Source organism: Chelonia mydas, chromosome 14 (genome assembly GCF_015237465.2).
Source record: "Chelonia mydas isolate rCheMyd1 chromosome 14, rCheMyd1.pri.v2, whole genome shotgun sequence".
Lineage (NCBI taxonomy): Eukaryota > Metazoa > Chordata > Testudines > Cheloniidae > Chelonia > Chelonia mydas.
The window spans coordinates 3,321,361-3,459,146 of record NC_051254.2 but is presented as its reverse complement, the minus strand read 5'-3'; the positions used below and the strand labels follow the sequence as shown (position 1 = coordinate 3,459,146).

The 137,786-nt window shown below is 56.9% G+C and overlaps 5 protein-coding genes across 6 annotated transcripts; 4 read left to right on the top strand and 1 right to left on the bottom strand.

Annotated features, from left to right (window-relative positions):
* The first annotated feature begins 4,807 nt into the window (after positions 1–4,807).
* RPL38 (ribosomal protein L38) lies at positions 4,808–14,447 on the top strand. Its single transcript, XM_037914273.2, has 5 exons — positions 4,808–4,918; positions 5,133–5,159; positions 5,512–5,572; positions 8,255–8,377; positions 14,369–14,447. Exons 2-5 carry the CDS (start codon positions 5,157–5,159, stop codon positions 14,392–14,394), a joined length of 213 nt encoding a protein of 70 aa, XP_037770201.1. The 5' UTR covers positions 4,808–4,918; positions 5,133–5,156; the 3' UTR covers positions 14,395–14,447.
* A 9,833-nt stretch (positions 14,448–24,280) lies between these two features.
* On the top strand, positions 24,281–67,770 carry TTYH2 (tweety family member 2). The gene is given in 15 exon segments (XM_037914254.2): positions 24,281–24,462; positions 43,916–44,088; positions 49,212–49,323; positions 53,824–54,044; positions 55,450–55,545; positions 56,036–56,108; positions 56,907–56,976; positions 57,480–57,535; positions 58,046–58,138; positions 58,686–58,778; positions 58,929–59,071; positions 59,745–59,814; positions 59,816–59,931; positions 60,975–61,053; positions 65,230–67,770. Coding segments are annotated over 15 exon segments (1,611 nt in total). The 5' UTR covers positions 24,281–24,327; the 3' UTR covers positions 65,311–67,770.
* A 2,457-nt stretch (positions 67,771–70,227) lies between these two features.
* On the top strand, positions 70,228–89,391 carry DNAI2 (dynein axonemal intermediate chain 2). 2 transcript variants are annotated; one of them, XM_037914658.2, is made up of 14 exons: positions 70,228–70,370; positions 71,829–72,019; positions 73,547–73,708; positions 73,880–74,001; positions 75,014–75,156; positions 77,082–77,195; positions 79,798–79,937; positions 80,238–80,360; positions 84,466–84,689; positions 85,192–85,327; positions 85,940–86,086; positions 87,277–87,501; positions 88,341–88,385; positions 89,269–89,391. In XM_037914658.2, the coding sequence occupies exons 2-14, from the start codon at positions 71,837–71,839 to the stop codon at positions 89,275–89,277; spliced, it is 1,773 nt and encodes a 590-aa protein (XP_037770586.1). In that variant the 5' UTR covers positions 70,228–70,370; positions 71,829–71,836; the 3' UTR covers positions 89,278–89,391. The 2 variants fall into 2 exon arrangements, with proteins under 2 accessions (XP_037770586.1, XP_037770587.1); XM_037914659.2 differs by having other exon boundaries at positions 70,290–70,370; positions 71,832–72,019.
* Positions 89,392–93,983: 4,592 nt separating this feature from the next.
* On the top strand, positions 93,984–124,700 carry KIF19 (kinesin family member 19). The gene is made up of 20 exons (XM_037914170.2): positions 93,984–94,479; positions 97,903–97,983; positions 107,032–107,142; positions 108,094–108,181; positions 108,571–108,707; positions 110,719–110,844; positions 111,394–111,588; positions 113,597–113,743; positions 114,119–114,241; positions 114,665–114,821; positions 115,214–115,388; positions 115,677–115,860; positions 117,178–117,448; positions 117,818–117,939; positions 118,397–118,554; positions 119,371–119,476; positions 120,038–120,134; positions 120,876–121,282; positions 121,680–121,824; positions 122,574–124,700. Exons 1-20 carry the CDS (start codon positions 94,441–94,443, stop codon positions 122,723–122,725), a joined length of 3,021 nt encoding a protein of 1,006 aa, XP_037770098.2. The 5' UTR covers positions 93,984–94,440; the 3' UTR covers positions 122,726–124,700.
* A 473-nt stretch (positions 124,701–125,173) lies between these two features.
* Positions 125,174–131,171, bottom strand: BTBD17 (BTB domain containing 17). The gene is made up of 3 exons (XM_037914183.2): positions 131,033–131,171; positions 127,920–128,196; positions 125,174–127,236 (listed from the first exon to the last, which is right to left on the bottom strand). Exons 1-3 carry the CDS (start codon positions 131,124–131,126, stop codon positions 126,156–126,158), a joined length of 1,452 nt encoding a protein of 483 aa, XP_037770111.1. The 5' UTR covers positions 131,127–131,171; the 3' UTR covers positions 125,174–126,155.
* Positions 131,172–137,786: the final 6,615 nt, after the last annotated feature.

The window sequence follows — 137,786 nt, the reverse complement described above, 5'->3', positions numbered from 1 at the left end:
GGGGGATAGGATAGAGATCTATAAAATCATGACTGATGTGGAGAAAGTGAGTACAGAAGTGTTATTTACCGCCTTTACATAACACACGAACCAGGGGCCACCCAATGAAATTAATAGGCAGCAGGTTTAAAACAAACATAAGGAAGTGCTTCACACAACCCTCAGTCAACCTGTGGAACTCATTGCCAGGGGATGGTGTGAAAGCCAGAAGCATACCTGGGTTAAAAAACTAGTTAGACATGTTCATGGAGGACAGGTCCATCAGCGGCTATTATCCAGGATGGTCAGGGACGTAAACCCATGCTTTGGGTGTCCCTACACCTCTGACTGCCAGAAGCTGGGACTGGGCAACAGGGGATGGATCACCCGAAATTGCCCTGTTCTGTTCATTCCCTCTGGGGCATCTGGCATTGGCCACTGTCAGAGACAAGATACTGGACTAGATGGACCATTGGTCTGACCCCAGTATGGCCGTTCTTATGTTCACATTTAACCTGACTTTCAAAATATCCTCCCTGGGTTTTATGATCCCCCTCAAGACCCTGAAATGATGCATCCATTTCTGGGCGCATGGGGAGTGTGGACAGTGGGTCTATTTGGAGGCAGTGTGCTCTAGTGTGCAGAACAATGGAGTGAGACTTAAGACCTGGGTTCTGTTTCCATTGACATAAGGTAAGTCATATGTCCCCTCTCTCCACACCTCAGTTTCCCCTTTGTCTGTCTTGTCTATTTAGACTGTAAGCCGTTTGGGGCAAGGGCACTCTCTTGCTAGGAGTCCATGCAGCACCCAGAACAAGGGGGCCTCTGTCTTGGTAGAATGAGAGTTGCCCACTAGTGTCTGGTTTGCAAAGAGGCTAAAAGCCCTGCTATTGGTATATCCCACAGCAACGTCCTGGTGTCTCAAGTTCTCGGAGCCTGTGGTTTGGGGCAGCAGGCTCTAACACTCCCCAGGCTGCTAGAACCCCTTAGGAGTGTTTATAAAGCTCCCCCAAGCTCTGGTTTTTCCCTGCCATGCTACAGCTACGAGCAGGTGCTGTGAAACAGGGCTTTACGCTTACAGGGACAGACCACGCTCAAGCCCGAGCTGCAACAGCCAGTGACCCTGTGGTGCTAATGCAATTTTTTTTTAATTTAAAGGGACTGTCCTATAAATAATACGTCCTGGACTTTGGGCAGGTTCTAATGATTTATGGCCTTTAATTTCCCCCAATACTTACTCCTGTTCCCACTTCCCCTTTGGCATGGCAGGTGTTTATCTTCCTTTTTTTTTTTTTTTTTTTAATTTGAAACATCCATCTGGTGATTCCGGTGATTGCAGAGTTTGCAATACTGAATGCATTAAAGCCCTGACAGCTCTATTGATTTCCTTTCTCCTGCTGCATAACATAAGATATATACAAGCAGATAGGCTGGCCCCCTGCCCCTTAGTCGAAAGGGTCTGTCCCTTTCTGTAGATCTAATGTTCCTTCTCCCACGCACATTTTGATAGATAGGAAAAAATTTTGTCCCTTAAGGTGAAGATGAATTCTCCTTCACTCCAGTATAATTTTGCTAGATCTGTAGAAATGTCCATTTAATTTATCTTCTGTCCCAGCAGTAGATATTTTACTGGGATTTGTAGGGAAGAGCCCAGATGGGGAAAGCCCAGATGCTCTGGTGATGGGTATGGTAGAAAAACCGATGTGGAGATAAAAGTTCTGATCGAGATCCAAACTTCTGTAAAGCTGATAGGTTGGACTGATTGATTGCGGCAGGAGTTGGCTCCAGAGCTTCACCCAGACTGTAGAGAAGGCCTGGAGCAAAGCTCAAGCCTAGATGCTGATCAGGGTCCAAAGTTCCTCAAAGCGGTTCCTGGCTGGTGTCTTGGTTCCGATCTGTCTCTGTCGTACCATGGTCCAGTTTCCTGGCCCAAGGGGCTGTTCCTGCTCCTGTGCAGCTCACAGGGAGTCTTGGCACTGTCTTGAGGGGGAGCTTGTGCTCTAGGGCTGGGGAAAACTATGCCGCCAGTGTCCTAAGTCACCTGACCCTTCTGCCCAGACTTCCAGCATGACCCCACACACACACACAGAGCTGTGTGTGTTTCATGATAAATACAAGCCTGTCTCTCTCCTTCCTAGGGCTGGCTGGGAGCGGAGAGGAGAAATCATATCAGCAAAGCCTGAGCTTTCAGCCTTCTCCCCTCACTTGTTCCAGGCTGGTTCAGTTGTCTGACAGACGAGCTGCGGTTTCACAGCCCCAGGTGTTTCTATTCCCGGCACTGACCTGCTCTGTGGGCCTCAGTTTCCTCACCTGAAATCTGCGGGGAGATGAGACTTGCCTTTTTTTGTAAAGTGCTTTAAGATCAAAGGATGGAAACTGATGCAAAATTGAAGTATAAGCAAAGTCACCCTCCCCTTCCCATAGTGATCAGGGGGAGGGGAGATTGGGGGTTTGGAGGGAGCAGGTTACTGAGTCTCTCCAGATGCATTAGAAGAAATACAGGTACAGCCGGAAGGGAAAGGAACAGTGGGTGAAGCCTCTGGACATATATTTTGGATACATACCCCTCCAAACCCCCTGAAGTTCCTACTTATTCATGACTCATTTGCTGGTGGCGGCTGAATCTGCCCATCCTGGGAGGGCTGGTCTCAGTAATGCATCCCATCGAGGAGTGCAGAACAGCTTTTCAACAACGCAGCACCACAGACATCGGACACTGTCAGTGAAGTGTCTGTTCCTTCCCCTTGTCCCTCACCATTCCCCTCACAGCCAACTGGACACGCGTCCGCCCAGGACCTGGGCTCCTAGCATTTCTAAATCCCAGCGAGCGGAATCAGGGCAAGGGTGCTTAGAGAGAAACTCACACCCAGGAGAAATTCCTGATGCAATCCCCTTGTTGGAGGATGTCACTTGCACAGCCAGGCACCTGCTGTGTGTGTCAAGCAGCCTCCTGGCCCTGTCGGCTTGTTACCGCCCCATTCCCCTAAACTCCCAGCAAAGCACTAAACCCAACAAATAAATCAACACTGAATGGCTGCCCTTAGCAAATGATCCAGTTTCCCTACAAGGCCTGGTATGCCCCAGTCCACAGCTGCTCTTTGGATGGCAGCAGCATGACCGATGGATTGAGGATGCCGTGTAGAAGGAACCCAATTACTGTTCGGGACAAAGAAAGCCACACTGAGCTGTGGCTGTTGGGGAGGGCTAACCTTTCCCAGGGTCATCACCTAATGCAATACCTGGGACCAGGCTGCTTTGCTCTTTACATTGACTTTGTGCAAGGGTGCTAAAGCGTTGCTAAAGCTCCCTCCCGTGGATGAACTGTTTTATTACATCCCTCGCTCTGACATGCAGCTCTTTGAAGGGGGCCCTGAACAGGACAGCTTGGGGGACGCAGTGGGGGAAGGGAACTAGGCTTGTGCCCATCTTAATGGATAAAGGAGGCCTGAAATATTTTTCTCTTTTTGAAAACTCTGGTGGTTCTCTGCCTTAGAAGCCAAAAGAAGACAATGGCACCACCAACGTAAAAATTGCAGACCTAATTTGCCACCAGCTCGGTCCTATAATCTGTATTGCAGCAGCAGCCAGGAGTGGCAGTCATGGACCAGGCCCCCATTGTGCTAGGCACTGTACAAACCCAGATGGGCTCCACTTCTGTGTTCTAAACCTTTACCCGCCCCTTTGCTCTATTCAGATTGTAAGCCCTTTGGGGCAGGGACTGTCTCTGATTCTGTCTGTCCAGTGCCTAGCACAATGGCACCCCATTCTCAGGTGGCCCCCAGGCACTGCCATAATTAACTTGATAAATAATGATAGCCCTAACCACACCCTGCTTTCTTCTTCTCTAGCAGCTTCCCTCTGATGCCTTCAAATTAGTGAATTGAGCTTCACAGCCACCATATAAAGTAGGTGTCATTACCCCCATTTTACAGATGGGGAAACTGAGGCACAACACAGGGGGATTTGACGTGTCCAAAATCACACAGCAAAATTGGAGTTAAACTGAGAACAGAACCCAGTCTCCTTTTGTGGTTGGCTTAACCACAAAAAAAGCATACTCTCTCCTCTTGTATCATAGAAACATAGGGCTGGAAGGGACTTCGAGAAGTCATCAAGTCCAGTCCTCGGAGCTGCGGCAGGACCAAGAACATCTAGATCATCCCTGGCAGGTGTTTGTCCAACTTGTTTTTAAATGCTTCCAATGATGGGGACTCCAAGAGCTCCCTTGGGAAGCCTATTCCAGAGCCTAACTACCCTTAGAGTTAGAAAGTTTTTCCTAACATCTAACATAAATCTGCCTTGTTGCAGATTAAGTCCATTGCTTCTTCTCCTACCGTCAGTGGACATGGAAAACAATTGATCCCCATGCTCTTTATAACAGCCAGTAACATGCTGGAAGACCTGGATCATAGCACTAAGCAAAGAGAGGTTGTAACAATCAGCAAAGAAACTGCAATGGATGGCATTCAACTCTACATTAACAAAAACGTGGTCGTGTCTACAATGACCCCCAGCTGGGAGTAATGCAATATTAGTAGATCCGGACTAACCGGCAAAGGAAAATATTATAAGGAACGAACACACTCCAACCGTGAGTTGTGAATTAATTGTTTATCATTAATTAAAATCTTAATACAATTAGTATAATTGTAATAAAAATCGATAGCACTATCCCTAGCTATTCATATCAATGAAGACAATAGCAAACACGACACCAATACCCCCCTCACAACCACACACTGTAACCCCTGTCTAAACCTAGGGTCCCAAATAAACCAGCACGTCTCCGGCTAGCGAGCCCTCCTCACTTGTGTTGCTGTGAGCGCCCCCACCGGCGCCTTTTGTCTGCTCTCGGCACCAGTAGCCGCCTGGGTCTGGTTTAAGTGCCCGGATGCGGAAGTACTTGTTCCTTTTCATCACCGCGTCTGTGGCTGTCTGAGTGAGTGTCCGGGGGGTGCGGGGCTGGATCCGCCGGCATCCTCGGCGGGGCCGGGCGGGGGGGTCCCGAGGAGGGGATGAGGGACACGGGGGAGCGGGTGTGGGGCCAGGCGGGCGGGCCCGTTGGCGGGGTGGGGGTGAGGAGGGGCGAGCTTGGGGGTTCTCAGCCCCCCCCCCCCCCGCGCTGACGCCATCTTGGATTTTCTCTCCCGCAGGTCCCCGGAGCCCGGCCGGTCGCCATGGTGAGCCAGCACGTGGGGGTGATGGGCGCCTGGGCCTCGGGTGGGACGGGACGGCGGGCCGGGCCCTGGGGGGACCCTGCGGCGTGCCGAGGGCGGGCCGGCCCTGCGGGGAGTCTCTGCTCTGGGGACCTGGGCTCACGCCCCGCTCCCCCTGTGCCCCGGAGGGTGGGCACGGGTGCGAGGGGCTGGCGGAGCATTTCCCTGGTGCGAGCCCACTGTTGGGCAGCTGACCGGCCTAGGGCTGGCTGGCTCGGGGACACATGCTGCCTCCCGCTGCTCTCCAAGCTGAGCGGTGCTCCAGATAGGGAGTCTTCATAATAATAATTTTAAAAAAAAATTTATGTATTTTCAGCCCCGCAAAATCGAAGAGATCAAAGACTTCCTGCTTACAGCCAGGAGAAAAGATGCCAAATGTGAGTCGTACTGGTTGCCCAGGTGGTGGGTTGAAGCCCTGCATGGGGTCTGCTTGGCTTCCGTCTGTCTTCTAAAAAATTACCTCCTGTTGAAGCGCTAAAGAGGGCTTTTCTCTGTAGAAGCTGAAGGGAGGGAATCTTTTTACCCTAGTGCAGACAGAGTGCGTGGGCCCCACAGCATGTCTGCTGACTTATATGTTTAGCTATGGCCACATGGTGGTTAGGGAGCAATGTTGGGACTTAAATTCCTGGAGCTTTTGAGTACACGTTAGACGATTGGTCAGGGGCTTGCCCACATGGTACAACTTCCTGTCCAAGGGCAACTGTATAGAGTCTGTTGACACAGGACTGACCATGAATGACTGCTCAGTGTAGATCCTGTTCACCATCATTAAGGCTACTATTCTGTCCTGGATTCCGTGACTTTCCAGTGCCTCTGGGACTAGTTCTGGGGCACAGCTGGAGCAGATGTCAGCCCCCTGGGATGCTGGAGCAGCTGGCAGGTGTCCAGTCCCCTTGGGCTTCAGCAAGGGTCAGCCCCTACCTCAGGAACAGCGGTGGGCATGCTCTCTCTCATCCCCACCCCCAGGTATTTTTAGTAAAAGTCAGGGGCAGGTCGCAGGCTTCTGTGAATTTTTGTTTATTACCCACCTGTCTGTGACTTTTACTAAAAATAACTGACAAAATCTTGTCATGTCTGCTACTAATGGGTAAATCCTGTCCCTAGCAGGGGATGTAAACCTGACTCTGGTCTAGACCCACACACTTCCGTTTGTAACAAGAGTGGGGGCTGTTCTTCCCAACACAAATGAATGTGTTAGTGACTTATTCAATTGTTTAAGATTAATGTATAGTAGTATTAGTATGTGTATTAAGTAGAGGTGCACTTCCTGCCCTGAGGAGCTCTGTCTTAAAGTAGTGGTTTCTCATTGGATTGGTACTTAACATGGTGACCTTGATTAAATGATGTAAGATGGGGAGCGGAGCAAATTCTGGGATTACAATAGTTTTCTCATACCTTGTGTTGAATGCTACAAAAATAATCATCCAGGAAGTGGCAATCACTAAATAAATATAGCAGCATCTGAGCTTAAATAAAGCAAGTAGAGGCTAATTGCAGTGCCTGTTAAATAGAGAGCCTGACTGTGGTTATACCAATGTTAGTTTGTTTTTTCTTATAAACTGTGTTTGTGTTGCTTTTGTCATGACCCAAGTTCAGGACTACATTTCTCCTGCAAGAATTGATGCTATTGGGGCACCTCAAGTAGTGTAAGGAGTGTGGCTCCTTCCCTTCATGGGAATGTGGTGAACAGGGACACACAACCTTGCACTTGGGTTTTGGCAAATAAGTGATGTTGGAAACTATTTGCAACTATGGTATGATCATGTGTCTTGTCAGTTTCAGTCTAGCCTTTCAGCCACATATTTAATATCAAAAGCTTTTCATATTCTTTTGAAAGAGGCACCATTAAATCACTCTTTTGCCTGTAATTGTCGTACCTGCTATTGTTTAGGTGGCACCTAAGATGACTATAATTGCAAAATGAGAAATGTCTCTTCGGTTTGCTTTTAGCATTTGCCAGTACTTCGTGTGTGGTTTCCCAGTGGTTCTCAAACCTTTGTATTGGTGACCCCTTTCACACTGCAAGCCTCTGAGTGCAACCCCCCTTATAAATTAAAAACACTTTCACACAATTATAAATGCTGGATGCAAAGCAGGTTTTGGGGTTGGGCTGACTGCTCGCAAGCCCCACATAATGTCACGACCTAGTTTAAGAGCCCCATTTACACTGTTCCATTCTTTGTGTGGGTCTTGCACTGCAACAAAGAGGAAAAATACTTGAAAATGGGCTTTGTAAAACCCATTATGTGAGCAAGGGGTGAGGGCATGGTGTAGTACTTGAAACATTATTATGGCTGATAGTGTCATTTTTAAAAAGCATTTCAACCAGTTCTGGGTTCTGTAAACCTCCGATAGCTTCTGTAATGCAGAACTCTTGGGGCTTTTTCATACTCTGCTTCAAGAAGGGAGGCTAAGAAGCACAGTTTCATATGTTTGAAGGAACTGTCTAGTTAAATTGGTCCTAAAAGACAAAGATGAAAAACTGGATTTAAAGCATCTTCTGCAGCCTTGGATAACTTGAATTTTATGTAAAACATGGTGGTGGAACTTGAAATGTTGTTTATGTGCAAAAAGACCATAATGGTAAATACAACCTCATAACACTTAAACTGTCTCACTCTGTTGGAATTTGTGGCACTATAAATTTCAGTTCATTAAGTTTTGTGTGTGTGTGTGTTGGAGGACAATAGCCTGAAATATACAGCTGTTTGCTTTGTGAAATCCTCATGTGGTCTATCCTCTTTACTGGCTGGAGTGAGTTAAATCCAGTGAAAACACTTCAGCTGCAGCTGACACTAACAAACTGATGAGGTTTTTGAGCTGGATTTTCACTGTGCCCCTTTGTGATGGCAGTAGGGTGGCCAGGGTTAGATAGTCTTGAATTCTGCTCTGCACTTAAACATTTGAGGCAGAATAACTGGTGTGCAAGGCCTTGTAGTGGGAGGGCTACTTTTTTCACTGGGTTCCTGAGACTTTCCTTGGCTGGCTGGAGTGGCTTGCAAAAGTTAGTGTGCGCAAGGCACTAATGATGTGCTAACTCCAGCTTCTTTCTACTGCAGCTGTCAAGATCAAGAAGAACAAAGACAATGTGAAATTTAAGGTGCGTTGCAGCCGGTATCTCTACACTCTGGTTATCACAGACAAGGAGAAGGCTGAGAAATTGAAGCAGTCCCTGCCACCAGGTAACTGACTGTGGGGTAGGGTGTCCTGTATTTTATATAGCACTTTTTCAGATCTCAAAGGACTTATAACCAGCCTCTTGTGTTATCTAGAGTTACCAGTGAACTGGCACCCCTCTTTCATTGTGCCATGAGGTGGAACAGGAAAGTGGAGGCTTTGGGACCCCCTTTGTTTGCTCTACTTTTGAGAGCCTCACACTGCTAGGCTGAGCAGGGGGTGTGTGAAATGGCTCTTTCTGCGCATACAAGAGCTGCCAAAGAATACACACATGTTTGATGAAGGGTAGCGCTACATTATGGAGCACAGACCCTCGTTCTGGCTCACAGTTCATTCCCTCAGCTTGATCGGATCTGTAAGCTGTGGGTATTCACAGTATTCTACAGTACATGAAATAGGGGAGCAGGAGACACACTGATTTGGTCAACTTACTGTACCCTCTACCCAAGAGGTGGGCAAACTGTGGCCCACGGGACTCTCCTGCCCGGCCCCTGAGCTCCTGGCCTGGGAGGCTAGTCCCCGGTCCCTCCCCTGCTGTTCTCCCTCCCCCGTAGCCTCGCTGTGCCACCGGAGCAATGCTCTGGGCAGCCGGGCAGCGCAGTTGCAGAGCCACAGCCTGACCAAGCGCTCTGGGCGGCACGGCTGTAGCGCCGCCAGCCACTGGCCCTCCAGGCAGGGGGCAAGAGGGGTTGGATAGAGAGCAGGGGAGTTCAGGGGGTATGGATAGGGGTCGAGGTGGTCAGAGGGCGGGGAACAGGGGGGTTGGATGGGGCAAGGGTCTGGGGGGCGGGGGCAGTCAGGAATGAGCCGGGGGGGGGGGGGGGGTTGGATGGGGTGACGGGGCAGTCAGGGGTGGGGGGTCTGGGGGTGGTCAGGAAGCAGGGGGGTCGTGATGGGACAGGAATCCCAGGGGGGTGGTCAGGGACAGGGAACGGGGGGTTGGATGGGGCCAGCAGGGGGTCAGAAAGGAGGCGGGGGCTGGGCCACACCTGGCTGTTTTGGGAGACACAGCCTCCCCTAACCGGCCCTCCATACAATTTTGGAAGCCCAATGTGGCCCTCAGGCGAAAAAGTCTGCCTGCCTCTTTTCTACACCTACGCGCATCCCATGCATCATTTGAGAGCTTATTATGTCTCCTTCAAGATGAGAGCATGTGGAGCTGTCAAGTGCTGCCGTTACCGTAGAAACGGATAAATGATGACACCATCAATATGTTTAAATTACAACTTTGGGGTCACAAAGAAACTCAAATTTATGTATTGAAATGATAGTCATTAAACTAACAGAAACCAATGCAAATACTTCAAAGTGTTACAACAACAATTTAAAGGGTAAAATTTGATACAGGTAATATTGAAATGTAATAGCAGTGGTGACATTTCTAGTCAACATCTCATTCATCATCGTGATCTCTGTCAAGAGTGTGTAGGTTACAACAGTGTGTGCAGGGAAAATTGTGGCACATACACAGTTGTGTGCAGGGAAAATTGTCCTGACTGCAACAGAGTTGATTGTCTGGCAACTGTTATTGGTTTAGGCACAAATAAGGTCTTGCTGAAGATCAGATGTCATTGGGGCCTTGAAGCACACAGGAAATAGTTCATCCACACTTTTTCCATCCATGTTGCAGTGGTGATCCAATATCTATGCAGAGGCATCCAAATCTTTGTTTGCCAAGAGCGTGTCCTGACGTGCTCTTCAAAATGACTGACATGGTGGGAGTTTGGCCAGTGACACTTGCCTTTTTGATGGCTAGTTTGAGGCACAAGCAACTGAGGTCTTTGTGGGTCTCTCTTTCTTGCTCTGGTCATGCACTGCTACCAACTTCTTTGCTGCAGAAATTGCACCTTGTCCATCTCTCTCCCAGTTTGGCAAGGTCTCTGAAGCAGTAAGCTCCGTTTGCTTTGACAATGTTAAACAGATTTTTTTTTTTTTCCCCCCTAATACAAAATATGGATGACTCAGGGTCACATTCTGTTAATGTGTGTACTGCAGAAGTCAGGAGTGAGTGTGTGGAAAAGTTCCATGCACAGGTATGAGGTAATGCTAGTCAGTTGTGCTGGTAACAGTGATTGTTTCACTCCACATGTTATCTGTGTGTTCCATTTTTGGAAATTAGCGAACAGCAAGGACCAAAATATCTGAATCAGGGGACCTAATTACTACGGCTCCTTTGACACCGAGACACACACGTCATATTGGCATGTACATAATGCAGAAGCTTCCTTGTGAATACTGTACAAGCCTTAGGCTTCTTTAGCCCTCTGCGGGTGATGGACTTCACTGCTTCACTATTGGAAAAGCTTCCAGCAAGAGGGAGCGGGTGTGCTCCTGCGCTCTCAGCTGCATATTCACAGAGGAATTTTACCAAGTGCCTGCTTGTTGCCCGCCACGTTTCTAAACTTTTTCCATGGAGGCGCAGGGTGTCCACCCATCCTCTGGTAACTCTTGCGTCCAACCTTATGTCCTGTCTGGCACTGTTTTTCTGCAGTTTTCACAGAGTTACTGTTGAAATATCTGTCAAAAACTTTGATTATAGAATTAATTTTGTCAAATCCTTTTAGCGCCTGCCTCAAGTACTTAACAGCCAATTCATTGAATGTCTGTAATTTTCTGTAGCCATGACTTGTGTGACAGCCACAGCATCTCTGATGTACACTGTGGTTTCTTTGTTGCATGCTCTTAACTCATGGATTCTTTCAGCTTGATGCCCTAATTCAGCTTTGTCAGTTCTCATTGTTCCATCAGTGTGGAAGAGGGACATAGGCACAGGTCCTCTTGGGCAACTAAGAACAGTTGCCATTGAAACATCATCCCTGCATTTTCTAAGGACAGGGCTCTGTGGAAAGCAATTTGTGGACTGACAGCTGTAATGGCTGTCCTTCCCTTTCTAGACTAAATGTCTGATTTCTTGGCTGGACTAAAGAAGGTACGGATCCCATCAGAAATCAAGTGCACCTCTCTCAAATCTCTCCTTTTGTTCTTCACCTACGTCTTTTGTTTTCAGTAGACTCTTGACTGATGCAACATCCGATGTACCGGTAGATATGTTGTTAAGCACTTCTGGATGTGATTCAGGGTCAAATGAGTTTGTCATTGTTACTGACAGTGGTTAGTAAGAGCTGTAACATGATCTTTATCCTTCTTCAGTGCAGGGGCAAGGACTTGTTTGTGGACTTCATTACTAGTCCTTAGGCCATTTCTTTCTCTCATAGCTTTTGCGTATTCATAATTTGAATGTTAGCTCTAACACTAATGCTGACCTGTGCATAAGTGTCACTGAATTAAAAAGCTAGTTCCTAGACCAGTGATTCTCAACCTATTTATCATTGTGGGCTGCATATGCAGCTGACAGCGTGTTACCTGGGCCTCAGGTTGAGAACCACAGTGTTGCTTTTTTCTCTCTCTCTCTCTCCCTCCCTCCCTCTCTCTCTCCTCCCCCCCCCACCACATCCCCAGCACTTCCTGCCCAGGGACCCCCTCCACAGAGTGGGGCCAGGAGCAGAGCCCTGGGTGGAGAGCCGGGCAGCAGGGGCCCCAGACCCTACCAGGTGGCAGGGCAGCTGTGCATCAGCCCAGACCCAGACCCCAGCCTTTAGCACGCATCTGGGTTGCAACTGTATGCTAAGTGGGTTGAGAACCACTGTTCTCGACTATTTCAAAGGCTAGGACTACATGCATAGGCATTCCAGACTAGACGCTACGTTGTATGTGCAAAAGCTTACAAATGGAGCAGCGTGACATTAGGAATTCATGTACATTGTATCTATCCACTCTGCCGGACAGACTATGGACATATGCAGTCAGCTGCTACTGCTGCACAACCTTCAGTGTAGGGCTGATCTGGTCAGCAAATTCTAAGTGAAAATATCCGACTATTACAGTCACTTGTGGGATACTTGGACAATTGAGAGTCTGCGATATGAAACCAATTCATGGTAATACATGGCAAAATGTTGATAGTTGCCATTTTTTGTCACGTGCCAAACAGCATTATTTGTAGGGGGGAAATTGCCCTTGCAAAACCAATGACCATCTTTATCCGGGAAACACCACATTATGGTGTGTAACTTAAACAGTAAAACCTATAGTCAGTCACTGCAGTGTTTCTGGAACAGCAAAGGAGGATCAACAAAAATGATTAGGGGACTAGAACACGAGTTATGAGCAGAGGCTGAGGGAACTGGGGATGTTTAGTCTACGGAAGAGAAGAATGAGGGGGGATTTGATAGCTGCTTTCAACTACCTGAAAGGGGGTTCCAAAGAGGATGGCTCTAGACTGTTCTCAGTGGTAGCAGATGACAGAACGAGGAGTAATGGTCTCAAGTTGCAGTGTGGGAGATTTAGGTTGGATATTAGGAAAAACTTTTTCACTAGGAGGGTGGTGAAATACTGGAATGCGTTACCTAGGGAGGTGGTGGAATCTCCTTCCTTAGAAGTTTTTAAGGTCAGGCTTGACAAAGCCCTGGCTGGGATGATTTAATTGGGGATTGGCCCTGCTTTGAGCAGGGGGTTGGACTAGATGACCTCCTGAGGTCCCTTCCAACCCTGATATTCTATGATAGTCCTCATTTTGGGTACCACTGTTTCACTGTGCCTAAAGGGTTATGGCCCCACTTGATAGCCTCACATCACACCTCATCTACACATACATTAAAGAAGCTTCAAATGATGTACTGCATGGGTGAGTGTAGGGTTGGGGCATTCAACTCCAAATATATGGCCTTTTTTTTTTTTTTTTTTTGGAGAGGTGCCTTATGCCTTAAACATCACCTCATAGGGAGAACTACTGTGGGCGGGGTTGCCCTGTCTGTCTAATTTTGGTTCACTTAATATCACTTGAATGCTGTGCATGTCCCATTGTCTTAGGAGCTTGTTGCTTCTGGCTGTGTATCCCCTATTCCTGGTAGTTCACTTTGTGCTTTGCCGGAGTCCAGTGTCGGAGAAGTGTCCAGCCCTGCAGTCACTGGTTTCATGTGTTAACGTAACGAAAGTGACGCTTTTTAAAGAGAGCAGGAAGAGAGCTGCTAAAATATGGGAGACACTTATGAGGCTGACCACAGGGGTCACTGCAGAAAGTAATGGTCTTCAATTAAAAGGGTGAATGAGACTATACATATGGGGTAACGTGGACCAACAAGCCAGGAGGTGGTTGAGGCACCAGCAGTAGAGATCCGATAACACCCAAAGGACTCTGATACTCTGGCAGTGCTCCTCCGGGAGCCCCTGGTGTCACATGCACTCGTGGGCAGAGTGTTGAACTGCAAGTCCTGCCCTGAAGGGAATGATGGAGGGACTGTAAGTGGGGAAGGAGATAATTCCCTCTTGCCACAGCCGTCTGCTACTAGGAGAGGTTCTGGTGTTGCCATAAGAATGGCCATTCTGGGTCAGACCAAAGGTCCATCTAGCCCAGTATCCTGTCTTCCAACAGTGGCCAATACCAGGTGCCCCAGAGGGAATGAGCAGAATAGGGGATAGGGAATCATCAAGTGATCCATTGCCCATTCCCAGCTTCTGGCAAAGAGAGGCTAAGGACACCATCCCTGCCCATCCCATGGAGTTTCAGAGATCAGCAAAACCATTCTTGATGTGTCAGCCCAATTCAAGTGGCTTTTTGGTGCTGAATTCCAGGTGTGAGGGCTAAGTGCCCTCCGTTGGGGCAGCAGTGGGGTTTGCTGCCCCGCCTACTGTATGAAAATCATGGACTCTCTCCCAGTATTAATTCTGAAGCAGAATATCTGGCCCTAGCCTTGCAGCATCTGAGCAACTGCTCTTGCTTTGAAAGCTATGGGAGTGAGGTCTCAAGTCTGGAGGCTCTAGGCAGGCGGAGAAATCCACTCCTGACCTGTCATTGGGGACCGCAGTCCTTTCAGCAGCTTGTCTCCAGGATGCAGTGCACCTGTTACAGGGTTTCACAGCCAGGCAAGCAGAAATGATGAGTGTGATCGATCTCTCTTTAGCTACTCAACCTTTCTTTTTCCCTCCCTTCTCTTCAGGTTTGGCTGTGAAGGAGCTGAAATGAACCAGTCGTGCTCAGAGCTTTTCAGGTGTGAGATAATAAAAGAGGGAACTGCTCTTGTGTGTCTGGCTTCTCTTTTCTGAAGGATGACTTGACCAACCTACTGCTGCGTATGTAACTGTTCCGGAAGGAATGTCATCGAACGGGCAGGCTCTGTACCAGCTGCGCGTGGCCAGGGTCCTCGTGCTACCCCAGCCGGCAGTTTGGAGTAGCTGCAGGAGCCAGGCCTGTACCACCTGTACTCCACTGAACGAGGCGGTAGCCCAGGGCTTGCTGGCCAAAGATACATGGGTCACGTGCTGGGTCGGCCCCTCAGTCTATTCAAATGAAGTTACCATCAGCTGCCATAGGGTCTGCTTTTCATTTATCAACAGCATCCAAATGTGCTGGGTCTCTTTAGCCCAGCGCAGCCGGCACTTCTAGAAGTGAACAGAAATGGAGGCACTAACACCAGCATGGGAAATTGCTGCTTGACATCCCTCTCAAACCTTGCCTCTAGTACGAAGTTGGCAGCAGGTATACTGTCACGCCCCTCTAGTAGAGACCCGCCTATACCAGCTACAGAACTGGAGCCAGTATAACTGCGCCTGCACCGGGGCTTGTCCTGGCAGAGCTGTCAGTTGGTGGGGGTTTCCCCCCATGCTCCTAACTGACATGTATGCGCTGGCAAAACTGAGGGTAGGCCAGGCCTAGCTCTTTAGACTGCAGCGTGTCCACGCTCGTGCTAACGTGCAGGGAAAGCACTCGTGGCTCGCATCCCACACGTTCACTGGCTGTAATGCCGAGATTTCCTTCCCGTGGGCTGGGGCTGCAGTTGGCCCTGTTAGTTCCGGTTCTCCTGTCTAGCGTTCAGTTAAGCAAAAAATGCTGCGTTCTCAGCGTGACCTGCAAAGGGCTTGGATGCCTTCGAACTCGCTGGGAGACGGGCATTAAGGCCACTCCCGCCTCCCACAGGGTCTGGCTGGTGCTGCTGTACCAATCGTTACCTCAAACTGAGGAAAGAAGATGGCAAACTTGATTTTAGAGGGATAGAACCCCTTGAGCTGCCAAGCTTTCCATCCCCACGCTGAGAAGGCAGAGGTGCCGGTCGCTGGCACTAAGCCTTGAGTTCTTAAGAGACATTAAGCGCGGGGGTGTTGCACCTTTGTTCTAAGAAGTTTATCCACCCAGGGCTCTGTGCACTGAACTTTCTGACAGTTCAGCGCTGGGGTTTGTGGTTTTCTGTAGTACAGACTGAACTCAGATTAGCAAGTGTCTGGGTTCATATGGAGGTTTGCAATCACATAGCATCCCTGCACATGGACTGATTGCATGGCAAACTGAGAGGTTTGTTGTATTTTTAGCCTTGTAGCATAGCTTAGCAGAGAGGTGGACAAACTACGGCCCATGGGAGCAGGGGGCAGTTGGATAGCGGGTAGGGTCCCAAGAGGGGGCGGTCAGGGAGCGGTTGGATAGGGCAGAGGTTCGAGGGGGGGCACTTGGGATGGGGAGCAGGGGGAGGTAGATAGAGGGTGGAGTCCCAGGGGGCGGTTAGGAGTGGGGGTCCGGGGACGGGGTGGTTGGGACAAGGAGTGGGGGGGGGTGTCCTGAGCTGGGTGGGGCCAGGCTGTTTGGGGAGGCACAGCCTTCCCTACCTGGCCCTCCATACAGTTTTGCACCCCAATGTGGCCCTCAGGCCAAAAAGTTTGCCCACTCCTGGCTTAGCAGCTAGAGAACTTGGAGTTGCCAGCACCATATGACTAGCAGTCTCTTCACAACCAGTTTGGAAGCCCCTGTTTTGCGACCTTTTAGTGCTAATGCTTTTCAGAGTGGTTTGATTTTACTAAGCTTAGTCGAGCAGAACGAAGGGGTAGATGAGTGGTGGTTAAAGTGCTAGCAGAGCCTTTAGCTGGCAGTAGATTCTGGCAGCGCTGATACCAGCTCTGGGCTAAGTGTCCCATGTCTCACAGAGAAGGGCACACACATGGGTGCCTCATAGCTTCTCCCCAGTTCTGAAGCCTCGCTAGCCAAATGTGGGTTGGCGAGAGGGGTTGAGCTGAATAACTTAACTGCCCAGGATAAAGAGTTCTCTGCAGCAGGCAGAGTGGATCTGCCTGTTGTCAGTGTGCTGGATTTGTGGAAATTTCCGGGTGGATTAAGCTGAGATGGCTCAACCTCACACCATGTGAGATTCAGGTCAGTGCTTTAGGTTAAGTTCCTCTTCTCTTCCCCACATATGCTGCGTTTCATCAAGAAGGCCTCCAAAGCACTCTTCCTCGTGCCAGCTGTTCTGTGCTGCTGCCAGGATTCAGGGATCTTCAAAGAATTGATCATTTCTGAGTAATATTGTTGGGCAACTCCTATGTAGTACGAGCTGCCACTAGGTGGCACCATACAATAATAAGTGCAAATTAAGACATTTGCAGTGTTATAGCCTTGTTGGTCCCAAGAGATATGAGAGAGAAGGTGGGTGAGGTAAAATCTTTTATTGGACCAGCTGCCACTGGTGCAAAAGACAAGCTATCAAGTGCCCCAGAAAGGCATGAAAGCTTGTCTCTCTTTCACCAACAGAAGGTTGTCCAATACAAGAAAATACCTCACCAACCTTGTCTCTTGCAAATTTTACATGCATCTTGAGCAGGGAGCTGAGAGAGCTCAGAAAGACCACGTGCCAGACGAGTGAATATATAATTTTGTCCCTGGGAGAAATTGACCGTTCTGCTGCTGTGAAATGGAGAATCGGCATGGGCTAGTAGAAGATTACAGGAGGAAAAAGAACCAGTGACAATCTTCATATTTTTTTTTTTTAATAGATTGATTTTAATGTCTATGCATCCAGCGATGCATTTTTGTCCTTCCCATCCTATGGTCCCCAGCTGCCTGGCATGTTCTCATTAAAACAGCATAAAAGCTCCAAAGAGCGGCGGGTTAGTCTGTGCTCCCTGGTAGATCACTTAAATTGTCTCAGGAGAAGTAGCACAGTTGACGTCTCATTTCTTGACAGCATTTTTCTGCTGTATTTGAACTCTGAATGGGCTTGCGTGAGTGTTTCTGTTCAAGTGTCTCATTAAAATTGCCTTCCTTTTACTGTGGACAGAGCTTGGATTGTCCTTAATCACGCATGATCTGTGCTTCCTGGGGGCTGGCCTTATGTTGTGAACATTGCTTTTGCAACAGAACAGGCTGGGATCTTAATGTTACAATTTTTGGTGAAAAATCATAACCCTAAAATCACAGAATTGTGATTTTTTTCATGTGAGTTAGTAATAGCCATACTTCTAACCGCAGACATGGTAAACTGGCTCTAAATCAGGAACTAGAACAGGGGAAAAAAAAAAAAGCTCTAAAGAATAAACCCTGACAAAGGACAGTATTTTATCAAGGATGTGTGGTGACAACATAAACCACATGAGAAACTAGATGCATTCATCAGAACCACAGATATGATATATAGAGTATCTTCTATGCGGCTGTAATTTACTGTTTATAATATCCCAGCATGAGCGAGATGTTGTGTTGCTTATTAAAACAATTGATTAGAAGGTGTGTAGGAGCAAGTGGGGGTAAGCCGGGGTAAGGGCCATCTGGCTAGTCAAGCAACTGCCATTCTTCAGAAAGCAGCCCAGCATCTGAAGAATGGTCTTATTACAGCGAATTCATTACATCAGCCTGGAGATTATGACATCCTGCTGCAGAGTCTTGAAATTGACACTGTTAGGCATGGGTGTAGGAAGCAATAAAAGTGGAGTGAAGCAACTGTGTCCCATGCGTCTCTCAGAGGCCGGGGGTGAGGAAGACTTATGGGGTCGGCGGGTTAATTTCCTGGCACCCGTGACAGGATGGTTTCTGGCAGTGGAGTCTCAAGATCTCTGCGGTCTGGTTTTAGAAGCAAAACCACTTTGAGCCAAGGTAGCTACGCTGCAGACCCGCCCCCTTCCAGTGCAAGCCATAACGAGAATGCAAGTCCTCTAGCACCCCACCTACTCCACTCATCGATCCTTTCCGATATCTACTATCTCCCTGAACAACCAGTGGACACCCTTGAACTCCAGCCTCTGTGGATTGGTATTAATGTGTTTCAGTGTGGAGTGGGGGGGGGCAGTAAGTGAGGGATGGTGTAAGATTGCAAATAGCAGCTGCTAGATGTGTGTTCTGTAATCTTTAGGAAAAGGTGATCAAATGAGTGTAGGTAAGATGCTGAATGACTTAACTGCTTACTTCCTAGCCTCTCACGGCTTGCAGAGGTGCGATCTGTGGTCCAGCAACCTTTTTAAATCCAGTGTTAGCAAAGTTTCTTGTTTGGGCCTTTCCCTGGCTTAATATATATGACCGTTGTTGTTCACGTGGGATGCAAGCTGGGTGGAGACGTGTTTTTAACCATATTCAGCAAAGCCAGGCCTCCTGCATTCACCTACCAGAGCCCCCCTGCATGTGCCTTCACGTTCCGGGCTGCGCTTTGGGATGCGTACTACGGCCTCCAATTGTCCAACCTTTTTTTCAGCTTTTGTCCCAGAGCCGGTGTCGTCTCTGCACGCCGGATGCCCGGGCTGGGGGAGCCTGTCTTTGGTTCTGACAGTTTCCTTTTCAAAGGCACACGGAGCTGGAAGTGTAACGAGTGGAGGCTGTAGGCGGGTCCAGGAGCTTTGCTGAGGCCTGGAGCCATGGCACTGTATGTGCAGCTAAATTGTTGTTTCCCAGCCCAGCTGAATCGCTCCTACCCCTGCAGGAAGCCTCAGACAATTTGTAGCTGTCCTTGGTGTTCTTTTCAACTGCGACTTCAGGATGTGGCAAGTGCCAGTTCAAAGGTGATCATGGGGTGGTGAAAACAGGACTTAGACTAGGCCCTTTGGGTTCTCTGCTCTTCCCAGCTCCAGGGCTCAGTGAGGGCGGATGCTTTTGGCTTGGAACAGCCTGTGACCTACCCCGACCTACCCCAAACTCCCCCTGCAAAGCAATTCCCAAAGGCGGTTCCCTTCCGTCTGTGTCTGAGATTTAGTTTGTTGCTGTGCTTTGAGATCTACAGATGAGTAAAATGTGATCAAGATTGGTACGCTGTAAGGCATTCTTCACCTCCCCTTCCTGCGGGGGAACCCCCACACCATCTGACCAGTCAGACTTTGATCCTGCAACTCCACTTCTGTTATGGATCCTTTACAAAACTGAGTTATTGGTTCTGAGAGCATCTCCCCTCTCCAAGCCTTCATAGGGGAGGGTCTGACTGCATGGCTGGGCTAATAACGCATTTGCTCCCTGCCAGCGTGTGGGCTTTCATTTCACTCATTTTCTCATTGTCCTGGAAAAGGACGAGTCCTTTGTTTAATCAGCTACCTAAAATGTGACATTCAGATTCTGCAATCTCAGGCTTCTCCCAGGGGAAGGCACTGCCAAGCTGAACTCATTAGGTAAGCAAGTGCGAGCAAAGGACGGCAAGATGGCAGGTAAAGCTCATTTGTATCCACTGTAGTGTTTACTTCCACGCGGCCTAGAAACGGCTTTCACCCCCACATCAGAGAGCCGCCTCATCTAGCTGTCAGCGCTCAGGGAGGAAGTTAACCCCTTCTTCCCCCCACCCCCGCGTGCGCGCGCACACACACACACACACACTCACACTTCTCTGTCTTCCTTAGTTTGCTAGTGAGTGCATATGACTGCTCGGGCACTACCGGCCCTTGCAGTGTTGCCCAGAGGATTCAGGGGGCCTGGGGCAAAGCAATTTCGGGGGCCCTTCCATAAAAACAATTTGCTATACTATAGTATTCTGTGGGGGCCTGGGGCAAATTGCCCCACTTGCCCCTCCCCTCCGGGCGGCCCTGGGCCCTTGCCCTTATGGAACGGGGGCAAGGGGGTGACTCAGACAGGCAACTCTGCACACGTTTCCCCCTCCCCATCTGCAAAGCACCATCAGTCTGATTCTCCGATTTCAAAAGCTAAACCCCGGTCCTCTGGCGCTGGGCCTGTCAGTCCTACAAGGCCTAGAACCACGATTCTCATGCAACTCTGCCCGGCCTTCCACCTTCTAAACAGCAGGGTCACGAGGAACCACTAGCAAGAGGAAGCTTCTTTTTGTTTCAGGCCGGTTCCTGTGTTTTAGTACGTAAGTCATTCGTGTAGTTAGCAGGCCAAATTCTACTGGGGTGCGACTCCAGCCAGGCCAGAGGCCGCATGGGATCTGCGGCGTGCTTTGGCCTTTTGGGTCTCTGTGTGTGGCTCTTATGCTAACACCGTGTGTGTGGAAAACTATAGCTTCTCCTCTTTTCAAGGTGACCTCCCCTGGCTTTTGCTAAGCAGTTGGGTCTCTGCCTGCCCTTGCTGCTGTATGGTGGCAAAAGATGGGTCCAGGGTAGCGTTCGCACAGGAAAAAGCCCTTTTCTCTGCTTCATGTGTACGGTAGTGTCTGGTCTAAGTTTAGGAGCAGGATGTCGAGGACTCAGGCCATTTCTATGATAGCTCTCAAAGCCCACCACCGTGGGGGAGGCCAGGGTGTGTATCGTTAACAAAGCTGTCCTTTCTCCACATCTTTGTTAGTTATGGGTGTTAAAAACGAGCTCTAAAGACTCAGACTAAAAATCTTTTCCCCGATGTCTGGGCTCTCGCCCCAGGGGCTGCCAGGACATGACTAGATCTCTATCTGAGGCAGGCCAGATAAGTTCCCCCCCCATTACCATAATAGATGAAAATCTCACAACCTTTACTGTCTTTATCCTTCCAACCTCCCCCCCCCCCGGCCAGGTGGCAGGGCTATTATCACTTTCACAGATGGGGAAACCGAGGCACAGAGTGGCTAAACGGCTCACACAAGGAGCCTATAGCAGAGCAGTGTCTCATGTCCACTGGACCATCCTTCCTCCCAAGTTTCCACTGGCTCTGGACTCTTCCATCCCAGCCACAGCCTGAGTTTCAAGGGAAAGAACAAAAGATTATTTATTTAGATAAAACCTTCCCAGCCTCCTTTGTCCATTAGAAAGAAGCAAACTCTAGCCTGAGCCTATTCCGTGTTCCTTGCGTGCCCTTCCTGCCCTTTGTTTCCTGCAGAATCTAAAACACTTTTCCCTTTTGGTTTTTTTTTTTTTTTTTAATGCAGTTTCTCACTCTCTCCTTTTGGAGGTGTCCCCAGCATCCTGGCAGGCCCGGCTAGGCCGTTAACGGGCTTCTGTCTGCCCCAGTCACTGCAAAGGTGCCTGTTGCAATCCTCCATCCTGCTCACCTCCACAAGATGCTAACGCCAGGGCCTCATTCCGTTGACTTCACTGTGGGGTGACCAGACGTCCGATATTAGGGGCTTTGTCTTCTATAGGCAACCTTTTACCCTTCCCCCCAATCCCAGTTTTTCACCCTTGCTGCCTGGTCACCCTACTTCACTGCCCCGGAAGGGCACAAACGCTCAGCGGGAGTCTGAGCTCTTTGGGGAAACACCTCGTCGCACCTCTCTTTCCTGCAAAAATAGGCTCTTGGCTTAGTCCCCCTGCTGCCTCCCTACCCAGGATTTCTTTGCCCATGGCCCCTTAGCACCTCTCCTTCCTTGCTAGTCTCTCATCTCCTGGGTCGTTCCCTTTGGAAGAGGGGCCTGGCCCGCTTTGTTTAAAAAATAAGTCGTTCAATGACTCTATTAGCCGGAAGAAAGAGACACCCATTCCGTTCTCTGCTGCCGCGGTTGTGTATCACAGCAGGGAGCTCTCCGGTGGAGTCAGTCGGCGCTTAATTGGAGCTGCACCTTTAGAGCTGAACGCTTCCTATTGAAAAACAACACGGCTCCTACCCCTTACTCCGCTTGGCCTTCCTAGATTTAAGGCTTGAAGAGCCCATTATGATCTCTAGTCTGATCTCTGTCCACAGGCCAGAGAATGTCACCCAATGGTTCCTGTATCAAGCCCATGACTTCTAGCTGAGCCCCTTCTGCTGGTATCTCTGGGCAATCTGATGCCAGATAATTAATTGCTATTGGTTAATTTCCAGCATACCACTCAGCACTGCATCAAATACAAACATCAGCAACAGCACTGAGACCATTTCAGGTGCAATTACCTTAGCTACTCCCACCTCGTTGTCGCACAGGGGCAAGGGCGGCGGGTATCGTAGGCTAGGGGAGGCTAAACCTCCCCAACCCAGGCCGTGGTCCTGCCCATACTCCGCCCCAAGGATCTGCCCTTGCTCCCCCTCTCCCCTAAAGCCGGCTGGAGTTTGGCTTGGGGCAGTTGGGGAGGGCTGGCTGGTGGCTTGGGGCAGGGGGCTCCTCTAGCCACAGGGGGTGTGTGGGGCTCAGGCCTCCAGCTTTGGGGGGGGAGCACTCCAGCCGTGGGGGCGGGGCCTTGGGCAGAAGGGGCAGGGCCGGGGGGCTAGCCTCCCCTACGGGGTTCACCTGCTGCCCATGCACAGGGGTTGATATTCCGAATGAGAAAGAGGGAAGAAAAGCCAGAGAAAGGACAAGAAAAAATTTAAATGTGTGCTCCTTGAAACACTGCTCCTGCTGGTAGAAGCAGAGCCAAGGGCTGCGCACTGCAGATGGGGGGCAGAGGGCTAGGAAGGGTGTGATGTTCCCCTCTGGTGGTGTCTGGACCAGTGATCTGCTAGGCCGCTCCAATCCTTGACTCTGGGAGCCAGCCTTACCCTGCTCTGCTGTGAGAGCCCCCACGCCTGGGCTGTTCTCACACAGCCTCTGGCATGTCAGCTGCTCCCAGCTACTTACAACCGAATGACACCAGCCAATATCTCCGGTCCCAGCACCAACCCTGGGAATCTCTGTCTTGCAGTGTCCAGTTATGCCCGCTGGATGCTGCAAGCTTATAGGAGTTCATCAATTTTACAAAGAAATTGATATGCACCAGGCTTGTTCTCCCAAGGGGAGCCTCTGACACGCTTCAAACCAAACGCTCTGCTTCAGGTAGAATAAACAAACAGATGTATTAACTATAAAATAGATTTTAAGTGATTATAAATCAAAGCATAAGAAGACAAATCTGGTCAAATTAAATAAAAGCAAAACGCATTCTGAGCTGATCTTAACACTTCCATAGAATCAGAGAAGATTAGGGTTGGAGGAGACCTCAGGAGGTCATCTAGTCCAGTCCCCTGCTTTCTATGTCTTTAAAAACTTAGATGCTTCTCACCACAGGCTAGCTGGTTACTTTTCAGGCAGGCTCTCCCCTTTGATCAGCGTTTCAGTCACTTGGCGGTGGTGGTGTCTGTAGATGTAGGCAGAAGAGAGCGAGCAGGGCAACATGTCTCTCCCTTTTATCATGTCCTTTCCTTCCTCCTGGCTTTGCCCCCCACCCCCCTTCAGGGCCAAGTGAGCATTACCTCATCGCACTCCCAGGCTGCCCAAAGGAAGGGGGTGACTCCCTCCAGGGTCTAACAGATTCTTTTGTTGCTGCCTAAGCCCGTGTCCATTGTTCCTGTGAGGCTGGGCTGGGTTTGTCCCCTCCATGCCCCGACCAGGTGTGAACTGCCCCTCTGTTCCTGGAGACTGTTTGCAGGGGCTTGCTTTAAGCCATGAGGATACGTTTTCAGCCTCCTAACTACACACAGGAAATTATAACCTGTAACCTGGCTAGACCAGCACTAGACCAGCCCTGCCCAGTGCATCGTGAGCCTTCCGCAGACACCCACCCACGGCAGACTTCGCGCTGGCTGCCCCACGATCCTTCTATAACGACGAACGTGGGGGTGTAGGGTGCTCCCCGCCGGTACAGCGCCCCACAAAGGGCTCTTAGAGGGGAAGGGGCAGGCTCTGAGCTCCGTTTTCTTGCTTCACAAACCATTTGGAAGCAGCCAGCACCAGGAAAAGAAGAGTTCAGTCCCCTCGGGGTTCTGGGCGGGGGGTCCCAGCCGCTGTGCCCGGTGCGGGTGGCGCAGGGGACCGGGCTGCGGGGGGCGGGGCCTGGCGCTGGAGGCGGGGCCTGGCGGGGGCGGGGCCGGGCGCTGGAGCCGAGCGCGGCGGGCGGAGGAGCCGGTCCCGGAGCCATGGCCCTGCCGGCCGCGCGCGCCGACTACCTGGCGCCCTGGTGGGCCGCCTGGCTGCACCGCTTCCCGCACGTGAGCCTGCGGCTGCAGCCCGTGCCCAGCGCCTTCCGCCCGCAGCAGCCCGACTACCAGCAGGTGGGTCCGGCCCCGGCCCCCCGGACCCGCCTCCCCGCCTCCCCCCGTGCACCCAGCCCCCTTCCCCGGTGCCCCCAGACCCCCCTCCCGTCCTCCCTCCGTGCCCCCAGCCCCCTCCCCCCGGTGCCCCCAGCCCCCTCCCGTCCTCCCTCCGTGCCCCCGGGACCCGCCTCCCCGCCTCCCTCCGTGCACCAGCCCCCTCCCCCGCTGCCCCCGGACCCCCCTCCCGTCCTCCCTCCGTGCCCCCCGGACCCCCCTCCCGTCCTCCCTCCGTGCCCCCGGGACCCGCCTCCCCCCGGTGCCCCCGGCCCCCCCCCCGCCTCCCTCCGTGCCCCCCTCTCCCCGGACCCCCCTCCCGTTCTCCCTCCGTGTCCCCCTCCTCCCGGACCCTCCTCCCCGCCTTCCTCCGTGCCCCAGCCCCCTCCCCCGGTGCCCCCGGACCCCGCTCCCGTCCTCCCTCCGTGCCCCAGCCCCCTCCCCCGGTGCCCCCGGACCCCCCTCCCGTCCTCCCTCCGTGCCCCTCCCCCCGTGCCCCCAGCCCCCTCCCCCGGTGCCCCCGGACCCCCCTCCCGTCCTCCCTCCGTGCCCCCGGGACCCGCCTCCCCGCCTCCCTCCGTGCACCAGCCCCCTCCCCCGCTGCCCCCGGACCCCCCTCCCGTCCTCCCTCCGTGCCCCCGGGACCCGCCTCCCCGCCTCCCTCCGTGCCCCCCGGCCCCTCCCCCCCGGTGCCCCCGGCCCCCCCCCCGCCTCCCTCCGTGCCCCCCTCTCCCCGGACCCCCCTCCCGTTCTCCCTCCGTGTCCCCCTCCTCCCGGACCCTCCTCCCCGCCTTCCTCCGTGCCCCCAGCCCCCTCCCCCCGGTGCCCCCGGACCCCGCTCCCGTCCTCCCTCCGTGCCCCAGCCCCCTCCCCCGGTGCCCCCGGACCCCCCTCCCGTCCTCCCTCCGTGCCCCTCCCCCCGTGCCCCCAGCCCCCTCCCCCGGTGCCCCCGGACCCCCCTCCCGTCCTCCCTCCGTGCCCCCGGGACCCGCCTCCCCGCCTCCCTCCGTGCCCCCGGGACCCGCCTCCCCGCCTCCCTCCGTGCCCCCCGGACCCCCCTCCCGTCCTCCCTCCGTGCCCCCCGGACCCCCCTCCCGTCCTCCCTCCGTGCCCCCCGGACCCCCCTCCCGTCCTCCCTCCGTGCCCCCGGGACCCGCCGCCCCTCCCCCCGGTGCCCCCGGCCCCCCCCCCCGCCTCCCTCCGTGCCCCCCTCTCCCCGGACCCCCCTCCCGTTCTCCCTCCGTGTCCCCCTCCTCCCGGACCCTCCTCCCCGCCTTCCTCCGTGCCCCCAGCCCCCTCCCCCGGTGCCCCCGGACCCCCCTCCCGTCCTCCCTCCGTGCCCCCTCCTCCCGGATCCTCCTCCCCGCCTCCCTCCGTGCCCCCAGCCCCCTCCCCCCGGTGCCCCTGGACCCCCCTCCCCGCCTCCCTCCGTGCCCCAGCCCCCTCCCCCCGGTGCCCCCCGCCCCGCCTCCCTCCGTGCCCCAGCCCCCTCCCCCCGGTGCCCCCCGCCCCGCCTCCCTCCGTGCCCCCCTCCCCTCCCCCGGTGCCCCCGGACCCCCCTCCCCGCCTCCCTCCGTGCCCCTCCCCCCGGTGCCCCCGGACCCCCCTCCCGTCCTCCCTCCGTGCCCCCCGCCCCCCCCCCGGTGCCCCCGGACCCCCCTCCCCGCCTCCCTCCGTGCCCCCCCGCCCCCCCCCCGGTGCCCCCGGACCCCCCTCCCCGCCTCCCTCCGTGCCCCCCGCCCCCTCCCCCTGGTGCCCCCGGACCCCCCTCCCCGCCTCCCTCCGTGCCCCCAGCCCCCTCCCCCTGGTGCACCCGGACCCGCCTCCCTCCGTGCCCCTCCCTCCGTGCCCCCCGGACCCCCCCGTCCTCCCTCCGTGCCCCCCGGACTCCCCTCCCCGCCTCCCTCCGTGCCCCCCGCCCCTCCCCCCTGTGCCCCCAGACCCCCCTCCCCGCCTCCCTCCGTGCCCCTCCCCCTGGTGCCCCCGGACCCCCCTCCCGTCCTCCCTCCGGACCCCCCTCCCCGCCTCCCTCCGTGCCCCCAGCCCCCTCCCCCCGGTACACCCGGACCCCCCTCCCCGCCTTCCTCCGTGCCCTCCGCCCTTCCCCCCGGTGCACCCGGACCCCCCCCGTTCTCCCTTTGTGCACCTGTCCCCCCGGACTCTCCTCCCTCTTCCCCCCCTCCTCCCGACAACCCCAGTGCACCCAGTCCCCCTCCTCCCTGCTGGCAGCCCCTGTACACTGGGTCTCCCTCCGTCAACCCGTCCCCTCCCCGCCTGGCATCCCCGGTGCACCCAGCTCCCCTCCTCCCTAACTACACTCGGGCTTGGGGCATCCCCCAGGCACGTGAGCCCCAGCTCCGTTCACCACCCCCTCAGCCCTTGTCCCAGTGCACCCCGTCAATCCTCCCACCCTTAGCGCCTCCCCCAGACACCCCTTCCCACCCTGTGCATTGCAAGCCCCAGTGCAGTCAAGTCCCACCTGCCATCTCAGGACCATTCTTCCTGTGTAACCCCCCCAGCCACAGTGCAACCCTCTGCACACTGCGAACCTGGGGGGCAGCTCCAGGGTCACCCCAGTGCACTCTTGTGTGCTGCCAACTCCCTGGGGCAGCCCCCCCTCTGCCCCCATGTGCCAATTCTCTGGCGCGCTAACCCCATGCCCAGGGCATTCTGCGTGCGCCCTACCCTCCGCCTCGCCAGCGTCCCCGCGAGCTCGCCAGCTCCTCAGGTGACCAGACAGCAAGTATGAAAAATCGGGAAGCCTCGGTACCACCCATAAGACCCTGAATAGAATGAATGTATCCCAGGCCTTCCCCCAAATCTGTCCTCTGCACCCAGCCTGGCCCTGGCTCTGAACCCTTCCCAACCTAGCTGGGCTTTGTCTGTGGGGCTGTGTGGAGGGGGGGATGGGGAATCGCCTTTGAAAAGTTTCAGTCTGGTTGCAAAATGGATTTGCTGAGAATCGGAGGGAGCTCTGGTTATGGGAGGTGGGACCCACCTCTGCTTCCCATGGGACAATTTCCAATTCCCATGTAGCTTTTCCCTTCACGCTCCTGCTGCATGTGGATCTTTTGTTTGCTCTTAAAAAAAAAATTAAAAAAAGAGCGAGAAGTTGGAGCCGATATTTATCTCTGGGGGGTCCTTCTTCGGGGGGAACCTGTAGGGTAAGCAGAGAATACTTATTTCTAGGCCACGGATGGCATGGCACCCTGTGTGTCCCCCCCCCACCTCACTCCCCGAGTCCTGCAGATTACGCTGTAGCCTGAAATGGTATTTACAAAGGTAACGGCTCTTTCCTCCTAACCACACTTGCTTGTGTGCAAGTATCGGCGATTGACTCAGTGGTGTTGAAGTTGGTACCCGTTCTGTTTGTTGTTGCTGGGTGTCTGAGCGTGGCCGGCTGCAGGGAGTTGCTAGCCGGGGCCGGCGTTTTAGGGGTTGTGTGCGCATTAAAGGTTTGGCCGAACTTAGTTATTGAGAGAAGAAAATCTGCAAACTGTTTCTTAAAATGCCAAGTTCTTCTCTTTCCAGTGAAACATCCCCTTGCAGGGTTTGCAACCCAAGCCTTGCACCAGTCTGGGAAGAAAAGCAGAAATGGCAACTCTCTAGTCAGTCTCTCTTCCGTGAATGAAGGGGGGGAAGCAAACAAAGGGGCGTTAAATCACTGCTTCTCTTCTGCTCTCCTTGGGCCTCTAAAGCGTTGGATTCCAGTCGTGCCACCCAGAAACCAGCGGGGCTTTTGTCGCACTCCTCTGAACGCAGCCCACGATAGGGAAGTGGCCAGTCTTTGTAATGTTAGGTTTTGCCTGGAACAAGTGTTGTGGCCAGTGGGAAGCTGGCCAGGTGTTCTCCTGCCCTTTGGTGTTTTCAGACCGTTTGTAGGTGCAAGGAGTGATCGGGTGGAGTAGCCGTTTACACGCCATCTGCCCTCCGGACATGCTCCTAGCCAGGGTTATGAGATGTGCTGTATGAGGGGTACTTGAGTTCGTCATCTTCTGGAGCCCCCTTCACGCAGCTCTCAGGGCAGGTACTGTGCTGTACACCCGCTCCCCCGCCCCCCCCACTCTTCCAGTGCGGCAAGATGCGTGGAGGGGGGCTTCTTTCCTGTCAAAGCAAAGCAGAGGATGCAGCTGGTGACAGAGGGATACTGGAAAGCGGGGGATGTGGGCAGTGGCGCACCTCTTCTTCCAGCCATCTGTCCTGCTGCTAACTCTGCTCCTCCGACTCTGACCCCTTCACATCCTCCCACTGCCAATCTTACCTGTCCCTCCTCTCTGCATCGGTAGCCCTCCTGGGCCCTGCGCGGCCGAGCGGTGTTACAGCCCTGTCCTTGTGGGTCTGCTACAGAGAGAGTCTTGGGTTTTGTGGTTTGTTGGCAGGGGACAGCTTAGTCGCCGCCAGTAGAAAACCCCAGGTCGAAACCCAGCGGAGCTGACTCCAGTTCTCCCCAGGCCTTCAGACAGTGCCATGCTGTTTATTGGAGGGTTGGCCCTTGGATGAGACATTAAAAGTTACTGCATTGTCATTATCCCCCCTCCTGTGACGCTGTTGTACTCTTTGCTGAGTGACTGCCACCCTCCACCCCAGAGGTGGCTGCATTTCAGGGGTGCCGCCTCGGTATAATTCCCAAAGTACTTTGGGTTGCAAAAAAAAGTGTTTTTAATTTATAAGGGGGTGGGGGGTGTCACACTCAGAGGCTTCCTGTGTGAAAGGGGTCACCAGGACAAAAGTTTGAGAACTACTGGCCTAGCTCTTGAGTGGCATGGCTGGTGCGGCGAGGGGATGGAGGAACTAATTGAGAACATTGTTTTTTAATTGTGCCTGAAACTTCCCCTGCAACCCAAGTATCTCCGCTTTGAGCTCGAGCAGTGACTCTCACGCTGGGACCCCTCTGTCCGTTCGGCAGTAGGGGAAGGTCAGGGGGGTCAGTATGTCAGAATGGGTGAGTCAGAGCACGAGAACCAGGATGTGAGCGGTCCACTCCACCAGCCAGGCTGGGCAAACTGCAGAGAGCAAATCCCTCTGCGAGGAAGAGCCACTTGGAGTTCTTCCCCCCTCCTTTGTTGAATTCGTCTGCTGGGTTGCTCACAATCGCCTGCAAAGGTGGCTCTTTTTGAGCAACCTGAGTCACCTGACATGCCCCTTTAAGCACCGTTGGGGTGTTTGGAGGGCAAACGCCTGGCCGTTGGTGCTGGGAAGTTCCCCATGCTCTCCTCGTGCCCACCCTGGCTTGGTTTGTGGCTCTGAGGGCCTGTTTAACAAAAGGTACATGGTACTTTGGAGCCTGACTGGTGCATTGGGGTGGCGGTCCTGCCTCCCTGGAGCGTCTCCACCAGGGGAAAGTAGCGCGGCGTGCGGAAGCTAATGGGGGCTTGCAAGCGGCGAGAGGTCGCTGGCAGCACGGTGGGCGGTGAGGTGCCTGTGACTGGAATCACTTGCTCTGATCGGTGCTGGACAGGCCCCAGGGGGCTGGGTGTGGGGTGCCGCCGATGGAGGGAGGTGTTGGCAGTGCTAGGCTTGCAGAGCTATCACCAGAAGGCGACTGATGCGGATGAGGTGCTGGTCAGCTAGACTGTGGACCCGGGCGATGGCTAGCTCCCCGTCCCGGTGCGTGGGGCTCCGTCCCTGCACGCGGCGTGTCGGCCGGGTCTCCGTCGTGTGGGCCCCGGTTCTCCTTCCTGGGATGCAGGCCTGCTCAGGATGTGCCACCTGGACACGGGACTTGGCAGGTGGCTTCGGGACCTGGCTCTGCAGATGTGGATGATCAGAGCACAGGGGCTCTGAGATCCGTTGGGAGCCCAGGGCCGCCCTTAGGAGAGTGTTACAGGGTCTGTGGACACTGAATGCAGCACTGTGCGCGGGGCGCACCTCAAGGAAGCCAAGGTAAGCTCAGGAGAGCCCGGTCCACCAAGCTGGGTAGAGCCAGCCTCGGCATTACCAGCTCCTCTGCCGGAGCAGCCGTGCTGTTCTCCCCCTCACGCTGTGCGCCAGCCCCCTCCCTGCAGCTTAGTTCCTGTCTGAAGGGCCCCGCCTGCTCCCACTCCGGCCTTCAGCAGAGCTTAAAGCAGGGCCTGGTCCACTCAAGAGTAATTGTAGCACCACCAAAATGGAGCTCTGCCCCGCCCCCCCTCCAAGCGCCTGTCTGTTGCCTGTGGATGCCAGTCCTCATGAGTTAGGGGCCTGTCCCACTGTCCTCTGCTAAAAACACCCCACTCACACCCCTATTCAGTGCACTCCTCCCCAGGGGCAGCTGCATTTCCCTGGCACTGCCTGTATATAGTCTGCAAAGCACTCATGGCTGAAAGACACCCTACAGACATGTACGGCTGTTATTTTTCCTGTTTAATCCTCCCCACCATGAACCCACAGCTCCCCAGGAGAAGCGCTCCTCTTCACCAGCAGACACGCCCCTCATGGCTCCATTTGGCACTCCAGAGCCTTTTCGGAGGGGCTGCTCAGTGGGGTTGAGTTGGCTGCAATGTGATCGGAACTGCAAAGCGCCTCAGCCCTTACTTAGCTCTCAGTCCCGTGTGGCTCTCTCCAGGGAGTGCTGTGGACGCTGCCTGTTATCTGCTGTCGATAATTGGGAGGGGGGGCAGTTCTGCTTGGTCTCGTGCCATCGGGAGCCGGAGGTGCGCTCGATTCCTGCTGCCTCGATAAGATCGTATCTGCTCACTAATGAGCACAGCTGTGCCAAACCAGGCTGGGCAGGAAGGAAACCTTCAAACAATACAGCCTAGCACAGGAAGCCCTTTGCAGCCCGATCACCTTCCGTGCAAAGGTGTCGGGCGGGTTTTCTGCAGCTCGGAGCCCAGCGGCTGCTGCTGAGTGGGTGCACGGTGCTGCTCGCTTTGGGATGGGGATTGACACTTGGGTGCTGGGGATGTAGGTCATGGCTGACATTTTCATAGTACCTCCAGTCCCATAGCTTACAGGCAGTGTGCGGAAATGCGGCCACCTCTGGGGCAGCGGGCAGCGGGACTGGAAAGCCATCCACTTGTCTCAGGCTGACTACGCTGGCGGTGGCAGCGCTGTCCACTCACACCAGGCAGAAGCTGCTGGGGGGACACGACGCCTGCGCTCTTGCGGGGGCTTTCTCAGACGCCCTGAGGATCTGGTTTCTCTTCTACACAACCTGTGCGAACACAGGCATAAAGATGGGAGTTTGCTGTCTCTGAGCCAGCTCGGGTCTGAGCCTGGCTCTCTGGGAGCCGAGCCTGAGCCATGCAGACTGTCAGGAAAGTAACTGCCCTGAATGGAGACCTGGCTCCGGGGCAGAGACATGGCAGTACCCGGGGCAGTGCCTGTGGCAGGAGGTAGGCAGGGCACTGCCTGAGAGCCCTCCTGTCCTGCACGGCCAGCACCTTTCCACCCACACCGTACTCCTTCGCTGCCGTGTTCCTGGGCAGCCCCCCATGGCCAGCGTGCCCCCACAAACCCAGCGCTAGCTCCCCCTTCGTCCCCTCCGAGGGGGGCGGGATGGCCTCGGGTTGCTGTAGAGTGAGAAGTGGGAGTGTAAGATGGCAGAGACCCTGCCGGGTGTCCCGCGGGGACCAGAAAGCACCCAGGGCGTATCTGGGCACCCACCTCTCTGGCAGCCACTGGGTTGGTCCACGGGAACTGGGAGATGTGTACAGGGGCCGGGGGCAGACCGGTCCTGTGGTGCCCAGGCTCGGCAGCCTGGCCTGGGAGAATGTGCACTGGAAGGGGAAGTGTCAGGTCGGGCTCCTGTCTCCTAAACCCAGCGCTGGGGCACTGAAAGCTCTGCCAAGTTCCCCGCTGCACAGCGAGACTTGCCTTTCTCCTGGAGGGGTGTGAGGATTGTCCCGGGCCTGTGGCAGGCTTTGGTGCTGACGCAGCGCTGTGTGGTCTGACAGGCGCGCCTATCCCATGGGGACAGGCGTGATTTAGCCAACAATCGTAGCTGGAGGGTCTAGGCCCTGGCCCCTGATGTGCCAGGTTTCTGTCTCCCTCCCTTCGGGGGTTGTGTGTCATGGGGGGGCGCAGTCTGTACGGAGCACGTGGGGAAAATCCAGGGCTCCAGAGAAGAGCGACCCGTCTCTGCTCTGTGGCGGAACCACAGTTTCTTTGCAGGGTGACCCCGCTGCCCTGTTTAGTCGCCCTACCTCCCCCCAGAGGAGTGGGTGAAGCGGGAGGGGGAAGACGTGGCCGGGAGAGTTTTCTTGTGCAACCCCGGCGTCCCGCAGCTCTGCTCTGAGCTCACAGCTGGGACCAGGCCCAGTGAGCACTGGCTGCCCCTTGCACCACGAGGGAGGGGATCTGTGGAGGCCAGTCTCCCGGCAAGCGCTCCCACGACTGCCCCCCGGGATGTCCACTGCTGCTTGTCACTTCCTGTGCAAACCAGGCCGCTCGGTCTGCACTCCTTGAAGCTGCAGGGAAAGTGTTTGAAAACTCTTCCCCCGGGTGGGCGGGGGGCACTAGCTTAGTCTGGGGGGGCCCTGCAGAGACCAGGACAGCGAGGTCAGTGGCTCAGGTGATTGTACCAATCACTGCTCTGTTCAGAGTGGCTCTCTTGAGCCAAGTCCTCGCAGAAAAAGTTTCTGCCCAACACACAATCCCAGGGCTGCAGTGGATTGATTGGAATGTGGCCCCCACACACCGGCTTTTCCAGCCCCGGGCTGCCCCCGCAGCTCTGCGGATGTCCTTCAAATCCTGACCTCCAACCCCCTGTTCTTCCAGCCCGGGGCTCTGTTTTTGCTGATTGAGGTCTCCAGAGGTGAAGGCACCGGGTGCAAGGCGGGGCCCTCGCTTTATCCTCTCTCTGATAGGATTTCAGCACAGTTCAAGGGTGTAGCCTCGCAGAGAGATCCCAGCGCCAGCCTCTGGACTCTGCCCTGGTGCTCGCTGAAAGCTCTGTTTTAACGGCGGGACGGACCTAACGCCTCATTCTCCCGCTGGTCAGTGACTGTGTTGCAAGTTCCAGCCTGGGTGCTAGTCCAGCGGGGGCTTAGATTCCCTCTGTAAAGAACTGACCACGGACGCCCCCAGAACAAGCCGGGTCCCTCTGCTCTGTCACCTTGGGTTAATCATTGTCCTTGCCTCCAAGTGACACCCTTTCACGCCCCTCCTGCGTCTCTTCCCGCTGGCTCCTTCCAGTCAGTGGCTTGGGCTGCTCCAAGCTCCTTTCCCACCTGTGACTTTGTCGGCTTTCTGGCCCGCTGTGCGATGCATGGCGCGGCTTTGCTTTCACGCTTTGTAGGGTTGGGTTGGTCCTAACCAGCAGTAACATCGCTGTTCCCCCACCTCTAATGCACCTCCTGCCGCGGCACCGGCTCCACCCAGCCCAGGGCCGGCGCTGATCTAACCACTCTCACCAAGTACCCCTCTGTCTCCGGCTGCACAGAACCGCTCACCAGCCACCCACAAAGCAAGTCCAAAATGACATGCTCCCTCGGCCGGTCTGGGGTCCTGGCCTGCGTGCTGAGCATTCTGGGGCTTGGGAGCTGGGTCCGTATATGGGGCTTTCGATGAGCTGAGAACCCCAGGTCCTTGCCATTTCTGGCTAGTAACAGCTCCTCCGCTGATGCAAAACAGCAGTGCAATAGCAGGTGGGGAGAATGGTGCATGAAAGCCGACAGGACAAATGGGGGTTTATTGAAACCGGGGATGGGGGCATCTCCCCTTCGGAGAGCTGCTATCGGGAAGCGAGATGGAAGAGCGGAAATTCGGGCTGATGGAAGCTGCATGTTCGGTGTCAAACTTGCTATCTCTGTGTGTGAGCCAGGTGATCAGAGCTGCTTTCCCCTTCTCTTTGTCTCTGGGATTACTCTGTTCTTCTCTAGTTGCCCCTGGAGCATTGCAGAGCTGTTGCGGCCCTCGCTGCTGCTCTCTGCCCCTAGGAGCAGGTGAATGGCTGACAAAGGTTGGAATTAAAATATGCAGTGACGAGTACACCAAAAAAAAAAAAGGCAGGTCAAGCAGGGCATGGGCCTGCATCTGGCTGAGGAAGGGAATGGGAGAAGTTCCCTGCAGGAGGGGGTCAGCCTGAGGAGTTCGTCTGAGTCACTGTCATAAGCCAGTCATGCTCTGAGGTTTCCCGATCCAGGAAGGGAGCCGTTAAATATAAGGGAACTGGAAGCTAAAGGAAGGTGACGTCTGCCTGAGCTGTTGTGTGTCAGGATTTGTCTTGCACCAGTGTAATGCCTTAGAGGGGCCGGCTGAGATCGGGGGCCCGCTGTGTGCGTGGTGAGAGTCCCTGCCCCAGTGAGCTTGCAGACCTGACAGAGCAGGGCAGTGAGTTGCCCATGGTCATGCCAAGCCAGGGGTAGAACCCAGGGTTCCTGAGTCCCCGTCCAGTGCCGTAGCCATGGGACCATCCTGCGATGAGCTCCTTGGCTGGTGCTCCCATCAGCACATCCCTGGGAGAGGGTCACGCCCTGCGGGGTGATTGCTGTCTGCCTCTGTGGCAGGGGCCATGCACTGCTGCCGAGGAAAGCCTTGTCCAGTCCCGGCTGAGGACACGAGACTTCCAGGGATGCCCGCTGTGTGTCACAAGAATGGCCCACCTAGCCCAGTGTCCTGTCTTCTGGCAGTGGCTGGTGCCAGGTCCTTCAGAGGGAACGAACAGAACAGGGCAATTATCGAGCGATCCATCCTGCATCATCCAGCCCCAGCTTCTGTCAGTCAGAGGCTTCCGGACACCCTGAGCATGGCCTGGTGTCCCTGACGCTCTTGGCTAATAGCCATTGATGGACCTATCCTCCAGGAACGGATCTAATTCTTTGTTGAACCCAGTTATACCTTTGGCCTTCGCGGCATCCCCTGGCAATGAGTTCCGCAGGTTGACTGAGTGTTGTGTGAAGTAGTACATTCCACGGTGTGGATTGCATGCCTTGCGCTCCTCTCGCTTTTCTTCAATAGGTTCTTGTCACCGGGCAATGCCAAGTCCTTGCCTGGTGGACGGCGGGGAGCCTGTGTTGGTAACATGCCAGGAGCCCGGGGCCTGGCCCGATTGGCCCTGCATGGGATTGAATCGCAGCTGCCCACATCTGGAACATGGAGGTATGGCCCTGGCAGACATAGCATGCAACCCTCAATCCGCTGCTCCGCTCAAGCTGGAGCGTTGCATGCTGGGACCTGTCGTCTCTCTGTGACCCACACCTGGTAAAGATGGCCCCGATCAATCAGGGGGCTGTGCTTGAATCACCATGTTGAGGCCCTCACGTAAGCTGGAATGTCTGTGATGGCTGTTGTGGGCCAGCCCATCTATAGGGGAATTACAGCTCTGGAAATGGAGAGCCCTGGGCGGGGAGGCGCTGGCACTGTTCCTTAGGACTGCAGGAGTAATTGCCCGTTACGGAGAGAAATGATTCCTGCTGGTGCATTCCCCCATGCCCCTCAGGCGGAGAACTCCTTAACAAAGAGCCCTGCAGCGTGGCTTTCCCCAGCAGCCGCCTCCCGCTCTCTGGCCTGCATTAGCTGGAGTAATCGAAGCCAGGCTCTTAGATTCGATCGGGCTTGGCAGGCGAGCGGGGCCGCTAACGACCCTGGAGCCCTTGGTGCTGGGAAATGGCTTGGAAGGCGGAGGGGGTGCAGTAGCAGGGTCTGCAACTTGTTAGCGTGTGTGTTTAGTTCCCAGAGAACCGCAGGGAGGGGGTGTCCGTGCGGCTGACTCCACGAGGTTCAGCTCTGTGGTACCCCGGACCATCTGGGCTTAGAAGCTCAGTCCACGATTCTCCCCTTCGGATGCTTTTCAGTCAACTGATGGTTTAAAGAGAGAGGAGGCAGCTGTGGTAACATCTCTGATATCCTGGGACCCACAAGACTGCCCCAAGGCTGCACACCGCACTGGATGATGTTTTGGGGCCCTTTTTCCTTTCAGCCACGTAACGACTGTTTGATGAAAGGCTCCATGGCTGCGAAGCCAGAGCCCCCTGGAACTGGCGCCGTGTTCAGGTCCTGGAAACACGGCGGTGGAATACGAGCGATGAGCTAACAGTGCTCTGGCTCCTTATCTCCTTCCTGCCCGGCCCCATGCTGGGTGGGCGGGGTGAGCGCCACAGGACCCAATTAGGAAGCTGGCTCAGCACCTAAAATCTGGGGTGGGAAGTCCCTGGTAGAAAGGGACAGCAAGAAGCACATCCGCCTCGCTTTTGCAGCCCTGCTTCACCAACCCAACGCACCCCCTGCAGGGCGGGGAATGGACTGTCCCTGCTTCATCGGTGGGGAAACTGAGGCAGAGCTGCACAGCATCGCTGTTGGGTCTGAGGCTGTCTCCCCCTTCCTTTCGATCCAGGATGGGGTTCACTGTGTGAACAGCCATTTACACTGGAACAATTGCAAATGTGAACCATCATTAGTGTAAAGATTGTTCTGTGGATCTCACTCTCTCTCTCACTCACACACACACACAGAGCGTGTGTGTTTCTCTCTCTCATGGGGAAAGATGGATGCGTGGGTCTACGTTCCTTTCACTAGAAACCCATTCTTGCCCTGTCCAGCCCTGTAATGAATGAGGCCTCTATTGTTAATGTGTCATGTGCTCCCTGAATTATGGGACCGCTTTGCCCTTCTTCAAATTCGGTGCCTGCTCCCTGCTTTATGGCCTCAGCAACCTGCACAGAGGGCCTGAGATGCCACTTAATCAAAATGTGGAATACTGAAAAGGTCACGGCAGGCCACTGCGCTTCGGGGGAATATACAGGCCATTAAGATGTCAATCAATCTCTTTAATGACAGCCAGGAAGCAGCCCCACGCTATAACTGACTTGCAGCACAAACGAGAGGCAATTCAAACAGATAGGCGTCCCTCGGGAAATCTGGCGCCCCATTCTTGGAGCACTCTAGCTAGCGGCTTGCAGGGACTGTGCCACTGTCTGTCTTGCAAGGTGATTAGCGTGCTGGAGGCGCTTAATACATGCTTGCCGTTTTGGAGAGCGGTGGGAACGGTCCTGCCTTGGGTCACGCAGGGGGAGTGGGGTGTGGCGGGAAGGTGGGGAGCGGGAGCCCGTGGATGTGCTGTTGCCTCCCAGTGACTGTTTTTCCCTGCTGTCTGGTCTGTCCCATACAGGCTGCTACCCACCCCCTGCCCCGGCAAATGTTGCTCTAGAACCAGCCCCAACCATCTGAGAGCAGAACCTCGATTTTGTGAGCCCCACTCTTACGGGTGCCCGTCTCTCCCAATCGTTTTTCCTAACGGGGACTGGGGTGGGGAATCACGTAACCGTGACGTTGATGGAGAACAGGGCGTCGTCCCTTCGCGGTCCGTGCGCTGGCCGTGGTCGGAGGGCAGCGACGCAGTGCGCCGGCTGGAGCTCGGGGATATTCCGTTTTCTGACTCAGTCGATTTTTATGAACTTCTCAGTCCCCCATTAGGTTGTAAAATTGGAGTTCTGCCGTACGTGCAAATCTGGATGGGAGTGTGACCCAGCAAGGACACCTCCTGCCGGATGGTCCAGTAATGTGTCCTGCTGGCCTCCATGTAGATCATGTGGTCAGCAGGATAGGTCTTGGTTAGGTCCCGTGATGGTGACCTGCCCTCAGGATTTGGTAAATGGACACGGCTTGACGGGAAGCCAGCGGATGCCCTGGCTGGGGGCAGTTATGCTCATGGTATTGTCTGGTCACATCTCAGCTTTCACTTGCGGGAACTCCGGCTCTCATCGGATTCACTCGTTCCCTGCTGTTGCTTGTGGCATTAATGCAGCCGCTAATGGGGATGGAGCAGGGAGAGGCCGGGGGGGAGGGGCGAGGAACAAGCAACGGGAACAGCGGAGCCGGAGAGCGTGGGACGGGAGATGCAGGCGGTGTTGCTCTGGGATCGGGGAGACCTCCTGCATCTGGCGCTGCCTTCCCCAATGTCGACTGGTGGGGTCATCGGCTCGTGCATCTCACTCAATACCTAATGGAGAGAGACGAGGGCAGAGACTGGTCTGAGGCGCTCGTGCCTTCAACGTGGCAGGCCTTAGATCAGAACCAGGCACCCTGAACTCCCCGCTCGCAAAGCAGGGGAGTCAGAGGCTCCACGTGCGAAACGGACGCGCCTTGCCAGGCACATCCTGTGCTGGCTGAAGATGGAGCGATGCGCCGAGCCCGTCGCAGCAGCCCAGGCTGCAGGGTGTGTGTAGGGAGCGGGGGCTGTGGCTGCAGGGGGGGCTCGTTCCTACTCAGCGGGGGTAGGAGAGGTGAGATACGTTGCATGCAGGAACTGAGCACGGTGCTGTGCTCGGTACGGTCTTCCTCGCTCTCAGGCGGAGATGCATGTGGGGAGGGCCCTTCCCCATCTTCTCTGCTGCATCTAATGCTGGCTGCGGCGCCCCCGTGTAACGGGGGGACGGGTGAATCGACCGCCAGGTGTGGGTATGCACGTTGGGGCGCATTCCTGGCTTTGTGCCTGGCCTTGTCAGTGTCTGCCTCTGGCTGAACCTTTCCAGCTCCCCGGCCCGGCTTGGGAGCCGTTATTCTTGGCTCCGTGGGGAGCACCGGGAAGCAGAGCAGGGGACTGGAGGGAAAGGCGGCTGTTTGCGTGCCGTGCTCGGGACGGCTGGTAACCATTCCTGCCGGGAAGGCAGTTCGGCTGCAGTGCTCAGCTGGGCCACGGGGAGCAAGACTTCGGCACGTCCACTGAGCAAGGGAAAGAGCTGCTTCGTGGACAGCCAGACAGCTCCATTGTGGGGGTGGCGCTGCCCGGTGAGAGCCAGCGCCCGCGTAGCCTGGAGCTTCAGCGCAAGGCGTAGCCGTTTAGGGTATGTCTGTGCTGCAGACGGGGGGGTTCTGAACTTGGGTTCAAACAGCAGCGAAGACACCACAAGGGCTCCACCTCCAGCTGCCTTACAGGTTTGAACTTGAGCCGCTAACTTGAGTCAAGAGCACACCTTTTTTCACAGTTATTCCTGGGGGAATTCTGCACCGCTGCGCATGCGCAGAATTTATGTCCCCCACAGATTTCTTTGCTTCTCTGCAGAAAAATGACTTTCTGACATGGAAGTAAAGGGAAGCCCCAAGAGTGGTGATGCGACCCTCCCCAGCGCTATGTTTCAGGTGCCCAGGGCAGTCAGCAGAGAGGTAAATGTGGAAAAATTGGAAAGAGTCCAGCGGAGGGCAGCAAAAATGATTAGGGGCCTGGAACACAAGACTTATGAGGCGAGGCTGAGGGAACTGGGATTGTTTAGTCTGCGGAAGAGAAGAATGAGGGGGGATTTGATAGCTGCTTTCAACTACCTGAAAGGGGGTTCCAGAGAGGATGGATCTAGACTGTTCTCAGGGGTAGCAGATGACAGAACAAGGAGTAATGGTCTCAAGTTGCAGTGGGGGAGGTTTAGGTTGGATATTAGGAAAAACTTTTTCACTAGGAGGGTGGTGAAACACTGGAATGGGTTACCTAGGGAGGTGGTGGAATCTCCTTCCTTAGATATTTTTAAGGTCAGGCTTGACAAAGCCCTGGCTGGGATGATTTAGTTGGGGATTGGTCCTGCTCTGAGCAGGGGATTGGACTAGATGACCTCCTGAGGTCCCTTCCAACCCTGAGATTCTATGATCACTGTGGGGCAGGAAATGAGACTGGAGAAGATCTGGCTGGTGGCTCCTACCCTGTGCTGGGCTCAGCTGCTAGTCCTAGCTAGGCTGAGGAGGACTGGACTTCCTCTTCCCCTGCACGGCATCCGGGGCTGGATCAGACCCACCCCAAGATTTCTCCCCCAGCTGCAGGAATCTCTGCAAACTCCCCACCCTGCTTCCTGCACCCATTGCTCCCCAGCTGCAGGGGGAGGGATCCCTGTACAGGGCGTTGTTCCCCCATCCACCCAACCCCCGTGCATCCAGATCCTCATACCGGTCCCTCCCACCAAGCCTTACCCCCCTGCAATGAGTCCCGAGCCACCTGCACCTGGATCCCCAGCATCTAGACCCCCCACTGAGCCCCCCCCACACCCAGACCCACCGTCGAGCTCTATCCTCCCACACCCAGACCCCCCGTCCGCTGAGCCCCAGCTACCTTCACCTGGAACCCCTGCAGAGCCCCATTACCGTTGCACCCAGAACCCCCCAACAGGCCCCTGTGCATCCAGATCCTCCCCCACTGAGCCACCCGCACACAGATTGTCCCACACAACCCTCTCAACCCAAACCTGGATTCCCCCACACTTAGATGCTGCCTGGCTGAGCCTGCCTGCCCACATCTGGTGCACTTGGCACGGAGGGGCAGGGCCCTGGGGTGTTTCTCGGGCAGACCCGGTCCTTATGCTGTGTCAAGGTTGGGTGCAGCCTCACCACTGAGTCCGTGTCCTGGGAGGGGGATGGGGAAGCTGCGCAGTGATCTTCCACTTCTGCACAGCCGGTGGCCTGTGCTCCCCAATGCCATGCTGGAGCCTCCACATTTATTTGACAAATAAAATGTGCAGAATTTTAAAATATTGTGCGCAGAATTTTTCATTTTTTGGCACAGAATGCCCTCAGGAATATGTAGTGTAACTGTACCCCTACGCTGTGAGAGGAAACCAGGAGAAGCGGATGGGAAAGGACAAGTTAAAAATTACTTAGACAAGTTAGAGATCTTCAAGTCGGCAAGGCCTGATGAAATCCATCCTAGAATACTTAAGGAGCTGACTAAAGAGATATCTGAGCCATTAGCAATTATCTTCTCAAACTCATGGAAGACGGGAGAGATTCCAGAGGACTGGAAGAAGACAAATAGTGCCAATCTATAAGAAGGGGAATAAAGAAAACCCGGGGAATTAGATAGGTCAGCTTAACTTCAGTACCTGGAAAGATAATGGAGTAAATAATCAAGCAATCAGTTTGCAAACACTGAGAAGATAATAAGGTGATAAGTAACAGCATGGATTTATCAAGAACAAATCCATGTCAAATCAACCTGATGGCTTTCTTTGACAGAGTAACAGGTTTCAGAGTAACAGCCATGTTAGTCTGTATTCGCAAAAAGAAAAGGAGTACTTGTGGCACCTTAGAGACTAACCAATTTATTTGAGCATAAGCTTATGCTCAGATAAATTGGTTAGTCTCCAAGGTGCCACAAGTACTCCTTTTCTTTTTGACAGAATAACAAGCTTTGTGAATAGGGGAGTAGTGTAGAGGTGGTATATCTTGACTTTAGTATGGCTTTGGATACTGGCTTGCATGATCTTCTCATAAACTAGAGAAATACAGCCTAGATGGAGCTACTGTAAGGTGGGTTCATAACTGGTTGGAAAACCATTCCCCGAGAGTAATCATCAGTGGTTCACAGTCAGGCTGGAAGGGCATAATGAGTGGGATCCCGCAGGGATCAGTTCTGGGTCTGGTTCTGTTCAGTATCTTCATCAGTGATTTAGATAATGGCATAGAGAGTACACTTATAAAGTTTGCGGGCGATACCAAACTGGGAGGGGTTGCAAGTGCTCTGGAGGAGAGGATTAAAATTCAAAATGATCTGGACAAACTGGAGAAATGGTCTGAAGTAAATAGGATGAAATTCAATACGGACAAAAAGCGCTCCACTTAGGAAGGAACAATCAGTTGCACACATACAAACTGGGCAATGACTGCCTGGGAAGGAGTACTGTGGAAAGGGATCTGGGGATCAGAGTGGATCACAAGCTAAATATAAGTCAACAGTGTAACACTGTCGCAAAAAAAGCGAACATCATTCCGGGCTGTATTAGCAGGACTGTTGTAAGACCGAGAAGTTATTTTTCCATTCTACTCCGCACTGATTAGGCCTCAACTGGAGTGTTGGGTCCTGTTCTGGGTTCCACATTTCAGGAATGTTGTGGACAAATTGGAGAAGGTCCAGAGAAGAGCAACAAAAATGATGAAAGGTCTAGAAAACATGAGCTGTGAGGAAAGATTGAAAAAAATGGGTTTGTTTAGCCTGGCAAAGAGAAGACTGGGAGGGACATAATAGTTCTCAAGTACACAAAAGGTGGTTACAAGGAGGAGGGAGAAGAATTGTTCTTCTTAACCTCTGAGGATAGGACAAGAAGCAGTGGGCTTAAATTGCAGCAAGGGAGGTTTAGGTTGGACATTAGGACAAACTTCCTGACTGTCGGGGTGGTTAAGTACTGGAATAAATTGCCTAGGGAGGTTGTGGAATCTCCATCATTGGGGATTTTTAAGAGCAGGTTCGACAAACACCTGTCAGGGATGGTCTAGATAATCCTTAGTCCTGCCCTGAGTACAGGGGACTGGACGAGACGACGTCTCGAGGTCCCTTCCAGTCCTATGATGCTGTTACCGTCTGAATGCTGGTGGAGGGTAAATGTGAAGAGCGGGGTAGGGGGTGATGGGTGCCAGTCGGCAGGGCTGTGTGAGACAGGTGTCTGCGTGTTGGTGTCTGGGGGAGGAGTGCACCCACAGAAATCTCCCTGAGGATCCACAGCTGTAACCCTGGTTGGGGTGAGAGGGCAGCAGCAGGATGCTGGTGAACTGTGCACCAAGTGAATTCCCCAAGGCAAACAGCCCGACGCCCAGCACACCCCGTCCAGCACCAGCTAAGGGACAGGCATATTTGCTGACCGGTAACAAATGCTTTAAATACAGCTGAGGCGGAGGCCCCGGCTGGCTCAGTGCAGTGGGATTAGGGGCCTTTCACATCTAGGCTACTCGGCTGGGTCTGGCCCAGTTGGCAGGGACTGAGCTGCTCCCATCTGTCTGCCGCGCTCGGCGCAGCTCCCCTCGCGGGTTCCCTGTCACATTGGCTCTGATGGGCCATGGATTGAACCTGATGTCGCTCCCTGGACCCGAGGCTGTTCCTCCCGGGCAGGGAGAGGCGCGCTAGCAGGGTGAATGGTCTGCCGGCAGCTTGCATGGTGGCTGCCTGAGCTGGCCTTGCTCCATGGGTGGAGAGGGCTTTGGTCTCCAGCGCTTGCGTCACGCACACACCTGCTCCCAGGGCTCTCAGCCGGAGTACCCCCTTGGGGAGGGCAAGCTCCCATCATCGGCCAGGATCGCTCAGTCTAGAGATGCCCACCGGCTGGGGGAGGTCTCACTAAAGGGGCTGGATCAAGAGCTTTCTACAGCCTCTTAGGCTGGGGCAGCTCTGGCCAGAGACGTCCCTGCTCCGACCGCCTTGCTGCCGTGTTAGGATCTGACGGGGCGCTTGTCTGGGCTGTGTGTAAACAGGCACCTTCTCTGGGCTGGGCACGCCTGGACCAGAAGTGGCTCGCTGTGGGCTGGGAGATGCTTTGTGCTTTGGAGCTCTGGGGCCAGGGGAGTGTTTCATCAAATGCTGCTTTTTGCAGCAGTGGGAGGGGGCTGCGGATTTTCCCAGTGCTGCATTTGAGCTGGTCGGCGCTGGAGCCTAGCAGATGGTGGTGAGCAGCCCCCTGCCGCATTGACCCTTTCTAGGGATCCTGCAAACCAAGGGCCTTGGGCGCCTTAGCTTTGCTCTCGCACCCCGAGCCATGGTGCTGTGCAGCCTGCATGGAGCATGCACTGACTCTGGTGTCTCTCCCTTGCCTAGTCCCTGCTGTTCCTGGGCCTGGTGGCTGCCGTCTGCCTCGGCCTCAACCTGCTCTTCCTCACCATCTACCTGATCTGCCTGTGCGGCTGCAAACGAGGCGAGGAGTCGGAGACCAAACGGCCCAACTCCTGCTGCGTCACCTGGACGGCTGTCGTGGCTGGCCTCGTCTGCTGGTGAGTGTCCCGCGGGGTGGGCCTAGGGCCCGTGTGGCTGCTGCCTTTGCAGCCCAGCTGGCAGGGCTGGGGGAGACCTCGCAGCCGCTGGCCACAGGAAGCATGGCCCAGTGGTCAGGCTAGAACTCCTGGGTTCTATTCCGGACTCTGCTACTGACTTGCTGTGTGCCCTTGGGTAGTCCCCCATTTCTGGGTCCCCACCTGTTGAGTGGGGGCAAACACCACTTCCCGGGGGATTACAGCTGAAGGGCAGGGGACGAGACGAAGCGGACAGCTGCCAGGCAGAGGTTCCTGGCCATTCTCAGAATCACTTGGTGGGAAGGAGCTTCCAGTGGGTCACCTGGTAAAAAAGACGCTCGTCCCTGAGCGCTTCGCAAGCAGTTGATATTCGCAAGCCCCTGCGCGCCCGGATGCCAGGGTGACGGGTGGAACACGGGCGGTCTTGCAGCTGGGGAGGCGACTGCCCAGAGAGGGGAAGGAGCATGCCTGTGAGAGCCAGGGGCGGGGGCTCTGCTTCCATCTCCCCAGCCCAGCTGCCTTCAGAGAGGTTCTCAGGGCCGCTAGTCCCAAGCCTGAGTCGCTGCGGGTGGAGGAAGAGGTAGACGGCTTTTGTTTCCCTGTTGTCCCTGATGCGTGCTCAGGATCCTCCTCTTCTCCCCGCTGAGCTGCCTCCTGACCCAGGCTTCATCTCGCGCCCATCGCTGGATTTGAGGGCCAGCTGTGCACGTGAATCGCTTTGATTAGATCCAGCTCTCAGAGGCTTAAATACTGATTGCTCCTCTCTGGGCATAGGCTCATCTGTCCGGGGCTGGAGCCCGAGGCTGCATCTTTGCCCTGGCAGCCTCTCCCCTCCCTGCTGTAACTGGTGGCTCTGGGCCCCATGTGCATTTAGCATCCTGGAAGTGCTGGCTAATCCCGGGGGAGGGGAGGGGTAGCAGTGGGGGTAGCGGGGAGTTGGGGTCACTAATCCCAGTCCTGGAGCAGATGGCAGCCTGCAGCCGGACACAGCTGGCAGCCTTTGGTCACATGAGGCTTGCGGTTAATTACAGATGGAGGCTGGGTCAATTGGCAGGGAGTGGGCCCCGGAGGGGTCCCAGGTGGCTTGGAGAGGCTCTGCTGTCCTGCTGGCCGAGAGCATCCCTCTGACTGGCATGGCCTGGCGCTCTCGGCCTCTCCTTGGCGCTGCAGGCCTGAGGGGCCAGGAGTGGCCTGACTAATGGAAACCGTACTCTGAGGCCAGGGCAGCAGTGGGTGACTGGGGGACTCTAGGGGAGTTAGTGGCTCATCTGGTTCTGGTCCCATGTCTGTGTCTAAACCTCTCTGGGGCAGGGTGAGGCCCAGGAGCTGCCCCAGCCGCTGCCCGGCCTGTGTGGCGCAGGCTCGGCTCTGCAGTGATAAGCCCGCCGGGCATTTCTGCTTGACTCTGGTGCTTGGCCCCGTTGCGGTGGGCGGGCAGCTGATGTCCGTCTCCTGCTGCCTGGTAGTTGCATGTCCTCATCAGAGGCGTTTTTAAGCTCTCTCCCGGTTTCAGAAGCATGTAACAAAATTTGCCAGCAGCCCAGGCTGGCCGATACAAAATCCTGAGCGTTCATCGGCCCGTCCTTGCCCTGCCACGCAGGTTGTGTCCTGGGGTTATGGGCTGCTCTGTTGTTCTCTACTTTGCATTGCCAGGAATCCCCTTCTCAGCCCATCCAGGCAGGGCTCCTGCCCCAGGCGGTGGGGGCTCTTGATTGCTTCGGCGTGATCCGCTCCCCATGGGAAGGGAATAAAGAGATTGTTCTTCCCTCGCTTTAGGCCAGACAGAGATTTCAGTGTATGGCAATAGACACGCTCTAAAGAGGAAGCAAATGCCGCTGATTAGTTCAGCGTGCCCTTCCCGTGACTGCCGGCTCCCCCCACTCCCCGGGCCCATTCCACCACCGCTCCATGTGACTTCCAGGGACGGGGCTCTGATCGCCAGCTGCTTGGAGAGGAATCCGTGTTTCCTCTTCTCCAGTGACAAGCAAATGCTGCCCAACATCCTCGCTCCCCTGGGGCTTTCCAAGAGGCTCGCAAGTGCCACGCGTAGCAGCTGTGCACGGCTGAGCCCGCGTCTGGGCTCTGGCGTTGTCGTTTGGCTCCACCGCAGCTGCTGAGCCCGTGTGCCCAGTCCCCTGCCGTTCTGGTGTCGGGCTCCCCCGCAGCTGTGCCACTGGGCCCCAGTCCCCTGCCATGGCAGCGCTGGGCCTCTGCTGAGCACAGAATACCAGCTGCGCCAAAGCCGTGATGCACGCTAAGGACAAGGGCAGGACTCGGACTCATTTCACTGGTGAGCGAAGGCAGGATTTGAACCCAGCTCCCAGGGGCGCGTTAACCCTCTGTCGCCCCGGGGGAACGAAAGGCTGGGAACACGGGGAGAAGAAGGGTGGTGCTGTCGGAGCACTCCCTTTCTAGGGTGCCTGGCACCCTGCGGTGCCCGGAGAGGTCTCGTAGGTGGCGGTTGTGAGCTCCTCCCTCCTTGTGCGTTAGAAGTGCCGGGGCGGCTGGCGCTGCTCTGGGCTGTGGGGTCCCGTGAAGTGCTGTGGCTTGGGGAGGAGACCGAGCTGGGGCTTTATAGCCCTTCAGAGGCGCCCAAACCCACATCGATGTCTAAGTGGAACCTCTTTGGAGCAGAGTGCAGCCATTAACTGGCTAATGGGGAGAGCTGGCTGCTGTCCATCATGTTCATTGACAGCTGCACCCGGAAGTGGGGGAGCAGCGAGCGCCTGCTCTTCGGGAGCCGTGCCAAGCATGCACTGCTCCTCCCTTCCAGGGACCCCCGGGCTCTCGGTCCCAGCAGCCGAGCTGGAGCCAACCCTACGCACAGAGGGCACAGGAGCTGCCAGGCGTGGTGTTATCGGGGGCCCCGTCCTTGGTGCGCGTGCTCCCTGGCTGGGAGCTGCATCAGGACTTCACCTGGCTGCAGGGTTCACCCCATGTGGCAGGCCGTGCCCCTGCAAGACAGGTCCGTATGCCACAATACCGCCCTGCACTCCCTCTGGGAGGCCCTCAGAACCCTGCAACGTCCCAGCAGAAACTCCCTTCACCTCTCTGGGGCGGGCAAGGCGGCGGACCTGAGGCTAGAACCCAGCTCTCTGGCTACCCAGTGCTACGAGACATCCCTGCCTGCCCTCGCAGGACCCTGGGGGAGGCACGATGGATCTGTTAGGGGCAGGGAGAAGTGTGCCAATGATCCAGTTGAGCACCTGGGGCACGAGCAAAGCCCGTAGAACCCTTCGTCATCCCGGCTCGGCTCAGCAGTTGACACTTAGCCCCCCAGATGTCCCAGCTGGAGCAAACACCAAATGCCCCTGCTCTCCGTCAGGAGGCAGGGACCTGGCTGGATGTGGAGGCGACGCTGCTGGGGGTACCTGTGGGGCATGCAGCAGCGCTGACGAGCTGGGGCATGTGGCATGGCTCCTGGGCTCTGCACTGGGTCCCTGAGGCCAGCTGGCTCGCAGGGCCAAGGAGGGGCGAGCAGGAGACCCAGCTTTCGCTCCTTGTCCCCTCCTGGGGACTAACCAAGGAGCAGGTTTAATCGGAGGCAGTGTTTCTTTTCTGACAGATTCTCTTAATCTGCTTTGCCAGGCTTTGCGGCCTAAATCTCGCGGCATTCGCTGGGGCTGGCTTCAGATCCAGCCTGTGTGTCTGGCTGCGCGCTTCGCTAAGCCCCAGCATGAGCAGAGAATCTCCTCTCACCCACAGCCAGCCTCGTGCCCCAGCGGGGCACCTCTGCCTTCCCTGGGACCCAAATCGGGGCTGTTGGCGCTTCTGCCTTTAAGCACCTGGATGCTCGTGCCGAGCCCAGTCTCGGGTATTTCTGTGGCTGCTGTCGCTGCAGTGTCTGAGCGCCTCCAATGAATTTATCCTCACAACACCCTGGTGCAGCGGGGCTGGGCTGGTACAGACAGGAAACTGAGGCACGGAGACCAAGTGAGTCACGCAAAGTCACACAGCAGGGAAGTGAACCCAGGTCTCCCAGGTTCTAGGCTAGTGCCCGAACTAGGGGCCGGGGTGTGCAGGGCAGCGCTGGCAGTTCTGCAGGTGCCCAGTGTCTCATACCCTGCTTCTGCCCGGCCTGTGGCCTGAATGGGGCCCTCTCACTTTGTACAGCTGAGCAAGAGATGTCCTAGTGGCTGTGGAAGGGCGTGAGAGAGGCAGGGGAAGGGGACGAGATCCCTGGCCGGGCTGCAGGCGCCAGGCGGCTCCAGGCTGCACTAAAAGCTATTGATGGCTTTGTATCAAGGATTGAGTTTGTTTCAAGCCTGGACCCCCTCCAGCTGTCCCTCCCTTTTCCATTCTTGTAAATGACACCCCCCCCCCCCCCAGGAGTCCCAGCTGTGGGGCAAAGGGGAGCTCGGGGGGAGGGGATCTCAACCAGGGCCTGCCCAGGTCTGCAGTGGGGGGTGCTCCAGCAGTGTGTACGGGCAGCACCCTCCCTTTGCAGAGCAGGTACGGCCTGAGCAGAGACAGGGCAAACCTTCCCTCCCCCATCTCAGCGGCTTCTAGGGCCGAGGGCGATTCAGTCCTGATGCCTCTGAACCACCATCCTCCCGCCACGCTGCCAGGGTGGGCAGGGAGAAGTGATGGTAGAGCTGCTTGGGAGGAGCATCCCTGTACCTAGCCTCGCCCCGAGCCCTTAACGAGCCCTGAGCCACCTTTCTCCTGGTGACTCCCTGTGCTGGAGGAGGGCGTTGGCCGGATACAGCCCCATGGCACCCTCAGAGACCCTGCTGCCCTGGCGAGCAGTTAGGGGATTACCACGTCCAGGACTGAGCAAGGCCCTGGGGTGAGAGGAGTTCGGGAGCTTTGCTCCAGTTCCTAGGGGGCTGGTGTCGCTGTCACAGCTGGCATTAGCTGCCCGTGTCGGAGGCCCAGGACTGGCTGCTCCCCCCAGGAGGCCTGTCCAGCTGGGGTGAGTCACATCTCGTGCACACACTAAACTCGGTGCTCAGAGGGCTGCCTTTCATTTGCCTTCCTCTGGCCAGAGCCAGTGGCCCGGGGCTACAGCAGTGCCAGGCCAGCAGTGGGTAATGTGCCCCTGGCACCTGGAGCCAGCTGTGCCGTTTCCCTCTCCTCTAATCTGTGTTTTCTCTTGTCCATAGTGCTGCAGTCGGCATCGGCTTCTATGGGAACAGCGAGACCAACGATGGGGTGTACCAGCTGATCTATGCCATCGACAACGCCAACCACACCCTCTCCGGGATTGACACACTGGTAAGGGCCTGCTGGAGGTCAGCTGCACAGGTGCATTGTGGGGTATTCCGCCCGCATCCGAAGCATCTGCCGTTGGCCATTCTCCCTGGCAAGCGCTGGAGCTGGTGGGTGAGTCGTTGTGGCCTCGGGAGAGCCCAGGACTGCCCCTTGTGGGGCGAGATGCTTCTTCCGAGTTCCTTAGCTTGGGTGGCTGGAGGCAGATACGTGGGGCTTCGGCAGGACGCCAGGCATGAGTCTCTAATGTAGAAGAAACCATCGCCGGCTCTCGGTCTGTCACAGAGCTGGTGGGTATCCTTAACCAAGGCACAGCAGGAAAGTGATTTGAGCTGGGCCATGCAACTGAGCCAAAAACAGAACCCAGGAGTCCTGGCTTCCAGCTCCCCCTTCCCTCCAACTCAAACTAGTGAACTGTGCCCGCTCCTTGTTCTTGCCCCAGCATTACTTTACAAGCTGACGCGCTGGCTTTCTCCTGCCTGTGCTTGGCCTGGCCATGTTTTCCCACCAGCCGTGGCCTTGCTGCATTCACCGTGCCTGCTGGAGTGCTGGCCTCCCGGGATACAATAGGCCGAGGAAATTGGGCCAGAAGCTATTGGCCTTCCTGGGAAACTGGCTGTTTTTCCATCCTCGCTCCTCTTGTAAGCTGCTCGGGTGATATAACCGGTGGGTCTCTTGGACGGGCCTTGTCTTAAAGAGACAGCTGTGTTCCTCCAGAGATTACGGAGATCAGCTGGCATCTCCGCTGCGGGGGCTGCACTGGCAGCTCCCTCCTGCATCTGCTAAGCTGGCTGGGAATTAAACCTCTGAAAAACCAGGGGTTTATCCCAGCGAGACGGACTAGGCCAAGGCTGCGCTGCCCGGCGTTGGACACGTCCAGCCTCGGTGCTGCCTTCTGGAGAGCCACCAGCGCCAGGCGTGGCAGAGGGGGTAACTCAGAGAATCCTCGTCATCCCCTGTCCGGCGCCCTGGGGGGTTCCTTGGGGCCTGTCCTGCATCCCCGTCTCTCCTCCCTCTGCACCTGGGTGATCTCATCTGCAAACCCCGGTTCAGCTGCCATCTCTGTGCTGATGACGCACGGATCTGCCTCTGCTCCAGCCTGTCTCCTGGCCAAACGAAATCTAGCCCTGTCTCTCTGACCGCTCCCCAGGGGTGTTTGGCCACCCACTCGAGCTCAGCATGGCTCTTCATCATCTTCTCCCCACTACCTCCTATGTCGATTGATCCTGCCTGTCACTCAGGCCCGCACCTGGGTGTCCTCTTCACCTTAGATCCCTCGCCAGCGGCTCCCATCCAGCCTGTGTCTAAATCTCGCCAGTTCTCCCTGCCTGATGTCCCTGAGCTGCGGCCTTGCCTTTCCTGTCCATCCACACAGCGAAACCTCTCACTCAGGCGCTCGCCAGCTTGCATCTCGATCACTGCATCGACCTCTCTGCCCTTGGCAAATGGTGTCTCGGCTCGGTTCCGAATGCTGCTGCCACGATCCTTTTCCTAGCCTGGCGCTTGGTCCGTGGCACCCCTCTCTGTGCATCCCTCCGCCGGCCGCCTCTTCTCCTGCACATCACACGGAACTACTTGTCTCCACGTTCAAAGCCCTTCCCTGCCTATCTCCGCCCTCCCTCTCAGTCGCTGTCGGCCCCTGAGCCCAACCTCCAGTGCCCCTTTGTGCTTTCTCCCACGCTGCCCCTGGTGCTTCGGAGGAGCTCCCTGTGACCATCCACAAAGCTCCCTCTTCATCCTCCTTCCCCGCCCTCCACGGAAGGCCCCCCTGCTCTGAGGCCAGCGGGAAAACTGGGCAACGGCTGCACAGCTGGTGAGCTGAGCGCACTGTGCATCATGCCGGCCAGTGCTGGCGCGCTGTGCTCCCCGCTGATGTGTCTGGATCCACCTGTTGTCTCTTGTCTCGTACTCAATCCCCGCCCCAGACAGCTTTCGCGCCGTCTCTTGGGATCTGTTTGTGCAGCTCCTGGCGCTACGGCCGTACCTGTAATAGTCTGTCCTGATGCCCAGAGAGGCCGGGAAGGGTCTGCACATCTGCCCGGCAGAGTCACCACTCATGAGGAGCACAGCGGTGGGGATCGCGGGGCATCAGTAGAGCTGGGGGGTGAGGAAGGCAGGAGAGACCAGCAGGAGGCAGGGTGAAGGAGCAGGGCCAGGACCGGAGTAGGAGCTGCTGGCTAGGGCTGCGAGGCGTTGGCCAAACAGTTTGGCTCAGCTGCAACGCCGCTGACGGCCAAGTCAGCGCGTTGGCACAGTCTCGTTCCCACGGTAATGTACCTGGGGGCCACGGGGCTCTCGGGAACGTGGCTGGGAATCCCCTAGGGTCTCTTGTGCCTGCTCCCCCCGTGCATATTCTGCCATCCTTATCCCCAGCAGTGGGGCAAAGGGCACAGTGCCCTTCTGTGCCAGCCCCTGTTGGATTGCACCTGTGGAGATTCTTGTTGGCAGGCTCTGGACCATTGGCCACGGAACTGGGAGAGGGGAGGGCAGCCTTCCTGCCAGGTGGCATGCCCTGCCCTGGCTGCTGCAGAGCAGTATGGTACTTGCCTTCCCTGCAGGCTGTCGGGACTGGCCTTGGGCCCAGGAGGGCCGAGCTCGGTGCCCGAGGTGGTGGTTGCTGTTTCTGTGCTTAGCAGGCCTGGGCCCCCTTAGCTGGGGCACCTGGACTGCCTTGGACAGCAGCAGCGCGGGGCTGATTGCAGGGCACCAGCCAGATAAAGCAAGAAATAACCGGGCATTAGTGCCCCCTCTGGTGTCTGTCTCCACTTTGTGGGGTGAGCCGAGACGGGGATGCAGGACTCCTGGGTTCTGTGCCTCGCATCTTCCCCGACACACCATGTGACCTGCACGAGTGGCCTAAGCCAAAGCTCCCAAGTGTTCTCAGCCCCTGAGCGGGTTGGGTTTGCCGAGGGTCCAACTCGGAGAGCCGGGGCTGGAATCAGCAGGAGCTCTGGAAACCAGGCCCAGGGCATTGCAGGTTGGGCAGAGGCACCCAAAATCAGGGGCTGCTTCTGTTAACTGGGCACAACAGCCCTGGAGATGCCGTGGGTGCATGAACACAAGCACTCGGCAGTGCCCTGGGCAGTGATGCCATCCCGTCTTGTCTCCCTCTGTTTGGGGGAGCACCGGGTCCCGGAGCGCCTGGCGCAGCTGCAAAGTGTCACAGCCTTTGGTCCTGCCTCCTCGTGCTGGGCCTGGCGTCCGGGGAGCACAGAACGGCGCCTTTGTGCAGGCCGCGTGGAGATGGGAGCCAGCCCCGCTGGGGCGGCCTGCTTCTCTCAGAGCCGGAAGCAGCGTTGCAGTCAGCTGAGTGACGTATCTAGGTCAGACCCCAGCTGCAGAACCGCTCCCCCGTGGCACCGTGTTGCTAGATCTCCAGCTGGGAGGTTTCCCTGCAGAGGGGGCTGCTCCCTACAGGGTGAATTCCCCCAAGGCACAGCTGCTCCGCCCCCAGGAGCTGGTGTGGCATCTGCCCTGGCTTGGGGGAGCCCCATGACGCGACCAGCCAGGCCTTTCTTCTCCTGCCCACGCCAAGCTGTCTGTAAAATCTGCCTCCGTCATGGTGACCTGGGCACAGCAGTTTTGCCACTGGGGCGACTCGACCTGCCCTGGGTTGGGTTGGTCAGCGTGGGGGAAATGTTTGTATGAGGAGCCCCTTTGTTCCCAGGGTGCACGGAGCTGCATGAGCACTCACCTAGCACTGGGGAGCGCAGAGCTCCAGCCCTGCTGCCCCCCTCCCCCCCCCCCGCACCCCCAGGCCGCACTGATCCATCCGCTGCTGCTCGGGGAGGCCTTTACAGAGCTAATGCAGGGGCTGGATTTAAACCTGCAAATGCTCCCGCTTTGCGGGGTGAAGGGGGCCTTACAAATAGCCCCAGCAGGGGCCCCTGAAGTGCCATTGGCTGGAAACAAGGGTCCCCCTGCCCTTTATAGAGACCTGGCTGAGTCGCTCGCTAGCATGGGGCAGCCCCTAGTGCTGCCAGGCTGGTCTGTTGGCAGCCCTGCCCCCCGTCCCTGCGCCCCTGCGCGGCACTCTCCCCGTTCCTGCCGGATTACTGTACGCCGGGGCGGGAGCTGCCTCCATGAGGAGCTGCAGTTTGCTGGCTGCGGCGCTGGCCTGGCCGGGGCAGGCGGGGCGGCCCGGTCGTGTGCAGGGCGGGCTGGGCGCCGGGGAGGCAGAGAAGCAGATGCTCTGGCACGAGCACTGAGTCATGCCGGGAGCCCGTTCCCAAGGACTCACCGGGCGGGTCCCTGGGGCTCTGTGACCTGCCCTGTAGATCAGGGAGAACCTGCCCCATGGGGAAGAGCTCTGCTCTGGTTGCTCCTCAGCTCCCTGTTGATTCTCCATCGCTGCAGAGCTATCTGTGCACAGCCCGCCGAGGTGGGCACTGCGCCCGCGGGGTCTGTCTTGCAGGGGTTACCTTGGGCCAGCGCTGGATGGGATGGGGCAGCATGCGGGCTGTTTCCGTGGCAGGCTCACTGTTCCTGCTCCTCTCCCCGGGGCAGGTCTCGGGCACCACGGTGCAGATGAAGGTGGGGCTGGAGCAGCACCTGGCTCGGCTGAACGAGATCTTCGCCATGCGGGGCGACTACGTGCAGACCCTGAAGTTCCTGCAGCAAATGGCTGGCAACATCGTCCGGCAGCTCTCAGGGCTGCCGGTCTGGCAGGACGTGAGCGGTGACCTGACTGCTGTGGCCGGCCAGGTGGGCTACGTGGAGTATTACAGGTGAGCGGGGGGGGGGATCGGGGTCTGCACTGCACTGCCTGGGCCAGGCCAGCATGGCACTGTGGGGCTGGGTAGGAGAGGAGCCCAGGGCCGTGCCAGGGTAAATTCCTGTCCAGTGCCCTGGCTGGTTGCTGCAGTGATGACGATCTGAACTGGGGGCTCTGCCGATTGTATTTCACCGTCCTGTTGCGAACACATTAGGGAAGGAGACTGGGGGGGGGGAATATTGGGGGGGGAGGGGCAGGAGCTCCCGAGCCATCCCAGCTGTGAAATCGAGCAGATCCCAGAGCCGTGAGTGCAGCTCTCTGCAGCGTGTGCCCCGCGGCGCTGGAGTTGAGGAATTTAATTGGCTCCTTTGGCTGTGGCAGTGATTCTAATGAGCGGAAACGAGCTGATTTTTCCCTCCCCTGCAGGGTTAACGAGCCAGAATGAAACCAGAGCACCCGTTGGGCTCCGGCGCCTCGGGGGAGAGCAAGCCAGAGACACAGCGTGCTCCCCACGCGCCAGCGCTCCCGCTAACTCCCCACAGACCCAGCCTGCAGCACCGCGTCTGCCCCACGAGGGCTGCTGCAACCGTATCTGCCAGCCCCACTTTGGGGGGGCTCAGAGGAGGCCTTGCCTTGTGTCGGGAACTGGCTACGCCCAGGGGCTGTAATTGGCGTGTATGCACCACGCCCCATGGAGCTCAGCCCCGTCCCTGCCCAGTGCACTTGGGTCATATTCAGCGATGTAGCGTCTGACCCAGGGAACAGAGAGTTTAGGCTGAACCTCGAGGGGGAGGTGCCTCCGCTCTGAGCTAGTCTGCCCCCCCCCCCAAGGGAGAGCAGAGGAAACCCCATCCCCTGGGGGTCGAACGTAGGGCTGACCTGGCCTGCTTCTGGGGTGCTGGACTTGATGGGACCAAATGCGTCTCTATCCCCACCCACGTGGGCAGCCCGTACACCTGTCCTGCCCGAGCCAGCGCCGTCCCATCCGCCTCTGCGCAGGGCGGGGGTTGTGCATTGGAGGGCCCTGGGGAAGCCCTCGCTCGGAAACCAGCCACGATGGCAGAGGCGTGAAGGGTGCGACAGGCACAACAGAAGAGCAGCCGGGTCAGGGCTGCGGGTGCACGTCTGCTGCCATCGAGGGGAGAGGCTGAGATCCAGCTGGGCAGCCAGAGACCACAGGGCTCCCACCGTCCCCAACCTGAGTGTATGAAGGGCCAGACTGGGTCAGGCCAGGGTCCATCTCACCCCGTCTCCTGGCTTCCCTGCGGAGACGCGATGCTGCAGGCTCCCATCTGTGGCTGCAGCTCGTGTGCCGGCCTCTCCAGGGGAGTGCGGCTGGCTCTGGGGTAGATGGCCCTCCAGGGGCGTGGCTGGCTGCAGGACTCTGACAGCCTTTCCCCTTCCTCCCCTGGGCCCAGGTGGCTCTCCTACCTCCTGCTCTTCATCCTGGACTTGATCATCTGCCTCATCGCCTGCTTGGGGCTGGCCAAGCGTTCCAGGTGCCTCCTCACCATGTGAGTACCCACCTCTGCCCCACTGTCTGGCGCGGGGTGGGCACTGCCCGTGCAGCCCTACCCTCCTGCGCTGTGCCGAGGCTGCTGCCATCTTTGGGAGGGGAGATGGGGACCTTCCCTTCCCCAGGCCTGGAACTGGCCCTGCACCTGCCTCCCTTGGGTTGGCCCAGGGGCCCTGACACACCTGCGGGATGGACGGTGCTACAGCACCAAGAGCCCCACTCTGCCCAGGGGTCAGCGCTCCCTCCCTCCCCCCCACCCCGCCACCGCTCCTTAGTTGCTCACGTAAGCATGCAAGGCCCCTGTGCAGCTTGGTGCAGTGGGGAATCGGAGCAGTGACTCTCCCAAGGTCATTGGTGAGTCAGTGGCAGAGTCCCAGACCATGTTCTATCCAATCGACACCACAGCCCCTGCCCTCGCAGGGTCCCCTGGCCTGGGCAGTGGGAGATCTCGGGTCCCCGTAACTTAGTTGTCTCCCTTTCTCATGTAGGATGTTGTGCTGCGGGCTGGTGACGCTCATCCTCAGCTGGGCCTCCCTGGCTGTGGACACCTCTGCGGCTGTGGTGAGTGAGAAGGAACAGAGCGGCGGGCTGGCTGGCTGCTGAAGTCCGGCTGTCTGTCTGTCCACACAGTGTGTGCTGCAAAGTGGGTGTGAGCGGGAGGAGTTCAGGGCCTGGATCCCATTAGGACACCAAGCAGCTGCTCGGTGCTTGTAGCCCACTCCCAGGGGAGGCAAGCAGCTCCTGCTAATAGCTGGGCCCTGTGCGCCAGGCGCTGACGGGCATGCAGCCGCCAAATCCCCGTCTCTCTCCTGTGCTTCAAGCAGGTGCGGCAATGAGCCGTGGAGGCGCAGGGATGTGGCGTCTGTTGCGTCGGTTTCTCTCCTCCCCTCCCTACCCGGGAACCTGCCCCCTGCTCGGGGCCGGGGGGTCTTGTCCTGCAGTGCTTGGGACGAAATGCAAGATCCCGAGGGTGGTCGTGGCAGAAAGGGGCACTCCCCCCCCACGCAGGGCACGGGGCCCTGTGTGCACAAGCTGGCTGCGCCGTGCGGGAGGGGCCGCCCAAGTGCCGGAGCGCGTGTGCAAAGAGCACCCAGCTCTGGGTGGTTCGGAGAGGCCTTAGGAATGGGCTGGTGTCCGCTGTGCGGGGCATGGGGAGCCCTGCTTAGGGACAGAAGCTGTAAAATGGGACCTCCACCACCTATTAAAATGGGCCCAGTTTTGTGTGTGGTGGAGCTGATGGGGCGGGGGCAGCTCCTAGCTACGTGCTCCCCCCCCCCCCGCTGTTGTTTTGCCCCCTGGCCTGGGTTCTTTCCGAGAGACCGGGCCATGCTGTCAACGTGTCTTCTCTGCTTCTTGCAGGGCACCAGTGACTTCTGCGTCGCCCCGGACAAGTTCATCATGAACCTAACTCGGGGCGATCTCCGTGCAGGTGACGGAATTGCCTTTCTTGTGCGTAGCGCTTCGGCACGGGCCCAGTGTGCCTGGCGTGGTGTGGCTTTGGTGCCTGCGGGGACGCCAGTGGGTGGACGAGTGGGGTAAGAGGCGGGGCCGTGTAACTTGCAGGGCTCGCCTCAGCCCTGATGCAAGCAGAGGCAGCTCTGTCCAGGTAGGCCCCCACCTGGAGCGGAACTGAAACCCGCGGGCACATTGCAGCATGACCTGGCCCAGTGCCGTCCATGGCAGACAGCCACCAGCAGAGCAGCCCGTCCCCGTCTCGGAGAGGCGACTGGTTCTCTTGGCAAAGGCTCCTGTGCAGAGACGCTGCTTTCCCTGTTCCGGGGCCGCGGGGCCTGGGACCCTGTTGGTGCTGGGGAGGGTTGTTGCATCTGGGAGGGCTGGAGGGATCTCTCTGGCTTGGGTGAGAGGCACCCACAAGGGGCAAGCTGCTTGTCACCCTGGTTTCCGACATCTCCCCTTGTGCTTGCGTTGCAGAAGTGGTTCACTACTACCTGTACTGCAGCCAGAACCTGAGCAACCCCTTCCAGCAGGTACGGAGACCCCCCTCCCCTCCTGCAGCGCGGCCTAGTGCCTTCTCACCAGAGGCCGGCGCTGGAAAGCCCATGCCTGGGTGTTCCCCCTTGCAGTGCTTGCGGGGGGGTGGGAGGAGAGGGGCTGACTCTGCCTACGATGGGGGACCAGAGTGGAGAAGGTGCGGAGCCCAGTATCTCCTTTGGGTGTTGAGGCAGGAATGCGGCTCCCGATACCCTGTATCCCAGTGCTCCATGCATTGCCAGCACCAACCACAGCCACAAGACATGTCCACGTAGGCACCTTGGGGTGGAAAAATCAAGGCATCAAGCTCTCTTCCCAGGCTTGTGCTGGGCCTGGGATCTGCATTACAGGTGTAGCTGGCACTAGCTGGATTTGACTCCCCAGGGTTACAATGCCCAGCTTGCACTTTGGGTCTTGACAAGGCTTGGGTGGGGCATTGCTCTTCCTGCCCTCCTGCGGGTGGCATGGACAACTCCCTAAGCTAGGTCTTGTTTTCTGCCATGCAGGCCCTGACCATCTACCAGCGCTCGCTCACCACCATGCAGATTCAGATCCAGGGCCTGCTGCAGTTTGCGGTGCCCCTCTTCCCCACGGCCGAGGTAAGGCGGGGCCAGCGCTGGGCACTCAGATCCGGGGCAGTAGTGCCTCGCTGGGGAGGAGAGGCTGCTCCTGCTTTCTCATACCTGGAACTGAAACCCATGCCATGCCACCCGCCTTCTGTGCCCAGTGTTGAGCCCGCAGCGTGCCTGGCTGCCCTCTCCCCAGCCGCTCTGCAGGACGGGCACGGCTCCTCCTGGGCTGAGAGCTGGGGGGAGGGACGGACGGACGAGGGAGGCGTTCTAGCCCCACCCGAAATCCCGCAGCCGAGGCCAGAACAGTTCAGAGGTTTCTGGAACACACAAGACGTTGGGGGTGAAAGTTCAGCTGTGGCTGGGGCAGGGTGGTTATCTCCCAAAGCTCCATACAGACCACGTCCCCAACCGCCACGTTTAGGGGAGACGCAGGGCTCCCCCGGGCCGAGGTGCGGCGTGCACCTGCCCCTGCCTCCCCCGCCACCCACCACGCCCCCCAACCTGTGCTGCCAGCTCCTCCAGCTGCCCAGCTGGCCTCAGTGCCTCTGCCTTGCCCCTCCTCTCTTGGCCGCAGAAAGACCTGCTCGGAATCCAGCAGCTGCTGAACTCCTCCGAGACCAGCCTGCACCAGCTGACGGCCATGCTGGACTGCCGGGGCCTGCACAAGGTGGGTGGGGCATCTCTGCCAGGGCGTCAGGGGAGGGGGTGCTTTCCCTCCCGTGACGTGGCTCACCCTGGGGCTGGCACTGTGCTGCCTGCCAGCCCAGCGGGAGCACGGGGGGAAGGAGCAAGGCTGCGTGGTCTGTCCCCACTGCAGGATTACCTGGACGGGCTGATGGGCATCTGCTACGATGGGGTGGAGGGCTTGCTCTATCTGGCGTTGTTCTCCCTGCTGGCCGCCACGTCCTTCTCCACGCTCATCTGTGCCATGCCGCGGGCCTGGAAGCACTTTGCCGACAGGTGAGTCCAATCCTGGGATCGCGCCGCTGGTGCTCGCTCGAGGCGGACGGTGGGAGTCATTGAGCTCCCCACCAGTCTGGGGAGCCGGGCTGTAACGCTGCATGCGGCTGGCCAGGCACCACCCGGGAGTACGTAACCCACAGAGGGTGGGTGATCTGGCTCAGTGCCATGGATGGCCGCCTGCCTCCTTGCCCTAGGAGCTGGCTCTCTGAGCCGCCCTTCCCTGGCACCCTGGCTGCCTCTGGCTCCTCATGAATCCCGGGAGCGTCGCTGCCATGCCCAGGGCCTGGGTCCTGAACGCTTCAGGCAGCGGCAGTACCGGGTCATGTCTCTTGGCTTGTTCCTTCCTCCAAAGTGATGGCGTCCAGTTGCCGTGGGTTTGCCCTGTGCCAGCTCTCCCAGCCCTGGGGCCCTGCCTTCCCCCGATGAAGTGTGGGGCTGGCGGGAGGAGGGCGGATTTGAGGGTCCTGTTCTCCACAGATCGGGGACAAGGCTGGGCGAACTCGCCCCGGGTTCAGACTCCACGGCTGTGCTCTCGTCGCGGTGCCTGTGCTGAGACTGCCCAGAGAGAGGCCCCTTTCCCGTCCCCGGGGGCTGCCCCTCTGGGCTGGGCCATGGTCCCGGCGTTGTCAGAGGGTGGCTAAAGGGCCGCATTGCCCCTCCTTCCTTCCAGGGATCGGGATTACGACGACATTGATGAGGAAGATCCTTTCAACCCGCAGGCCCGTCGCATCGCCACCCACAACCCCCCCCCGCGCACAGCTCCGCAGCTTCTGCAGTTACAGCAGCAGTCTGGGCAGCCAGACCAGCCTGCACCCGCCGGCACAGACCATCTCCAATGCCCCAGTGTCTGAGTACATGTAAGGCTGCTCCGTCCTCAACTCCCCATCCCCATCTCACCCACTGGGGAACCCCGGGGCTGGGAACCCCTCCAGGGTGCTGGGGCAGCTCGTGCCATTGCGGGCTTGGTGCTCATGGACTGGCCTGCAGCTCCCTGAGCAATGGGAACTGGGCGTGGAGACGGCACACTCGGGGTCTCCAGTCCTTCCCCCGGCAGGACAGCTAGCGGCACTGGGGCTGCTGCTTGGAGGGGCTTCAGGGGGCTATGGGGAGGCTTAGAGCAGATCCTTAAGGCATCGACAGAAGCACCCCTTTCCCCGGGGCGGGGACTATACAGCTTTCCAGCTCAGAAGGGTGAGAGTCTTGTGCTCGGATCTGGTGTGAAGAGGCAGAAGGCTTATGGGAAAGTTTGGTGTAGCCCCCTTGCCTCTCCGCCCCTCCTTCACTGTGTCTTGCTTCATTGCTTACTTCTCCCTGGGGGAAGGCTCAGCGCTTGGGGGGTTGTCCTGGGGCAGGGAACTGCTGCTTGGGAGGGGTGGGTTCTGTGCCCCACTTGGCTGTTGAGTCCCCATCCTCGGGAAAGTCACTTTTCCTTGTTGGCCCAGTTGTCCCCTCAGTAGAAGAGAGAGAGGACTGATAGGAAGTGGGGTGTCAGTGTGTAAAGTGCTCTCCGACCATGGGGTGCACAGTGCTAGAAAACCACAGACTATTAATACTCCCCACAACCATCCATGAGTGCTGAAGGTGTTCTCGACCCCACTGTTTGTCTGATTTACAGCCCCCTGCCTCCCTCCTCCAACGAGTCCCAGAACCTCTGGGCCAGTCCAGTGTTTGTAGAGGGCTCTGGAGTGTCCCAGATCCCCTTTGCATGGAGGTGTGCTATCCTACTCCATGACTGACCTCTGACCCACCAGAGGGGGAATTGGCATCTCCTCCCCCTGGTGCTGCTCATGACGCGAGTCCTGGGAGATCTGGTCCATTCAGTGGACTTATCCTTCTGGGGTGGTGCTCGGTCAACTTGTGGTCTCCATCGCTGAAGGGCTTTTACTCCATCTCCCCACAGGAACCAAGCTGCACTCTTTGGTGGAAACCCGCGCTATGAAAATGTCCCGTTGATTGGAAGAGGCTCTCCTCCCCCTACGGTACGATGGGCATCTGAAGCCAAGTCATTTTTATAATAGGGCCTCTTGGCTTTCTCAGTTTTTATTATTTTAATCGTGTTGCTAAGTGATGGGGAATCCTTCCACTTCTTCCGAAACCAGAGAGGTTCGTTTGCTGAGCTAGTGACAATGGCTCGTGAACGCTTCCTCTTCCAATCCCTCTTGCTCTTGGGCATTAATGGACATACCCTGTCCTTTGAACACGGCACCTCTGGCAATGATGATCCCAAGCCAGGAATCAGCACTGTCGGAAATGTAAGGCTGTGACAGGAAGTCCCACCTTTTAGACTCGGAGGCGGAACTTCTTGATACGCCACTTGAGCAAGAGGGAGAAAATGGCTCATGAAAAAGCAGATGACTCGTTACCCACAGCACTCCAGCTACATCACCGATACGTCATATGGCTTCATTTTATTGTATCTTGTCATGGCTTTGTGCTTGGTGCCATATTTAAAAACAAATGCATCCATATCTAACTTGTTAACAGATTTCTTCTCTAATCTGCGCTGGCTTTTGTGGGAAAAGAGTCATGCATTCTATACATCTCAGAAGACAAACTAAAGTTTTCTTCATTTGCTTTGGTTCTGATCTTTTTATTTTTTTTTTTTGTTGGTTTCTCCCAAGACGTTTTTAAAATGTATTCACTGTAACCAAAACGTGTCTGCGTTTCCCTGGAGTGTTTGGCTTAATGTTCTTTAAAAACATCTTGCCTGCTAATGTTTGCTTTGTTTTTGCATCAACTATTTTGGAGCTATGTTGCCCATCAAGAGTAAGTTTTTGGGTTTTTTTTATTTTTCTGTTTTGAGATGGTCATTTTGTTCCCCTCATAACGTCCATCATTTTAGCTGTCCTGTCTTCCATTTTGTATACATATTTTCTTTGTGTGTGTTTTTGCTTTCATTGGAACGGAAATGGGAAACCATTGACTGTAGGCGCTCTGGAGCCAGACCCAGGGGTTCTGTGTATTTCAACTCTAGTCCAAAGCCTGAATCCGCCTGAATTGTGTGGAGGGCTCCCAGATTCTCTCAACCCACTGGAGTTCTTCAATACACCCTCCTTGTGCTCCTAGGTCAGGGAGGGAAACTAACTAGAGCCAGAGACTGAAACAGATCAGGGGGCTGTTTGGAAAATCTCCATCAAAATGCCCTTTCCACAAAAAAGTGGGATGCTTTTTCCCCCACTGCTACTTCCACCTCTCTCTGCCTTAATAGTCTACTCCCTGCCTGGTCTGAGTGAAATACGACCAGAAGCCAGGATGAGCGTTGACCCCAGCTGGAGGAAATCTAGCTGGAAGAGGTGGTAGTAGCGGCAGTAGTTGGCATTTCTATTTTTAGAAAATAACCAAGTATCTGATCCTCTTTGCCCGGCCAATATTCCTCAGAGCTGCTCCCCACCAGCGTCTTCTGGGAGTGAACTGCTATGCCAGGGTGATGCCCCTTGGAGTGAGCTACAGCCTCCATCATTGGAACAGCTCAGACATGGTTGCTATTTACCTAGTGCCCTAGATGACTAGGGAGATCTGGCGCCTGCCCAGGGCGGCTTGCGATTAGCCTGCGAGAGCACTTCGTACTAAGCAGTGTCAGTTAGGTGTAAGGGCTACCTGTTAATGGCTGAAATGCAGGCCTGTCATTCAACTCTGCCCAAAGAGGTCCCAGCCAGACCTCCAGAGCACATGTGCCTTTCAGTGGTTGCTAGAAATCGTTAAGCTCCAGCCTGATAGCATCATCATTAACTCTTCTGTGCATTGGTTGCTTTCTCCCTCTCCCCGCCCCCCTTTGAAGACCATGGGCATTGTCCATGAAATCCCATTAGACACCTCCATCTCTGGCTGTAATGCCCCCGGGCGGGTTATCTAGTAGCCTATGGCTAGGCGCTAGGCCGTTGTGGCCAGCTCATGCCTCTCCTGGCTCTTTGCCATCCTCGCACCGAACAGTCTAATTAAAATCCCTGAGGAAGGGCTTTTGAGTTCCAAAATAACAAACTCTGAATAATCTTCCCTAACGCCTTGGCTTGGTGGGGACCTTTTTCCTTCCTCTCCCCCCCTTTTAAACTAAATGGCTAGAGAGAATTTCCTTTTGCATTGTTGTTGGGATGGGAATTTCTTGAGGCTCTGTCTGCTCTAGCCTCTCCCTTCAAATCTCCCACCTGCCCCAGAGCAGCCAGCTCCAGTCCCCCTGGTTCTGTGAGCACTGCTCATGTCCCATTGCAGAGTTAGCTCGGGCGAGTGACACCCAGGTTGGCCTAGCCTGGGTGTGAGCAGCCACACAGCGAAGCCCTGCCCGAGTTACCGTGTGCATCTTTAGGACCTCTGGGGTATCGCATGGTTCTGTGTGCTGCAGTGAGCTAAGACGTTCTGATTCATTCACAGTGAATTGTGGGAGAACTTGTCTGTCCTGGGCAAACGGGGGGAATTGTGGGAAGGCACTGGAGGACTGTAAGCACTTGAATGACTTGGCCTGTGTCCATACTGCAAAGTGGGCAGGTGACCAGTACAAATTTTAGTTTGTAGCCCCAGACGAGCCAGCTAGCCTGGGTTGGAAGCCCCACTGAACTTGGGGTCAGTGAATTTTGTGTGTGGATGGGAGAGGGGCAACACCTGAGTAAGAGCCTGTTAATTCTGCAATGAAGACAGACCTAGGCTATGTCTAGGATTATTCAGAGCAGGGTTAGCTGTCCAGTGCTCCCACTGATGGAACTGTCGGTGCTAGTCTGGTGGTGAGTGTGACGCAGGCTAGTGCTGATGCAGCTTTCTGTTACCTTTTCCCACTGCCTGTCTCATTCTATGGGAACTAGAATTGGGACCGTTAATCTCCATGTACTAATAATTCAACAGAAGGTCAGCCGGCAAACTTGTGTCCTATAGAGGGAGTCTTGTGAGCTGTGGCACCCGCACACCGTCTCTGGTGTGTCTGTCTGTGCAGTCCTCTTCCTCCATCCTCTCCCACAGTGCCTTACTCAGTGAATGGTGCGCACACTCTGTGCCGCTGGGCACCTCTGTGCGTCGCATTTGTGCCTTTTCCCTCTTGTGTGGACATACTGTCCAACTGCACGTGCAGTGTGTTCTGCTCTGGGGGGCAGCCCGGCAGGGCGAAGTTCTTTGCAAGGAGGAGTCATCCCAGCTGCTGTACACCTTTGTCCTCCAGCTTGCCACTGTCCAAATCGTATTTGGTAGACATGGAAACCAAGCACTGATACGTGTTGCCATAGTCAGGGCAAAATTACTGTAATGAGTGACGGTTCCTCAATTTTTCAATCACAAAGGCTTTTGTACTCCTCATTAAAATCCCATCACCTCAGCACAGTTAGTATGTGAATCTAAAAGGAACGTTTGGATACACTGGGGCTGCTTGGTGCTACCATAATAAAATAACAGTAGAACAAAATACTTTAAAATCAATTCCTCCTCCATTTACCATGATCTGTGAGCCACCTAAATCAGCTTCTCCTTGTCTCTCCTAGGTGGTCGAAATACCAAATGATGCAGGGGAATAGACCCATTGATTATTAAGGGACTGCTGGGTGGCTTAGACCTCCACACCCAGCGGCTGTTGGGTCTGTTAGGGTTTCTTATGGCTTAAAGAACTGAAGGGAAAGCGTTGGAGTTTTTTAATTAGGGTTTAGAATTTCCCCTGCTATATTTACAGTTCAGTTTCTGAGCTAGGGCCTGAAAATCAGAAAACAAATGTGACTAATCTCATTTCGCTGTCCCAGCAGAGTGAAAAAGAAATTCTAGAATTGGTGTAAAATCAGATATTAAGACATAAAATCTCTTGTTTTACAGATAACACTTTAGATTTCACTTCATCCAGAGGAGGAAACTTGCCCATAAATAGGATCAAATTTCTCTTAATCACAGGAACTTGACCGATAAATAAAGGACTAACTCAAAAATTAAAACGTAGAGACTCCCCCAAATCCACTTGGGACTTCACTGTTGCTATTGATTTTATGTGGAAGTTGCCCAGATATTATGGTGATGGGTGGCAGAATAAAACCCTCAGATAGATGGGTTTGCAACTGAAACCTGCTCTTTTACTGACTTGGGGTCTTAAACAGACCTTTCCAAGTTCAGCAGCACAGCTTCTACTGCTGAGCAGCTCACCTGATTACGGATTGTAGGCAGAACATATTGCTTAATTTCCCTCTTCTCCTCCACAGTACTCTCCCAGCATGCGAGCCACGTATCTTTCTGTCAACGATGAGCATATAAGACCTTACCGCAACGAATTCCCAGCCTAATGCGTGCTCTCCCTGAGCAACTTACAAGAGATGAAAACATGAACAGCGTTTCTGCAATGGAAACCAAAGGCAACTGGAAAGTGCATGAAACAAAAAGGCCTCTTGCTGGAGAAGAGAACGGACAGGAGCCAACAGGAGAGATCTGGAGCTGGTTCTGGCTGAAGGACAAATTGCAGGTCAAAAGCTGATGGTTGCTGGAAGCCCAGAGCATGTTCCATGTGCTCTGCAGATCCCTCCTGTATCATCTGGCAGCTTTTGCTCACATTTAGTCTTCCTCTCTGAAGTGCACGTGAGATGGTGCCCACAGCCTCTATTCTCCAAACTAACTTCCCTCATGCCCTTTGCTTGAAACATGGTTTCCCTCTCTCCATCCATCCCCAGCGTGGAGAAGGGATTCCAGCTGGCTTGTGATACAACAGGCTAGGTGCTGCCACCTCTCTGCCTCCCCCGCCTGGGGGGCTGGATGCGGCTCTCTGCCATTTCCAGCATGACAGCCGATGCCAATTTGAAGATGGAAGCAGCTTTGTGCATAGGGGTGGGTTCTTCTTTGATTCCTATTTGTACCAACTTGGGGTTATTTTAAGTCATTGGAGGGCCTTTGGAGGGCTTCCTTTTATAACTAGTGAGGTGTGAATAACAAGACCAGTACACTGTCCAGATACACAGAACACAGGCACATCCACTGTTCAGTATCGCGCACAACCACCTTGCAAAGTGGGGAGATGCTCCTCACTCCTGCAGCAATGCAATACCAACCACTAGTGATTCCAGCTTTCTTTTGAGAGTCCCAGCGGGTGGGCTTTTCACCCTGGCGCCCTGTGACGGCATCCTCCCCACACTGTCTGTAGCACCTGTTTGGTATGTACGGTACCAGACCAACACACGCTTCCCCTCACCTGTCTTGCAGTCCCTTTGCTACTGGAATAAGCCAGGATGGTCTCAGGTATTAGAGAGTTCACAATAAGTAGAATAATTTGTCCTTGTATTATTTTTTGCTGGTATCTTCTTTCCACCAGTGGTTTTATCGACTATCCAAAGAACAGACATACACAGCACACTTTTTGCCTTTTTTAGAAGGGTTTTTTGGTTTTGCATGGGTTTTTATATAAAAATCTTTTGCAGGTCTTGTAACTTTTTTTGGCACTGATTTTTGTTCCTAGGGGCTGGCTAAGAAAAAAACAATTATTTTTTAGAAAATATTTTAATCCAAACCCGAGATAATTTTAAGACTCGTGTGAGAGGCTGCATCTCCTTTTCTCCTGCCACTCAGCGTGGAGGATGGCAGCCACTTTTGTCCCATCGTGTGGTGGGAACTGGCAGCTCCTCGATTCTGTCCCCACAGCCATTGAAATGGTGTTAGCAGCAAGCGGTAGGTGGCACTTCTTTTAATTCTGAGCAGTGTGGACGTTGCTGAGCTACATAGTACTATAGACTAAACCCAACAGAGGGTTCTCAAGGAAACTCCCCTGTTCACACTGATTAGGAAACCCTATTAGCTACAATAGTCTTCTAACACATCTGTTGCCAACACTATTTCCTCTTATACTGTAGACAGGACCTCAGTTACCTCCTCTCCCTTCCATAATCAAAGAAAGTACACGTTCACCCTTTGCCATCCTCCTCCCGTCTCCTTTGGGACAGGAGAGAATACCTAGTCAGCAGTGGTGGGTGAGAACTGATTTCTGGATTCAGAGGATTAAAAGACCCAGATGGAAAGAGAGAGATTTTCTACCCACTTGATCCTTCTGGGTCCATCCTCTTACCATGGTTAAATACAGCTCTAGCATAAGCATTTTAGCTCCATTTGAAATCAGTGAGGTTGCATCTGCTTGCACCAGAACTGAATTTGAACCATGGTTCCTCCTAAATTGTGGAGCTGCACCCCTTACAAGACTACGCTCTCAAACAGGGAGAAAAGCCAGCCTGCAGCCATGACCTCAGAACAGAGCAATTGGTCCAGGGTTTGTTCTACCCAAGCACAAAAAAACCAGAGAAACTCAACCCTGGATCATGCCGGGTTGGTTGGATGGCATTGGCCCAGCCTGCCCTGCTGACGCTGAGCTATCCTTCCACACCCATTTTTGCTCTTCTTAGCCTAACACTGTGGTTGCGATGCTAAAACTGAACAGGCTCCTCCTTTTCCTTCTCAACTGTGCGGAGCGGCCCTCCCAGGCATGCAGACACCTCGTGGAGGTTGCATTGCCTGTGTCTTTTAAATATAACTGTACATATCACGCACCATAACATTGTTTGTACGTCCATGTTACACGTGACTAGCGCTAGGGTATGGTTGAAAATCTTCATTTTTTGCTTTTAATGTTTCAGTGTAACAGTACTGATAGAAGAGCTGTTTTTAAACGCATGTGAATTAACCTCATTCTGGGCTCCTTGGAGGAACTCGGAGTCCTGCTTGATTTGTATGTACCCTCCAGGAAGGAGACAATAAAAACTTGGACTAAACATTCATCTCCTTTTGATCCTTATGAGGACAAGATGGTATCTGCCAATGTCTTCGTTGGCTTACATAGATGAGGCTTCAGTCCATTCCAGCCTGGTCTCCAGAGCTGGGCACACTCTTTGCAGTCAACAGTGAACTGCAGGAACAGTTTGCTGCAAATGCTGAATTGAGTATTTTATCTCCGCAGTCCAAGATGTCTTTTGATTGGGCACAGGTCACGTGATATCACTTCCATTCCCTGACGGAATGAGTGTAATTTATAATCAGGTTTCTGCTGCAAATGCTCACAATTATGTGTGGATTATTTAAATGTTGAGGTGCCCTAGTCCTACAGTGCTATTCAAACCTACATAGATCTGTGGATTTGAACTTGGCATTCTGCCAATAGACTACAATATTCACTTCATAGTTTGCCTTTGCTGCAGATATTCACGACAGCAAACGGATTTGCTAGAGCGTTTACAAGGAGCATAAATGCAGTTAAACAAAAGTTGTTTAAAAAGTCTCTGGAATGTGGGTGTTTTTTTCCCCCCCAGTACTTGCCTAGCTTTAATTGTTTAATTTCAGAGCATGAGAAAGTTCTTCCAGATACAAGGATGCTAGGGCCCAGCTATTTGGTACAGAGAGCAGTGCCACCTTATGGTATAACTTGTTTGTGCAATACAATAGAACCCTAGAGTTACGAACACCTCGGGAATGGAGATTGCTCGTAACTCTGAAACGTTCGTAACTGAACAAAAAGTTAGAGTTCTTGCAAAAGTTTACAAACGAACGTTGACTTAATACAGCTTTGAAACTTTACTATGCAGAAGAAAAATGCTGCTTTCCCTTTATTTTTTAATAGTTTACGTTTAACACAGTACTGTACTGTATTTGATTTTATTTTTTTCCCTCTCTGCTGCTACCTGATTGTGTACTTCTGGTTCCCAATGAGGTGTGTGGGTGATTAGTCAGTTCGTAACACTGGTGTTCGTAACTCTGAGGTTCTTCTGTAGATGGATACCGCACAACGTATTTAATTTGCATTAAATTAAAAACACCCAGGTCACACTCCAACATCTCGACTGCAGTTAGTGTCCTCTAACTCATGTTCGGAATCCACTTGAGCATTGCAAATGTTTAGTTTTTAAATTGTATTAGACAAATGCCAGCATCTGAAGATATTAATCTAGGTTTTTAAGACTGAAATGGCACCACGTGTGTCACGGTTATTACCAATGCTGGTTTTTATGGCCAGGATATCAAATTTTGGTTTTATTGCTGCTAACAAGGATGGCAGTAAAAGCTCCAGAATGTGGGATCCAGGGAGCAGTTTACAGCACAGGTAAGTGCGGTGCCTCAACTGTGACCTAGGTGTCTGAAGACAGCTCAGTCGCTCTGGCCCATTTTATTCTTGACCTATCTGCTGGACACACCAGCAGGCCTGGCTATCACAGTGGCTGGTTTTGTGAGGTAATGTTAAATGGGCAGCTCTAAACAGAGGCTACCAGGGCCATGCCTTTCATAGGAATTCCCATACAGCGTCAAACCCATAGTCAATGGGCCTCATTATCTTCTCTGACAGGGGCCAGCACCAGATGCTTTAGAGGAAGGTACAAGAAACCCCATAAGATGCAGTTGAGATGATAATCTCGTTAAGGAGGTCTCCTTCTCACATCTTACCAAGCTTGGCCTAAGTTCGGAAGCAAAAAAATTCTTATTCCTTCGAAAACTTTTTAGTATTGGAACTCTGGATACTTGTTATTGATATAAATGTCCAGTTCCTCCACTAATTTTGCTAAATTGTTGGCTTCCATGCCCTGTGTCAAGGAGTTCCACTGTCTAACTTTGCATTATTTATTTCCTTTCTTCAGGAGGGGCAGCTTGGCTGTCGGATGTTAACATCTGATCATTCCTGACCTGGGCCAGCTCTGTTCAGGTGGTCACCGTGGGAGGTTCTATATCCCACTAATACCGCACAACTTTGAATAACAGGATTAAAAAAAACTTCGACACTGAATATTCAGGGCTGGAGCAATTTCTGCTCATTCCCCTGCACCCCAAAAAAGGGGGGGCATGGCAAACTGTGGAACTAGGGGGAAGATGTTTTGTCTCAATTCTTGTGGGCAAGGCCCATTCCCCCTTCCGCTGGCCAAAGCTATTTTAGCCCCAGCCCTGGTGTCAGGCGCCCTGACTGTCCGCTCCTACGAAGGGGTGCAGCAGAGCTCAGCGTCCTCCATCGTCTCCCTCCTCGGCTACCCCAGGCCTCTCTCGGGGCCTCAGGCTTTGCACCGGCCCCCCCGGTTCTGGCCCCCGGGCCCCGCTTTCCGGCCCGCACAGGCAGCGGCTGGGCCGGGAGCCGGGCCAGGGCCGCGTGTCCCCAGGGTGCGAGGACAGACCGGGAGGGGGGAGGGGAGACGGGGGGGGGCAGGCCCCGCCCCCCCCCCGCCACACGCCCCGCTCCCTCACGGAACAGCCCCGCCCCCCAACACAGCGGTGGCGGCCCCCGGCCCGTCACGTGACTGCTCCGCTTCCGGGCCCCGCGGGCGTTGCTGGGCAACGGGGACACGCCGCCCGCGGCCGCAGGGAGCCGGGCCCGGAGCGGATCTGCCCCCCAGGCCGGGTGAGGGCGGGGGGGGGGATGCGGCTCGGCCCCCCTCCCCCCCCCCGGGTCTGCCCCCAGGCGGTACCTTGGCAGCCCGGCCCCCCCGCCCCCGCCACGGGGCGCCCCTCGTGCAGCGCCTGGCGCAGCCGGCACCCGCAGGCACTAGGGCTCCGCCGGGCAGCGTGTGGGGCCAGGGCGCAGAGCGCGGCCGCAGCCAGGACTCCTGGGTTCCCTCTGCTGGGAGCCATGTGTGGGGCCAGCAGCCAGGACTCCTGGGTTCCCTCTGCTAGGAGCCGTGTGTGGGGCCAGCAGCCAGGACTCCTGGGTTCGCTCTGCTAGGAGCTGTGTGTAGGGCCAGGGCGCAGAGCAGGGCTGGTGGCCAGGACCCCTGGGGTAACTCTGCTGGGAGCCATGTGTGGGGCCCAGGACGCAGAGCAGGGCCAGTAGTCAGGACTCCTGGGTTCGCTGTGAGCCGTGCGTGGGGCCGAGGGTGCAGAGCGGGGCCGCAGCCAGGACTCCTGGGTTCGCTCTGCTAGGAGCCATGTGTGGGGCCAGCAGCCAGGACTCCTGGGTTCCCTCTGCTAGGAGCCGTGTGTGGGGCCAGCAGCCAGGACTCCTGGGTTCGCTCTGCTAGGAGCCGTGTGAGGGCCCAGGGCGCAGAGCAGGGCTGGCGGCCAGGACTCCTGGGTTCGCTCTGCTGGGAGCCATGTGCGGGGCTGAGGGCACAGAGCAGGGCCAGTAGTCAGGACTCCTGTGTTCGCTCTGAGCCGTGCTTGTGGCCGAGGGCGCAGAGCGGGCCCTGGCAGCCAGGACTCCTGGGTTTGCTCTGCTAGGAGCCATGTGTGGGGCTGAGGGTGCAGAGGTTCGTACTGCTTTAACTATTGGTTTGAAATTGTATCGTTAAGGAGGTCTGACCCTCTAGCATGGACACAGTGTAAAGGTACTTGCCTCAGTTTATTCCTGTAAACACTCCTGTAATAATAATTAGAGGAATAAGCTGTACCGGCATAAGGCACATTTATACTCCTATAACTGCATCCATGCTAGGGGTGAATGGTTTTAACTATTTCAATAAAAAAAACCACTCACTCCCAACGGAAATAGTTAAACGGGTACAAAAACTGTGTAGACCAGGGGTTGCTCTTTAAAGGCCAAGGTCCCCATCTCCTGAATGTGCAATCATAGGTCAAAGGAAATGGTAGGAAAGCTTGTTGCATGCTAGATCCATTTAAGAAATTAGGGATACACTTACAAAACAGAGTGATAGAAATCAGAGAGGAAAGGCCCACTGGATCATCCAGTCCAGGATTGTTCCCTAATTTAAACTCTCATTTCTAAACACAGAGTGTAATCCCTTGGGGTAGGGACTACATCTTTCTGTGCCCCCCCCAGGAAGCATCTGCTGTGCAACACAGCAGTGAAACAGTAAGTTTGAAGCAGTGCAAAGGTGCAATGTTTCCTTCTCCCTTGCCTCAGCAGGCACCATGGAGATCGTCTATGTGTATGTGAAGAAGCGCAGCGAGTTTGGCCGACAATGCAACTTCTCTGACCGGCTGGGCGAGACCAACGTGGACATCCAGCCAGACCCGAGCCAAGCGTCAAACTTCATAGAGCGGGACCCCATTGATGCTGCAATACAGTGTGCCAGTGATATGTCAGAGCATGAGGTAGAGTGGGAGCAAACAGAGCTCTCTTTTAATGAATACTTGCTTGCAAGGCTTCCTCTGACAGGATAAGAGGGATGTGTCGCTTAATGGGGTTGCAGAGTTGGGTATGCTCAACAATGCAAGGTAGCCTTAATCAGTGATAAACTGGAGATCTTCTGGGACCCCATTTGTAGGAGGAGGATATAGGTATCAAGATCTCCTCTGCAAGAAATTTAGTGATGCTGCTGGTGTAATAATTGGGCGGTATTCAGAGAAGTTTGCAATGATGTTATCTCAGGGTTCTCACCCATCCTAAAATTCACGAGATGGAGCCAATATTTTCATTGCTGTCTCCTGCAGGACAGTTAAGAGCTCTGAGTTTGTCTCGTGGTTAAAGCATGAGACAGGGTTCTGTTGGTTCTGATTCACTGTATGGCCTTGGCAGCTCTAAGATGTTAAGACCTAAAGTGGATTTGATCTTAGCTACCTCACAGGAAACAAGTTGTGAGGCTCCATGGATGTTTGTAGCGTGGCTTGAGATCCTCTGAGGAGAACCTCCACCATAGCTGGAAAGAGACTCGTGTGTTGCAAACCTGGAATGCCATGAGAAAAGGGGGGTGGTTGGGGGGTTCTCACTTCTCTGCAGTCAGTGATGGTTAATAAAGAAAACGATTCATGAATGATTTCCTAAGAGCTCCCAGAGCCGGACTGATCCTTTGCAAAGCCAATCTGCTCCTCTTGGGTGAGAGATGAGAAGCTACTTTGGGTTTGAACTGTGGAGAAGTAGCCAATAATTCTTCATTCCAGTGCTGGCCCCTGTTTGCAATCACATTGTTGGAAACCCCTTTTTTCCAGTGTGGGGAGTAATAAAAGTAAGAACTTTGTTAGTCCAATTTGTTAACATTCCCAGATGAGCTCTCTGCCTTCCTTGTAATTTGCCCAGTATAAACAATAAGGGATTCCTCAGTTATAAGGTGTAATGCTACATGACCCACTGCACTCCAGTAGATGGAAGTTGAGTGGGGTGCTACGGACATTTGGTGAAGTGATTGTCCATAATTCCATTGTTAGCCACAGAGGGGACTACGAGCTCAACACTTGGTTATGGCCAGAAAAGTGACTGTAATGCTGGCAGCTTCTCACCATCTGTGTGAGTGTGTGTTCAGGTCAGATCTGCTGATGGCACTGACGAAAATAGTGTTTACTCCCCTTTGCCCCGCAGGAGCAGTACAGCCGGAGAGGCGTGTGCAGGGTTCTAATCTGCCTTGTGCATCAGCAACTGAACAGCCTGTTCTCTTCTGGCTGCTGGCTGTTTAGTCTTGGTGATGGCGTAGGAGCCAGAGAGAGGAGTTTTGAAAACCCAGGTGGAGTATGCAGCACTGACAAAGCCAGGGAAATTGGTAGTCTGAGCACTGGAATCAGTTCCAGATCTGGAATCAGTGAGGGAGTAAATGCTAGACCCCACAAAGTCAGCTCATGGAGCAGCTTTAAAAACCAAGCCCATCAGCTTTGTATCTTGCTTCCCTCTTGCTTTGTGTAACACTTCAGGTCAACACGGAGAGATTTGAGATGGAAAATCAGGGGGTTAACCACTTGGAAGGAGGGTGGCCAAAAGACGTCAACCCCCTGGAGATGGAGCAGACCATTCGCTTCCGGAAGAAAGTGGAGAAAGATGAGAACTATGTCTACACCATCATACAGCTCGGCAGTGTAAGGCCACTGTCCCATCCCTTTACTCTCCCCTCTCCTTTACTGCCCCTCTGCCTGTCTGCGTGTGTTACAGTTCCCTTTCCCATCATGCTCTGCTTGCTGCCTGCCCTCCCAAGCCACTAGGTTCCCCAAATGTCATATCATGGCTTATTTGCATGACTTGTTTCACAGCTGATGGAACATTGCATCAAACAGAACAATGCGATTAATATCTACGAGGAGTACTTTGAAGATGAGGAGACAACAGACGTAGCAGATGAGCCTCCGTCTGCAAAAACCATCAGTGTCTTCAGGTATTGGCAGCCAGGAGGTGCTGCGCTGTGTTCTAAGCATTCACTGTTCTGTTCCAGTCCATACTGACCATTGGGCCAGCTGAGACGGCTACTTCAGTTAAGCCTGCTCTGCTAAGCTGCATCTGCTGACAGGAGCAGGCATAACTGAAGCAGCCATCGCAGCAGATCCTAGCAGCAGTCCATCTCAACCAGAATTAACTGCAGGACATCCCAGCTATATGAATGGAAGGCTGGAGCTATAGCCTTTCCTCTGGTAGAGACAGTCTCTCTCTGCACTCGGACCAACCCTGTCAATTTCAACCTTGGCTCAGAAAGATAATCGTTGGAGATGTTTCAGAGTAGTAGCCGTGTTAGTCTGTATCCGCAAAAAGAAAAGGAGTGCTTGTGGCATCTTAGAGACTAACAAATTTATTTGAGCATAAGCTTTCGTGAGTAATATATAAATATAGATGCTCCTTTAGGTATTTCCAAATAATTCTTCTGGGAGAGCTTAATCCCCCACCTCACTGATTATTTGTTCCGATCTCTGAAAGTAGACTGTTTTTCCTTCCCTGTGTTTTGAGCACTAATTAATATGTCCTTCAAAAAACAGTCAAATAATGTTCATATGGGGAGAATCTAATGCACTTGCGGTATTATGGGGCTCTTTTTAGTTAGTGCACTTCAGTGAGTACCCCAGGTTTTAATATCTTTTGTACCACACAGTGTCAAAGGAATCTTCCTTCTTTGGTTTCTCAAGGATTTTTTTCAGTGTAGGGACCTGTGTAGTAACTTTTAAAAGTTAGATCCTGGAATGTAATTGAATTTCTATAAATTTCTAACGGGAAAGGTTTATTAGCTCATCTAGGTCTTCCTTTCACAACCCAATGCAGGATTGTTTCCTGTAATCAATACTCAAGGGTTTTAAACTTTCTAATTGAGATTCCCGCCACTTCCCTTGGGAGACTATTGCATAGCCTGGAGCATGACAAAATTGTTAGTAAGTTAATGCCATTGTTTTATTATCAAAAAGGGATCCAAATTTAATCAAAAGGACAGCCACGCATCTCTCCTGGCACCCAGATGGAAGCAAGAAGCTGGCAGTAGCTTATTCCAGCCTGGAGTTCCAGCGAAGTTCTAAAGATATGAGCTATGAGTCATACATATGGGATCTTGGTAAGAAGGAAAAATGCTAGAGTTAGTAATGCTTGGTCCTTAACTAACACGGTCCTTAATGTCTAGTAAGTGCTCTGAAGGTATTAACTAACTAATCCTCACAATACCCCCTGGGAGAGTAGAAAGAGGAGGTAGACTCCCATTTTACACATGGGGGAATGAGAAGAGGGGTTTAAGGTGTCTGAAACCTGACCAAAATATGGAAAACCGCCTGTAAAGACTGTCTCTCTGCAGGGCCAGATTTAGACCTCACGTATCACTAGGCACAGCATCTTCAGCGCCCCCACTGCCTACAGCTGACCTTTGTGTTTTTCGTAAAAAATTGAAATGAAAAGAAATATAAACACAGCCTCCTTGGGAAGGCATGAGACCCTCCACAATGCATGGTGATCCCAGCCTGAGCCGGGGCGCAGACCACCTGCCCCAGGCGAGGCGCAAAGGGGGGGGACTGTACCTCTCCCCACAGTGAGCAGTCCCCAGGTGTCTTCTGTCCCTCCCACAGCCTGGCGTGGCAGCCGCACTCCGGCTCTGCCTGTGTAAATAAATAGGGCATTGGCCACGCCCCTCCCTCTCCCTCACCGGCATGGGGCGGAGGCAGCAGGGTGGCCGAGATTGGGAAGGGGCTGGGACGCTCCCGGTCGGCACCTTCAGCAGCCACCTGGCCCTGGCCGCAGCTCACAGCTCCCCCAGACGGGCTGACTTAGACTCTTACCCTGCTCCAGCCCCACATGCTGGGCGGCCACCAACCCATGCCAGGAGCCCAGCTCCCCTCAGGGGAGTTGTATGTGTTAACCTTTAACCCACTTTTAACTTTTAGGCGCCCCAGGCACAGGCCTACTGCGCCTAATTGGAAATCCGGCCCTGGCTCTCTGGCTTCCCAAGATAGAGCCCTTCTAGCTTTTTCCAGCGAGCTCAGTTACATTTTCCAGACAGATTGGATTGTTGAAGTAGCTTATTGCCCATTCTGTTAAAAAGCAAGAAGCAACACGCCCTGGGCTGGGAAAATCATCTTGCTGAGGAACTTCCCAGGTGTATAGAACTTCAGTGCAGTGGGTGAGAGGGAGGGGTGTGTGAGAGAGATGTGGACATTAGAAGCAGGACTGAGTCCACCATTGAAAAACAAAAGGATGACAAGCAAAAGGGGCCGTGGAGTGTGAGGAGTGGACACCTCTTCCTCCCCCCATCATTTCACATGCCCTCCCAAAGTGAACAGACCTTTCAGACTGTGGTTGCAGCCCCCTGTGGCTGTGAAAGATGTGGGAGCTGGAGACATTCCTTCTTCTCCCAGCTGTCTGTCTAGTGACTTTCATTCCCAGCAGCTCGGAGCCCCTCAGTAATGATCCCATCTGCTTTTCCCTCCTTTAGAATCAAGGTGCTAAATGGGAAAAAAGTCATGCAGAATGGAGGCAGAAAGCACACGCCCAGTGCAACATGCCTTGTCCTTCTGTCCCAAGCCATGGCATGGCTCATATTCTGTTTGGAGGGAGACGACGAGGTGCATTTTTATCTGAGGCAGGGAGAGGAGTTGCTGGGCTATTTCAGGCACAGAACTGGAAGTCAGGATTCCTGGGTTCTCTTCCCGGCTGTTGTGATACCCTGGGCAAGTCATTTCCTCTCTCCACCTCCACCTGTAAAATGGAGAGAATACTTGTAAAGTGATTTTGGGTGAAGAGTGTGACATCGGTACTAGACATTACTCCGGATTAGTACATTGTTGTAACGGTTTCTACCCTGCCTCTCGCTAGCACTGAGTTCCTAACCCAGCATCTGTCAAAAACAGACCATTGGGCTAGATGCTGGAAAGACATGGGTTCTGGAGGTCACTGCTTAGTGTCCAGCCGTCCTGAGCTGAATTAGTTGGAAATGTTGTTTTCCTTTTGGGCTTCACTCAAACTTTACTTGTTTGTTTTGTCCCTTCCTGGTAGAAAATCCCAACAAACCAGAACTGGTTCTCAGGCCATCATCCCCGCTCGTGAGTCTGCAATACAACCCCAAGGACTCTCACATCCTGGTTGGAGGATGCTATAATGGACAGATCGGTAAGGGACATGGATTGTACGTAAAGCAACGCTACCAGGGGAACTGCTTAATTTTAATTCTGCACTAGCCTTGCTCCAGTGCTCATCTGCACAAATAATGAGGAGTCCTTGTGGCACCTTAGAGACTAACACATTTATTTGGGCATAAGCTTTCATGGGTTAGAACCCACTTCATCAGATGCATGGAGTGAAAATACAGAAGCAGGTATAAATACATGACGGGCTGGGGGTTGCTTTACCAACTGTGAGGTCAGTCTAACGAGATAAATCAATTAACAGCAGGATACCAAGGGAGGATACAGACTAACACGGCTACCACTCTGAAATCTGCACAAAGACTCTTTCGTGTCATCAGCTCCAAGGCCTGGAATACCGAATTGGAATCGGAGCCTTGGGGCTGCCATGACTGATGAGATAACACACGCTCACCTGATTAGGCAGCAGGTGGTGGCCGTGCAGGCTATGTGGCTAGATAATTCACCGTGACGTGATAGTGTTCCGGGGGAAGCCCATTCTGTCAGTGGCGGAGGTGGGTCATCCTGGACAAAGAGGCTGTGTTATTTCCTAGAAGAAAGGTGGTCATTTCATTTGTTTAGCCCCCAAAACATGTCAGGCCCTTTCCAGATGGGAAACAGACACGGATGTAGCTGGTGGAATGCTTTGAATTACTGAGTAACTTGAGTGCTAGTGAAATCAGCAGTCCCTGGAGACCGGAGGCTCGTGCTTATCCATAAAACAGGTACAGCCCAAACAGTGGCGGTAAGAGCTTCCTGTGCCCTCTACACGCACTGCCTGGCACCAGTGAGACTCAGCTCCGTTCTGTAGAATGGTCAGGTGGGTCTCTGTGTCCACCCAGTCTGCCCGTGTGCGCTTGTCCCTTCCTGCCTCTCACCTGCGGGAATCAGTGCAGCGGGGACTGCGGGGGGAGAGATGTGGACATTAGAAGCAGGACTGAGTCCCAACATCCGTCACCATTTTATTTATTGTCAACAGTAGCCCAGATACGGCCCATTCACCTAACGGGGGGACCTGCCCCCTGCCCTGGGGGATCTGCTGTGCTCAACTAGCTGCCATCGCCAACACAAATGTTCTCTCTGGAGATGCCCTGGGAATGTCCTTGCTCACCAGGGCGTCCTTCCCGTGGCATGGCTGTAGGTGCACCATGTCACCAAGCAGGCTAGGGCCGAGGACAGGAGGCTGCTGTTGTAGATCCCGCGCGCTGTACAGAACACTGTGTAGTGGGTAGCTGCTGGTGGTAGTGTTACCTGCTACTGCTCGCTTCCCCACTAATGTGCCTCGGGAAGTGAGCAGTGGCATTAGAAAATCTCGGAATAATTGCCTTCATTTCATTTGTAGAATAATTTTTGTTCCCTTGTTTTAAACATTAAAAGAGGCCCCCGTCTTTGCCAGATCCATGTAAGATTCTATTATTTATTCAGCCACGCAAGCCTTTCAATTTAATTATGCTCATTTTTATGTTTTCGCTGCCCTTTGCAGCAGCAATCTGATCTGGCAGGGCATACATTAGAAGGACATTATCATGCGCTCCTTAGGTGATGGAAGAGAGAGTCGATTTCACCTCATCCTTCACAGGGCTCCCCAGCGTGCAGCTGATGGCCCAGCAGAGCACAGGACTGTCACATTCAATTGTTTAATTATAACCGAGCAAGAGCAAGCAAGTGCCGCTCTGCCATGTCTGCAGAGAATCAACCCAGATGCCTAACCCTGGCAAAAGCAGGGCCAGGCAAGTCATTTACACCCAAAATGAGAGCTACCTTTATGCTGTGCTAGGGATTCTCCTCAGCAGCATCTGTGCCTGTCTGATGCAGAGATATGCATATATAATACCCGCTGTTTTTGTAGGACCTCCACTGATTTGTGCTCCTGCGGAGCCGTTAGAGGGTGCATGAGTTACAGGCTGTGGAGTGGTTTGACGCCAGCCTGCTATGCGACCTTGGGGCCTGGATTTCAGAAGCGCCAAGCACCCAGACCACCAGCTGGAGTAGATGGGAACTGGGGTATTGCTCAGCACCACTGCATACATCTCTGCTAGGGATAGGGGTCATCCCTTGCCTCTCCAAGGGCAGTTGGGACACTTGGACTTTCCTACACTGGAGTTTTTGGCTGCTGGTGTAGCTGCATCAGTGACTTGCTTAAGCCAGCTTCAGGCTGCCCTGGGGAACCCACAGTTTAGCCTTTGTTCAGCCCATCTACACTAGGGGTTGCAACAGTTTTGCTAGGTCAGTGTTACTATATTGGCAGCTAAAAACCCCAGTGTAGGCGAGGCCCAAATCAGTGGATGGTTTGACGGCTCTTTTGCGATGAAATGCACAAAGTAAGTGCCAGGTAGTCGCAAACTCTGCTCCTTATTCCTGGCATCACTGGGGTGCTGCTGAAGTGATAGCCAAAGGAAGACAAACTCCACGTTCGCTTCATCCAGTTAGAAAGCACCGAGAGGGGAAACAACCCATGGGAGCCAGGTGGAGCAGAGCCAAAACACTGGGGCGGGGAATGGTTATTCACCAGGTCCTCTTTGAGAGCTGCAACCAAAAGAGCGGGGCAGGGGATATGACACTGCTGATGGTCTCCTCCCCCTTCGCAGCTTACTGGGACACCAGGAAAGGAGGACAGCCGGTGGAGCTTTCCACTGTAGAATTCAGCCACAGGGACCCCGTGTATGGAACGATCTGGCTTCAATCCAAAACTGGCACAGACTGTTTCTCCGCTTCTACCGATGGGCAGGTAAAGGCCAAGAGAAAAGGCGGTCTGTGGTCTCCTCACGGCCAGCACCTGGCATCACCAAACGGCTTGGTAGCACTGACAGTCTCTGCTCAGAGGAGAGTTAGTTTGCCCTGGGACACTCCACTGCCCCCCACCCACAGAGAGGAAGCATGCATATACGTGTGTCCTGCCATTGCACGTCCAGTCATTCATGTGTTTGATTCAAGAGCTACCTGATGCTGGGTAGCATCTCTATACGAGAAAGAAACTCTGGGGATTATGAGAGCGAGCCACTCTGATGTCTCCCATCCCCTCTGCCAGGTCCTGTGGTGGGATATCCGAAAGCTGACCGAGCCCACTGAGACACTGGTGATGGACATCAGCAGGAAAGGAGTCTTGGAGAACGCTTTAGGAGCCATCGCACTGGAGTTTGAACCAACCATGGTGAGTGCCATGAGCTCACGTGGGAGGCTTTGTCCTGTGGTAGCCATTGTTCCAAAGACCCTGGGTGTCCCAGGTTACTTTCTGCTCAGACTGGGGGTGCTGAGCGAGGCTTCGCAGGCTTGTGCAGAGCTCCTAAGCCAGAAGCATGGTGGCCAGGATGCAATGCTTCAGAGAAGCAGTTCCCAGTGGTGGAATCCTTAGGCACAGGCTTGGGTTACGGTCAAGGGGGTGGGGAGGAGGGAACGTACATGTCTGTTGTATTAATTTAGATTAAATAAATGGGCCAAAGTTACTGTCTGACATTAACCAGTGTTAAATGAGGTCCGGGGTTTGGTATACAGAGGCATTCACTTGCTTAGTACCCTGGTAAACACACAGTTAGGAATCCTTTTAACCTTTTATTAAAGATACAGAAAAGAAGGGCAAACAGTGAAAGCCTTTGAAATGTAAAGTGTTAAGTGAGGCTTTCATTTTAAAACAGCCCTTGTTCCCTTTCCCTTAGCTGGAGAGTCTTTAAAGGGAAAACCCCTTGTTTGACAGGCTCTTAGATTGTATTAAAGGTGGTAATAACTGTCCTTGTGGGGAGAAAGAGAATAAGTGAGTTGAATGGGGCTGGAGCTGGCATTGTCGCTGTTGTTGTTAAAGTTAAGTCCCATTTTCTTTAGAAGGCAAAACATGATAGACATCCAGAAAAGAGCGTGAGAAAAGAACAGCAGAGATAGAAAATACAGCTTCTGTCTCTGATGTTGACTCCCACTTGCAGTCTCGCACAGAACATGGTCTTATCAGCCACTCCAAGTTCTGGCAAACTTTTACCAACATGGGGCTGTTTAGGGCATTTTGTTTAGCTGCCTTTTTGGTCACAGGCTGTCTGTCAGCAGTGTTGTAAAATGTACAGTCTTGGGCTGGCTACACCAGATTCTTGTTACACAGAAGGAAGGAGGAGAGAGAGAGGAAAGGGAAGATATTAGGCAGGGAAGGAAAAGGACACATGGAGGTGGGGGGAGAGAGAGACACGCGCACCCCAGATGGTGTTTGGGATTCAGCCAGGGGAGGTGGTGGCATCAGCTGGGTCCCTCTCTCTGCCCCGCTCTGGCCAGGACATTTCTCAGGATTAGGATGGTCCAGGGTCCCAAGAGGCGGTGGGGATGGTAGCCATGTTGGTGAAGCTCACTCCAGCAGACAGTCTTTCTCCCAAAGTCTTTCTTCAAGGACCCCAAAAGGCTGTGATGGGCAGAATAGCCCGTCCTCTCATTATTTCGGCTACCAATTAGGCCTCGTTTCCGATGCACCAGCTGTGGTTCACTGATTTCTGGTTCCACGCTTTTCTTGTTTACCCAGCATGATCTTAACACAGTCCCTGAGCTATATCAGGAGGCCTTTGTGTTTGGACTAATTCAGTCTGCCTGGCTCTGCACCTTTCCCCATCAACACTTGTTATTACAGGTTATTGGGACATCTTACGAACTTTCTCACACTTCCAACAGCTGAGCTCACAGCTAGGGTATAACCTCTCTGCAGGGGCTGAAGAGCATGAGTAACAATTTAGGGGAAACTATTAGGAACCAGGGCACAAACCCCAAATTGGCTGTGAGTTCTACACTTATTGTTCACCAACCAATCACCAAGTGCAAACTCCGCAGGCACTATAACAGCCGTAACATGGAGTCACAGACAGTCCTCTTGGGTACGCCGATCTGTCTCACCACCCAAGTCAGCCTGCCTTTGTGATAGATGGTCCCTTACACCAAGAATCACAGCAATATTCAGGCTACTTCCAACCCCAAAGGACCAGTTATTTACCCCAGGTCAGTTGCACCTTAGATCTCACACCAAAGACAACACTTGTAGCCAATCGTATAATACACTATCTAAAGATTTATTAAATCAGAAAAGGAAACCAGAGAGTTATTTACAAGGTGAAAGTAGGTAAACATAGAAACACAAATGAATTACAATCTTACGTTTCAAAAGATAATAGAAACTTCTCTAATGAGCAAGCTCTATGTGTTGTTTAGGGCTAACTCAGTCTACACAGCTGGGGATCTCTTGCTTATGCCTAGAAAAACTTGCCTTCCCAGAGTCCAAGCAGCACAGGGATAATCAGTTTCTCTTCGTTAGGGGTTTTATTCTCTTTTTCACCCACTCTTTTGGTTGCAAAGCTCAGCTGATGGATGGAGTCCGAGGCCTGGCTCATCTTCATGAGGAGGAGGCAGAATAACAGCAAAAGTCGTTTGTCCTCTTCCTGACAGTATGCAGGGAAATTCCAGCTGCAGCATCCCACAATAGTCTGTCTGGTATTGATGGACTTTTCCTTTTTGGAAGGGCGTAACACCTTCTGTTGAAGATCAACCCGTCACACTAATTAATGTCTCTCTCCTGTCTGGTGATTTACACAGTCACAGAGGTTCACAATACAATTGCTCAAATATTACTTTACAGTATGGGATGCGGCTTCTATAAGTGAGACTAATGCTGGCTGCAAGTCACAAGCATTCAATAAAGTCTAAACACTAAACACATTTGTAAAACTCTCAAGCCTATTTTAACAATACTAACCCCGTTGAGCCAGACAGATGCCTGCTAAGTATTTGTCAGTGTTCAACTGAGACATGGGGACCTTGGCATGAGCTTGCACCTGGCCTGCCAGTGTCTCACAGGGTACATTTGTAGGCCCAGTTAGTATGACATCTCATACGGTCCTGGCGTTGTGTAGGGTTCAGCAGGCAAACCAGGTTCTCTACACACTGGTTTATATTTCTCAAACATGTTGATTTCCTGAGCTTCCACACCATTCACATGCTTCATTACCATGCACCACATCTGTCTGCATTCAGAGTAACTCCACTGACTTCCATGGGGTTACTCTGGATTTACATCAGCGGTGCTGAGAGCAGGATGTGGGCCCATATGTGTTGTGTACAAATCTGCTTGATTTTCAGAGAGAGGCTGGCCAGTGCCATAAAGCATCTCGAATGCTGCAGGTGGTAATCTCTGCGCACAGCATGGGTTTCCTTCATGGAACCAGCACTTAACAAGCCCGGAATTTATTTATTTTCTCCTGATCTTGGCATACAACTAAAGGTCTCTGTTAGAGGACTGGGGTGATAATGGCGTGAGATTGTTGTTTGTTGCTAAAGTCGAGTATTTGCAGCATACGCAGGGCTCTTCCTTGGGAAGCCTGCTGGGTTCTACATTAGTAGGTGTAAATTATCCAGTGTTGTGTTTTGGCTTCCCTTTCCCCGCAACCCCTGCAGTTGGTTGCTGCCGAGACAGGAAAAATCAGATCTAGACTCTAAGGGATCTCTAGTCTCCAGAGCCGGCAGGGGCCGAGCCGTGATAAGCATCTTTATCTCTGCGTTGCACAGCTGAGCAGTGCTGTAATTGCTGAGAATGGAGGGTTGCGTAGAGCCAGTGGGGGGCTGCAGTTGATAAGTATCCTGCTCTGTGTGCGCAGAAATTGGGATGTTTACGAAGCGATGAGGCCAACAGTGAATGAGAGCTGGGGGGCTGCTTTGACACTGGCTCTGCAGAGCAAACCTCAACTGCATGGAAGTGCCTTTGGTTTAAGTGTAGCCCTGAAGACAAAGGAACCGAGCTGTATATGACAATGTAGGGATGGGGAAGGCCTGTTGGATGAGACTCCATCTCTCCAGCAAGGCATCAAGAAATGTAACCTCAGTTTATATACACAGGACATGAAGCTTAGGCAAAAAAAACAACTAGTGCGTGTCCAGGGAAAGGCCAGAATTCTAGGCAGTCGCTTGATCTTCAGTGGATTCCACGCTACTTTCACCAGCTTCGGGAAGCTGGAGTTGGGCTTGTTCCTAGAATGGTGGATCTCACCAACAGTGCTCTAGTTAATAGCACACCAGCCAGTTTTCAATGCTGGGTTCAGTTCTCCTCTTGATGCACGCTGGAAGAAAGTTTGCCTGCGTAACTCCTACGGGCATTACTTGGATCCAGCTACACCCTCGCCTTCCACTCATCTAGAGGAGAACAAACCCCCTTTCTGGGACCTGCCCTTCATGTGGGAGATCCTCTCCCGCTGGAAGAGCATCCCCAACCCAGTGATAGTTGCATTCAACTGTATTTCCGACCACAGCCGACCAAGTTCATGGTGGGGACGGAACAAGGCATGGTGATCACCTGTAACCGCAAAGCCAAGACACCTGCTGAAAAGATAGTTGGCACATACAGTGGGCACCATGGCCCCATCTACGCCCTGGCAAGGAACCCTTTCTTCCCCAAGAACTTCCTGACAGTTGGGGACTGGACTGCTCGGATCTGGTCTGAGGACTGCAAGGAATCATCCATCATGTGGACAAAGTAGGCAATGGGTTTTGTTTTGCACGTACTGTTTTTGTCCCTGATTTATAGGCACAGGATGGGGTTTCAGAAGCATCTCAGTGATAGAGGAGCACAATTCTCCGTCTATTTTAATGGCACTTCAGTGCCTGAATCACTGGGCTTTGGAAATCCCACCTGCGGCCCCAGCAAGTGGTGGTGGCAGGAAATTGTTCCTCCCCGCACAATTAGGTTTCTTTAGAATTCCCCTTGCAGAGCCACAGAGCTCGAGCCATCGTGAAGACAGAAGCAGAACAGGAGTGAAGGGACCTGGATTCACTCTTGGTCCGGTTGCATGTCCCAGCCCCAGTATACGTGTAAGGCAGCTGCCTAGCATGTCTAGCACAGCAATGCATGGCATGTTAAAGCCACGCACTCAGGGAATTCGGCAGTTATTCCAATGTAGCATAGCTCTTTAATGTGGATTCTTCAGCACCAAATGGTGTGAATGAGTTGTTCTAAGAGCTGCTGGATTTCTTGGCAGGTACCACATGGCTTACCTAACAGATGGGTGCTGGAGCACCATCCGGCCAGCTGTCTTCTTCACAAGCAAAATGGACGGGACCCTTGACATCTGGGACTTCCTCTTCAAACAGAATAACCCCTCCCTCAGCGTGAAGGTTGGGTCAGAAACATGTCGTCTTTTACCTTTGTGTCTCCTCTTCGCCCACTGGGTGGGAGCGGAGACCAAGCCGTTGCAGGGATCTGAACCATTGCAGGGATGTGCCAGGTGCTTCGCAGACCAAGGCCAGTGGAAGGCTGCACCCAGGCAGTGCTTTGAGTTGCCTGTGTTGAGTTCTGCAGCAGGAGCGAGCTAGCAAACGCATCCTGGCCAGCGCTGCCGTGGAGGAAATAAAGTGGCCAGCATAAGCTCTGGTGCACACATAGGCACTCACCAATGTCTCACTGTTCGGGCAACCCAAACCTGTAGGAAAGAGATGTTCCCACCAAGTTTTTGCTGTGTCGTGTTTCCAGTGTGCGCCTCCTCGTAGTAGCTGGGAGCAGGAGCCAGGCCTCCCACCTCCCCCGTTTAGGCCATGTCACACACAAGTGAAAACATCTTTTAAAAATCCGTTTCAGCGAGTATTAATGACTAGTGCCTGAGGCGCGCGTGTCAGTCAGTCCTGACATGCTGAGCCGTGTCGCCAGCCTGCCCTGAGACAGGCGCCCTGACACTCTGGTGATGGGCAGCACCGAAGCAGTAAACTCCCCAAGTGGTCCTTCCTCCCCAGGTCTGTGACGAGCCTCTCTTCAGCCTGCGTCTGCAGGACAACGGGCGTTTCATTGGCTGCGGTTCTAAGCTGGGCACAGTGACCCTGCTGGAGGTCTCTTCTGGGCTCTGTACCCTGCAGAGGAACGAGAAGAACCTGGCCACGGCGGTGAGTGTCTCGTGCTGCAAGTGGCCGCGTGGGCCTGGCTGTGCTAGCTGCCACAGGTGAGCTCAGGGTCTGCTTTGAACCCGGATGCTTCCAATCTCCCTCGTAACGTTTGCCAGTAGAAACTTGCGTGATGCAAGTGGTTGGCATGGATTGTCGTTAACGGTCTGGGAGTACATGCACCCACGCTGGGGGTTGCTCTGGGGCACCCAGGTTGTCTATGGACAGAAGCTGCACCTGTTTAACTTCAATTGGATTAAAACCAGATTTAGTTAAACCACTGCAAAGCCCTGTGTGGATGCACTTATATCTGTTTAAGTCTGGTTCCGTGGATTTCATTTTGCCCCCAGGCGTAGCTAACCTAGGTTAGAGCGGCCACACAAAACATTGCACCAGTTTAACTAAAATGGGCTTCAAATCAAACCTGCCATTAAACCAGTGCAGCGTTGGGTGTAGTCCAGGCTTTCCGCAGGGTCTCTCTGGCAATAGGATGGTGCAGTGTTAGGAGGGGTTCTGAGGTAGGCAATCCTGGGCCCATACTGCAAAAAGGGGGGCATTCTGGTGGCATTCCAGGTCTCACTAACATCAGGGACATGGACCCCTGTGTTCTCCAGCCTTCCTCCTCTGCGCTGTGCGGGGCTGGCTCTCTCTATTCCCCTGGTGTGTGTAGGAGTTTTAAGGCAAAGACTCACCCCTTCACCCCTGGTGGCGGGCACAAGGGGAAACACTTGGGTTCCTAAGTAAGTGACCTGATTTCTCCAGGGTGCTGAGGACCCCAGCCAGTGTGGCAGCTCCTCGTCACGGCCCATGGAGTAGGGTTAGGTGCCTAGCTTTAAGCCCTGGAGCTCATCCTGAGGCACCCTGACGCACTTGACCTGTGTAACTGCTTCACAGCAGGGGCCAAAGCGCCAGAGACCCCACTTGTGGGGACTCTGCTGTGTGAAGGAGACCTGTGGCTGATCCCTGGATGGAGGGGGATTGCGGGAATGCCGAGGGCATGGCTAATGTGTGCACTGAGCAGCGGGACCTGCTGTGGGGCAGGAGGGGAACAGCCTGGCGCACTGTAGGGGCTAACGGCATGGGTTCTTAGGGGTTCTGCTTCAGTTCAGGGGCCAGGATTCCTCCCCACAGCCCTCTCGCTGGCGACCCAGGTCCCTGAGCCCTAGCCCTCTCCTGCCCCCTGTGCCTCTCAGATGTTTGAGCGAGAAGCAAAGCGAGAGAAGATCCTGGAGGCCCGGCACCGGGAGATGCGTCTGAAGGAGCGCACCAAGGCTGAGGGCAAGGAGGAGGACATGAAGGTGGAGACGGAGGAGGAGAAGCCTGAGGAGCTGCTGGCCAGAGTCCAGCAGGAGTTCTTCGAGGTCATCGAAGCAGAGATCAAGAGGAAGGAGCGGGCAGCCAAGCTGTCGAAAGCTCAGGTAGCACAGAGACGAGGTCTGCAAAAGGGATGGGGGGGTGGCTCTCTGACCACGGTGCTGCAGGCTGGAGCTGGCGTCTAGGAGGCAGGTCGATGAGCTCGGGGTGGGCGGCACATCACGTGCTGTGAGGAGACCAAATGGAAGTGCAGCTCTGCTCTGCAAGGGCCCTGCGATGAGGGACTTGCTGATTCCAAATCAGGTGGACTCAGTTAAAAGTCAGAGGTGATTTCCCTACCTACCAGTCCTGCCGCATGTCTTAGACCTGTGACGTTTATATCAGCCGTCAAGCTGCAGGATTCCTGTCTGAGAACATGGCGTTCACCCAGCAGGGCAGGGAGAGCCCAAGGAACAGACTGCTGTTTCAGGCTAATGGTCTGTTTGCCTTTGCTTTCATTTCATTGCAGGGGACCCCGATCCCCTGACAATCACTTAGCTGTCCCCCGTAGGTTTGATGGATGTGAGCCTGGCCCTGCGTTGTTCACACCATTGTCACTGAACTTCTGCAGTTATTCACTTAACCTTCCAGTACCGGCTTCCCCCCATGAAAGAACAGTCTGTTTGACAGTATCAACTGCATCCCTATGGAGAAGATGATTTCTGACTGACTGCACTTTTGTCCCGTTTACCAGTGCGCTGCCTGTTGTGGGGAATTCTGCCGGGCTGGCACAGATTCCACAAGAGCGGGGGGCTGATTTTTATAGAGGTTCTAAGTATTCACTGATAAAAGGCCAAAGCAGCAGAGCTGGGCAGGGAGCTGTTTCAGAGAGAAAGAGAGTCTGTAAGAGCAGGTTTTCCATGCCTGGGGACTTGGAACACAACGATCTCCCTATTCCTTTCAGGAGAAGGAAGTTACAGATGAAAACGAGGACGAGGACCCTTACAAGGTCAGGATACACCCCAGGCTACCCTCCTTTCCCCTCTGTAGACTGATTCCCCCATTTCTACCCCCCCAGACTCCTGAAAAGCCCCCACACTGTGGCTTTTTTCAATGTCCCTCCTTCTCTGAGCACCCCAGCTTGCCAGTCACACACCGATCCCCATGTGAAATTCACACAGGAGCCAAAATTAGGGGCATCCATATCCCAGCAGTCTCACCTGCACTGCAAGAGGGAACCGTGTAACCGGGTCCCCCATGTGGCAGCGCCCAGAGTGTAGATGGAGCTCTGGGTTCTTTGCGAAAGGAGGGGTTTGAAAGGTGTGTATTCTCAGGGGGAGGAGCCCAGCTTTCCTCCCTCCTACCAGCCCCACTCAGGATATGCTGTGGGGCCAGTCCCCTTCCTAAGGACACCAGGCGGGTTTGGCTTGGGAGCTTGCGCCTAACCCTTTATTCTCAGCTGCTGCTTCTTTCCCTATGAACTTTCCCTCTCCCCTTGTACATGAGCAGCTAACCCTACCTCTCCGTGCAGCCAGCCTTCTTGGGCGGCCCCTTCTAAGGCAGCCATCCCATTCCTTTGGTCAGCTGCCGTGGGGCTGGCGTGGGGAGGGGGCTTCCTGTCAGCCTCCATCCTGTGCAGTGCTTGGACCCAGGCATCCTGTGTGATGACATGCAGCACAGCCGGTGGAGCCAGAAAGAGGAAGCGTGGATTCTTCCCCACTGTCTTGTGAGCCTGCCGAGGTTCAGGAGGGCCAGCTAGTGCAGCTCACTGCACCTGTGACGGATCTGGACTCCCCTCCGCTGGCTGGCAGGGCATTGGGATGCTGTCTATGGGAAGAGACTCTGGGCCCCAGGAGACCCTCCTTGGCCTAACCCCTGTTCTCTCTCTGCAGGAGGAGTGAGCCTGGTGTGTGGATCACAGTTGCACTTAATTTATTCTCGTACCAGTGCAGGTTGTTTCCCCTTTTGATCTTTTCTACAAGATAGACTGGATTAATAAACAGCAGCACTTTTAAGCCATGTCTGGTTGGATCCAACAGATATCAGGGTGGCGGGATCTGTATGTTACAATCCGCTTTGCATCCTGAATCGATGGAAGAGGCGGGCAGCCATTCCCCGGCCGCTGCTCTCTGCTTAGAGACCGTGCTGTCTCCCACACGCGGACCCACAGGCTGAGCAGCAGCAGCTGCTAGAGGTCTGTGCCGTGTTCTGTTCCGCCTGCTCTCCTTCACCCACCTGCCCACAGGAGCATGGGACGTTCCCCTTCCCCTCAGAAAGCAGCATCTTTATGACATGACAAAAGGCCAAACAGTCCTGGGCAAACACTTGGCTCCTCTCCTTGTCCCACCATACACCCTGCAGCCACTGCGCCAGCTCATCTGGCCTCGCGATCCCAGCTGGGGCGACCTGTCTAGTCTGTCGAGGTTCCCCTGTGACACTCATCCACACGCGATCTGCTTGGGTCATGGAACTGATAGGCCTGTTCCAAAGCCGCAGGCACACTTGCCACTCTCCTGCGGACAGTAAAGGGGCCAGGCGCTGGAATACTCCCTGGGGAGGGGGTACGAGGATGCACCGTGTGCGTGTGTGTTTGGCTGCAGGCATGCACGTGGCCCGGAGAAGCAGGGACTGAGTGGCTGTGTAGCAGCAGCAGGAAGATGATCATGGCAGAAGCAAAGCCCCCTTGTATAAATACTTGTGCACTGCTTCGGTAATTTGCAGACATGGCTAGAAACATCAGCCAGGGACGGGGGAGACTGCTGCACATTCATGGCTGTAACTTCAGTCTGATCCAGGCAGGAGCTGCTGCTCGGTGGAGAGAGCTCAGAGCTGAGGAGCTCCCTCGTGTATTGTCCTGCGAAACAGCCTTTCCAGTGTCTTGCAGCTGGGAAAGTGAAAGCAGCTCTCCGAGCCACTCACCCAGCCCGGGAGCTGCAGGAGAAAGCAGGAGAGGCTTGTTCAGCTTGCTGGGGCTTTTCTGCTGCCTGCATTGCACGTGTTTGTACAAAGCCCCTTCTCCATGCGGCCTCTCAGGCAGGTCAGTGTAATCATCCCCTTTGTACAGATGGGGAAACTGAGGCACTGGGTGAGGGAGTGACTCACCCAGAGCCAGGAATAGAACCCAGGAGTTCTGACTGCATCCAGTAGAGCAGGCTCTGTCCCTCAGTAGCCCTGCCCCCTAGAGGGGGGAAATATCTCCTGCCCCACGCCTGTTCCCGTCTGAGTGTCGTTTTTGCTATTTCAGTATTTATTCTCTCTGTCACCGTAGCCCCCAGATAGCCCAGCCGTGGAGCAGGACCCAGCGCGCTAGGCGCTGAACAAACACAGAACAAAGTCAGTCCCTGCCCCAAGGAGCAGACGAGAGGCACCCGATGGAGAAAGACAGACGGGGAGCACAAGGAAACAGTGTCGGTCAGCATGAGAGGCTGTGGTCTCCACACACCAGCTCCCCAGCTGTTACCCACTGTTCGTTCTAGGCATCATGGCAAAGGAGAGTTTTAAGGAGGGAGCTGAAGGCAGATAATGAGGTCAGTCTTGCAGGTGTTCGCAGGGAGCGTCTCCCAAGCACGAGGGGCAGCAGAGGAGAAAGCACAAAGGGGCTTGTTTGAAAGCGTATCAAGGGGCAACAGAGGCTAGCCTCAGGAGGCAATCAGAGATGGAGATCGACCTTGCGATGCTGAATGAGAGCTGCTCGGTCGGTGGGAATGGGCTGGGAAGAGCCTTGAAAGTGAAGACTTGGAGTTTGTTTGTTGCGCTAGAGCAGTGGTTCCCAACCAGGGATACGCGTACCCTGGACGTGCGCAGAGGTCTGCCGGGGGTCCGTCAACTCCTCTAGATAGTTGCCTAGTTTTACAACAGGCTACATAAAAAGCACCAGCGCAGTCAGTACAAACTAAAATTTCATACAGACACTGACTTGTTTATACTGGTCCATATACTACACACTGAAAGGCCAGGGCAGTGTTTGTATTCCACTGGATTTATTTGATCATTCTCTGGTAGAAAGGAGAAAGTCAGCGATTTGACAGTAACGGTGTGGCGGTGACACTTTTGTGTTTTTGTGTCTGATTTAGTAAGCAGGCAGTTTTGAAGTGAGGTGAAACTTGGCATCTGCTAGACAAATCAGACTCCTGAAAGGGGGACGGGAGTCTGGAAAGGTTGAGAGCCGCTGTGCTAGAGAAGGGCGAGCTGATGGAGGGGCTCCATGGTCCAAGCGCCAGGCCAGGGACGGGATCGCTGCAGCAGCCTTGTGAAGGGAGACGAGCCAGGAGATGGCACTTGTCGAGGCCAGAGGAAAGGAGGCTGTGGAGATTGAGAGGTTGCGAGCTGGCGAGGGCTCGAGTGCGCGGATGGACAGGGAAAGCTGTATCTCTGCAGAAAGAATCTGCAAGGTCTAGATGGAGACCCTCCCTCCCTCCACCAGTTTCTCAGCCATTAGCCCAATCTCCCCAGTGCGGATTCTCCAAACCCTCACCGACCCACGATGAACCCCTCCCCCGGCTTGCCCCTAGCCTGAGGGGAAGGGTCTGGCCTCACAGCTGGGAAAGGAGACAAGGATAGGAAAGGAGAGGGGAGGGTCCTCAACCCTCCCCAGCAAAGCTGTGCGCCCCTAGGGAATATGCTAGTTCCCAGCTCCCAGCCCCCTGGGCCTTAGCTAGTGTCATAGGTAGTGCCGTGCAGGGTAGGTGGCAGCCAGGACTCCTGGGTTCTACACCCAGCTATGCCTCTCACTCTCTGGCCTCGGACATGTCATTTCCCCTCCTTGTGCCTCACTTTCTCGCTCTGTAAAGGGGGGATGATGCTGAGGTTGTGAGGCCGAATTCCGGCTCCAATGCCAGGCGCCCTAGAAACCCAACGGCACTTTGGGGCGACTGAGCAGACATGCGAGTGTGCTGCTGGGTACATGGAACACCCCTGCATTGCAGCCAGCTCTGGGGTGGAACGAGGCGCACAGCAACTCAACCCAACAGTCTGAGGGCAGGAAGTGAAAAGTCCTTTTCCGATGGAGGTTGCCGGGGAAGTTAGTTAGTAGCATGTAATGTCCAGAGAGAGATTTGGACAGGATCCCTCCTTTTGGTAGATGTGCTCGGGGATCTTTGATTCCTTCAAGAGCCAGAGCCTCAATTTTCCATCAAATCCAGACGCTGCTTGGGAAACCAACCAAGTGATTTTATAGGAAATAAAACTCTCTGCCCAGAAGCCAGGTCGCCTGCTGTCCCACAAACGCCGGGTGATCTAAGCCATGCAGCCCTGCCTGCAGCCCTGCCCGCATCCGTCTGAGCCTGACACCAGCTTTGCAAATGGCCACCGTTTTCTGCTGAAATAGACACCTTTAACAAAGCTGCACATTAATCCTCGGTCACTACCACAGGACACTCTGGTGCCACTCAAATCCCCACAGCGCCTCCTACCGTCTTGTCCGGCTGGGGCTCTGCGTAGGAACAGCTGCTGCCTCTTTCTGCGTCTGAAACCGCCTGGTACATCTGGATTCCAGCTGGGCTGTGTTCTTCCAAGCTACTGATTAAATCCTGGTGATGATTTGTAGCATCTTTCCATTCTGTTTCCCCACGTTGCACGGACGCTGGCTGGTGGGGCTCAAAGAAAGGGTGTTAAGTGGTGAATGTGACGTGCACAACGCTCACGTTTACATCTCACGATAAAAGTCTGTCACGGTGCTGGGCCGAGAACTGGGAATGAAACTTAAGAGGCGAGTCCTCCGAGAGAGAGACAGACACACACTGTCCCCATTATCCACACATGCTGTCCCCCTACTCTCACTCTCCCAAGATGTGTCTACACTGTAAGCTTACTCCAGACTCTTACTCCTTTTTTCAGCCCTAAATTGCGTCTACACTGGAAGATGCTTTGTGAGTTTTACACATTTTTTTAGCCCAACCCCCTGTTCGTCCCCAACAGTCCCCACATAAACCTTCCCCAGCGGTCTTAACCTAGAAGGACCTCAGCTGGGCGAGCAAGCACAGGTTCAAAGCACGCCAAACAACAGGTGTCTCTCTTTAAAGGTGCGTCTACACTGCACCAATCTTGCCGCGGCGTGTGGCATGCACCCGCTGCACCTTCCCCAGCACGGACATCAATAGCTGTGCAGATGGTGAGGCACGGCGTAGGCGAGTGAAGACAAGCCTGAACCCTGCGCGTGTGTCCCCTACACGACTAAGCGGTGCCTCCCCTATGGACACTGCTGGTTTCAGCAGTATAGTCTCCCTCTGCCTCCCCGCAGCCGGAGCCTTCGCCGCGGGGAGTTGCTCCCCACCGCAGCGTGGACCCAGCCTGCTGTGCACGCCTCCTACGCGCCGTCACCAGCAGACGCGGCCTGGGTTGCCGCGAGGGTGTAGACACCACGCCCGGGCACTTCCCGCAAAGCCGCGCTTCGTGCCCCGCGCCATGCCTGCTGGGTAGACACAGTTCACACGCCCAGCTCCCCTGTGGCAGAGCTGCATGGCACACACACGCGTGCATGCACGCGCACACACACGTGTGCACGCACACACAGGCACGTGCACACACCCCTATACCTGCCGCCAGAGGGCGAATGAGCGAAGCAGAGCCCAGCCCAGCTGCTTGTGTGCTACTGTGTCAACAGGAGCCTGCTGCGCTGCGGTTGTTGTGTACAGTTTAAAGATCTCCAGGGGAGCCGGCGAGATCCCGCAGGCAGCAAAAGCAGCTGGGCAGAGCTGGGCTGGCCCTCCTGAGCACAGCCCGGTCAGCTGGCGTGAGAGGCAGCCGGGGCCAGAGCTCCCCGAAGGGAGCAGGAATGCTGCACCCCAGACCTTTGTGGCTCTGTAGCCTCCTGGGGGGCCGAGAGGACAAAAGGCCCTGAGCCCGTGGATGGGAAAGGGGCAGGCAGGGCTGGCGTCGTCCCCGCAGCCCGCCTCCCCCTTTTGTCTCTGGGAGGATTAGCCTAAGTCTCAGGTTGTTTAGGAAACAGCGGATGCAAGTGACAGGTCTGTGGAGGGGGGAGTGGCGCGTGCAGGGTCCTGAGAGCCATGCCTGTGGCAGCTGCTGCTGGCCCTCCCCTCTAGACCCTCTGTGCACCTGCCAGGATCATGAAGGAGGTGAAGGAGTCCAGAGACCAGCAACTCACGGTAAGTTGTTCTTTGCTGTCACTTGATTCGTGCTCAGCGTGGGAGGGGGGACTGGCTGCCAACTGTGCCCAGTGATGTCTGGCGGGCACACATCGGGAGCCCAGGGAAAGTGGGGAATTCCCTTCGTGCTGCTAGCTCGTACGTGCTGGTTAATGATGCTCGCATCCTGTCTGGCAGAGTGAAAGGGGCTGGGTGGCTGGTCAGAACAGGAGCAAAAGCTGGAGTTTGGATGTTGGCTTCAGCGCCTGGGAGGCTGGCGCTAGTCACTTGTCTTCCCTTGCCCCCTGCTCAGTCCAGAAATGCCCCGGATCCATTGGGTCAAGTCACTGTAAGTGTCTCTAGCTGCATTCATAGGTAAGGACTGGGCTGCAGCCGGCCCTCTGTCCCCACGCTCGTTCCTAGCTGGGCAGGTTCTCTGGGAACCTGGAGTAATAGTGCCTTTGTTGATTGAAACGTTACCAGTGTTGTGCACAGTGACTACCTGTGTGTGAGCTGGGGAAAGAGTGTGTGTGTGTGTGTGTGTAACCCTCTGGAGCTCTTACACACCTGGAATAAAGCCGCACAGTGTGGTCAGGAGGTGCTACAGACCTCCACTGTGTAAGTGTGGTGTTGTGCATGTATATGCAAAATAACGTGTGTATGTGGCTAATATAGTTTGTGTCTGTACTATACTAATATAGATTAGTTTGTGAGTGTATTAAAGTACTTGCTATAGCCTCCTAGGGACTGGATTTTGCAGCCTTTGTCCTCCCACAGTTTGCTGTCATGAATTGCAGCAGCATTACACACACGCAAACCAAATGATGATGCCAATATTTTTAAAGGAACTGTTTACTGGAGAGCAGTAAAACTGTCGTCTAAAAAATCCCAGCGCCTCTCCAGATTTCCTGTTTTACTTTCAGAACAGAAGGAGAAAGATACTGCAGATCAAGGAATGTAAGAGGAACAATAAGAGCCCAGTCCCAGATGATACAGGGTGTTCTCAACTTCCTTTGGGGCTTCTTGTGGGATCTGAGGCTAAGCCGTGCACACTGTAAAGTGTGCATTGGATGCTGTATCGTGTGTGTGTGTGTGAGCAGCAAATGCTGGGTGTGCAGTGTGTAGGTGTGCAGTGTGTAGGCGCGCATGCCGTGGAGTGTAATCTCCCATAGTGTATAATGGTATGGCTGGACTTTTATCTCAGTGCTCTTATGACCGGCCCCAGCCCTGTCTTGGTTTATATGTTGCCACCAGCCCCTCTGTGGGGAGAGGCAGCGTCCGCTGTACGGTTAAGTTGGAGTGTCTCTGAGTAAGCGTGTCAGGGTCAATAACCCACAGGTCCATTTGCACTGCGGGGTTGTGGTGCTGCCCAATAGCAGGGCTCAGGTGACGCTCCCCACACAATTCCCACGTGTGCCGATGTGCGTTAGTGCCTGGAAAGGTGCTATTTTTTGATCTGTTCATGCAAGAGATTCTGGTCAGCGACGTGGCCCACCGATCGTGTTCTCACATTGATGCTTCATTAACAATAGACAATTTTTAAGTACCCAACTCAACTTGGCCTTTGCTAGGAAGCCAGGCCTGGTGGGGGGGGTGACACTCACGTCTGCAGTATTTGCCACAAATGAGTCCAAAGACCTCGGTTTTTGGCTCTAGCTACTCAAGCTTCCACTGCGGGTTGGGTTCTGCCAGTTTTACAGTGGGGAGCCTATCGAGTGGTTTGGGATGAGAGATCAGTAGAAGTTGGGGTTGGAGACTGCCAAATTGCAGAGGAGTCTGGGAAACTGTAGTTGCTCGTGCGAGAGAGTTCAAGGTAAGTTGGAAGCAGAGCGCTCTGGGAAGGTACAAGTTAGCAAGGCCGGGCCCCAGGGTTGGGTTCCTGGTTTGTGAGTTCTTCAAGCGGGGCTTCTAATGCGGGTGGTTGAGAATCATGAATGTTTTATTGAAATGCTTCAGTGCTGGCAGTATGGGAAGGATGCTGGTGCAGATGTTCACATAAATAAAGTGGAAAGAGACAATGCAGCAGTGGTTGAGGCAGAATGAGGGTAAAGGACAGGTTCATATTAATTGGTAATATCATGAAGTAGAAAAGGAGCAGTTTTGCTAAATTGCAAGTGAGCGCCAATTAACATCCAAAGGATCCGGTGAGGCTCTGGGATTATAAGACTGTACTTCACGCTGTTGTCAGTGAACTGACCCCATTGATGGACTATTTCATCGCTGAGGGGACGTATAACTGTAGAATTATGTACATGGAAATCGCATGCCTGTTTGCTTCGTGGATCATTTTTTAAAATAAATTTGGTTGGCTCATTCCTGGTGGTTCTCTACGACCTAAATGTTCTGTGACCGCCCTAGAGGCTCAGACTTGAAAGCTAAATTGGGTTTTATTGCATCTTTAGCTTTAACAACTTAATATTAATTGGGAACGTTTCAACACAAAGGATACAAAAGGTTACAAATCCGGGTGTGTTGCCACTGGGTGATGAAGATCTTGGCACGGTGTCCTGGCATACAGACAGCACCTGGCAGACAGCGGGCATTTCCAGGGCTCAGATACCCACTACTACTTGAATTGACCCCCTCCCAAATATAGGGCTTCTCCTCTCCTCAGCGCCCATGCCTCACCCCCGTTAGCACCAGTGATGAGTGGGGGCCCAGAACTGAGCCCTATGTCTCATGCCACTTGGCTTTGGACTTTCTGGGTGGGACTCAGCCTCTTCCCAAGCTCCTGGTCCCTTTGTAGGGAATGTGACCATTTCAGAGACTCTCTCCAGACAGGCAGGGGACCCGCTCAGCAGTGAAACACACACGGGGTAAATGAAGCAAAAGAGGGAATCGATGCCACAGTGTCTGGGGAGCTGGTCGGGACATGGCTGCACCAGGAATCACTAGCCGTCAGCACCTTTGCTCTCACAGACCAAACCTTTTTGCAAATCCCAAGCACACCTTGGGCTGACGGATCAAACAGCTAGCGGGGAACTGGCCAGGCAGTGAAGAGCGCAGGGTTAGAGGGAGGGAAAAGCCCCTCTGTGGACAGACTGGCTGAAGCTGTCCCTTTAAACTTGGCGACAGGGCTGGTGTGAGGAGCCGGAGTCACCGATCTGCTCCCAGCGGTGTTTTCTTTCTTCCAGGAAAAAGCTGTAATTGCTGTGTGCGTGGCCATCGGGGAGGGCGCACCAGGGCCTCTGCACTGCCTCGCTAGAGAGGCGATGCCTCAGGTGAGGCGTGGGGTGGGGAATGGACATCGGCAGCAAAGGTACTGTGCCAGATGGGCGGCTCGCACTCAGCCGGCTTCCTAAGTGCTAGGAACTTTCGGAGACGCTCTGTGCCAGGCCGGCACCATGGCTCATGTGCAGGTGCCGATTCCCCGTCTCTTCTGCCTTCCCTCCACCGGCTCCGTTCGCCGCCCACGTCTCTCACCCACTCTTCACTCTCTTCCAGGTGGCCCTTCGGATCCGGCCGATCAGCATGGTGGAGCTGGAGGAAGGAGCTACTCTCATAGCTCATAAAGTGGATGAACAGGTACGGCAAGAGCATTCCGGGCAGGTGGGCGAGCGGGGGGCTTGCTGGCATCGTGTGTTGGGGACATTGCCCTGGCAGATCCAAGTTCAAATCCTGCCTCAGGTCTGAGTAAGTGGCTGTGATTTTGGTGCATTTTGTCAAAGCCCCCGGTGTCCAGTCTAAAGAGAAATGAACCTAGAAGGTGGTCTGGCTGGGGGGCTGCGGGTCAGGATTCAGGGGCATTGGCAGAGCTGTGTGTGGAGAGCACAGGGCTGGGCTAGCAAGGAGGGGCCTGCAAGCTAAGAATGAGGTGCATTGGCAGAGCAGCATACGGAGGAAGCTCGCGCTGCCCTTTCCCGCATTAGGTGTGACTGGAAGATACTTGGCAGTGTCTCGCTTGAAATCCTCTTGCTAAGGGTTGTGATGGGAGACGGGGATGTAACAAGCAAAATCTTCCAGGAGCTCTTTCTCTCGATGCCCTTTAAAAAGCAAAGAGCAAGGTGTTTTCATGACGTTACACTTGGTTTCCTTTGTTACTAGTTTTGCATTGAATCGCCTGCTTCCCAAGGTGCTAGGGAAGTGCAGGTAGGCGATGCCTGCTGGGCCCATGTGCCCACAAAGAGCGCTCCTGCTGGGCATCTGAATACGGCTGCCCTGCCCAGCGCTCCAGCAGCCCCCCACCCTCCAAGGGGCCACTGGCCTTAATTAGGGGTCATTCTGACTTTCCTTTAAATCCAAACCAGCCAGTAAAACCTCCTCCCTTGGGACTGCCCAAGAAGAAGCGTTTTTAAATGCACACTGGGGACCCTCGCCCCTGGACGTGGCAAATGGCCTTGGAGCGCTACAATTCCTGTTCCTGGTTGTCAGTTGCAGCCTCTCTCAATTCCCGCCCGTGCTCTCCGCAGCTCTCTGAGCAGGAGCGTGGGTGGAAGGGCGGCCGCTTGGATGAGGCACTGGGCTGGGATTCTGGAGATGGGAGCCTGATTCACTACATCTCTCTGGGCCCCAATTCCCAATCTGCGAAAGTGGGGCCGTTATCTTGGGCGCACCATAGTCTGGTTAGTGCGTGAGCTCTTCAGGGCCTGGCCTGTCTCTCACTGTGTTCGTGCCACGCCCAGCACCGCAGGTTGCGGGGGTCCCGCCATGTGGGAATGCAGGATGCAAAAGATAAAGGAAAATGTCCCGTGCTAGGTTCAGTGAGGATTCTTTCAAACGTGGCCAGTCACTCGCCCGGATCAGTCACACTTCAGATCAGCCTCCTGCCCCCAGAAGCTACTGGGCCAAAAACTAAACACTGAAAGGGAGGGAAAACAAAACCCAACCCCAGAATCAATCCCTACCTTCCCTGTGTGACGGGCATGGCGGGGAGCCAGCTGAGAAAAGGTTTACAGCTGTGTCATCCTTTCCCCCTTCTTAAGCCTTGCGCGTCCTTAGGAGGTAGCTCTGGGTAGCCCACCCATTGCTCTCAGGAGACCAAGTATTCTCTGGTTTGTTGTTGTAGGGTTCATCATAAACACTAGGTTGCCCCTGCTGGTTTGTTGTAGGTCGCGTGTGAGCCCCAGGCCTGCCCGTGCTGGTTTGTTAATGGAGGGTTGCTCATGGCACTGAAGCAGCTCTTTAGTGTAAGAAACCCTTGGAACAAACTCCACGGATCTGGCCCTTGGCTGAGGGTCTGGGCCTGTCAACCTTTCCCATGTCCCCTGGTGCTGTCTGATCCTGGCTGCCTTTGGCTTCCCCTTGCCCCATTCCATTATCGATCCAGCTCTATTAACAGCTGCTAAGCACAGGGGCCGGGTTATCGCTCGCCAGCCCCAGTGCGGCCTCACGTCAGGAGGAAATTAAGCTGTGTTTATTAGCAGGATATTTTTACTCCCCTCGAGCAATTACGGGAAGAGCAGGCGGCCGTGAGCTCAGGGCTGTCTCTGCCATCTGTGTTTACCTGGGCTGAGCGCGGCATTAGGGGTCTCTCCAGGCAGATGGTAACTGGCTGGGCTGGAAGCAGAGCTGCTTCTAGGCAGCTGGGCCCAGGGTCACCAGGTGGGGAGCAGGGCAGACCAGGCCCCCTTCGAGGTGCAGCCGGATTGCGGGAGAGGGGGAGAGCTGTCTGTTAGAGCCAGGAGGGGACAATGGAAGTTCTGTTTCACAAAGGATTTGGGGTTTCGACATCTGCCTTTGCTCTGTATTGGAGCAAAGCCCCGAAAATTCCCAGAGCCTCTGTGAAGGGAAATTCCTTTGGGGGCAATTGAAACGTTTGGGTTTGACAAAATAGCAGCGGTTTGTTTGGCTTTTGGCTTCGCTTCAAAAGCGCACCGTTGTATTCCCTTCTGCAACCCGTTTCTGAAGGAAAAGGTCTTTTCAGCATGAAATGCTTTGTTCCAAAAAGGCTGCAACGGGACATTTCAGAACTCCCCCCACCCACCCACCCACCCTCCCATCTGACGCAAAATGAAATTCCAGCAAAATCAACCTGAGGACCCAAGCGCGATGGAACATGGCTCCATTGGCATTTCCCCTCCAGCTCTGTGGTCTAGGTGCGTTTCCAGTGCCTGAGTGAGGGCCTGGCTGATGCCCAGACTGTGGGGACAGGGAAGGGGCGGTTACACAGCTTGCAGGGTAGGTTGGCAGGCTCCAGACGAGCAGGTTTTGGAGGTAATGCCCCACTGAGACGCAAGGGCCGTCCCCACTCTAAGCGACTGCCTTAGGCTCCCTGCAGACGTCACTGCATCCATTACACCCTGGTCATGTTTTCACAGGGCAAGACACTTCCTGTGGTCCCGCTGTATCTGGCAGCTGGCGCCCTCAGCCTTACCCAGGCCCTGGGTGTCAGATGAGAATGGGGCGGAAGGCGGGTGCCTTGGGGCTGTGCTGGGAGGAGCGTGTTCCCTGTCGCACTCTCATGCCATCCCTAGGCCCATCTTCCCCTCTAGGCTTTCTGCCTTTCTTTTCCCCTTCCTTCATTCCCTTCTTCGCAGCAGTGGGAGGTAGGAATGTCCCCCAAGGCTTCTCCTCCCCCAGCTCCCAGGGCACGGCAGGATGACTCCCTATTGCCCAAGCCCTCCGGCTCTCACGTATGGAATCCTCCGGACAGTGTCCGGTCTGTTCACACACGCACGGCGCACCGGGCAGGACGGGGGTGGGGTCTGTCCTAGACAGCTCCAGAGCTGGAGGAGTGGCGAGTTGTCCAGGCCTGGAACAGCAGGGGCTGTTGCAAGTGAGAAAAGAGGTGACCTGGCATGTTAGGGCCCCACATCCCGGGGTGTTGGCAGAGCTAAGCTGGGGGAGCCCAGGCCTGGGATAGGAGGGGCTGCGGCGGGTCTGGGATCAAGGTGCCAGCACAACTGAGTTCACTAGCGAGGAGGAAAAAGTGCCCCGCACTGACCTCCAAGGAGTGCCCGCCCCTTGCTTCGCTGGGACGCCAAATCCACAGCCTCCCCTTCTGGGCCTCTTTGGGTGATTTTCTTCCCCTGGTAAAACCGAGAACAAAGTCCAGGCCGAGGGAAGCAGCCATCCTATGCCCGTGGCTCTGCCCGCGCCATGCAGGGGATCAGGGTGGTGGTGTTGGGCACTCGTGTGTGTGTGTGTATGTGTGTGTGTGTGTATGGGGCTGGGAGGTCAGATGCAAGCCGCTTCTCTGGGTTGCCTTGGATAGCAGGTGCACCCTCCCCTGGGTGCACAGGGGCCGGCGTGGGCCCCGCTCCGGCCAGGGGACAATGCTATCTCAGACGTGCACTGGCATGGTTTATCGGAGCACCTAGTCGCCGTGGCAACGAGTGTGCGCAGGCGGGGGGGGGGGGGGGGGGGCGCGGGGGTCAACGCTGGCTCCAAGCAATAAAACTGGAGACAAACCCAGCTGCCACGTCAGGGCCTGGGGGCGGGGCGGGCGGGGGGAACAGGGATGCCAGGGACTGGGGGTGTGGACAGGATCTCTCCTGATCCCAGCACGGGGGCTACGGGGGCTTCCTTGCAGCCTGTCTGATCCTGCCCCCGCCGTCCCCATGGTGTCAGGGATCTCTCCTGCCCAGCTCTGCCCTTGCTAGTTCCTGCGTGAGCCCATTCTGTTGGGGAGCCAGTGTGCGGGGCCCTGTCGCTGCCCTGTGCTGGAGGGCAGGGGGCGGGTAGCAGGACTTCTTTCTGATCTTCGTATTTATAATGCAAACATAGATTTTATCTAACAAAAACCAGTGCCAGCCGCCCTGGGAGACCCTACAATAACAAACCAGCATGTGTAGCCCTGCCCTTATGGCGACCCTTCAATAACAAACCAGTGTGCATAGCTCTTCCCTTAGGGGAGACCCTACAATAACAAACCGGCATGTGTAGCCCTACCTTTATGGGAGACCCTACAATACCAAAGCAGAGCGGGATGCTACGGGAGCCCTAGAAGTACTTGCGATAGAAGGAATGCCGGGGGAGTGGGGTGGGGTGGGGAGTGACGTTAACCCCTGTCTGGCGACCTGGCACCCAGTAAGTGGCTCAGGCACAGGGGATGCACACAGCCCGGGGCGGGAGGCATTCTGTTTCTCACCTAGGAGATGCTGGCAAGGATGGAAGTAGGGCAGGTGGGGTGGAGTGACGCCACCCCGCTCCCCCCAGGGTAGGGTTACACACAGACACCAGCCTGCCAGCCCGGCACTCGGGAAAGGTCAAAATCTGCATTGAAATGGGAGACAGGGAGAAGACAGTGGGAGGGGGGGAGGGGGCAGCGCTGCGCTGGCTGTGTCCCGTCCCCCCCTTCGTATCCTCACTGCGGGGAAGGGGCTGGAAGAAGTGTCTGTGGAAGGGCCGAGGACTGGTGGGGAGGGAGCAGCTATGGGCCAGGAGGTCTGGTGGATCCAGCCCTTCCCTCCCTGGTGTGCCATGGCCAAGGGGGAGAGTCAGGGAGAGCACCCCCGGCCAGGGTGAACAGCCCCCCACCCTGACTCCCTGGTGGGGGCAGCGAGAGTGCCCCCTGCTGGTTGCTGCCAGAGTGTGTGGGGAGCCCCCGCTGGGCCCCCGTGGGGCAGCGCTCCCTGCTTGTCCCCCCTGTGGAGGGCACCTTGCTGGCGCTGCCCCACCCTCGGTCTGCGTGGCACAGAGTCGCTTTTGTGTGTCGCTGGCCCACAGAGGACTGTGATCAAAGGCCCGGATCGGCGCTGGGGAGGACAGTTGGATTCTCTTGGCACCACGCACAAAGCGCTCGTTAAGGGCCGGCCCTGGCCCCGGGAACAATGCACAACGGGAGAGCAGCCTCTCCCTGCAGCTCGTCCCTCCTGTGCCGCTGTCCCTCGGCTGGCCTGCAAAGCCACCTGGGCAGTACTGGCTCACCCAGGCCTGGCAGCCAGCCCGGGGCGAACGTCCTCACGGCAGCCCGTGCACCGCACGCTCTGCCCTGTCCCTCAGCCTCCTGCATTTCCCACCGCTGTCCCCGCAGGAGCCAGTCCGTGGGCGTCAGCCGGGGCAGCTCCCTCGGCCTGCTGGAGACCCCAGCTGGGAATCTGGCCCAAAGTGTTTTATCCTGGGTTGTACTGGTCACCCACGCCCCCAGCCCCAAGCACATGTACTGTCTCCCCGCAGCTTGTGAGCTTGACGGGCCATCCCCCACATCTGAGGGGGAACGTACTCGCAAGTCCCCTGTATCTTCTGCTGCCATCTCTTGGTTGCCTTGGCAATGGTCTTAGCACGGATACAGCAAGCCCTTTGTAAGAATGAGCCGGGTCTTGTTAGTGCCTGGGACTCCCCGAACGTGCTGTATGTATGTGCTTACTTTAGGGTTGTTAACCTCTGGACCTTGCTGCAGCAGGATATCGTGAAAGCTGAGGGAGGCCCTAGTGGCTAGAGCACTGAACTGGGTTCTAATCCCGCTTTGACCACCCGCCCGCTGGGTGACCTTGGGCACGTCACTGCATCTCTTTGTGCCCCAGATTCCATCTGTAAAATGGCCTGAAATATCGGCCTCCTTTGTAAGGTGCCCTGAGATTAACTGATGACAAGCATGAGAAGAGCTAGGGGTTGTGCTTTTCTGTGACTAGCCCTGGCATATGCCAGGACACTGGTGAGGATGCTAGTGACAGCTTGAGGGCACCATCAGATCAGCTGCTGGGGTTCCAGCGCTGTCCCCGTCCCCTGTGCAGCACTGCAGAGCTGGGTGTGTTTTCTGGGGGCTTAGGGCTTCCTCTGAAATATCCTGCACCAACACTGGGGAGATCTGCCCGCGGCCTGGGATGGCCAGGGGGTGGGATGCCAGGCTGGTGGTCCGTTGGCCAGGCCCCTTCCCTGCTGTGCACAGGTGCCTCGCCTGGCCGGGTTGGTGGCTGCTGATCATATTACACTGAGCCCTGGCCAAGAGGCTCTGAGGACGGTTTTGTTCTCTCCTTGCTCTGAAACCCAACCTGAGCCTTGTTCCCACCAGTTCAAAGAGGAACCTGATGCCAGGCAGCAGCATGCGGGGCCAGGGGGCTGTTTGGGCCAAACACGGCAGCGCTGGGGGGTGCAGCTGCAATTCCAGTGGAGCTAGATTGACCAGATGTCCCGATTTTATAGGGACAGTCCTGATATTCAGGGCTTTTTCTTATATAGGCACCTATTACCCCCCACCCCCGTCCCGATTTTTCACATATGCTGTCTGGTTACCCTAAGTGGAACCGTCCCCTGAGCTGGACCTGGGGTGATAGCCACTGGGCTTGGAGGGCTTGCCTGGCCCTGGGCCTCCAGCATTTCCCAGCTGCCACTGTGGTGGTGCATGCAAATGGAGTGGATTCCTAGAGCCATCCTACTCCAGGGATCCCTGGATCCCCACATCCCCCTGCATTTCCTCCTTATTTCAGTGCTCTGGCTGGTCTGCCTCACTGGGCTCCCCACAATGGACCAGGCACAGCCGGGCCCCCGAGGCCACCCCCTCCAGAGCCAGCCTCCGCCTTCCCAGCCTGGCTGAAGAACAGCTTATCTTGTCCCATGGGGCCTCAACAAACAGCCAGGTGCCTTGTGAATGGGGAGGGATGTCCCAGCAGCGAGTATGGGCCTGTCCTCTCCGCTGCAGCGCTGGGCCGCACCCAGGAGCAGGAGCCGGGGCCAGCAGTGCTCACAGAGGACAAAGGAAGATAAATGTTTCCCTGGCGGGGGCCTGGGGCTGAGTGGGTGAAGAACACTGGGTAACGCACAGAGCCTGCAGCCCCTGGCACTTGCTTCGGGGAGCAGCTGCCCTGGTCTCTCTGGATTCTCGTGCTGGATCAGGGATCCCAGCTCTGCCCCCTCTCACCCCTCCAGCTCACACACCTTGCTGGTGCCGCTCAGTCCTGACCTTGCACTCTCCAGCCCCAGCTCTGCTGGGGACCCGCAGCCCCCCGCAATCCCCACCCTTATTCTCCTCTGCATGCTGCCATCTGGAAAGCGGAGCTGCTGCTCCGGGGCCCTGACTCGGTTCCACCACCCAGCTGTAGCCGTGTCTCCCCAGCTGACACCTGAGACCCAGCTAGTCTTTAAATAAAGGCCACTCTGGCAAACCTAATCTCCTGAGCTCCCCTGAGAGAGCAGCTGTGACATTAGCCTGTGGGCCCAGTTCCCGAGTGACCCCAGCTTTCAAAAGGGCCATTCGGGAGCAGGGAGGTCACTGGCTAGCATTCCCTGGGGCATGCGGAGACCGTCTCCTTCTGGATCTACCTTCTCCATTTGTCTCTGCCCGGGGGAGAGGCCAAAGCAGAGGTCGGTCCCTGCTAGACAATCTGTGCCCCGTACAAGCCGGCAGAGATCTCCCTGCCCCATCTCGCTGCTCATTGCTCCCTGGCGTGCAGCTGAGCTCCAGTTTAGCACGGTCTAATTGCCAGCCAAGCCCCCAGGGGCCAGCCTGTCTCACATCTCAGAATCAGGTCAGTTATTAAAAGGCTGCAAACCCTGAGCCCCCAGGGAAGGATAGCAGCAAACAAGGAGACTGAGAGAGGGAAGGGCAGGAGCCATGCCAGGGCCGGGGGCAAGACAGAGCCAGGAGCTGTACCAGCATGGGGGGGGCACGATGGAGCTGGGAGTTGTGCTAGGTTGGGGGTGGGGGGGTGATGGAGCAGTGAACCATGCCAGGGCAGGAGGGGGCGTGATGGAGCTGGAAGCCATGCCTGGGGGGCTGTGTGTGGGGGGGGTTGATGGAGCCATGCCAGGGCAGAGGGCGTGATGGAGCCGGCTGTCACGTGGCGCTCCCCTGATGTCAGCAGTGACGCTGGTGGGGGAATGTTCAGCAGAACAGATCCCTCTCGGAAAACGCCTTTTTGACTAAAACCAATTTTTTTTATTTTTTTTATTTTTTTTTTGCAAACTCGTGTCTGTTTTGACAAAAAATACATTTTGGAAAATGGTGGGGAGAAGCTGTGACCAAAGCAGCCCGTCCTGCTTTGCCAGGGCTGGAACCAGAGGTTCCATGGTTTGTTTTCAAAAGGCTGTTTCATTTAGAAAGTGGCTGTGTTTTATATATAAACCAAATTTCACATTAAAACATGGCCAATATGGAAACAAACCGTTTGGACTGACCCCAAATTGGGGCAGTGCCACTTCCCAGGCCACACAGCTGCCAGCTGGCACCGAGTGTCTGTACCCCCAGCGCCCTTCGATTGGGTTTTGGAGCTGCCCAGCTTGCCCCTCCTGGCTCCGTCCCCCGGCGTGCAGCCTCGGGGTGTCTCAGCCTGTTGGGGAGCCTCTTGGGTCAGGGACTCTCCAGGAGGTGCAGTCCCGGCGCCACAGGGAGCTGCTTACCCCCCAGAGAGCGGAATGGCCCCCTGCCCCAGCCGGTCTCCCTGGGAGATGGCCTGTCTCTACCCAGCCTGGTCAGTGGGGCAGGCTCGGGGGGCTATCCTCAGAGACCCAATGTAGGTTCATTTCGCTGCCATCCTGTTGTAGAAGGTGTATGGCAGCCCAGCGCATGCCGCAGCCCAGGTGCCCGCTACGCCATCACTCGTCCCCCCCGATTGCTGCGCCGGGACACGCGGCTTCCCAAGGAGAGTGGGGGGTCGCAGCGTGTGGGGCAGGCGGGCCTGATCCTAGGGCTGCCCAGGAAAGGAGGCTGGCACGTGGCCATGCCCTGCTGACCCCTGGCACCTGGTGTCCCGGCAGGTAGTGGTGCTCATGGACCCCATGGAGGACCCTGAGGACATCCTGCGAGCCAACCGCTCCCGCGAGAAATCCTATGTCTTTGACTTGGCCTTTGACTTCACGGCAACTCAGGTGAGAAGCTGGGCCCCTGGAATCCTGCCGGGCTCGAAGCCTTTCATATGGGCCACCCAGCCCTGAGCCTGGAGGATTGGGGGGTCCTCGGCAGGGGACCTTGCTATCCCAGCATCCTCAGCCCCCACCCTGCCCCCTCCCCATCTGCACGACACAGTGGCTATGGCAGCAGGTGCTCAATAGCGGCCGGGCAGCGGGGCTGGGCCAGGCTGGGGGCTGGGCCAAGCCGGGCCCTGGATCTGGTTTCAGCAGCTCCATTTCATGCTAATGTCCACAATACGCTGACACTGGGGAGGCTGCCCCCATCAAATGCCCCCCGCTTCCTTGTAACAATCAAGACAAGCGGGGGCAGGGAGAGCGTGGGGGGGGGACTGTGCATCCCCTCTCCTCCAGTGCCCAGAGACCTGCCCTTCAGCAGGTTTCTGAGCCCCTCATTGGCCCCGGGCGGCGGGGAAGGGAATTGGAACTCATCTAGTGGATGGAATCAGAGCTGCCCAGCTGTGTGTCAGCAGCCCTATACTGCTCCCCGTTGGTGGCGATTCTCCTGCACCTTGGGTGGCAGGAGCCAGGGCATGGAGCACAGGAGGGTCTGAGCTCTGTCCCTGTGCGCTGGGTGAGCACAGGTCTGTCCCAGCACACCAGGGCGTGTGCCTCATCGTGGGGCATGCCAGGAGGGTTAAGGTGGTGGCTGCATGCGGGTGGGTGAGTGGAGCAGAGGAAAGGCCCGTAACGGTGGCTGGACAGCTGGGGAGGGGTCTGGGACCCGGGGGGAAGCTGGATGGTACATGCGCACCCCACATTTTCAGTTGAGGAGAGTTTGGTCCAAAGGTAATTGCCTCGGCGTTGTAGAGGGGGGAGATGACAGGACACGGGGGGGGGAGAATCCTGACATGTCTGTCTGCATCGCCTCCCCACCGGGGCCTGTCACCCTCCCGTCCTCTCCGGCTGCAGGAGATGGTCTATCGCGCCACCACCAAGGGCCTGATCGAAGGTGTCATCTCTGGGTACAACGCAACCGTCTTCGCCTACGGCCCCACCGGTAAGGGCCGCCCCACGCTGGGAACGCTTGCCCGCAGGGGCCAAGGCAGGGAGCCACACGGGGCAGGGAGCCACCCGCGCCTCTGGCCAAGAAGGCAACGTTTCGGCCTCGCCGCCGGGGTAGCGGGAGGGCAGGGTCTGGGAGGGACCCAGGGCCTGCGGGCCCCCAGCTCTGGCACTAAGGAGTCGGCTCAGAGCCACAAAGGGGAGGGTGCAGCATGAAGCAGGTGTCCACGGGGGATGCCTGCGAGCCACTGGTGGCCGGGTCCCCGTCCCCACCCCGCCCAGCACAGACCCACAGGGGATGCCCCGTCCCCTCCCCGCCTAGCACAGACCCATGGGGTCCCCTGCCCGGCAGAGAGCCCTGACTGCCTTCCTGCTGCCCCCCAGGCTGCGGGAAGACGTACACCATGCTGGGCACAGACCATGAGCCCGGCATCTACGCACGCACCCTCCATGACCTGTTCAGAGCCATTGAGGAGACCAGCGATGACATGGAGTATGAGGTGTCGATGTCCTACCTCGAGGTAAGGCCCAAGTGTGTAAGGACAGGCAGGTTGTGTGTTTGGTGCTCATACAGGGTGTATCTGGTGTGTGTGTGTGTGTGTGTGTGTACAGGCGGGTTGTGTATGTATGGTGTGTGTGGTGCTCATACAGGTTGTGTCTGTATAGTGTGTGTGTATGGACGGGCGGGTTCTGTGCGTATGGTGTGTGTGGTGCTCATACCAGGTGTATCTGGTGTGTGTGTGTGTGTGTGTGTGTGGAGAGGCAGGTTGTGTGCGTGTGGTGTGTGTGGTGCTCATACAAGGTGTTTCTGTAGAGTGTGTGTGTGTGTGGACAGGTGGGTTGTGTGTACGGTGTCTGTGGTGCTGATACAGGGGGGGTGTGTGTGTGTGTGTGTGGACAGGTGGGTTGTGTGTACGGTGTCTGTGGTGCTGATACGGGGTGTGTGTGTGTGTGTGGACAGGTGGGTTGTGTGTACGGTGTCTGTGGTGCTGATACGGGGTGTGTGTGTGTGTGTGTGGACAGGTGGGTTGTGTGTACGGTGTCTGTGGTGCTGATACAGGGGGTGTGTGTGTGTGTGTGTGAACAGGTGGGTTGTGTGTACGGTGTCTGTGGTGCTGATACGGGGGGGGTGTGGACAGGTGGGTTGTGTGTACGGTGTCTGTGGTGCTGATACAGGGTGTGTGTGTGTGTGTATGGACAGGTGGGTTGTGTGTACGGTGTCTGTGGTGCTGATACAGGGGGTGTGTGTGTGTGTGTGGACAGGTGGGTTGTGTGTACGGTGTCTGTGGTGCTGATACAGGGGGTGTTGTATAGTGTGTGTGTGTGGACAGGTGGGTTGCGTGTGTGTGGTGCTCATACAGTGTGTGTTGTATAGTGTGTGTGCGCACACGTGTGTACAGACAGGCAGGTGGGGTGTGTAACGTGCATTCGTGTGTATGGTCTGGGAGGTGCCAGGGACCACGGGGACTTGGCTTCCCCTTTCCCCAGCTCACGTGGAGCCCCCAGGGTCGCTCCACCGTCTCTGCCCGTCTCAGTCGCCGGCTTTGTGGTCCAGCGAGCACCCGCTCTGTGCCCAGCGGGCAGATAATCGCCGTGGTAACGCACGGGGACTCCGCCGCCAGCTCGCTGCCTGCGTGGGCTACCACAACATTGACACACGCAGCCAGGCTGCCAGGGAGGAACCACCCACAAAGACTCCCTGGGAGCCGGGCAACGGGGCCGGGGTGGCCGAGCGGATAAATATCCGGGAGTGGGGCCTGGGCAGGGACCAGGGGCACGTCCAGCTCCCTCGTGCAGCCGGGACCCAGCCCAGTCCTGCCGCGGCCTGGTCCGGAGGGTCAGGGCTGAGGGCAGCGTGCCAGCTCCTGGAACCTCATGGCAGGGCTGCTACGGGGCAGGGTGGGGAGCAGACGCTGGGCCTGAGGGAGCTCACAGGTGCCAAGGAGCAAAGGACCCTCATGTTCCTTCTCTGAGCTGTTCAGCCCCAGTGGTGTGGGGGGCTGGGAGCCTGATCCAGGTCTGGGGCCCTGGGGTCTCTAAACCATCAGCACTCGCCAGCCGCTGTCAGTGCCCAGGCAAGACGCTGCCCAGAGTCAGGGCAGGAGCCCGACAGCTGCCAACGCCCAGCGGAGGGGGATTGGTCCTTCCCTGAATATCGGCTGCATTTCCCTGCTGCCGCCTGGCACTCTGCCTGGCCCCCTGAAGGCAGGGGTGCCCTTGGCTTGGGGGAAGGTGAGGCCCCTCCTTGGCATTTTCCACGCTGGCCCCCATTGTGAGCACTGGCATGGCAGGGCTTGATCCCAAGAGCCAGGCAGCCAGGGCTGATGGGGAGCGAAGCCAGGCTGACTGTGGAGCGTGCATTGGGCTCCCTGGTGGTCTGCTGCAGGGTGTGGCCAGCCCAGATGGGTGGGGTGGGGCAAAATGTCATGCCAGCCTCCTGCAGCTCACCCCTGCCTTGGCCAAAGACACAGAGGGGGGTTGTTTGGCTGCCGCTCTCCCTCCCCCGTGCCAACCCTCTCCCGCTGCGACTAGATCTACAACGAGATGATCCGGGACCTGCTCAACCCGTCGCTGGGCTTCCTGGAGCTGCGGGAGGACGCCAAGGGAGTGATCCAGGTGGCGGGGATCACGGAAGTCTCCACCATCAACGCCAAGGAGGTGAGCGTGGGGCACAGACCCCGGCACGACTTTTAATCCTGCAGCTCCCCTTGTCTCCAGCCCCCCCTACACACAGCCTCTCCTGGCCTCGAGCGTAGGAGCCTAGAGACTTGCCCCCTGCCTGGGTGCCAGGCCAGCGGAGCTGGGTCCGGAGTAGCCGTGGTCTGGCTGTTGGCCATGAGTGCCCTGCCCGGCCGTCCCCTCCTCCGAGTCCTGTCAGCGCACTGTCCCGGCGCGGCCCCACAGCCCTCCCCTCCCCTGGCGCGGCGCTGAAGTGACATGCTGCGAAGGGGGCCACGAAACCCAGGGACACTGTTAGGGCACTGGTGGGGCGCGCACTGACCCGGCGCGGCAGGCTGGGGGGTGGAGGGGAACGAACGTCCAGGGACACAGGCTGCATGTGCTGCAGGGGTGCCCAGCGGAGATGCGAGGCTGCCACGTGCAGCTGGGTGCTGGAGGGACTGGGTGGCAGAGCGACTGGCTGTGTCCCACTCTGCCCCCCTCTCAACCCGCCCACCATCGCCCTCTCGCCCCCTTGCCGCCCCGCAGGTCATGCAGCTGCTGCTGAAGGGGAACAAGCAGAGGATGCAGGAGCCCACGGCCGCCAACCAGACGTCGTCGCGGTCCCACGCTGTGCTGCAGGTCACCGTCCGCCAGAAGCCCCGCATCAGGAACATCATGCAGGAGGTGCGGGTGGGGCGGCTCTTCATGATCGACCTGGCTGGCTCCGAGAGGGCATCTCAGGTACGGGGAGGGGGTTCCGGGGGGGCAGCCCAGCGGTGCCAGCAGCCTTTTGAGAACACTTCCACGCACTGTGGGGTAGAGGGGCAACAAGGGGGTGAATGTACAGCGATGTGGGCACATGCCGGGGGCAGGCTCTCGAGTGGGGTGGAGAGGCTCAGTCTGGGTGCTGCAGCAGGTTTTGTCCTGGAGACGTGGCAGTAGCGTGATGCATTGAGGGGACGTGGCCTCGTGGTCTGGGCATGGGGCTGGGAGCCAGGATGGCGCGATTCTAACCCCAGCGCCACTGCAGCCTGGCTGTGGGGCCGCGGTTGAGCCACGTTCCCTTGCTGCGACTGTGAGACAGGGCCGACGACTCTGCCCTGGGAGCTGGGGCTTTGCAGATCCCAGCGAGGGGGTCACTGAGGCCAGGAGACAGGCTCCGACATGATCAGTCGCTGAAGGCAGGGTTCAGGGGCTCCACTCAAGGGATGGCTCCCCCCAAATTGCCAGGGCCCTCCAAGTCTGTGGGGTGGGGCTGGCCCCTCCATGTCCTGAATGGAGAGAGAGGGAACTTGAGAAAGGCAGGACAAAGAACCTACCCCAGTGCCCAGGAAGCTGGGCAGGCCAAATGCATCCACCTTGGTCTAGGTCGGACATCCCCTGTGTGGTGTGTTGTGCTGTGCTGCGGGTACACCGGCGAGCCAGGGCTGGACTAGCAGGGGGCAGTGGGTCGGAACTGAGGGGCACCAGCACAGGTGGGTGATGGACCGGGGTAGGTCAGGCCGACGGGCATGATAACACACACGCTGCCTCCCACTCGGTGTGCCAGCAATGGATACCTTCGGCCCCTAGAGACCGTGGTGATTGGCGCTTCCAGGGGGCCGTGGGTCAGACTGTACATTTGATGGGCACCAGCAGAGCTGTGCGTGGGTGCCCAGGGCCGGAGTCACCAGCTTTGGGGCTGGATCAGTCCTGGGGGTAGGTCCCTCATGTGCCATGGTCCCACGCGACTATGTGTGCCGGGTTCGGCTGCAGTCTGTGCTCCCTGGGGCTGCGTGGGGGACTGGAGCCCTTGCTCCCGGATCCGCTCTGCCCACGCAGTCCTGGTGCCAGGCAGAACAATGGACTTCACCAGCTGGTGCTGCCCGGGTTTAGTCAAGCTCACAGCGCCCCCTAGTGCCGCAGGCTTGGGATTGGCCCTCTTCTAGACCAGTCCCCCTTTCCACACTCCATTTACTGGGCACAGCGTGTGTTTCAGGGGGGCTCTGGCAGTTTCCCGTAGGGGGGGCAGGTCAGATGACCTCGGCTTTCCCTTTTCCAGCCTGGACTCCTTGCTGGTTCAGGTTGTAGCTTCACCTGCGGCTTGTGGAAAGGTGGCACCTGCGGGGGCAGTGCAGGCGCTGGGTTAGGAGATGTTACGGAAGCGCTGCCCACAAGCCGTGGGCTCGCACCGCGCACTGGGGTCTGCTGGAGGCCCCCGTGCGTATTGGGTGGTGTTGTCGGGTCATTTGTGGGCACTGGGCTGTGCACACTGATTTGTTATCTAGGGTTGCGTGTGTGTCTGTTATTGTAGGGTTGCTTGTTTGCACTGGCTTGTTGGTGCTCAGAGCTAGGCTGTTGCCTTTGATTTTCTCTCCTTTAAAAAGAAAAAAGACCATTTAAGTGGGGGGGGGGGATGGATGTTTCCAAGCAACCAAACACTCCTAGTCACGAGCGCTTTGCCAGTGGAGGAGTGGGACCATTGGCCACGCCATGCTGCGCCATGCCCTGCAGGGGGTGCTGGCGAGGGCCCCAGTGGGAGCTGTTGTGTGGGTACCAAACCCGCGCCCTGAGCCGCGCCTTCCCCGACGCCCGCCCAGCCCCTGTCACTCTGCCGGGCGTTGTCATGTCCAAGCCGACTCTTCCGTGTGCTGCTAGGCACCTGCAAGCCGGGGGTGTGCTTGGGAGTGGCCATGCACAAGGCCCCGCGTGCCCCTCCCCCAGGGCTGGCCCCGAATCTCTGCCTCACACCCTTGCCCTGCCCCCACAGACCCAGAACCGTGGGCAGAGGATGAAGGAGGGAGCCCACATCAACCGCTCGCTGCTGGCGCTGGGGAACTGCATCAACGCCCTGAGCGACAAGGGGACCCCCAAGTACGTCAACTACCGCGACAGCAAGCTCACCCGCCTCCTGAAGGTACAGCGGGGCGAGCGCCCGCCGGACCCTGGGCCAGGGCGGGGCGATCAGTAGCACCTTGCAGAGGGCAGTTGGGGTGCAGGCCGGGGGAGGGGGCCCAGGGCTGGAGCACCCCAGCGTGAGTGACACGGCTCCAGCTCTGCACAGCTCGGTCTGGCCCACATCAGCCCGGGTGCCGTGCGTGCCGGGAGGTCGGGACCACCGCGGCGTGGCCAAGGGGCCAGAACAGCGCAGGCCCCTAGCGCCAGGCTGGGGGTGGGCAGACGGGCCTGGGCCCAGCTCGTTCCGGTTCCAGTGCCTGGGGCAGAGGCCTGGGGATAGGACTGCAGACCCCGGCCCTGGCGGACACCCAGCCCCACGATCCTCTGTCTCCAGGACTCCCTCGGGGGCAACAGCCGCACAGTCATGATCGCCCACATCAGCCCCGCCAGCAGCGCCTTCGAGGAGTCCCGCAGCACCCTCACCTACGCCGACCGCGCCAAGAGCATCAAAACCACGGTACTGCTGGCACCCGGCCCGGGGCACCCAGCGCCCTGCCCTCCCTTCCCCCACTCGGCGCCCCACCCTCTGTCCTCTCACCGGGTGCCCTGCCCTCCCTTCCCCCACCAGGGGCACCCAGCGCCCTGCCCTCCCTTCCCCCACCCGGCGCCCCACCCTCTGTCCTCTGACCGGGCGCCCTGCCCTCCCTTCCCCCACCAGGGGCACCCAGCGCCCTGCCCTCCCTTCCCCCACCCGGCGCCCCACCCTCCCTTCCCCACCAGGGGCACCCGGCATCCTGATCCTCCCCCTTGCCTGGGCACCCAGCACCCCGCGCTCCTGCCTTCTAGGAGAGACCCGCCCCCCTTCCCCAGGAGCAGCCGGGGTGCGGTGCTGGCGGGAGTCGCCTCCCCAGCGCACTGACCCTTCGCCCCGTCTCCGCAGGTGAAGCGGAACCTGCTCAATGTCTCGTACCACATTGCCCAGTACACCAGCATCATCTCGGACCTGCGCAGCGAGATCCAGCGCCTCAAGTGCAAGATCGACGTGCAGGGGCCGCGCCCGGCCCGGGGCGAGCGGGGTGACATCCGCCACATCCAAGGTAATGCCGGCTGGGCCGGCCCTCCCTGCTGCCAGGCCCATCACCGCTCATGGGGCACGGGCTGCGCCTGCCCCGATCCCACTGCCCCACTCCCTGCTTCCGCCGGAGCCAGGTGCTGGGCTCCCGGCCGCGCCTTCTCCTCAGCAGAAGGCAGTTGGGCAGCCGTGCCCCCACCCCGCTGGAGGGCAGCTGGGCGGCCGTGCCTCCACCCCGCTGGAGGGCAGCTGGGTGGCCGTGCCCCCACCCCGGGGGAGGGCGGTTCTGATGACCCAGGAGGGATCCCTGCATGCTCCCATGCGTGCGATGCCCTGGGGACGGCAGCTGCTCTGTACGTGCCCTATCCGGCAGGAGGCGCCCCCGCAGTGACCAAACCCACCCTTCGTGTGTTACAGCCGAGGTGCAGCTCCACAGCTCCCTCTGCGACCGGCAGGAGATGGCCCAGCTGCGGGAACAGCTGATCGGCGCCTTCCAGGAGCAGATGGACCTGCGGCGCCAGCTGATGGAGCTGGAGAACAGCTACATGGAGATCCAGATCGAGAGCACCCGGCACCTGCTGACCATTGCGGAGTAAGCACAGCCCTGCCCAGCCCCCACAGAGAGCCGGGGTGTCACTGGGGCTCCAGGAAACCTCCTCCCTCCCTGTATAACTGGCCTGCCGGGCTGGGCGTCTTGAGAAGATCTCCCTGGCTCAGCAGCCGGCGGGGGCTGGTCAGTATAGCCAGGTAATGCCCAGCCAGGTTTACTGCCCTGTCAGTGGGCGAGGAGCGCCACGTGTCAGCAGTTGGGCATAGCCAAGGCCCGGGAGGTTGCAATCTGCCAGGGGCTGACGCTCGCGCTCTCCCCTGGCCACTCCAGCTGGGACCAGGAGAAGAGGCGCCGGGCGCAGAAGTGCAGGGAGGAGCTGAGGAAGGAAGAGAGCGAGAAGGATTCGGACACCGGGGACGAGCAGCCGGACGCGCCGGAGCCACAGGAAGTGAGCTCGGCCAGGGAGAACATCGCCGCCCTCATGGGGGAGCAGAAGAAGCTGCGCAAGCAAAAGGTTCCTGGGATGGGGGGGGTGAGGGAGAGCTCAGGGGGAGGTGCTGTGGGACTGGGCTTTGGGGCCTGATGGGGAGAAATTAGCTTGGTGGGTCTCAGCCCAGGGCTGGGTGCCCCCCCACACAGCCCACCCCTGCCCCACCGCTCGATTGGCATCAGCTGTTGTGACTGCCAGGTTCTGGTCAGAAATGGTCCGGGCTGGGATAGCAGGGGGGCTGCAGGTTCAGACTGAGGGGCAGAGCTGGTGGGCGGGGAGCCCAGGGCTGGGGTAGCAGGGGCAGTGGGTTGGGATTGAGGGACACTGGCAGAGCTGGAGGGTGGGGTGCCCAGGGCTGGGGTAGCAGGGGCAGTGGGTTGGGATTGAGGGACACTGGCAGAGCTGGAGGGTGGGGTGCCCAGGGCTGGGGTAGCAGGGGCAGTGGGTTGGGATTGAGGGACAATGGCAGAGCTGGAGGGTGGGGTGCCCAGGGCTGGGGTAGCAGGGGCAGTGGGTTGGGATTGAGGGACACTGGCAGAGCTGGAGGGTGGGGTGCCCAGGGCTGGGGTAGCAGGGGCAGTGGGTTGGGATTGAGGGACAATGGCAGAGCTGGAGGGTGGGGTGCCCAGGGCTAGGATAGCAGGGGCAGTGGGTTGGGATTGAGGGACAATGGCAGAGCTGGAGGGTGGGGTGCCCAGGGCTGGGGTAGCAGGGGCAGTGGGTTGGGATTGAGGGACACTGGCAGAGCTGGAGGGTGGGGTGCCCAGGGCTGGGGTAGCAGGGGCAGTGGGTTGGGATTGAGGGACAATGGCAGAGCTGGAGGGTGGGGTGCCCAGGGCTGGGGTAGCAGGGGCAGTGGGTTGGGATTGAGGGACACTGGCAGAGCTGGAGGGTGGGGTGCCCAGGGCTGGGGTAGCAGGGGCAGTGGGTTGGGATTGAGGGACACTGGCAGAGCTGGAGGGTGGGGTGCCCAGGGCTGGGGTAGCAGGGGCAGTGGGTTGGAATTATGGGGCACCAGGAGAGCTGTGGGGGCTACAGCGGGTCAGGATTGAGGGGCACCAGCAGAGCTGGATGTGGGGCACCCAGGGCTGGGCTAGCAGGGGGCAGTGGGTCGGGAGGGGCACCGCAGAGCTGTGGGGAGGAGCCCAGGGCTGGGATAGCCGGGGCTGTGGGTCGGGACTGAGGGGCACCAGCAGAGCTGTCGCGGGGGGGGGCGCCCAGGCTGGGAAAGCCGGGGTCCATCTCGCCAGGGGTCCAGTCCATGCCATAGTGACCCCGGGGACAGGCTGGTCATGTGGGCAGGCCCGTGACACGGGGCCCTGGGCTGCTCTGCACCCGCAGGCGGAGCTGGAGAAGCGGTTCAGGGAGATCGGCCAGCGGGGGCGGCGGCTGGAGGAGGCCCTGCCTCGGCGCATCAGCTCGGAGGAGCAGCGCGAGGTGCTGAGCCTGCTGTGCAAGGTGCACGAGCTGGAGCTGGAGAACACGGAGATGCAGTCCAGCGCCCTGCTGAAGGACGGCGTCATCCGCCACAAGAACTACGTGGTGCGGCGCTTCGAGCAGCACCGCAGCCTCTGCGACCGCATCATCCAGCAGCAGAGGCAGATCATCCACGGTGCGGGAGTGGGCCCCCCCCCGCCGGGGCTGGGGGATCTGGGGGGGGCTCTGCGGGGCCCTGGCGCCCCCGCTGCAGCCGGCGCCGTGGGGTTGCATCACAACGCGAGGATGTCGTGACGGGGCGAGGCTGGGTTGCCATGCAGCGGGGCTATGTCATGGGGATGCCACGTCGCGGCGTGATCGTGTCAACTCAAGCGCCCCCATCTCCTCCTGGCCTGGCCCAAACCCCTTCCCCCGGCCCCAGGCTCGCCTCTGGCCCAGGGACCTGTGTGTCAGGATTAATGCAGGGCTGGGTGCCCCTGGGTAGGTCTGGGGGTGCTCCCATAAGTCTGTGACCCCCCACTTCCATCTACTCCTCTCCCTGCAGAATATCACCTCTCGGTCCCGCACCACCTGGAGGAGCTGTATGAGATCTACCTGCGGGAGCTGGAGGAGGGCAGCCTGGACCGGGTTGCCAGCCTGGACCGCGTGGCCGCCAAAGCCCTGAAGGTACCTGTAGGGGGCGCTGGTCCCTCCCTCTCGGCTCACACCCCACGGGGTCAGGACATCACTCAGCCCTTTGGAAACAGAGCGGGTCCCTGGGTGCTCTCTGGGCCCTCATATACCCTGGCACAGGAGGGGGTGACCAGCTCCAACCCAGGCACAGTGAGTGTGGCTTCCAGCCCCCAGATGTGGTCCCTGGGGTGTCAGCAGCACACACAGTGGGGAGCTGGGGGGGCCTGGGTGTTGGTGGGAGGGGGCAATCAGAGAGCAAGATAATTTTCCAGGGGAGGGAGTTGGGGGGCTCAGTATGGAGGGGTTTCCTCTAGCCCCAAAGGGCCAATCCACCGGTGAGGGAAGGGCAGAGAAGCTGCAGCCGGCAGGCTGTGTTCTGCAGCACCCCCCAGGGGACCCCTAAACCGCAGGGCGGCTGGGCTGGACGTAACAGCAGCTGATTCCCCCGCAGGATACGTCTCTGCCCAAGATCCCCCACCTCCCGGCTGCTGAGAGCGCCCTGGACTCCGACCAGGAGAGCGTGAGGACGCTGGGCTCGGAGCACCAGCCACTGCTGCGGCGTGACTCCCGCAGGCAGGCCCTGCCGCCCCTCGTGCTGGACGCAGAGAGGTAGGGCCCCGCCTGGGGGCAGGAGGGGCCGAGCGCCACGCGTCCGGCCCAGGGAGTGTCCCGCACACGTGGGTGTCTGTGTTCAGCACCCAGCCCTGGGGCTCTGGCTGCCCGCAGATCCTGGGGGAGGCGTGAGTGACGAGAGGCTGGATGCAGCAGGTGGGCAGAGAGGAGGCTGCCAGGCCCAAAGAGGAAGAGCCGGCGGGGGGGCGCGTTCAGAGCAAAGGGAACCTCCTTGTTGCCCCCTCAGCCACAGCTGTTCCCTGATGTGTGGGCCTGGGAGGAGAAATGGACACGATATCAGCAATGGTTTTGTTCATTTACAAAAGTCCTGTTCCCCCGACCGCTGTAGAAACAAACAGCAGCTGGCAGCTTCCTAGCTCAGAAACCCCCACGGCCGCCCCTCCTGCCACTCTGTGCCCAAGCAGCTCCGTCTCTGCTTCCCATCCGTGTCACGCCACTGCTTCTCCTGGCTTCCTGCTGCCACGCCCGGGCTGCAACCCCTGGCCTAGTCCCCGCGTTTGCAGCTAGGGAAATGTCTGCCATGCGTCTCGGCTCTGACCTGCCAGCTCCAGTTTCCTGCTGCCCCACCTAGATAGACGGGCTCGACTGCTCCTCCTTGAGCCTGCGATAGGGCAGCCGGCAGAGCCATTGGCTTTCCTGAGGTCTGGGCTTGGCTTTGGATCCAAGACTCCACCAACAGGAGCCGTTGGCCGCTTTCAGCACAACATCCCGCGCGCGTGAATTCAGCACTCTCCCTCGCTCTGTGCCGTGTCTCTGCTCTGGGTGTGACGGGCGTCTGTCCCTCTCCGGCAGCGACCCGGCCCAGGTGTTCAGGACCAGCCCTCGGGTGCGGCAGATCAAGAGTTCGGCTGTGCTGACCCCGCCCCCCATCCACATGAACGGCATGGTGACCCAAGAGGTGCGTGAGGCAGCGTGGGAAAGGCCCCGGTGTGGGAGGTGCCAGGGGCCCAGGGCACGGACCCGCCTATGTGAAAGGCAGCATTGACTAGTAGCTGGAGTGCTGCACAGAGCCAGGAGTCCTGGGGCTACTCCTGGCTCCGCCACTGGCCTGCTGGGTGACCTTGGGCAAGTCACTGTGCCTCGGTTTCTGCCTTGTCAGCCTGGGCTCTTCAGCCCAGGAGCTCTTTGGGGCAGGAGCTGTTCTTCACTGTCTGTGCAGCACCCGGCCCGCCGTGGCTCTGGGCTCGATGGCGGTTACCGAGTGTGCGGGATTCAGAACCGAAAAATCCAATGGAAACTCTGGGCCAGATTCCGCTCACGCTGCCTGGCGTCGGTCTGGGGTTGCTCTGGGTTTACTCTGGGCAGGGCTGGGCTCTGGGCTTTTTACCGCCTTTCTGCCCTGCCCTGCCCTGCCCTGGCCGGTCCCATCCCAGCCCGACTGGGCAGGCAGCGAGTGCAGAGCGCGCAGGTATTTCCGCCAGGCAGCGGCCAGATGCGCTCACCTCCCGTCTCTCCCCAGTACCTGCACCGGGGGAGCCTGGCCAGCCTGGAGAGCCCCCCCAACTCCTCCCCGGACAGCAGCGAGAACTGCTCGGACATCGCCCTGACGCGCAGAGGTGAGGAGCTCTCGGCGCGGGGTGGGGCCGGGTTGTGCCGTCTCCTCCTCCTCTGGGGAAGGGAAGGCACAGACGGTGCCAGGATGGTGGCAAACGGCTCCTGCCAGCCACACTGGGGCCTCTTAGAGCCCCCCCCCCGAGCCCTAAGAGTCAGGGGCTTCTGGGAAACTCGGGGTGGGGGGTCATGTCCTGCACGCTGCCCCCATCTGGGATGCTCTTAGGTTCGGTTTGGGGCCATCCCATCCCCAAGGCCCCCAGACTGTGGGGAGATAGGGGGCTGGGCAGGGAGGCTCAGGCCCCCAGCGTGGTACGGACTACGACGTGTAGTGTTGCCTGCCCACGCGCACCAGCTGCAGTGTCTGGCCCAGGCTTTAGCAATGGGCCATCTCCCCTCCCCTCCCCAGCCCCGCCCGCCTGATCCCAGCCACGGAGCCAACGCAGGGTACAGAGTAGCCAGTGCTCGCCCTCCAAAATGCTGCAGCAGAGCCCTTGGGGGATGGATCTCTTTCCTGACGTGGGCCGTCTGCCCTCCGGGTGTTAGGGGCACCGCGGGCACAGTGAAGATGAGGCTGAGGGCATGATGCTTCCAGTTTGCAGATCCAGGTGGGGGAGAGGCTGGGGGGGGGGGGTCAGGAAGGGCCCCAACCCCCCCAGATCTGGACCATGCGACTGGGGTGGCCCCCCGCCCTCACCCAGCCAGGTCCCCCCTCGCTCTTTCACGCCGGTGCCCGCTCTTTGCAGAGCGCAGGGAGATCCTGAGCAGCACCAAAAACATCGCGGTGAAGGCTGCCCGGCGCCGCTCCAGGGTGCTGGAGTCCGACCGGCTGCACCTGCTGGAGCCCATGAAGGAGCGGAGCAGCCTGTCGCTGCACTCCCTGAGCGAGAGCGAAGACCCCCTCTCCCCAGAGACCCCCGCTTCCCGGCGCCCCCCCTGCCCCGGCCTGCAGCATGCCGCCAGCGAGGACAACCTGTCCAGCAGCACCGGGGAGATGGCCTCGCGGGCCGAGGGCCCCTGCCCCAGCCACTCCCCCGGGCCCTGGCTCCGGGGGCACAAGGAGGCTGGCAAGAAGCTGGAGAAGAGAGAGGAGTCGCTGGACGGCAGAAGGCGGAAACGACGGTCCAGGTCCTTCGAGGTCACCGGCCACGGGGTACGTGCCATCCCCATGCCAGCTGATCCCCTAGGAGCTGGTCCCGGAGAGTCCCTTTCGGGCCAGACCCCCAACACCTGCGCTAGCCCTGGACTCCCCAGGGGAGGGGCTGGGGCAGTGCATTTGGGGATGGGGCTCCCACTGCAGGAGCCAGGCGCAAGGCAGGCAGGGATGAGCCTGTGGCTTACCCCCAGTGCACTGCATGCTGGACTGGATAGTCTCCCCCCTCGTCTCCCATTGGCACAGAGCGGGGCGCAGGGGCGGCTGTAACCCTGGATCTGAGGTTCAGGGTTTGGGATCCAGGGCCCAGGGCTCTGTCACGTCACCGAGCTGCCCCCTGGGCTGAGCTTTGCCCCCGAGCCGCTGTGACCGTTTCTCCCCCTCCCCTCCCCCGCAGCTCTCAGGACCGAAGACCAACGTAACCCGGTGTCACCCCCTCGAGAGCAACTCCGAGCACAGGATGGCAGCGGGGGGGCAGCCAGCGCCGCACCCCCGGGCGCCTGGCAAAGCCAAAGGGAGGCTCCCACAGAGCCAGCATGCAGGTGGGTGAGCCTCGGGCTGGCTGGGGCCATGGCGCCCGGCCAGGGCTACCCACGCTGGCTCTGTGCCGGACAGAGCGTGCCCGGGCCATCGCAGTAACTCCTGCCAGGGCATCGCCCTCGGTGCCAGTGGCAGCGTGCTCCAGCCCTTGGGCAGCCCATGGGCATGGGGTCCTGCCTCCCCGGTGTCCTGGCCTCCACTGCACGCAGAACAGGACCCTGGCTTGCTGGAACTGGGCCTGATGTCCCAGGCTGGCACGAGTGGCCCTCTCAGCCCCTCCCGCCATCAGCCACTGTGGCGGAAGTGGGGGTGCCCCAGGCTGAGCCCTCTCTCTGCTCACACACCGGGCACTACCCGGCCCACAGCAGGGCCAGCCGCTCCCACGCTGCCTTCCCAGCGTCCCTCCACCACACCTCGGGGGGCAGCCTCTAGCTCCTTCTGCTGGCCCCGTGGTGTCCCCTGACGCCGCTCCCAGACTTGGTGCCCCCAGGCCGGCAGGCGGCGAAATCCCCAGTCCAGCCTGTCCAACCCCTCCCCCAGGATGAGCCGCATCATGGGCCCGTTCTCTGCTCCTCCCGCAACGAGCCTGTGGCGCTGGAAGGAGAGGACGGAAGCCAGGGACCATTGGCACAGCAGAGCTGGGGCCAGCACCCAAGCGCCAGGTTCCCCAGGGTGGGGAGCTGCTGTGGGACCCGGATCGGGGCCGAGCTCCGCTTTGCAAACCTCTTCAGCTTGTTTCCCTCTCCCCCAGGTCTGGGGGACCCGGCATCTCTCCCGCTCCCCCTCCCTCCTCCCGGCAACTTGAAGAAAGGCCCCCAGCCCAGCCAGCACCCCCGCCTGAGCTACATCACGCTGAACGGCACCAACGCTTACGCCAAGGACGGCAGGAGCCGGCGCTATTGACGGGCTGCGGGCAGACAGCCCTGGACTGGGAGGGCCCAGCCCTCGGGGCGGGGAGGGCAGGGGCTTGGGAAGCCTGGCAGGACTGTCCTGGAGGCCTGGCATGCCCAGCTGCTGCAGGGACTGCTGCAGGGACTGCCGGGAGAGCAGGGCGCAAGGGGGCTCCTCTGGGTGGAGCCGGCGCAGGGCCTGGGACCTGCAGGAGGAAAGGGGTTTACCAACGTGGTTCTCATGGACTATGATTCTCTCCCTCCTCCTGGCTGCCCCGCAGCTCTGGCTGCTGGGGCCTGTCCCTTCCACAGCCCTACAGACACGTTCCCTCTACCCCTCCATCCGAAGCGCTTAGACCGCCGTGTCCCCCTTGCCGAGGGTTACAGGGAGCTCCCTCTGGAGAGTCGCTTGGCTGGCGGCCAGCCGCCTGTTCCCAGCTGGTCACTCTGTTCACAGCTCCACGCCCCAGCTGCCATGGGACAGGTGGGGGCAATGGCATGCCAGGCATCCCACTGACCCAGTGTGGATGGACGCCAAGCACCCATGCAGCTCAAGCCCCGCGGTTTGCTGCCCTGGTGCCTTCCCTCCAGACTGCTGGCCTCACCCACCCCTCCCACTGGCCTCCAGGCATGGGCTGGGCTCAGGGTGCCACACTCCCTATGCACCCCAGAGCTTCCTGTGACCGCTGCCACCCATATACACCTGCCTGCTACCCCACCATGCCGGCTGCACTGTGCCCAGGGCTCTGCCCCCGCAGGTGCCCCCCACGGCAGGTCGATGCTGCAGCTCTCTGAGGCCGTGGGGACTGGTGCCCTGTCTGCACCTCCGACCTCAGGTTTCCAGCCCCCCGTATCACTCCCTTGCTCCCCAGGAGCTGCAGCTCCCAGTCCCTGGAGGGTCTCGCAGTGCTCAGCAGCACCCCTCTGCTGGCAGAGTAACCGCAGGACTGGCCTGCCGCAAAGGGAGTGTGGCTGGAAAGCTGGTGGCCATGAATCCGGCTGGGGGCACCCCGGCCTTCCCTCATTAAACCCACAGTGCGTGTGCACCATCAATAGGGAGTTCAGGGCCTCCCGGCTCTGCTCCCCCGGGGCCAACTGTGGCTGAGGATTGTCTGCGAGTGTCTTGTGGGGAGGGCAGGGGGTGCCCCCAAAATGGTCTCCTGCCCTCCCAGCTCCTGGGGTGAGTGGAGGCAGGGAGGGGATCTCCCTGGCGTGGCCAGCAGGCAGGAGGCGTGTGGACCCTGGTGCTGGCTCAGTTACACTGTAAATAAAATGTGTTGCCAAACTCTTCACCTGGCAGGGTCCAATCCTGACCTAGCATGGCCAATGGGGCCTGCAGTGCTCAGGATCAAGCCCTTGTGTTGCAGCTAGGATGGCCCAGGATTCCAGCCAGGCCTGGGAGCTCTACAGCAACAGGGGCTTGGGGCAGGGGGGCTCCCTGCTGGGCCCAATCCAGGGGCTCTCAGTGCCTGCACAGCACCCGGGTCTCGCCCATTGGCTGCGGGGCTGCCCTGGTCTCTGTGGGTATGTCCAGGGACTCTGAACCTGGGGTTTTTACCTGGCAACGTTGTTTTTTATTCTTCTTGTTAAGGCTAATTTAAAAGTGATTTGTTGAGATTCTACGGCCCGATTCAGTTGTGCTTCTGCAGCCTTCGGTTGCTTGTTTTCCTTGTCTTTGGGGAGGATGGCGCGAGTACCCAGCTCGGGCCCACTCCAATGGCCAAGCCAGCTGGCAGCGAGCCCTATGCTTGGCTCCAGCCTCTGCCACTGACTGTGTGACTTGAGCAAGTCATTTAATTCTGCTGTGTCTTGGCTGGTCACCTCTCCCTGTGTCTCGGGGCGGGGTTTGCTGGCGGGGCACTTGATACCAAGGTTCTGGGTATAAAGGGTTAATAACTAGTACTCCCGGTTAGACACTAGCCGCCATGGCTAGCATGTGGCTCCGGAAGCCCGGCGATGGGAGGCATTACACATGGTTATAAACAGCCTCTTGGATCCTGCAGTTGATTTAACCGTTAACTGAACCATCTGTTCATCATTTATTACCCCTCTGTAAATGAGCCTTCTCTCCAGGCAGGCCCCCTTCCCAGCTGTGCGGTGCTAGGCAACCCTGCCCAGTGTTTGCCATGTTCACTGGGGCATGAGCTGGGCCACGTTGACCCGGGTGTTTTGGAAGCAATTTGGGCTCAGTGAAGCTTGCGCTGTTCAGAGCCCCCACAATCGTGGGAACCGTTAGAACCAGAGAGAGGCGCCGGTCTCCAGGCAGGAGTCCCTGAGAGAGGGGCTCTGACCCGGGCTAGGCAGGACAGACTGGATCATAATGGTCCCTTCTGGCTTTGGGGCCTGTGAGCCTCCGGGGCAGAAGGCCGGAGGTCACCCTGCTACCTGTTGTGAGCAGCATTTCAGGGACATCCCGACAGAGGGAACGTCTGCGATGCTACAAGACAGCCCCCCTGAAAGCAGCACCACCCAGAGGCTCTTTTTCGGCTGTTTATTTGGAAGTTGGTGTAAGTGACATTTGTCTCCCGGGCGATGCCTGGGGCCTCCTGGACAAAGAGAAGCAGCTGGTGTCTGTCTGTCCGTCAGGTCCATGGAAGGAGGAGAGGCGAACGCAACGCATGCTGGGAATTCCCAGTGTCTGGCTGTCCCGTGCTGCAGCGTGGGGGGCTCTGAGTGGCTCAGCTGGGTCAGAAGGTGCAGCAGAACCGGGGGAGCCGAGTGGGCGAATCCCTCCTGGGGAACGCTCTGAATTCCCTCGGCCAGCTCACTTACCCCCACCGGGGTGCCCTGCCCTAGCACTGCCAGGCTGGGACTCCCACCGTGCCGCCTGCCTTGGCCGGGAGCCGGGATGACTGGCCTGGAGGGACCCCCAGAGAGCCAGTGATGGGAGTGTCGGGTGGGGACCCGGCTGGTTCCCACGGCGGATCCTGCCAGTGCAGACAAGCCCTCCCTGCTCGAAGCCTGGAGTGACAGCGTGTGTCAGACCCTCTTGGGAGCTGGGGGGCGGGTGCACACAGTGGACAACAGAACTAGCTTTAAAAGGGGGGGCGGGTGGAGGTTGGATTTTGAAGGGAGACACTCAGGGGCTTGGTTTTCAGTGTCCTCCAAGGGGCGGGACCTCTTCCTTTGCCTGTATCCGCAGGCTCTGACCCTCCCAGCACCCTGAGAGCCCGGCCTGGGGGAGACGTGGCATCGTGGTCGTCCCCCGCCCAGCTCAGAGGGGCCCTGAAGTCGGAAGGGGTGGAGCTGCCCTTGCAGGAACATCTCTGGAAACAATCTCGCTGCTTTAATTCACTTCTATCTAGGAACCCCTCCACCCCCAGCTCTGTGAGTTCAGCGGTTCTCTGCGCGGGGCACAGGCCGCCCCCTCCAGGGTCCGGGCCCAGCGCGCCAGGCTACGGGGGTCACCCTGAGCAGCCAGTCCCCAGCACCTTTCCACCTGGCTACTTCCTGACCTTGATCAGCGAGTGGTAGACGGGCTTGACAATCAGGTGCAGGTGCAGGGAGTTGTCGATCAGGTACTCGGAGGTGCGCTTCTGCAGGTCGGCGTGTGCCAGGAAATCGGCCAGCTCGTCCGTGCTCTGGTGGAAGCTGTAGGCGTGTTTCACGAAGATTCGCCCCTGCTGCCGCACCCCCACCAGGACGGTCTTCTGGAAGCTGACGCCCGCGAAGTCGGAGCTGGTCATAGCCGGGGTGATCACCAGCCGGGGCCGCCCGTCCTCGATCCGGATGGACTGGATGGCTCCGGAGACAGAGTCCGAGTAGACGGGGCGCAGGCTGACGGGCAGCCAGCGCGGGGAGAAGAGGACGTTCCAGGTCACCCGCTTGCTGGCGTCGTGGTTGCTGGGGCCCAGCTGCGTTTGGAAGCTGGTGCTGCGGTCGTCGCGGGCCGGGTTGCTGATGACCCACGGGGCGCCCCAGGAGCCGGAGAGGTAGTTGCGGGGCAGGAACATGCTGCAGTTGACGTCGAAGTACTTGGCGAAGTGGAGGGGGGAGGCGGAGTGGAACTGGAAGGCCCGGAAGAGCAGGTCCTGGATGGCGCCATAGTGACGCACCATCACCGCCGACTGCTTCTGCAGGTGGAAGAGGTGGCCGGGGGGGATCATGGCGTAGCGGATGGAGCGCAGCAGCTGCACCGCCACGGGGGCTTCGGGCTGCTTGCGGCCCACCCACTCCTCGAGGGCGGTGTACAGCTCCAGCTCGCTGTGCAGCACCAGGTCGGAGCGCTCCAGCAGCAGCCCCAGCAGCTCTGCGCTCGCCGTGGCCCACTCGGCGCCGCCCATGACGGCCGAGAGGTTCCAGGCCAGGAACTGCAGGCAGCTCTCCTGCAAGCCCACATCCCCGATCTTCACCGCGTAGTGATACCAGCCGACCACGTGGCCCTGGCTGGACTCGCTGGCCAGGTGGCTCTTCATGTACTCGGCCACCCCGCGCTGGAGCGTGGAGACGCGATATTTGCTAGCGAGCCGGTGCAGAGGGATGGCCTGGTGCAACAGGATGGAGATCTCCCCACAGTACAGATACCTGGGCGCAAAGAGTGACCCAACACCCCCAGCATTAGCTCTCCCCACACCTAACGGGGAAGGGCAGCTCTGCTGGTGCCCCTCACTCCCGACCCACAGCCCCTGCTATCCTAGCCCTGGGCTCCCCCCGACATCCAGGCCTGCCGGTGCCCCTCACTCCTGACCCACAGCCCCTGCTATCCCAGCCCTGGGCTCTCCTCCCCCAGACAGTGCCCCACACTCCTGACCCACAGCCCCTGCTATCCCAACCCTGGGTCCCCCCCACCCCAGCTCTGCCGGTGCCCCCCAGTCCCGACCCACAGCCCCTGCTATCCCAGCCTTAGGTCTCTTTGGCATAATCTCTGATCTTTTAATAAACTATTGGTGTGGTCTGGGGCATCTCTGCCCAGCTCCCCGGTGAGGGGTTGACCCCAGCTCCCTGGCAGCGTGGGCCCTGTAGCCCTGATGCCCGCCCTCCCTCTCTCTTCTCTCAGCCCCTCTGCCAGTATATTCCTGGCTCATTTTGTGGCTGGCATAGAGCTTGTCCGGCTCTCCCTGCGCCCAGCCTCTCTCCAGATGAGGGAGTGGTGCCAGCGGCCTGGTCCCCTGGGTGAGGAGATTCCCCCCACCCCACCTGCCCAGGGGTGTCAGTGCCCCCCTCCCGCACCTGCCCAGGGCAATCAGAGCCCCCCTACACACACACACCTGATGAACTTCTCGAAGAGCGCGGCGCTGTCGGCCGGCTCGTACAGCGTCACCGCGGTCTGGTTGTGCAGGAGGCGCTCGAAGGCTGCGCTCTGCAGGCTCAGGAGCAGCTGGTGGGCGTGGAAGACCTTGACCTCGTCGGAGCCGGCGGTGCGCACCCGCAGCACGGTGTCGCTGGTGTTGCCCTTCTGCAGCAGCTCCTGCAGCCGGTGGAGCAGCGCCAGCGAGTGGTTAATGGTGGCCCCGGCGGCCTCGCCGCTGAGATCCGCCTTCTGGGCTGTGCGGGGGGACAGACACGCTGAACTGCGGGGCCAGGGGCTGTGCAGGGGGCAGGGCACGCGGGGGCTGCCAGGCCAGCCTGTGGCGATGGGTGCTGTAGCACCTGGGGGCGATGGCTGGCGGGGGTGGGAATGGCACATGGGGCTGGGGGAGGAAGGGCGGGAGGAGGGGGTTGGGAGGAGGATGGGCACAGGGAATGAGGAGGGGTTGTGGGCACAGTAGTGGAGGTGATGGGGGTGCTGCGGGCAGGCGCGGGAACCCCCAACACAAAGTGCTGTAACCCACAGCCTCTCTGCACAGCTCGCAAAGGGTTCACGGCCCCCTGGCCCAGCCCCTCTGCGGCTCTCTCAGGTGAGACAAAAACACCCCCAAGTCAGGCCTGGAAGAGACCCGGGAGTTCATCCAGCCATTCCCCAGCCCCGAAAGACTCAGCCCGCACCCCCCTGGTGCCCTGAGAGGAATGACAAAGAGCCATCTGTGATGAAGTGGGACTGTTCTTAATGTTTCCTCTGAATAGTGTGGAGGTGCCTCAGTTTCCCCTATGCAGTTCTTAAGTATCTAGGGGGTGGGGTAAGGGTGTATGATCATTGCAGAGCCCTAGAGGGCAGGTGTGTGCAGGGGTCTGGACACAGGGAATGGCCGACACCCTGTTTCCTGGCAATTGATGGCCTGGGCCCTTCCCCCCTGCAAGGTGAGAGCTAAAGGGTTGGAGAACAAAGGAATCCGGTGACCTCCCGGCCAGGGAAAGGGACAAAGCCCAGAGGGGGCGGGGGCTGGAGGGAGTTTCAGTTTGCGGCTGGCTGGGGACATGGAGTGAAGTACAGACGGGGTTGTCTGGCTCACTGCCCCTCTAAATGGACCCAGCTGAGGGGTCCTGTTCTCTGTACCTACAAGCTCTGTGTTAGACCATGTTCCTGTCGTCTAAGAAACCTCTGTTTTACTGGCTGGCTGAGAGTCCCGTCTGACTGCGGAGTTGGGGGGCAGGACCCTCTGGCTTCCCCATGAGCCCTGCCTGGGCGGACTCGCTGTGGGAAGCGCACGGAGGGGCAGAGGATGCTGAATGCTCCGAGGTCAGACCCAGGAAGGGGGAAGCCGGGTGAGCTGTGTGTCCTGAAGACAGGCTGCTCACAGAAAGGAGACTTCCCCAGAGTCCTGCCTGGCTTCATGGGGAGCAGTTCCAGAGCATCGCCCGGGGACTCCGTGACACCATCATGACCCGTTCCATTCCTGGGCTTGGCCTGGGTCCCAGCTGGCTCTGATCGCAGGCCCTGATGCGGGTGTCGATCAGGGGTCTCTCATGGGGCAGTGGGAGGAGAAACCCGCCCTGGGACGTTATCATCTTGCTGCGGATTCGTTCTCCCCCTGACGGCTGAAGGGCCCCTTGCTCCGAAACAGCGCCTAGAAGATCAGAGTAACGTGTGCGCAGGAGGACAGGATCCGAGCCCTGGCCCAGGGACACGCTGCTCCCCACCCACACGGGGCTAGCTCAGGCCAGCGCAGGGCTGGCAGCTGGCTGTGAAATTCCAGGCCCAGTAGCCAGAGGCTACTCAACTCAGGGGCTTCGGTTCCGCTCCCTGCCCCACAGCTGAGCCCTTCCCCTGGGTGGCCCACTTGAGCCGCTGGGAACCCCCTTGAAAGAAGAAATGGCTTAAGCAGCTGGCCTGTTCCCAGAGGCCCCAGTCTCTTGCGTTTGGCCACTGGCTCACTGGCCACCCACCCCGTGGAGCAACTGGGGGCACGGCACACACTTCGGCTGCCCCCCAGCGCCGGCTGTCCAGGGTGCCGGGGCAGCCCAGAAGCCCGCTCCCCCAGAGGTGATCCCAGCTAATGGGGGAGGTTCCCCAGGCCCTGGCTACCAGAGCGGCTATTTGCTAAGCCCAAGGAGCTGGCTCCCAGCCACCCTGACTCTGATTCGCAGCCCGTCATTAACTCAATGAAAACGCTGCCACTTCGCTAAGGGGATGAATTAAACCCAGCTGCCGAGCCAAGTTTCACTTCACTGCTTTCCAGCAGCTTCCTGCTCCTGCTGCCCAGCCAGGAACGGAGGAAATGCCGGGCCGGGGGGAGGAATCGCTTCTTCAAGGGACAGTGCCCAGAGCTGCCACTTCTGGCAAACTCGCGCTGTTTGTGGATCCGTCCCGAAAAGCCAGCGGCGACTGGGTTTGTGGCTGTTATCCAGAGAGCAGGAAATGCCCCCAGCTTGGGCATGGCCTCTGGGCGCCAACGGCAGGGCCTGTCACTTCTTTTGGATTCGCTCCCTCTGCCTGGCCCCCAGCCCCGTGGCACTGGCCTATGTGGCAGGCACGCTTGCCTCAACTTCTCTGGAGCCAGAGCCGCTTGCACCCGCTGTGAATTTGGCCCGCTATTATAGCTCTTAAATCCACATGGTGGGCGGTTATCCTGCGGATTACCCTTCCCCGCACAGACGAGCTCCCCACTAAGCCCAACAGGGCGGGGATTAGCAACTTGCTTGCAAGCCAGGCCGGAGGGGTGGGGGGCTGTTCCCGTCCCACCGCAGCTCGGGGCCAGGCCGCTCCGTCCTGGCATGGATTCGCCGCGCCAATGGGCCTAGCTGGGGCGCTAGCACCCAAGGGCGCCATCGGGGCATGGTCTTGGCTGACAGCTCAATGGCCCAAGTTGCAACTTCAAGGTCAAGGTGGATGCCCCAGGCTCCGGCTGTTCTGTGGACCCAGAGCAGGCTTGGCTGTGCAGAGCTGCCAGCGCAGCCGCTTTCCCTTCCCCAGAGCGATCTGCTTTGCCCCACCCCGGCCCCCCGCCCCCCATCAGTCCCCGGCGCTGCCCCCACTGCTCAGCGGCCTGGCGCCCTCCCTTACCTGCTTGGACGGGGAGTAAGAGCAGCAGCAAGGTGGCCCAGCCGCAGCCCCCGTGCCGGGGCACGGCCGGCCTGGCCCCCAGCAGCCCAGCCATGGCTCTGCCAGCACCCGGCAAAGGGAATCAGCCCTGCACTGAGCGGGTGATGTGCCTCCCTGACTCTTTATGTAGGACACTGACCCTCCCAGCCCCGCGCCATTGATTGGTGGAAACGGACAACAGCTGTTACCAAGGAAACCACTTCAGATGGTGAATTGAGTCCCTTTCAGCACGGTGGCGCGCCCGCCCGCTGGCAGCTTGTCCCCGGGGTGGCTGGGGCGCCCTGGGCGCCCCACCCCCTGCCAGCGCCAGGCAGCCTGTGCTGAAGGAGCGCAGGCCACGAAATGCCCACACGTGTGCCCACTTGATTCCGCTCTCTGCACTCGCCAGGCGTGGGCACGGCTTGCCCGGGCAGCCCCGCGGGCTTGGAGGGGCCAGTGCCCGTCTGCACCAGGGTCACGGGGCAGCGGCCCCATCGGAGTCTGCAGAGTCGCTCCGGATTTACAGCGGGGTCATGGGGACTCAGCCCCCTTGGAGTCAGTAGCCTCTCTACTGAGTTACACTGGTGTCAGAGGAATTGGCCCCCATTGGATTCAGTAGCATTGCTCCTGATTTATACCATGGTCAGAAGGAATCGGCCCCATCAGAGTCAGCAGAGTCGCTCCAGAGTTACACCAGGGTCAGGAATTGGCCCCCCATGGCGGCTGAATGTTTGCACTGTGCCCAGCACGCTGGTGTCGCACGGCATTCGCCTTCCCGGGCCCGGGTAGAAAAGGGCCCGGGACGTGCAGACGGGTCTCCTCACTGCACACCTGGGAGAGGGGTGTGATGGATGCCACGGCGGCCTGATGCCAGCCTGCCCGGGTGATGGGCCACTAGCTGCTGACACAAGGTGCTTTGACGTTCCTGTGAGCGTGTCCTGCTGGAGCGGCTGGCAAAGCGCAGCGGGTCCATCGCTCGGGCCCAGGCTGCCGGGACATGGATCATATGTCGGGGCTGGCGCCGGCAGCCGTGATGGCATTGCTTTCTCCCTGGCATCGGGGGGGGCGTTTTGGTGGCTAATTTGAAAGTCCAGCTTTCTCTCAGTCTGGCTCCTGCTCACCAGATGTCTACAGAGCTCCAACAATGGCCAGCCCCACTCCAGTGCCCAGGAGACCCCACACCACTCAGCTCCCACCTCACCCGCAGCCCCCTTCGCTCCCTCCACCCCTCACGGCTAACTGTCCCCCTCTGCTGCGCCCTGGGAGACCCGCCAGCCAGGCACCTGGGTCTCCACCGTTTAGCCCTCTCCCCGCCATCTGGGGCAATGGGGCAGGCCCCTTCTTGCCGTACCTTGTCTGCAGAGCAGCGAGTGCGCTGTGAGTGCCAGGTAACGAGTAGGTATCAATTTACCCGGTGGGGCTGCGAGCTGAGCAGGGAGAGGGGCTTGGGGGTCACCTGGCCCCTTCCGCTCCTACTTAGTTCTGTGTATTACGGGAGCAAACTGAGACCGAGGCCCCGTTGTGCCAGACGCTGCACAGACACTGCCCCCAAACTGAGCTCTCAGCCTGAACCAAGATGGGAGGTAGAGAGTCATCGATTTCGGGGCCAGACGGGACCGTTGTGATCATCTCATCTGACCCCCTGCAGACCTGCCCCACAACAATCCCTAGGGCAGAGCTTTGAGAAACACATCCCATCTTCTTTGCAAAATTGCCCGTGATGGTGAATCCACCAGGCCCCCTTGGGGAATTGTTCCAGTGGTTAGTTATTCTCACCATTAAAAATGTCTGCCTTATTCCCAGGCTGACTGTGTCTAACTTCAGCGTCCAGCCGCTGGATGGGGTGAGACCTTCCTCTGCTAGACTGAAGAGCCAGTTATCAAAGTTCCCCAGGTCGGTACCTCCAGACTGGGATCCAGTCCCCCCTGGACCGTCCCATTGTTAAGCGAAATAGACTGATCTCCTTGGGTCTGTCACAACAAGGCAGCTTTTCTAACCCTTTGATCATTCTCGTGGCTCTTCTCTGACCCGTCTCCGATTTATCCACATCCCTCTTGAATTGTGGCACCAGAACTGGACACAGGATCCCAGCAGTGGTCAGACCAGGGCCCGGAACAGCAGTGACATAACCTCTCTGCTCCTCCTCCAGATTCCCGTTGTGCATCCCACGATCCATTGGCGCTTTTGGCCAGTGTTGCACCGGGAGCTCACGTTCAGCTGATCCCCCCCCAAAAAAATATTTTATAGAGTCACTGCTCTCCAAAACAGCCCCCCAGCCTGGCAGCATGGCCTGCCTTCTCTGTTCCCAGATGTGTACAGTTACATTTCTCCTTATTAAAACACCCATTGTTTGCTTGTCCCCAGGTTACCAAGAGATGCTGATCGCTCTTTCAGTGACCCGGCCTCTTTGTTATTTTCCACTCCCCCAATTTCTGTGGCATCTGCAAACTTCATCAGTGATGAGTTTCTCTTTTCTCCCGGGTCATTGGTAAACCTGTTAAGTAGTGAAGAGCCAAGAACTGGTCCCTGCGGGACCCCACCAGAACCATGCCCGCTCCATGGTGATTCTCTGGTCCCAGTTACATTCTGAGCCCTGTCAGGTTGCCGGCTGTTAATCCAGTTCATAGGTGCCCTCGTTCTAGTTTTTTAATACAAACAATTTTGCCCATTTTACAGATGGGGAACTGAGGCCCGGGGCGATGCAGTGATGTGGCCAAGGTCACACGGGGAGTCTATGGCAAAGAGCAGGTTCCTAGCCCGGTGCCTTATCCACAAGGACACCCATCCTCCTGGCTCAAGGGGGCCCCTGTTTTGCCCCCCCAGCCCAGCAAGATCAGCAGAATGTGCCTTTGCTGGCAGTCACATTACACTGGGGCCGGGGATGGGGACAGAAAGCAGCTTCGATGTTTCACACACATGCACCCCACTCCCCCAGGGCACTGCTCGAACAGCTGCTGTGACCTTCATCACTCATGAGCAGCCAGTTCAGGCCGGTGCCAGTGGGGAAGATTAGCCCGTTCCCATGTATCGAGTAGCTGTCAGGGCTGATGGGATTAGAGCTGGCATCTGCTTCAGTGCAGCTGCCAAGTGAAGTGAAAACCCTGCCCGGCTGGTGTGCGCTTCACGCCTGGCTCTGCTGCCCGCTCGCTCCCCCTTCCTGTCCCTCCCCACACTGGCAACCGGCCAGTTGTTTCTCCGGATCAGTAACAGAAGACAATGGAGCCCTTGGCCAGCCCGCTATGGCCCCCTCCCCTCCCGGCCTCTGTGCAGAGCAGGCACAATGGCTCTGCCAGGCCTGCCCAGATTTCACCACCCCAAGTGCCAGCCACTCGCTTTCACCCAGCTCTGACTTTTGGAGGAGTCCCTGACCCTGCGTGGCCATTAAAGAGCCGGCGGCGTACGAACCCCCCGCGTTCCGGCCAGGCTCCGTGCTTGCTCCCGCTGGCCGGACGTCACCCTGCAGCTCTGCTACGCTTCTCCAGGCCTGTCCAAAGTGACTGGGTGCTGCCAAGGGTGCTGCGCTGCACCCCAGAGGCAGCCGAGCGTGCAGTGCAGGGGAGGGGGCAAGCACCCTGGGATAAGCTGTAGGCGCGAGTCCTTGTTGCAGTTCCGCTGAGAGGGGCGCCCTTTGGGGTCCCAGATGTAATGAACTCCCTAGACAGACGGTGAGTTAACTCCGCTGCCTTGGAGCTTTCCAGAAACTGCTCCCCAACAAGGGCTGGGGGCCCAGACTCACCTGGGAAATCCACCTGGACTCAGCTGAGTTGCACTGGAGCAGGGGTCCCCTTGGTGTAAAATGCAGGGACAATTGTGGGAGTCCGGGGCCAGGGCAGAGGGGCCTGACCCGCTTTCTGCTGCGTGTGGCTGATGCCGCTCGCGGGCATGACGGCTATTCTGTAACTCAGCCCACGGCAGCCAGGCCCCGTCCACACAATCACACGGCACCCGTTGAGCCAACGCTGGGATCTGGAGCCCGGTTAGTGGAAGGGGGCAAAGTCCTGGCTGGCTGCTCTCGCTTTGGGGCCACAACCAGCTTCTTTCAGTTTGCTTTAAACAGGTTGCTCGTCGGCTCGGCCCCCCTGAAATCCACCTGCTCACCCAGGCCCAGCCGCTGGCATCTCTAACTCGGTTTCCGGTCACACCTTTAGGGCACTTGCAGCAGCTTTGTGATCTAGAGCAGGTGGAAAGGAATCCGGGTTCTGCACCTGCAATCCCTGCTCTGAGCCTGCAGGGCCCTGGACACTGGCTAGCGCTTGGTCCCGGACAGCAGTGCTTCATCCAGCCTCAACAAGGAGACCCGCTGGAGCCCGTGAGCCACTGCTGCACTCAAAGGTCTGCCAGGCAGGTGGAAGCTCATCTTGGGGTGCTCAGGGAGCCTACGGCACCATCTGCAGGTCAGGGGGGACCCTCTGTTCCCGGCCTCCAATGTGCCAAAGGGTCTGTATGTACAGGGAACCCCACAGGCCCTCAGCACTGGACAGCAGGGGTAAGGCTGCATAGAAAAGTGTGACCCCACGGCAGGAGATGGAGGGGACCCTGGCAGCTGGGGTGGGCAGCTGGCCTCATCTTTCTGCTCTGGATGCCACAGCCCCTGACCCCCCAGCTGCCTCTGAGCACTCCATTGCAGAGAAGGCAGCGTGAATTCCCCCGTTAGCCCTGCTCCGTCCCCCCAGGCCTGTCAGTCCTGGGCATCCTTGGTGGCTTTAGATACAGGGCTGCCAGATGTTTTGCTAGTCCAGATAGTTCCTGAGTAGCTGGCTGTCTGACTAGGGGCTCGGGAAGAGGACCCTGCTAAGCTGCAGTGGGAAGATAGACTGTGAGCTCCTAGCCTGGGGCCTGTCACAGCTTCCCCTAGTGGCTGGTCCCCTAGGGGGATAAGAGCCTACAGCCGCTGCCAGCTAGCAGGATCGCTCCTCTGGCTCCGGCGTGCGAGTCTCCTGCTGTTCGAGCGGAAGGCCCCAGGTGTAGTCTCCTGGGGGTCGTTTTGCTTTGAACAGGAACGGCGCAGGAAGTGTCTGGCGATGCGCAGCTGGGAGGAAACGCAGCGATGTAATCAGTCCAAAGGCCGTGCCAGATCCGGCAGCCCTACTCACAGGAGTAAATCTGCTACAGCCAGGCCCTGGTTCTGGGCAGCAGGCTAGCAAGATCAGCCAACGTGAACCGGACCTACAGAACGTTGGAATGCAGCGCACGCATCTGTCCACCAGAGGGCACCTCGGCACCAGAGCTCACGCCCACCTGGGCTCAGCAGGTATGTGGCCAGGTGCTGCCGGGACAGGTGTTGGGGGGACCGGCAGCTGCCACCGCTACCTGTGCCAGCCGGAGGCTGCGGCTGTGCTCACCGAGGACAGCGCGGGGAAGCCAGAGCTACAGCTGCAGCCTTGAGCAAAACTGGAGTCCAGCCTGGCTGACCAAGCAGCAGGGTCTGGCAGTCCGGCTGGGCCGGGGTCCCCAGGGGCATGGCAAAGTGCCCATGTGTGGCTCCCCGGGGCCAGAACATGAGCAGGGCCACATGGGGATCCTGGGTAGGGCCAGGCTGTACCTAACATTCCAGGCTTTGTCCTGCACCCAGCACCATGGTACGTCACGTGAGCTCTGGGCTCTCGCTTGCCACGTGGCTATCACCATCTCAGTCGTGCTCAACAGCACGTTCCAGCAACTGCCCCTCCAGCTGAGGGCTCCAGCTGGAGATAAGCACCCTGAGTCAACAAGCTGGAGGTGCTAATGCAGAGCAAAGGCTCCGGTGTGCTGCCTAGGGTCACCGTGCCTGGAGAGCGCTCCCTGGAGCCCTCCCCAGCACTGGTACAGCATCCTGCTTCCCTCCAGGTTCCTGAAAATCTTCACCCACTTCAGCAGGACTGTGGGAGAAACCCCCGTCCCGAAGTGGGTGCCAGCTGTGGGGTTAATTCACTGCTTGGTTTGGGGGGGGGGGGGGGAACATCAGAACGGCCACACCGGGTCAGACCAAAGGTCCATTTAGCCCAGTACCCTGTCTTCCAACAGTGGCCAAAGCCAGGTGCCCCAGAGGGAATGAACAGAACAGGGCAGTTATCCAGTGAGCCATCCCCTGTCGTCTGGTCCCAGCGTCTGGCAGTCAGAGCTTTAGGGACACCCAGAGCATGGGCTTGTGTCTCAGAGCATCTTGGCTAATAGCCACGGATGGACCTGTCCTCCAGGAACTTCTCTAAATTGTTTTTAACCCAGTTATACTTCTGGCCTTCACAACATCCTCTGGCAAGGAGTTCCACAGGTTGAATGTGCATTGTGTGAAGAAATACTGCCTTTGGTTTGTTTAAAACCTGCTGCCCAGTAATGTCATTGGGTGACCCCTGGTTTGTGTGTTATGTGAAGGGGTAAATAACACTTCCCTGGTCACTGTCTCCACCCAGGCGCGATGGTATACCCCTCTAGCTCTAGCATAGCTGCTTGTCTAGTTTCTAAGGGGAAGAGTCTCAGTCTGTTTAATCTCTCCTCGTAGGGAAGCTGTTCCATCCCTCTAGTCATTTTTCTTGCCCTTCTCTGTACTTTTTCCATTCTAATATACCTTTTTGGAGACGGGGTGACCAGAACTGCAGGCAGTATTCAAGGTGTGGGTGTCCCATGGATTTATACAGAGGCACTGTGATATTTTCTGTCTTATTAGCTACTGGGGGTCCCCAGTATATGTCAGGGGTGCATGCCTGAAAAGGGTGACGGATACAGAAACAATGAATACTGGGGAATTTTTCTCCATAAG

What these genes read in the sequence shown, in the direction of transcription:
- RPL38 (XM_037914273.2), top strand. An exon ending in CAGGAGAAAAGATGCCAAAT is followed by an intron (nt 5,573 to 8,254) that starts GTGAGTCGTACT and finishes TTTCTACTGCAG; the next exon opens with CTGTCAAGATCAAGAAGAAC. An exon ending in GAAGCAGTCCCTGCCACCAG is followed by an intron (nt 8,378 to 14,368) that starts GTAACTGACTGT and finishes CCTTCTCTTCAG; the next exon opens with GTTTGGCTGTGAAGGAGCTG.
- DNAI2 (XM_037914658.2), top strand. Translation starts at nt 71,837, where the DNA reads ATGGAGATCGTCTATGTGTATGTGAAGAAGCGCAGCGAGTTTGGCCGA. An exon ending in ACCCCTCCCTCAGCGTGAAG is followed by an intron (nt 85,328 to 85,939) that starts GTTGGGTCAGAA and finishes CTTCCTCCCCAG; the next exon opens with GTCTGTGACGAGCCTCTCTT. An exon ending in CCAAGCTGTCGAAAGCTCAG is followed by an intron (nt 87,502 to 88,340) that starts GTAGCACAGAGA and finishes TATTCCTTTCAG; the next exon opens with GAGAAGGAAGTTACAGATGA.
- KIF19 (XM_037914170.2), top strand. Translation starts at nt 94,441, where the DNA reads ATGAAGGAGGTGAAGGAGTCCAGAGACCAGCAACTCACG. An exon ending in TGTCGATGTCCTACCTCGAG is followed by an intron (nt 108,708 to 110,718) that starts GTAAGGCCCAAG and finishes CGCTGCGACTAG; the next exon opens with ATCTACAACGAGATGATCCG. An exon ending in TGGCCGCCAAAGCCCTGAAG is followed by an intron (nt 117,940 to 118,396) that starts GTACCTGTAGGG and finishes ATTCCCCCGCAG; the next exon opens with GATACGTCTCTGCCCAAGAT.
- BTBD17 (XM_037914183.2), bottom strand. Translation starts at nt 131,126, where the DNA reads ATGGCTGGGCTGCTGGGGGCCAGGCCGGCCGTGCCCCGGCACGGGGGC. An exon ending in CTTACTCCCCGTCCAAGCAG is followed by an intron (nt 128,197 to 131,032) that starts GTAAGGGAGGGC and finishes CCCCCCGCACAG; the next exon opens with CCCAGAAGGCGGATCTCAGC. An exon ending in CTCTTCGAGAAGTTCATCAG is followed by an intron (nt 127,237 to 127,919) that starts GTGTGTGTGTGT and finishes CTTTGCGCCCAG; the next exon opens with GTATCTGTACTGTGGGGAGA.